Below are 131,666 nucleotides of genomic sequence, written 5' to 3'. Positions count from 1 at the left end.
TTTCTTATTAATAGTTTCACTTTTTAAAAGGTTATTTGTTTATTTTTTATTGTGTTGGGTCTCCGCTGCTGCTCTGGCTTTCTCTGGTTGCAGCGGAGGGGGCTACTGTTCCTTGCGATGCTCAGGCTTCTCGTTTCAGTGGCTTCCCTTGTTGTAGAACACGGGCTTTCGGGGTGTAGGTTTCAGTAATTGTGGGGCGTGAGCTCAGTCGTTGTGGCGCATGGCCTTAGTTGCCCCTCAGCATGTGGGATCTTCCCAGACCAGGGATCAAACCCATGTCCCCTGCATTTAGACATGGATTCTTTAGTGCTAGACCACCAGAGAAGCCCCATGGCTTTGCTTTTTAAAATGTGAGCTCCACAAGCTTATGAAATTATTATACTGATCTTGAGGAGAATTTTTTCCAGCTTTATTGAAATATAATTAACATATAACCATTGTATAAGTTTAAGGGCTACACGGAATGATTTGATGTATGTACATATTGCAGAATGTTTACCACAATAAAGTGAGTTAACGCATCGATCACCTCCCCATAGTTACAGCTTTGTGTATGTGTATATGGTGAGAACATTTAAAATTAATTCTCTTAGCCACTTTTAAGTGCACAATACAGTATTGTTAACCATAGTCACCATGCTATAGTTAATGTACATTAAGTCCCCAGAACTTACTCATCTTATAACTGGAAGTCTGTAACTTTTGATTGTCTTCACGCATTTACAGCCCTGCTCATGGCATCCACCCATCTGTTTTCTGTTTCTGTGAGGTGTTTCATTAGATTCTACCTATGAACGATATCGCACAGCATTTGTCCTTCTCCGACCTGTTTCACTTAGCGTAATATCCTCGCAGTCCATCCATGGTGTTGCAAATGGCAGGATTTCCTTGTTGTTCATGTCTGAATACAATTCCATTTGTTGCGGCTTCCCTGGTGGCTCAGACAGTGAAGAATCTGCCTGCAATGTGGGAGACCTGGGTTCAATCCCTGGGTCGGGAAGATCCCCTGGGGAGGAGAATGACAACCCACTCCAGTATTCTTGCCTGGAGAATTTTATGGACAGAAGAGTCAGACATGAGTGAGCGAATTTAAAATTAAAAAAAAAAAAAAAAAAATTCCATTTGTTGTCCTGTAACAAATAGGCTGCCAGATGTTTCTTTACCAGAGACAGGTTTATTTGGGATCAAAAAGATTGCAATTTGTGTCTCCAACCATGGTGAGCCACGGGCGAGTCTCACAAGGCAAGGGAATGGGAAGGCTTTTATAGAGAAGAAAAGGAAGTTGGATTCAGTAAACCAAGCGTCCATGGCTTTTCATTGGCTGAGTTCTTGACTGGAAAGGAGAGGAGTCTTTGCTGCCCTGGGCTCTGCTATCAGCACAGGACGTGAGAGCTCCCTTTCTGGTTTCCCAGTTCTATTTGATTGACGTTACTGCTTATTCATTTCTTATACATTGAGTATATATATGCCACACACACACATATGAGGTCACAAAGAGTCAGACTTAGTATCTGACACACACACACATACACATGGGGTTACAAAGAGTCAGACTTAGCGGCTGAACAACAATGACAAGTATATGCCAAACTGTTTTATCCATTCGTGTGTTGATGTCTTGACTTCTATGTCTTGACTATTATAGACAATGCTGCAATGAACACGAGGGTGTAGAAATCACTATCTTTGAAATTTCATTTTGAAAAAGTTTTTCTAAAAAGCAAGAGGAAATAATTTTTATTGCACTTCATATATTTAGTTTCTTAACAAACATAAAGCATAGAAAGTAAAATCCATCTTTTAATGTGTACAGTGCTATGAATTCATGTAACCATGCACCACAATCAAGATAGAAAATATTTCCATCACCCCAAAAAGTTTCCAGCTGCCTCTTTGCAGTCAGTCCTCTCTCACCAGCCTTGGCCCCTGGCAATAAGGATCTGCTTTCATTCCTTTGTATTTTGTTGACTTGAGACTTGGATACAAAGTAAGCTGCAGGGTATCTTCAGGAAAGTTCACCTTCTTTGGTTCTGCAACTTAGTATAAAACTCTTTCTATGCCCAGCTCTTGATGCTGTCAAGGTCTAAAGCTAAAGAGATTCAAGGCGACCCTTACTAGCATTTACCTCAACTTTCTGAGGAATCCTGGGCAGTCCTGAGCATGACCTCAGCTGGGGCTAAAGCAGGGATAGTAGGTTCTGTTCTGGAGTCCTCAGGACACTGTCTCCAGTTATGTAGATGGACTGATGCCCTGAATGTTGAAAGAATCAGGGTTCAAGGAAAAGCATGAGATATAGAGAGACAGTAGTCAAAGGGCAGCTCCTTTTACCTGCACATGTCCCGCCCAGGAGAAGGGGCGACAGAGGATGAGATGGATGGATGGCATCACTGACTCAACGGACATGGGTTTGAGCCAACCCCGGGAGATGGTGAAGGATGGGGAAGCCTGGCATGCGGCAGTCCATGGGGCCGCAGAGTCGGACATAGCTTGGTGACTGAACAACAGCAGTCCCACCCAGGCCCACACCCTCTGAAATAGAACCTTTCTGTGTCTGTCCTGTCTGTGCCATCTTGTTTTATACTTTATTTCTCTGATGTAAATCAGAAGGGAAGGGAAATAACGTTGTATGGTAAAATCTCCCTTCTGTATTAAAACTTTTATTCATCTTACAGACATCTCAGGAGAAAAGTTACTGTTTTGCTGTGAGAGGTATTGAGCATCAGACAAGGCAAACACAGTGAAAATGTGGTTTAAGGTCAAGGATAATACCAACTACCTATCTGTTGCATAACTGTGTACCTAAGGGCACTAATCTGTGAGTTTCTGGGAAATGAAAACTGCATGGCATTTATCCTTGTATTCCAAGACCTATTACAGACCACAGCGGTGCATAAGGAGTTCACTAACTTCATTTTCACCCTGTCACATCACATGCAAGACTCTGTGGAGGGACTTTTTAGCACTTGGTTTGTATCAATAAGAATTCAAAGTTCATTTGAGTGTTATGAAGACAAGTATTCAATTATCCATTACAAAATAAATAACTATAATGCTGAAATAAACCACTAAGGTGGTTTCTTGTAAAGACCGACTATTTCTTTGGTCTGCTCAGCAATTTGCTATAAATAAGCAGTAAGCCACTCTTTCCCAGGTGACTCAGATGAGAAAGAATACACCTGCAATGTGGGAGATCCGTGTTCAATCCCTGGGTTGGGAAGGTCTCCTGGAGAAGGGAATGGCAACCCACTCCAGTATTCCTGCCTGGAGAATTCATGGACAGAGGAGACTGGTGGACTACAGTCCAGGGGGTCACAAAGAGTTGGACACAACTGAGTGCCTAACACTTTCACTTCTTTCAAGCCATTCCTGGTGACCTTTTATCTCTGTGATAGACAGCTGTTATCCTTTCTTTAAAGTTGGAAAGGCAAACAGCTTGTTACTTTGTTCTCTTGAATATGACTAATGCATCCTTGGTGGACATCTGTAATGTACAATTTCATATTACAAAATGATGACTTTCTAGAGTTATGAAATATAGTCTTCACATTAAACCAAGTTTTCACATTATGATTTAAAGAGCATATAGCTTGAGCATGATTTCTGAGTGTACAGTACTCTCTCCATAAATATTTATGGACTATTTAGTTGTTGAATTTTAATACACTGGGCATTGGGCTAAGCAAGGCCCTTGTATATGACATCTCATCTCTACAGAACTCTGTGAGGTAGGAAATATTACTGCTGTTTTACAGATGTAAAAACTATGGCTCAGAGAGATTCGTTGCCAAAGTAACATAGTTACTCGGATCTCAAAGCCAATGGTGCCCCCAACCACTTCATTATACTGTTAAGTAGATGAAGATGATACGTTCTGTCTTTAGTTTAATAAAACAACTACTTTTCTGAAAAATAGGGAAGATTATTTGTAGAGTAATAGCTTGTGAGTGCTAAGTCACTTCAGTTAAGTCCAACTCTTTGCGACCCTATGGACTGCAGCCCGCCAGGCTCTTCTGTCCTTGGGGTTCTCCTGGCTAGAATACTGGAGTGGGTTGCCATGCCCTCCTCCAGGGGATCTTCCTGACCTAGGAATCAAACGATACCTGGGTCAGGAAGATTCCCTGGAGAAGGAAATGGTAACCCACTCTGGTATTCTTGCCTGGAGAATTCTGTGGACAGAGGTGCCTGGCAAGCTACAGTTCATGGGTTCACAAAGAGTTGGACACAAGTGAGTGACTAACACTTTCAGAGCTTGGAAAACTAAATCTAAAAGCCAAATTAGATAAGGGATTTCTATGTTCCTTGAAGTCAGAACTCACTTTATGAGATAAATATAAGTATTCAAGTAAAATTTGATACTGCAGTGAAATGGAGAAAAGTTCTTGAAAATTGCTTAATATGTTACCATAATTTTTGAATAGAAATAGTGTCTCTATTTCTTTTATTTATACTTGCTCAACACATGTTCTAAGTCCATAGCATGCAACCATATATTTCTTGGTCTGGGTTCTATACAAGTTCATAATTTTGGCCTTTTTTTTAATAATAAAATAAAGAGGTCTGTGCTAAAATGTCACTCTTTTGTTTAGTGAATCTACTTTTCATTGAGATACAGCCGTGTAATCAAGAAAAACAGGACATATTTCTTACTGTAAGAAATATGCTCTTAAAACTCTACTAATATACAAAATGCATAACACTCAGTGGAGGGGAGTTTGGGAAAAAAGATCATTTTAATTTGGGTAATGAGTCTGTGATAATGACAATTAAAATTTACTTCAACCTCTTATTTCTTTCATTTAATCCTTAAGCATGTATGCTATCCCACTTTCCAGATGACACAATAAGATTTAGTGAGATCAAGTGATTCATTCAGCTCTAAAACATCAAAATTAGCAGAGCCAGGATTCAAACTGTAATGTGTCTGACTCCAAAGCCCATGCTTTCCCATTACACTCTATTATTTTTCCTTAGTAAAGCTTACATGTTCCTTTCTGGGAGGATATTAAGCTTTTTTGGGTTTTAGCCTCTCTTGAGCACATGGGAATATTCCTTCCAAGGCACATATGCAGGTTAAGAAGCACCAGGTAGAACTGAACATAGAACAATGGACTGGTTCAAAATTGGGAAAGGAGTACGTTAAGGCTGTATATTGTCACCATGCTTATTTAACTTATATACAGAGTACATCATGAGAAATGCTGGGCTAGATGAAGCACAAGCTGGAATCAAGATTGCCGGGAGAAATATCAATAACCTCAGATATGCAGATGACACCACCCTGCAGAAAGCAAAGAGTCTCTTGATGAAAGTGAAAGAGAAGAGTGAAAAAGCTGGCTTGAAACTCAACATTCAAAAACTAAGATCATGGCATCTGGTCCTATCACTTCATGGCAAATAGATGGAGAAAAATTGGAAGCAGCGACAGACTTTCTCTTCTTGGACTCCAATATCACTGTGGACAGTGACTGCAGCCATGAAATTAAAAGACACTTGCTTCTTGGAAGAAAAGCAACGACAAACCTAGACAGCGTATTAAAAAGCAGAAACATTACTTTACCGACAAAGGTCCTTATAGTCAAAACTGTGGTTTTTCTAGTAGTCAGGTACAGATGTGAGAGTTGGACCACAAAGAATGCTGAGTGCCAAAGAACTGATGCTTGTGTTGGAGAAGACTCTTGAGAGTCCCTTGGACAGCAAACAGATCAAACCAGACAATCCTAAAGGAAATCAACCCTGAATATTCATTGGAAGGATTGATGCTGAAGCTGAAGCTTCAACTTTGGCCACCTGATATAAAGAGCCAACTCACTGGAAAAGACCCTGTTGCTGGGAAAGATTGAAGGCAAAAGGAGAAGGGGGTGGCAGAGGATGAGGTGTTAGATATCATCAGCGACTCAGGGGACATGAATCTGAGCAAACTCTGGGAGACAGTGAAGGACAGGGAAGCCTGGTGTGCTGTAGTCCATGTGGTCGCAAAGAGTCGGGCACGACTTAGTGACTGAACGACAACAAACCATGCGTGCCCTAGATTAGGGCAACTTGGTCTTGTCATGTTCTAGTACTGGTTTCCAAAATTTATTAATTCTCAAACCACTTCTTTCAAAGAAAACCTTATAGGAAAGTCCAAGATATAAACATTTGGTGCTGGAAGACAGCAGGGTGAGTAGTGCATTGATAACATGATCGTGTAGCCTCCTTTATCGTTTATGGAGCACTCACACTGCACTTCACAGTCACTATTCTAACTGGCTTTTACATATATTGTGTCATTTAATCCTGTCAACCACTGTTGTTATTCCCAACTTAAGAACCTGCAGAGGAGTTAGGCATGTCATACTCCATGGGTGAGTGAGACTCCTACCACACTTGCTTCATAAAACAGGAAGTCAAAGGAGTCAGGCCAAGGCTGGTGCAGTTGCTCAGAGACAAGACGCCTGTTTTATTCTTTCCCCAAACCCTCAGGAGGAGGCTTCCCTCCTTCTGAATGTTGAGTACACACATTTGCTCCAGTGAGGGGACTGAAAGTGAAGTGAAAGAGTTAATCGCTCAGTCGTGTCTGATTCTCTGCGACCCCCATGGACTGTAGCCCACCAGGCTCCTCTGTCCATGGGATTCTCCAGGCAAGAATACTGAAGTAGGTTGCCATGCCCTCCTCCAGGGAGGAGGGACCCAGGGATCAAACCTGGGTCCCCTGCATTGCAGATTCTCTACCACCTGGGCCATCAGGGAAGCCACTAATGATCCTTCCACAGGGGACTAAGTGATCTAAAAACTACTGCTATTCTAGGAGGCCCGTGAAGACCCTTCTCCAGATTCAGTCACTATGGCAACTTCCTCAGATCCCAGGCTCAGCAAGGTCCCGTCTCTTGGGTCTTGGAACTCCCTTGAACTCATCACAAATGGGCTGCTACTGTTTCTTTTCCCCTTTTCTTGCTCCCATTCTGACGTTTATTCTGGGTTCCTGGTTCACGTCCACGATGATCCCAGGGGAAGTGGTTGCCCTCAGAAGCACCCAGGAAGCACATCTTCATGATCTTCAGAAACCATGAATATTTCTGGACTTTTCACATACAAGATCTCATCTAATTCAAGCTTCAGAGATGTTTTCTGTTTAACATTCAATGACAGTAATAGCAAAGATGTAGTCCTTACGATGAGCCAGGCACTGCTTCAAGAACTTTACATAATCTTCCATGAGGCCAGTCATCCCCATTGATAGATGAAGATCTAAAGTGCAGAGTGATTAAAGGACTTACTGAACATTGCATAAGGAGTAGGACAGGCAATGTGGCTGTTTTTATCCACGACATTGCCTCTAAAAATTTAAAAATATTTTATAGACTCCTACAAGTCCATGGACTATAGCCCACCAGACTCTTCTGTCTATGGAATTCTCCAGGCAAGAATACTGGAGTGGGTTGCCATTTCCTTCTCCAGGGGATCTTCCCGACCCAGGAATTGAACCCGGGTCTCCTGCATTGCAGGTAGAATCTTTACCAACTGAGCTATGAAGGAAGCCCATAGGTTACAATAACAAATATAAACTTAGTTGAAAAATATTAATAACCTTAACATTCATACTGCCTAAATGTGCTTATCTAAATTTGCATCAATGCTCTGATTTCTCATCCAAATATACTAAGGCTAATTGTCACACTGTTGTATTTCTAATAACCAATATATGCATGATTAATGTACTTGGACATATGATAGAGGAGCTGAGTTAATGTGATATCTTTTTAGCAAATTAGTTTCTTTTTAAAAAAATTATTCTTGGCTGCCCTGGGTGTTCCTTGCTGCACATGGGCTTTCTCTAGTTGCAGTGAGCGGAGGCTACTCCGGGTTTTGGAGTGTGGGCTTCTCACTGCAGTGGCTTGTTTTGGAGCACCAGCTTTAGGGAGCACTGGACTCAGTAGTGGCAGTGTGTGGGATCAGTAGTTGTGGCGAGCGGGCTTAGCTGCCCTGCAGCATGTGGGATCTTCCTGGACCAGGGATCAGATGCGTGTCCCTGGCACTGGCAGACTCCCAACCGCTGGACCACCAGGGAAGTTGTCAAGTGACCCTCTTACGGACTGTAGCACTGTTTTTCTGCTTAAGATATTAATTCTGGCAATTTGGTGTTTCTTACGCATCAGGTACTCTCCTGAGAAGGATTATAGATGTCACAAATTCTTTGCTACATCTACTATGGAGTGGAGTCTATTTGTCTTTCTGTGGAATCTGGGTTGGCTTTAGAGGTTTGTTTGACCAACAGAATACGGTAGAAGTGATATTTTAGCCCTTCTGAGACTAGGTCCTAAGAAGCTTGTGCAGAGATATCTATCAGTTTTTAAACAGGGGCCCACTTGAGTAAAATGGGTCAACTTGCGGTCCGGTCCTTTTCTCCCTGGAATTCAGGAGGAAGGGTGAGGGAACGGCCAAGCAACTTGAGTGGCGAGCAGTAGGCAGATCACCGCAGTATCGCTGGGTCTGTGGTAGAGACTCAGTGAACACCTAGTGAATTCAGTCTGCTCTTTTCCCCTTTATTCTAAACGTCGTATGCATTTACTTCCAGCTTAACGGCGGATGACAGTGGTAAGCAGCAGTAGCAGCTGAAACCCCAACGCCTTGCTGGAAGACTCCCCTCATCACGTGCTTATGTCCTCAGTCCTAGTGAGCGACGTGAGCTGAGGCGGGGCTGCGACCTCTGAGCCCGTGTGACACAGCCCCATGGTTGCCCCTCTTCCTTCATACCAACACTGGAGCCCTGACGGACAGACTGATAAGACAAGACACAGTACAGGGGAGAAGTTCTAAATGGTACACGATAAACTGAGTAATCTCTAATAAAATCTACATCCTGTAAACAGGGAATGTACTTAAAAGATCCTGGATATTAAAAATTAAGGAAAGATAATAAACTCCCCACAGTAATATAATACACATAACATTATCTGATTCTGATGCCCAAAAAAATGAGAATAAAGCAATCAGAAAACAATACCAATACCCACACCGAATCTGCTATTATTTGGTAAAACAAAAAACAATACATAGCAAAAAATGGAAAAAAGCCTTCTTTTATACAACTTGTGGGTTAAGGAGGAAATAAAAACAAGCTTTAGAACACCTGGAATATAAAAGTAATGACAACACTAATACACCTAAGTGTTCTGGCCTATTTAAGCAGTACTCAGAATTAAGTTATGACCAATCTAGATAGCATATTAAAAAGCAGAGACATTACTTTGCCAACAAAGGTCCATCTAGTCAAGGCTATGGTTTTTCTAGTAGTAATGTATGGATGTGAGAGTTGGATTATAAAGAAAGCTGAGCGCAGAATTGATGCTTTTGAACTGTGGTGTTGGAGAAGACTGTTGAGAGTCCCTTGGACTGCAAGGAGATCCAACCAGTTCATCCTAAAGGAAGTCACTCCTGAATATTCATTGGAAGGACTGATGTTGAAGCTGAAACTCCAATACTTTGGCCACCTGATGCGAAGAGCTGACTCATTTGAAAGGACCCTGATGCTAGGAAAGATTGATGGCAGGAGGAGATGTGGATGACAGAGGATGAGATGGTTGGATGGCATCACCAACTCAATGGACATGAGTTTGGGTAAACTCTGGTAGTTGGTGATGGACAGGGAGGCCTGGTGTGCTGCAGTCCATGGGGTTGCAAAGAGTCGGGCATGACTGCGTGACTGGACTGAACTGAACAGAATTAAATCTCATATTGATAATTAAGAAAAAAATGATTAAATTGAATGCTAACAAGGAGTTAAAACAACAACAAAATAAACTAAGGAAAGCAAAAAGTAGGACATTTATTTAAGGAAATCACTTAATTGGAAAACAAAAATAATAAAAGAGACACTCAAAGCATACCACTTGGGGGGAACAAGCAAACAAAAACAGCAAATTAGGTCAACTACTAGCTATCTTAATTAAGAAAATAAGGAAGCAAGCATAATACATACTAAGGGGAAAGAGCCATACACACAAAAGAGGAAGGGGTAACTCTGCTCACCACTGGGAAATTAACTTGAAAACCTGGACAATATGGATGGTTGATGGTCCTAGCTAAGACACAGAAACTACACACACCAGTTACCATAAATACCAAGAGTTGTTAAAGAGCTATTTGCCAAACATTGACCAGCACCAGACAATTTCACTGAAATCTTAAGGAAAATTCCAATGTTATGCAAACTGCTCCAGAACTCAGAAGAAAGAAAAATATTTTCAATTTACCAGCATAAAATCAATAACAAAGCTTCTTAAAGGTAGTGCACAAGGGTGCATGCACACACACACATATGACTAATTGCACTGATGAATACAGATGCAAATCTAAATATAATATGAAATAATCTGGAAATACATTGAAAGAATAATACATATGGTCAAGTAGAGTTTATTTCAGGAATTTAAGGACGGTACAAAATATATTAATAAAATTCATATTAAAAGGTCAAAGGAGAAAAATCATATGATCATCTCCATAGAAAATGAAAAGGCATGTGATAAAATTCAACATGCAATCTTGACTAATTTTTTTAAAAAATAGGGGTCAACAGATACTCCTTAATATGATTAATTAAATGTATATATCGCAACCCAGTTCATTATAGCCAATATATTTTAACATTATTCTAGAAATACTAGACAATGCAAGCAAGACATAAAAAGAGGTATGCAAACTGGAAGACATGACTGTATAACTGGAAAACACAAAAATATTAAGTGAAGTACTATTAGAAACCATAAGAAAATCAGAGTCTGGTAGCTGAGTAGAAAACATTTTACCTTTTGTATATACTAAAATAAGACTAAATTATAAATTGAAAGGACTTCCTTAATGATGGTAACAAAAATAAAATTTCTTAGAACTCTTGAAGAACATTACAAGTTCTCAGTAAAGTAAAACGTGAAGCATCTTCAAAGGAAACAACAAAAAGACTTGAACAAATGGGAGCCATTTTTGGATGGTTTAGACAGAATTTTTAACATGATAATGATGTCAAATTTACCCAAGCTGATCTATAAAACTGTCCAAAAAAAAAAAAGTTCTATGGGTTTGTTTGGTGGAACACAAGGGCTGGTTCTAAAGTTACCAACTGGAAAAATAAGCAAGAATATTTGAACACTTAAAAAATTAGTTATTAAAACAGTGGAAAGTGAAAGTGAAGTCGCTCAGTCGTGTCCGACTCTCTGCGACCCTGTGGACTGTAGCCTACCAGGCTCCTCTGTCTATGGGATTCTCCAGGCAGTGGAAGACTGGTACAAAAAAAGAAAGGCAGGTCAACTGAAGAGAATGGAATGGGAGTCTAGAAACATATCTACACAATATGAAAATCTGCAATATGATAAAAGGGTCATTTGTAAAAGTGAGGAAAGAATAGATTTAATGAACAGTCTTACAGTAACTAGGTAGTTACTAGGAAAAAAAAAGTGGAGCCTTAAATTCAGGACAGATCAAATGTTTAAATGTGAAAAGTCAAAAAACAAATACTCATCTTTACTTTTAACATTCAAACAGTAGTAGATACACCTTGCCTTTGAAAAGAAGTGCAGAAAAGAATGCATGTTACAATTTGTATTATATCATACAGCATTTATACACATGGATACATTTATGTAGGTATACGGTATTTCTGGGGGGTACACAAAAATGTAGTGTTTGTACCTTTTTCTTTGAAAGGGAACTAAAAGATGAGTGTCAGGAGTAGGAGACAGACTTGATTTTTTTTAATGTTTCAACTAAGAAGATGTATTAGTTAATTTAAACAAAGAAATTAAAAACACATGCCAGAAAACAAAAACAAAAAAACAAACCTATACATAATAACATATAATTAGCAGGACCCAAACAGGTTAATCTGGTAACCCAAATTCTGACAGTAAAATATTGCACAGGAGTTTAAAATGTCTGAAAATAACATAAAAAGAAAACTGCTAGAGTTACTGAATCTTCTAAGATACGTCAGTTTTTTCAAAGGCAAAATAATACTCAGATCCTTAGGGATTTTTACCCTCGAGAACTGGTATAAGCTACTACTTTATGATAAGGGAGTTAAGAAAGACTATCTCCCTTTAATTTTTCTTCTAGACATACTGCATATTTCATTGCTTGAATTTGTATATACACCAAATGAACAAAAATACAGATCAATTTTGAGTTAAAAAGTACCTCGAGGCAATACAAAAAAAGTAATTTTAATTTTTGATACATATTAAAACATTTCAGTCAGTTCTTCCTGACAGCATAACACGACAAATACACAAGACCTCAAACATGCTTTAAAATGACATTCAGCAAAGTATTTAAAATTTAATAAATAGCAATAATCACACACAAATACATTTTTCATACTCAATCATTAAGCTACTAAAAGAGATAGCTAAAGAATAAATAAATGGGAATTGACAATAAAAAAATATGCGCGGTTTTGCAATTCACTTTACTTTAAAAAGGGAGGTGATCTGAATGACTTTTTAATTTGCTTTTCATGAAGCACAGTCCTCCCCTCATGAATAAAATATATTGAAAAAAATCACTTTCTTACAAGAATGCAGTCTTTAAATACAACAAATAAATATGAAACCAGCAAAGCAACCTTAAGTTGTAATAAAAATGCCCCCTCACCCCCCCAAAAAGCTATGGAAATATAGTCATCATGATAGCAAATAATAGTATTTAAAGTGAAGGTGCTTCTGCACTAAATTCATCTGAGACCTTAATATGATTTTAGTGCAAATCCCCTAGGGTCTAATACAAGCATAACCCAGTATCAGGGAAAAACATTACCAGTTGGAACTTGTAGAGTTTTTGTACACATAAAGTTCAAGATTTAATGCATAGTAGAATATCTTCATCTGCTTAATTTTGTCCTTAAATAGAGATGAAAGAGAAATGACTTGGGATTTTTACCATTTGGTTTGTACCATATTAGAGTATTAAAGTCAACATTAGAAAACCTATAAAAGAGTTTTGTTTTTTGCCATTAATTTATCTAACTATCTAAATTTCACATCATTGCATGTCAAACATAAGAGAAAACATTTTAGACAAAGTTTTTTTTTTCCCTTTGACAAGCTCATGTTATGATGAAATCCAATAATGCCTAGACAAATGTTAATGTTATATAAATAAAAATAGATGAGTATAAGGAATTTTTACTTTTTATATTAACAACCTTAACATCTAGTATATTAACTTACAAGATGTGTTGGCAAAAGCATAAAGGGTTTAATTAAAAGAAGGTATTATTCTGAACAAAAAAATATTTTAACATAGGATAGATAAACTGACAGTCAAATGAGTTTCAGCAGCCATATCTCTACTGCTAACCACAGTACCGGAATGAAAACAATTAGAAACAAATGGAAAAACATTACTGAACAATCTGAATACATAATGCATTTTTAGCTGCTAAAATAGTAAACTCTAAAGTTCATAGAGTTACAGTTGTTTAATTTAACCATGCAGGCTAACATATGATAATAAGAAATCGCCCTGCATCTTTTTCTTTTCTTTTTAAATGAAAACTAGTTTAATTGTAAAGTTACAAAACAATGAATGGATATTGCTCCAACTTGTATCCAAGCTCCCTGATGGGATCGTACCTAACAAAGTAACAAAGCCTCATCATCACTCGTTTCAGTTTTCAGCGTTGCTTCTAAGCAAGAGTCCGGGATCTGGGCAGTGTGGACGATACCACAGCGCTCACAAGGGCCATCACGACTACTTGGCCTCACTCCAGGGTTTGTTCCACTGTGTGGTTGTCTGAACCCTTGCCCTTGATCGGATGTAAGACCAAGAAGGGGCCTGGAGCAGTCATTCACATCGAAGTCTGAAGCTCCTTCAGAAACTGGAATTAGCATCTCGACATCATCATCTTCTTCTCTTCCATTTACCCCATTATCAAGTTGTCTCAAAGGGCTCTGGTTCTGACTCACGGAGCTTGATCGCCCTAATGTAAAACGTACCCAACGCAGCCCCTGAGTCATTCGACTGAGCGCACTTGTGAGCTGGTGCCGTGCTGGACTCACACTGCGGGGCTCCACGGCGGTCACATCCCGTCCGGTCTCTGTGTGACCCCCTCGGGTGCTCTGAGTGGTGGAACTTCCACTCGCTCCCACTGCTGCTTCTACAGCTGTCGTGGGAGGGACTTTTTGGGGCAAAGGAGCTGCAACCCCGCCCGATGCTCCTGCTGTATCTCTCCTCTCATTTTCTGTGTCTGTGTCGTCAGACTCCACGGAAAACAGACTTCTGTGAGTATGATTTCTTTCAGGTTCTCTGCTGGTACTCTGGCTAGGGACAACCTCATCTCCATCTGCTGAGACCAGAGCCAATGACCCTGAATGGCGTGACCTTGCAAAATTAAAAATACGGTTCCAGATGTTGCTGGATCTGCCTGCCATAGGAAGCCTGATGGAAGTAAATCCAAGCTGAGACCGTACAGCCAGCCTCAGGTTTTCCAAAACAGACGCCTGAAAAAAAAAAAGATCTTAAGACAGCTGAAAGCAAGGTATTAAAACTATGTTGTGGATAAAAATTCTATTACTCATTGCTAGGGTCTATGAAAGATAAATTAAATTCTCTCATTGATACAGGTTCATCCCACTGCAGAAACTAACCTATAACTGGAACCACTGTTCACTGTGTTTAAGATTTTCTTGATACTTTATATATGAACTTTAAAATGATACTTAATGTCAATCACAACAGCAATTTTGTTTTAAAACTTCACACAGTAATACAATCCTAGAAATGTACCAAGGATGAAAATGAAATTATTTGATACTTCTTTAGCTATGAGCATAGAATAGTCTCTACCATAATTCTCTAAATGACTTACAGGAGTGTGAAAACCAGGCTGTTTACCTGTTTGTTTAGAACAGAACAAATTAGACTTGATTTACAAGGTCAAAACCAAGGATTTATTGAATGAGTAGATATTGAGAATTTATTTATATTACCATAAACAGAGGAATTATATTTGTAATGCAGCCCAGAAAACAGAAAGTCAAAGAAAATAATTTGTTTATAGCACTATTCAATGGTATCTGAGACATTTAGGTTTCTTCTCGATCTTAAAGATTTATGTCTTATTGTCATGTTAAACATAAATATAACCTTATTCTTTGAAAACTGATGATTTTTAACTAGTGCACTTGGGAGGTGACCATATTGCTCAACTGAAAGAAAAACCTACTCTTTTTTTTTTGTAGATGAATGACTATCAGAATTATTAAAAAATAAAAACCAAAACCCAACAAGCTACTGTTATAAAAACAGTCTTTAGCTCCATCTAGTGGTTATAAAAAGGAGTAATCCAACTTGAAACAAACACAGCTTTCATCAATCTGGCATTTAGTATTTACAACACAGTATTTCCAAGAAACAACGGTAAATTGATATACTCCCTTTCAAATGAAGATACAGCTTCTATTTGCCAAAATGAATGACTCTTGCCCCTCCTCCTCACACAAGAAAAGAAGGGAAGAGAATAAGAAAATGTGATACTATGTTCTCCATCTCTCTGTGACTGGTACTGCACTTATTTGTGATTTCCATATAGAATTTTTGAACATAATCCCTGAAATATAATTCACAGAAAGCTAAGAAGCTACTATCACAGGATTATCTCATAGTCTGGCTTTAATAAAGAACAGACTGTCAATAAGAAATCTGAATATCAGCAGATATAAATTTAGTATGCCAGTAAGATTTTTCACCAATTAAGAATATAAACTAAAAGTGGTTCACATCCCTATGAACCCCACAGATCTGGTTCTCCTCATCTGGCATTCAAGTTCTAAGGCTTTGTGTGAGCACTGTCATTAAATCCAGCAAGGAATTCAGGCTCTTCAGCTATCCTCCCCTCTTAGGCAGTGTGATCCACAACGCCTTCAGCACCCTTCAGAGCCGACTTTAACAGTCCAGTCTGCCACAGTGATAGGACGTTCTCTACTCGTTTCAAAGTCTGTTTAATTAAATGACTGCCAATTCAATTCTACAAGGGGATCTCATGATTGTTTTAGGAATAATTTCATATACTTCTTCAGTTTATGAAGAAGAAAGAAAGCATGCCTCAGAAAGGATCGCTATTTTGAATTGAGACGGTAATTCAGAAAATAATTCTTTTTAAAAACTAATATAGATATTTGATAATTTATTAACAAAAGTTTCAAACTTGAGAGTTTAATCTCATTAACTGAGTAAAATCTAAACATGTACAAACATGTTTTGTTTTAAAACTTTTTTGAATCAAAATTCTCTCAGGGGAAATTATAACCCAAGATGAAAGCTGTTATGGGGAGTTAATTAAACTTTACCCAAAGTGAAGTCTGACCTTTGCCCTTTACTTCTGGGAAGAGCTCTCAATCCCTGGAATGTCATCTCTGATAGAAGTGTCATTGCGTGGAGCCTTGGGCCAGCCAGAGAGTAACAGTGTGTTTTAGGTGGAGGCTCTGAGCCACACAAATGTGATGCAGGGTGAGGGCTTTCAATCAGCAGTCAGTCAATCTCTGAAGAGCTAGAGGCCGGGATCAGTCACGTGTGTGATGAATTGTGCCTATGTGATGGAGCTCTTATAAAAACCTTGGACACCAAGTTTGGGGGAGCTTCCCTAGATGGCAGTGTTTCATGCATATTGTCACTCACTGGTGTTGAGAGAGTTACACAGTCCTGAGATTATGGGGAAAAGACAATTGGAAGGGCTGTGTTTGGTACTCTCGTGAACCCTGTTTTATATGTCTCTTACTTTGGTTGATTTAATCTGGGTCCTTTCCAAGCAATAAAAGTTACACCATGGTATATAACAGCGTTCAATGAGCTCTGAGGCTTTCCAGTGAATTATCAAACTGGAGGATGGTTCTGGGAGCCCCTGAACTTACAGTTACAATTGGTGTTAGAAGTGAGGGCTATCATATGTGGACAATGCTCCATGCCTAACTCACAGTAGACTAAACTCTTGAAGGTACCCTCAGGGTATACCAGTGGTGGGTGACAGATGGTAGACGGGGTGCATGGAATTAACCATCCTCTGAATTCCTACCTAAAAAGAACCCTTCCCCATGGCAGGACCAACAATATATTATGAAAAAGCCATAATGTAGGTTCTTCCTATGTTGCACACAAAATTTTAACCAGTGGAAATTCTGAATTATTTACTTAGCAAATTATATTCAGAGAAATGTTTTAAAACTATAAATTCTCACAAAGATTTCCTAAAAAGACTCAAATAAGGTGACAGATTGCAATCAGAAATCTCATTTACCAAAAAGGAAATGGACTTTAATTTTGAACAGAATTAATCACTGGGCTTCTCTGGTGGCTCAGCTGGGAAAGAATCCACCTGCAATACAGGAGACCTGTATTGGTTCGATCCCTGGGCTGGGACGATCCCCTGGAGAAGGAAACAGCTACCCACTCCAGTATTCTGGCCTGGAGAATTCCATGGACTATCCATGGAATCAAAAAGAGTCAGACACGACTGAGCGACTTTCACTTTCAACCAGTGGGAAAACAATGTCTAACAATTTTTCTTAATTCTGATACTAGGAACAGTTTTTAGAATTATTTCATGATGAATTTACATTTTAAATGTATAAACCTTTATGGCCTTATGAACCCTGGCACAACTTTAAGAATTGAAAAAGAAATTGCCGGGAACTAATTACAGAAAAAAATATGAAAAAGAATGTATATAACTATATATATAACTGAATCACTTTGCTGTATACTGGAAACTTAAGACAACACTGTAAATAAACTACATTTCAATTTAAAAAATTGCTAACAAAAATTTAAAGAATTCAGCAACATTAATAAAGAATGACTACATGGGAGGGGAGTTTGGGGGAGAATGGATACATAAATATATATGGTTGAATCCCTTTGCCGTCCACCTGAAACTTTCATACCATTGTCAATTGGCTATACTCCAAATAAACTAAAAAAATTTAAAAACAGAGTCACTATTTAAAGAAAATGATATGGATTTTTAAGCACTGTAAAATCCAGCTGTGAAGAGGTTTTCTCTCAAGGCAGATAGAAATATTAACTTCATTTCAATGACTTATTTTAACCTTGCATATTACTAATATATTTCTAAGCATATCAACTTTAGTATTTACTCTTAAATCTTCAAAATAGTTCAGGTAGAAAATAAGTTGTCAGACTTTACTTCTGAATTTCGACGTACTAAATTATTCTAAACGTTAGGGCTTCCCAGGTGGTGCTAGTGGCAAAGAACCCACTTGCCAACGCAGGAAACAAGAGACACGGGTTCAATCCCTGGGTGGGGAAGATCCCCTGGAGGAGGGCATGGCAACCCACTCCAATATTCTTGCCTGGAGAACCCCATGGACAGAGAAGCCTGGTGGGTTACCGTCCATGCGGTCGCAAAGAGTCGGACATGTTTGAACGCACATCCTAAACATTAAAGTGCTTAAGAATCATGTAACCAAATAAGAAGTGAAGAATGAAAAGTATACTTTTGAATTTCTTAAAATATAATGAAACAACTAGAGTAGACCCTTGAGCAACATGGGCTTGCCTAGGTGCACTTATTTACGGATTTTTTTTTTTTTCAATGGCAAATACTACAGCACCACATCATCTAAGGTTGATTGAATTTGTGGATGCTGAACCCTAGACAGAAGGCTGACTAAAAAGTTGTTTAGTTGCTCAGACATGTCCAGCTGTCTTGTGACCCCATGGATTGTAGCCCATCAGGCTCCTCTGTCCATGGGATTTTCCAGCAAGAATACTGGAGTGGGTTGCCATTTCCTTCTCCAGGGGATCTTCCCAACCCAGGGATCAAACTGCATCTCCTGCATTGGCAGGTGGATTCTTTACCACTGGGCCACCTGGGAAGTTCAACTATAAAGTTACATGTGAATTTTAACCTGCATGGAGCATTGATGCCCCTAACCCCCACATTGTTCCGGAGTCAACTATATAATTTCAAATCTTCCATTTATTTAATTCTTGACTCGACTGCAAAAATTCTGACACAGTCAAGGGTCCTTCACCACTACACGTAAGTATAGACTTCATTTTAAGAGGTACTGAAACAGAAATGATAAATTGTAACATACCTGATTAGGTGAACAAACAGGAAAATCTTCAACTGGTGGAATTAAACCCTGAGCGATCAATTGTCCATAAGAGGGAGGAGCTTCTCTTCTTAACAATTCTGCTTCCACTCTGGACAACTGTGTTTCAAATGATCTTTGAGAGAAACGGGGGGATGAAAGGAGTTTAAAAAAAAAAAAGGGCAAGCCAAAATAGTAATTTTTAAATTATCAACAATGAAAACAATCGGAATGTTAACATATTTGTTCATTCGTAAAGCAGAATCAGCCAACGTTTGGTGAGTATCTATACTACCCACACTGAGAACACAGAGGTGAAGCGGAGTCCAGCCTCATGTGGTTTTACACTAGGGGCCTGGATCACTAAGTTTTAAAAAATTAAATATCCCTGTAAAAGATAAAAGTACTAGATCTTTAAACTTCTGAGATCATAGGGGCTTGAGACTTGAGCTGAAAGTATCTGAATATTCTTAGAAGATACTTTATTCATCAAGTCCAACACATTTACCTTTCAGGTAAGGGAAACAGTGAAATGAGTTGCCAAAACCCACTCTGGAGTAACTTGCTCTTAAACTCAAGACCTCTGGTCTTCACTGTGCTCTTATGTTGTGTGTGTGCACTAAGTCCCTCCAGTCATGTCCTACTCTTTGCGACTCTATGGACTGTAACCCTCCAGGCTCCTCAGTCCATGGGGCTTCTCCAGGCAAGAATACTGGAGTGGGCTGCCATGCTCTCCTTCAGGGCATCTTCCCTACCCAGGGATCAAACCCATGTCTCTTACTGTCCTGCATTGCAGGTGGGTTCTTTACCACTCTTTATGTTGCTTACTTGCTTTTATGTTGCAATGTAGTAAAACATTTCTGGTCACTTATGCTCACTTATGCCAAGTAAGAAGCATATGGTTGTTGTGATACTGGGCATCTGTTCTTGGCTGTCTGGTATATGACTTCTTTGTTGTACGTATTACTTGCAACTCTCCTGAGGCTGATGGTCATGGTCTCCACAGGAGCTTTCTAGACCTCTCTGCCATCAACTTCTCCAGGTCTCTCCTCGGCCACGTGGAAGACGGCTCTCCCTGAGGGCCACCCTTTCATGCTGAACCATTTCTTACTTAACTGAGATCCTCTGACTTTCATATCACTTTATTTTATAGCTATTACAGCATTTATGTTTTGTCATTTGATCCTACCCACCAGTCCCTTCCTCCTAACTGTAAACTGCCTGTGAGATCACTCCTACTCATTGCTCTATTCACCCGTACACTGCTTTGAACATAGAAGACTCTCAAATGTCTGGAATTGTTGAATTAATATTTATAAAAACTCAGGTCAAAGCACTACGACCAAGAATTACAGCTTGAAAAATTCCTATGAAAAAATGTTAATCTGAAAACAGTAACTGAATACAGACTGCCTTTTCTCACCTCCTAACTCTTAAGTGTTTGTTTTTTTAATGCGCTTATTAACCTTTTGAGTCATACGCTTTTCATAGTAATTTTATAAATCACAGACAATATGTAGCTCTGTCTCCAATAGTGTAACAAAAATATATTGCTCATCTCCTTAAAAACTGTTGCAAATATCTGGGCCATGTTTTTACTGTACAGAGCACGCACCCCCATAGCTCTGTCTCGATACTGACCTTCGTTCAAACATTCTCAGAGAATAGAGCTTACAGGTGCACCCCAAGGCAATGACCAGCAGCAGGCCGCAGATGAGGCTCCCGATGACGGCGGCGGTGATGACCCGGGTCGGCACGATCACGGGGCAGTTCTCCTCGTCGCTGCCGTCGCCGCAGTCGTCCTGAGAGTCACACACCCAGCTTTCAAACACGCACCGGTTGTTTTTACAGTGAAAGTTTCCTGGCTGGCAAAAAAAGCAGTTCTTCTCGTCGGAGCCGTTGGGGCAGTGGTTCTGGTAGTTGCAGCGGTCGGAGCGCGGGTAGCAGACGCCGTTGCGGGAGCACGGGAACTCGTCCCTCTGGCAGGCGGTGCAGTTGGCCTCGTCCCTGCCGTTCGGGCAGTGCCAGTAGCCGTCACAGCGCTGCGGCTCGGTGTAGCAGCCCCAGTTCCCTCCGCAGGGGATCTCCCACGGCAGGCAGAAGCCATCCACCTGGTAAGTGGCGTTAAAGCCCCGGGCCGCGTTGACTTTATCGGCGCAGAAATGGACCCTTATCTGTCCAGACGAAGACACGACAGTGAGAGGCGCGTGAGAATCAAAAGCGGTCAACACACGCAGAAGCTTGTGCGGATTCTCCTCTAATCCATCGTATATTTTGACATAATCACCATAACCAGTACCATCAAGTTTAAAGTCTGTGAAGCGTAAGATGACTTTGCGGTGATCACCAGTGTCTATTAACCAGGTGCAATTGCTTCCGGGAGGATAAAAGTCTGGATAATTGGGAGAATTAAAAGTACCATAAAAATATTTTAACCACTGCCCACATGTGGGCACATCACAGTCGATCTCATCTCCGAGGTCAAGGCAGTCAATGTTGCCGTCGCATTTTAAAGACTCGGGAAGGCAGGTGTAGACTTTGGTAAACCGAGACAGACACTGGAACTGGTTGTAAGCACAGGGCTGGAAGGAGGCAGATGTTGGAGGATTCGCTTCTCTGGCACAGATCTCTTCATCAGAACTGTCTCCGCATTCATCCATGTTGTTGCATTTCCAGGCTGCTGGTATACACTTTCCATTTCCACAGCGAAACTGGTCACAAGCACAGTTTGGTTCTTCAGATTTCCCTGGGAGGTCAGTGTGAGGAGGGAGATGGAGAGGTAAGGAGGGAAAAAAAACATATTCTTTAAAGGATATGTAACAGCAAGTGGTATTTTTATCATAAATGTTAATTAGCTCAGGTGATAGTTGGGCTTAAGCAAAAAATTTAATTAATGTTGGCTTACTGATTACTCAAAACTTTAATTAAGTAATACTTATGATTTGTTCCATGAAGATCTCTACAACTGATCTAAAGATAAAGGACCGATTCTGTTTTTGCGGAAGCTGCTTTGCTACAGAACATTTAGTAAAGTGATGTAAGATATATGAGCCAGGATATATTGCCTAAGAATTTTAAATACCCTACTGAATAAACATTTTGAAATGAAGAAAAACTCCATAATAATCACCTTTTCAAATCCATTTTAATATTTTTTCTATTTATATATATATATATATATATATGTACATATACACAATATCTTGCAAGTCCATTATCTAGACTCAAGAGTAAGAGAAGGAGAGAGAAAAGAACTGAAATATTCATAGAATTCTAATTGTTTTAGTAGACTATTCTAAATATATATCAAGAATGAGATAGGGAAAGAAAACTAAACGTTAGAATCCTATAGTCCATACTGATGATGTCAGCCAAAGGCTTTCCTCTCCATCAACAACCTATTTACCGGCAAATAGGTGACAGAAAATGCTTCAGAATCTAAGTAATTATTACAAAGATGTGCTTTTAATAAAAAAGAGAAAAAGTAGCATATGTTGCTAAAGGTGACCATGTTAATTTCAGAAAAACGTAAAATTATTTTTAGCAAAAATTTACGGGACTCTAATGCTCTGAGTTCTTCATATTTTTATGGTCTGGTCACACTATTCAGATAAAGTTTAAGAACTAGCAAAAGAAGACTTCTGATACTACAAACTATGAAAGTAAAATTGATTGTGTCTTTTCTTTGAAAAGATAATATCTTTTCTTTGTAAAGATAATGGTAACACACATAAAAATACATTCTGAAGTAACATGCAGGATATGAGTGAACACTTGAGGGGAAAAAAGTTCCTTTTAAAATAAATATATTCAAAATATTTTAAAAGACTGACTTTAGTGTGTAAAATTAACCATTTTATTAGGATTATACAAAATGCCTTTTGGAGACCTAACTCTAGGGCACCTGAACCTTTCACCTCGAATTCCTCAATCTCAGCTGTCTTGGTATTTAGTCACAATAAAATGGACATTGTTTAGAAGGCAAGTCCTGAAGTGACTGAGGAGTTAATATGATAGAATTCTGTTCCATACCTTTCTTCTTATATAAAAACACACCTGAAAAGTATGCCAGCCTGAAACCCTTCCTAGAGATACTGTCATCGGAATGGAACCTGATCCAGACGTGGTCTTGGGAAGAAATGTACGGCGGTGGGATTGTGGAACCACAGGCTCTGTAGCTTTCAATATTCTTATATGTTTCTATTGTCAACCAGTCCAAACTGCATCTTCTGGACCCTTGAATGTCAAAATCCTGAAAACTACAAATAAAAAGTCAGAAAAGGCTGTTGAAAGGAAATTTTGGAAAAAAAATTTCATTTAAAAAAAAAACAACAAAATAAAAATAACTGAGAACTTTATTATAAGCCTCTAAATATTCACTGATTCTCCTGGCTCTTCTTAGTACACAACTTTATCATCAAAAAATATTAACAATAATACTTCTGTGTTCCTAATATTTATATCTCTTTCCCAGATTCCAGAATAATACTTCTTCATAAGTAACACAAAGCTCCAAAATAATGTTAAAAAACAGGAGATAGTTGGCACCGGCACCTTTTTCTCTTCCCTGTATGTCTTTAGGAAGGACCACTTCTAGTTTCTAATACTCTAAATTGTTCTCTGTTTGGACCAGAAACACCACTCCATAATTCAATGGACTAAAAGACACAGAGGAAGTCAGCCTTCCCTTAGATTAGACTGGTTCATCTGCTTGCTTAATGAAAAGTTTATAGCTTACATTTTCAGGAGAGTAAATAGCACAAACCTGAGCCAAGTAAAGAAGTTAAAAATGAACAAACAAAAACCTCAGTGAAAAGTCCCTGAGTTTGGGAATACTTTTCTACATAAATGATTTATAGCCAAATGTTATCTTATAGCTCGTAAAACACGGGCACAAATAAAGCCCCCCCCCCCGCCCCCCCGCCAAAAGAAAGGGCTTCCCAAGTGACTCTGTGGTAAAGAATCCACCTGCCAATGCTGGAGATGCTAGAGACGTGGGTTCAATTCCTGGGTTGGGAAGATCCCCTGGAGGAGGAAATGGCAACCCACTCCAGTATTCTTGCCTGGGAAGAATGCAAAGAGGAGCCTGATGGGCTATAGTCCACAGGGTCACAAAAAGTCAGACATGGCTGAGGAACTGAGCATGTATGCAAAGGATAAAACAGTCAAATAAGAAGCACATACAAAATTAGCCAAAAAGTGAGATTCCTTGCCTTTGCCTTAAGCCAAGTGATGACAAAGTTAATTATCCGAATATTATTACACCAGGCTATTTCCTCTTTAAATATTCTGAGTAACTAGAACAAAGGCTGACACTTTGACTGCTTCCAGTTTTTCACTATTATGAACAATGCTTTCTCTCCATACACACAAGAGCAAGTATTTCTGTAGGACAGATTTTTCTAGAAGTAGAATTGTTAGATCCAAGTATACAATTTCACTTCTTAAAGTTGATGGTGGCATTGAGAAAATGTTTATACCAACTCACAATTCCACCAAATGTGTGTGAAAAAGTACCTTATACCCTACAACTCTGGCAAAAGGAAACATTTTACTTCCAAAGATTTGTTGCCAATTAGGTGCATAAAATAAATTTATTGTTCTAGTCTCCATTTCCTTATTTACTGAGAGTGAAACACTTTTCCCATGTTTATTAGATATTTCTATTTCTTTTCCTGTGAATCGCATTGTTATAGCCTTCGTACAGTGAAATGTGTTCTTATTCAAGAACTCTTTATGAACATGTGGGGCTTCCCTGGTGGCTAGGATGGTAAAGAATCTGCCTGCAATGCAGGAGACTCAGTTTTGATCCCTGGGTTGGGAAGATTCCCTAGAGAAGGTAATGGCTACTCACTCCAGTATTCTTACCTGGAGAATTCCATGGACAGAGGAGCCTGGCAGGCTACAGTCCATAATGTTACGAAGAGTTGGACATAACCAATCAACTATCACCTTCACTTTTAAACATGTACCTTTTTGAGGCATGTATGTTACACAAGATATATATGTACAAGCACTCACACCCACACTCTCCAGTAGTCGGTGCTAACCGTGGTGCTAAATTTGATGCTAAATTTAGTTGGTGCTAAAATTCTTTTGAATTTCAGCCATTACTGGGCATGAAATGGCACCTCCCATGGTTGTTTTATGTGCATTTCCTGAAAGATCAATGATGTTGAACATCTTTTCATGTGCTTATTGGCTATTCTTATATCTTCTTTGAAGTGTCCAAGTCTCTTGTTCTTTTAAAAAAAGTTTGAGCTATAGAAATTCTTTCTATGTTCTGGATCCAAGTACTTTATTAGATATGTGTATTGCTAATATTTTCTCTATCCATGGGTTGCCTTTTCACTTTCTTAATGGTATCTGTTAATGAGACGGTTTTTTTTTTTTTTTTGGAGTATGGTTGACTTACAACATTGTATTAGTTTCAGGGATACAACACAGTAACTTGATATTTTTATAGCTTATATTCCATATAAAATTATTGTTACATATTGGCTATATTCCTCTGTGCTATATACATTATATCCTTGTAACTTTTTTATTTTATACTTAGTAGTTTATACCTCAATAGCCCTCCACTTATCTTATCCCTCTCCACTGGTAACCACTAGTTTGTTCTCTGTGAGTCTGTTTGTGTTTTGTTATATTCACTAATGTGTTTTATTTTTCAGATTCCACATAAACTAAAAATATACAGTATTTGTCTTTCTCTGTCTGACTTATTTCACTAAGCATAATATCCTGTAGGTCTATCCACACTGTTGGAAATGGCAAAATTTCATTCTTTTTTATGGCTGAGAAATATTCCACCACCATACACACACCCCACATCCTTTTTATCCATTTATCTGTATTTCATATCTTGGTTACTATAAATAATGTTGTTATGAACACTGGGATGCATTCATCTTTTGAAATTATTTTTTTCATTTTCTTTGGGTATGAAGAGTGGAACTGCAGAGCCGTGTGGAAGTTCTACTTTTCATTTTTTGAGGAACGTATGTGCTGTTTTCCACAGTGGCTGTGCTGAATGGGAGAAGATATTTGTAAATGATGTGTCCAATAAGGGGTTAATCATTCAAAATACACAAAGAACTCATACAACTCAGTATCAAAAAACAACCCAATTAAAGTAAGGGCAGAGAATCTGAACAGACATTTTTCCAAAGGAGACATACAGATGGCCAATAGGCACATGAAAAGATGCTCAACATTTCTAATCATCAGGGAAATGCAACACAAAACCACAATGAGATATCGCCTCACAACTGTCAGAGTGGTAATTGTCAAAGCCATGTTGGTCAGGATGTGGAAAAAAGGGAACCATCTTTGTGCACTGTTGGTGGAACTATATGGAAAACAGTATGGAGGTTCCTCAAAAAATTAAAAATAGAACTACCATATGATTCCACAATTCCACTCCTAGGTATTTATGGAAGAAAACAAAACATTAGTTAGGAAAGATATATGTACCCCTAATGTTTATGCTGGCTTGTGGAATCTCAGTTCCCTGACCAGGGATTGAACCTGGGTCATGGCAGGGAAAGCCTGGAATTCTAACCACTAAGCCATCAGGGAACTCCCAACTTTTAATCAGCTAAAATGTTTAAGATTCATGAAATCAGGGACCTGATTCAGAACAAAAGAAATAATCAGTAGTTGTCTCTTCATGTATACACTATTGAGGATTTGGTTTTCCAATATTCATTTACGGTGCTTAAAACACATTTATAAGTAGAAAATTTACTTCCCTGGTGGCTCAGACGGTAAAGTGTCTGCCCACGATATAGGAGACCTGGGTTCAATCCCTGGGTCAGGAAGATCTCCTGAAGAAGGAAATGGCAACCCACTCCACTATTCTTGCCTGAAAAATCCCATGGACAGAGAAGCCCGGTAGGCTACAGCCCATGGGGTCACAAAGAGTCAGACATGCCTGAGCGACTTCACTTTCACTTTTCATAAGTAGAAATAGTTTTCAGTTTTTCTTTTTTTATGCTTTGTAATAGTTTATGTAACAGATTGTTTACAAATCTGCACCTTGTGCTTCTTCACAGGACAGACGACTTAGGGTAGAGATTTTCAATTTCTTCATGCTTTTTGGTTTAATCAGCTTTTCCTAAACTTTCAGTAAGTCAATTTTGGTAATTTAAATTTTCTTAGAAGTCATTTGCCCTTGAAAGTAAAATTTATCACGGCAAATCTTTACATAGTACTTTCACACAACTGTTTAAATTTTCGTTATCTATGGTCTAAATTTGTTTGGGTTTTCTTTGTAGGTAAGTATAATACTGGCAAATAAGAGTTTTACCTCTTCCTTTTCATTTTTTTAATATCACTCGTCTCTATTTGTTGGAATGTTGTATTGACTGAGGGTTCAAGTACAAGCAGTAAAAGTATTGTATTTATAACTATAGACATTTTTGTTCTTATTTTTCTATTTTTTTTCTTTACTCTTGCCTTGAGATCTTTGTTTATTTTCCTCAGTTTTTCAGAAAACCAGTTTTTGGTTATTTCTTTTTCTGTTTAATTATCTTCTGATAAATAGAGATTTTTTTGTTTAATTTTAATTCATTTTTTTCTGTTTAATTATTTTCTGATAAATAAAGATTTACCCTGTAGTTTTTATTCTAAACTCTTGAGAAAATGCTGAGCTAATATATTTTCCACTTTACTTTCTATGCATTAATTTTTAATTCAATGCATTAAAGTTGTAAATTTTTCACTAACTGCTGTTTCAATGTAGTTCAACAGTTTTAATATTCAATATTTTCATTACGGGTATCTAAAAATATTTTGAGTTCCACTGTGCCTTCCATCTTTGGTGCAGTTGTTATTTAGGAATACGTTTCTGAACATATGGGCTTTTTAATTGTTTTCCAATTTAACTGTGTTATGGTCAGAGAACACAATCTGAATGATGTAAAGTCTGGAAATACAATGAGAATTCCTTTGTTATTTAATGTATAATTAATTTTTAAATAAATGTTGCACATGTCATTAAAAGGAATGTGCATTCTCTATCCACTGAGATAGGTATAAAAATCACACACATACGTGATATATGTGTCTACTGCATCAGTATCAAAATTTCTCTATTTTTACTTACTGTTTTCCTGTTTAAATTCAGATAACAAATATGTTTACAAACTTCCACTGTAATTGTGAACTAATAAAACTTGGTCAGATTTGCTTGGTAATTCCCTACAGTTTGCTTTTGCTTGGTTTTAGGCTGCGTTATTAGCTACATAACATCTAACCACGATTATATCTTCCATTTGTTACTAATATTTTGTTTTGAAGTCAATTACAGCTGATGTCAACTCTCCTACACTAGCTCTCTTCTGATCAGTATTTCATAGTTTATCTTTTCCTGTTTCCTTATTTAGATTTCCTGTATTGGTACTCTTTTAGGTATGTTCCTGTAAGCCCATTAGAGAAGGATCATACCAGTTAACCAATATAAACCTGACTGGATAGTCTATCTTCTAAATGTTAAGTGAGATTCTGTTTTTTTTTTTTTTAATTCTATTTGGGGTGGGGATAGGGTTTTCTCATTTTCCTGTATTCTTCTATATTAATAGGCTTTTTAAAAAAGTTTCTTTCCCTCTGCTTTGGTCTTTGTTGTTGTTTAGCTGCTAAGTCATGTCCCATTCTTTTACAACTCCATGGACTGTAGCCTGCCAGGCTTCTCTGTCCATGGGATTTCCCAGGCAAGAATACTGGAACAGGTTGCTAGTCCCTTCTCCAGAGGATCTTTCTGACCCCGGATCAAACCCACGTCTCCTGCATTGGTAGGTGGATTCTTTACCACTGAGCCACCAGGGATGCTTTGGTCTAATAAAGTCCAACTACAAGTATTCAGTGTTTCTAATCCCCTCTCAAATTTTCAAATTCTGTAGAAAAATCAACAATTTTATTTTCACCCATCTGTAACTGAAATTTAACATTTCATTAACATTGCTTCACTTATGAAATAAACATACTATGAATAGTTTTTATAATGCTTCTCACACTGTCACCAGTGGAAATCATAGAAAATTTCATATTACATTTCAGTTTTAGTAGATATCTAGAGTAACTACTTACACTCAAAACCATTCTGAAATTATAGTAACTGTTAAAAGCATGGCTTGCTCAGTAATTGTTAATAAACATATATGCGTTTGTAAAAATATCTGATAGCTGTGTTTCAGGAATAACTGGTTTCTTTTGTAACGCTATGTGTTTTACTCTATACATTTAAAAATATTCTGGGAATGGATTTATAGGTTTCACCAAACTATCAAAGTGCTCATGGCATAAAGAAGGTTAAGGAAAAAAACCCCAGTATAGTAAAGTGTATAACGTTTGTAGTAAATCTGTGTTCCAACTTGCTTCCCTGGTGGCTGAGATGGCAAAGAATCTGCCGGCAATGCAGGAGATGCAGGTTTGATCCCTGTGAGAAGGGAACGGCTACCCACTCCAGTATTCTTGCCTGGAGAATTCTATGGACAGAGGAGCCTGGTGGGCTATAGTCCAAAAGGGTCACAAAGAGTCGGACACGACTGAGTGACTAACAGTTTGATTTTGTTGGCTGTTTTGCTTAATATTAAATTTTTTCATACATTCTAGAAATTTTGGGTTGCAAGCTTCTGAGGAGGATTTTTGGTGCTGTTTTTAATTTTTTTCTCCTTATATTCCCCCACAGCATCTGCTCTGTAACTTCCGCCATTTAGGTCTCCTTTCTAAAACCAGCCCCAACGTTGCAGTTCAGAGCAGTATTATAGTCATGTCACAGAATCAGTAAGGGACTTAGTAAAATTCCCATTTATTATGGTATGTCATCCTATCTCTCTAAGCTCTCAGCTCCATGAGAGTTCAAGCAGTGGTTAGCAGAAGTCTTCTTCAGCCTCCTTTCTTAAGCAAGATATCCTGACCCTAGTCCTTGACTTCAAGCAGGGAATCAGAAACCAATCCTCTGTGGATAAGGTGGACAGAGGATAAGGTAGACCGAGGATAAGGTGGATAAGGTGGCCTTTGTGAATTTTAGCAGATTTCCAGGGAAAGGATAAAAATGCTTATAAACTGGTTAAATAGTTTAACCAGTTTTACAAGGAGAGTTCTAAGTATTGTTTGCTTATAGTATGTAATTTTAGTTTCTTTTATCTATATTTGAATTATTTTAAACTCAGGAATGCATGTTGATTTTCATTTTACCGAAAAGCTTTAAAACCTGTGTCTAGATAATCATACACCTTTTCTCTGACTTATATGGTAAATTAATTTAATGTTTCCTAAAATTGACTAATTTGTGTGTTTAAATGAACTGCATTTGATTATGGTATAAATTTCTTTTGAACAATTTATTTAAGATATTACACCAATATTCACAAGTAAAACTTGACTTTCTTTGCATATTATGTCAGTATGTCATCTTTTAAAAGTTTGTTATTACTATGATAATGGTTTCAGTAAGAACTAGGACAATTACTAAAATTACTTTCTGATTTTGTGAGACTGGCTGTGTAAATCCAAATTTGTTAACTCGGTTCAGAATTTAGGAAATCTTCCCTTAGGTGTGTTGGGTTCACCTCTAATACTCTGCATTTCAATACTGTGCTTGATTTTTAGTGTAGCTTTGTGATATCTCAAGGATTCAACACATGATCAGAACCAGATGGCAGTATTCCATGTCATCTCCTCTGTGCTAGAAAGAATTGCCAATTTTTACATAACTGAGCTGGTAGGCTGCAAATTCAATTTGGGGTTGAAATTTTAGGTTAAAAGAAAAAAAATCTCTAAAAATGCTAGCTTCATGTTTAAAAAATATTTGGAACCCCTATGGTAAAATGTTACTTTGGAAACACATTTGTACTTAAGTCATATTGTAAGTAGCAGAAAACAGGCATATTGTTCAGATTCCAATGTTGGTACAGTTGCAGAAGGGTAACTTTCATGGCACATCCCACCCATGCATCAGGCAAGGGAATCGTACTTCTCACAGAGGAGTGTTACTGCTTCCACAGATGCTCAGCTTCAGTGTTCCAGAAGATATGGCTCAGGGCAAAGAGAACCAAAGGAAAACATACCATATGTTGCTGTTTTATGGCTTCCACAGAAAAAAGGGGATAGACAACAACTGTGTTCCTCAAGTGACTGGTCCTCTCATTCGTTAATAAATATAAAAAAGGAAGATGAACTCATTATCAGAGAAATGCAAATCAAAACCACAATGAGGTACCATTACACGCCAGTCAGGATGGCTGCTATCCAAAAGTCTACAAGCAATAAATGCTGGAGAGGGTGTGGAGAAAAGGGAACCCTCTTACACTGTTGGTGGGAATGCAAACTAGTACAGCCACTATGGAGAACAGTGTGGAGATTCCTTAAAAAACTGAAAATAGAACTGCCATATGACCCAGCAATCCCACTTCTGGGCATACACACTGAGGAAACCAGATCTGAAAGAGACACCTGTACCCCAATGTTCATCACAGCACTGTTTATAATAGCCAGGACATGGAAGCAACCTAGATGCCCATCAGCAGATGAATGGATAAGGAAGCTGTGGTACATATACACCATGGAATATTACTCAGCCATTAAAAAGAACTCATTTGAATCAGTTCTAATGAGATGGATGAAACTGGAGCCCATTATACAGAGTGAAGTAAGCCAGAAAGATAAAGAACATTACAGCATACCAACACATATATATGGAATTTAGAAAGATGGTAATGATAACCCTATATGCAAAACAGAAAAAGAGACACAGATGTACAGAGCAGACTTTTGGACTCTGTGGGAGAAGGCGAGGGTGGGATGTTTCGAAAGAATAGCATGTATATTATCTATAGTGAAACAGATCACCAGCCCAGGTGGGATGCATGAGACAAGTGCTCGGGCCTGGTGCACTGGGAAGACCCAGAGGAATCGGGTGGAGAGGGAGGTGGGAGGGGGGATCGGGATGGGGAAAAAATAAAAAATAAAAAAATAAAAATAAAAAAGGAAGATGGAAAGGTTCAAACATAGGCTTAATTTAGAATCCCACTTTTTTTTAAATGTAAAAATGAAGGAATATGTGTCTATGATCTATGAGGTCTCTTCTAAATCTAACATTCCATGATTCTTATCCATAAACATGTAAATAATGAAAGAACACCAAAGATGCCTTTGCAATATCTGTGATAGAAATGGCATTCTTAATTGTGTTACAGTTCTGTTTAGGTACACTTTTTTCTCCCCTTCAGGTAAATTTTTTCCCCTAATAACCCCGATATAATTTCCTTAAAGAAGCAATAACTGGTTTTACTGGGTATTTCCTTCTTAGTATCTTATTCCCACAGTATTTCTCTACAATTTTAAATGTCTTTAGAATACACTTAATTTTCCTTATTTATATCTTATTTATTCTTAGGATTTTAAATTTACGGTTATTTTCCCTAGGATTATCTTTCATCTTGTATTTTTAACAAATGATCTATTGTCTCATTGTTACAAAAATGAGCTTTTTCTAAACACAGTATTTATCCATCATCAGCTTATTTCAAGTTTTATACACACATAACATATACACAGGCATAGTCTACAAATATGTTTTAATTCATTAAGGTAGAGGACTCTACTTTCAAGACCAAGATTATGGGCTAGATCTCCAAGAGGATTAGTAAGTCTGTTTATTTGTCTCATTGCCAAAGATTACACTCTTGATTCTAATAAACTATTCAGCAAATGTGTAGCTTTTGTTAAAAGATGGCCTAGAAGAATACAGATGGCTCAGTATAAATTCATTACCACCATTAGAAAATATTCAAAACACATGCCCTAATAGAATAGGAAGAATGGGCAGTTATTCCTCCCCGCGAGATGATAGTGATAAATAGAATTTATTATATTTTCTAAAAATCATCTTTTTATACTACTGCATGTTGAGCGATGATACTTGGAAAGTGAATTTATATCTTGTAATAAAATATACAGTAATACACGGAGGTATCAGAATTACCTTATAGTAATGATTTCCCCTGGGTTTGCCCTTATGAACCAGCTACAGTTGATTCTGGCAGGATATTCGGAAGGCCAGCCTGGGCTTGTGATTATCCCACTCGGTGCTCGAATCTGTTCTGGAGTTTCTCCACAGGCTGGAAGATAGTCAAAGCAATCTTGGAAAATTATTGTATTTTAAACAAAGCATTAAGTAAATCAGTATTTATTAAAAGAGACACTTCCGACATCAAATCATATACAATAAAATATGGTATGGCCAACCTTAAAAACTTTCATTATTCTAATTAGATTGTTTTCTGTCCTTTTAGTCAAATTGTCTTATCCTAATTAAGTATAAAGTTTTGAGGAGGCGTGGAAGTTTTCAATTTGAATCTCTGAATAACAATTTAAGAGTCAAGACTGCTAGCTTTAGCCATGGAGATCAACTGGTACATCCATCCATCTATCTTTTTTCTAAGACTCACCTTTTAAATTTATTTATTATAACTACCTAAAAATCAACTTTACTGAACTACTTTTTGGATACTTTAAATTAAAAAAATCATATAGTCTTCTGAACAAAATAATTAAAGGAAAGCACATATAAACACAAGAGTAAGATGCTGAGTTGTTAAGAAGTGGGTAGATGACTGGATAAAAGCAGCAAAACATTTCTTCAAAGTAGTTCTTTGATTCATTCCAGGAACACTTCCAAACTTTATTACAAAGTCATAAATGATTCCTAAATTATTTTAAAAATAAAGGCTTGAAACAGTGATTAAAGTTATCATTATGCAGTTAGATATCTAAATATCTTAGAAACAGAGAATAAATTCAAACTACTAGCAGCACTTTGCCTGTATTATACTGTTACCCTGCTTATTTAACTTACATGCAGAGTACATCATACAAAATGCCGGGCTGGATGAAGCACAAGCTGGAATCAAGACTGCTGGCAGAAATATCAATAACCACAGATACGCAGATGACACCACACTTAATGGCAAAAAGCGAAGAGGGACTAAAAAGCCTCTTGATGAAAGTGAAAGAGGATAGTGAAAAAGTTGGCTTAAAAATCAACATTCAGAAAACTAAGATCATGGCATCCGGTCCCATCATTTCATGGCAAATAGATGGGGAAACAATGGAAACAGTGACAGACTTTATTTTTGGGGGCTCCAAAATCACTGCAGGTGGTGGTGACTGCAGCCGTGAAATTGAAAGATGCTTACTCCTTGGAAGAAAAGTTTTGACCAACCTAGACAGCATATTAAAAAGCAGAGACATTACTTTCCCAACAAAGGTTCGTCTAGTCAAAGCTATGGTTTTTCCAGTAGTCATGTATGGATTGTGAGAGTTTGGACTATAAAGAAAGCTGAGTGCCTAAGAATTGATGCTTGTGAACTCTGGTGTTAGACAAGGCTCTTGAGAGTCCCTTGGACTGCAAGGAGATCCAACCAGTCCATCCTAAAGGAAATCAGTCCAGAATATTCATGGGAAGGACTGATGCTGAAGCTGAAACTCCAGTATACTTTGGCCACCTGATGCGAATAACTGACTCCTTGGAAAAGACCCTGATGCTGAGAAAGGTTGAAGACAGGAGAAGGGGACGACAGAGGATGAGATGGTTGTATGGCATCACCAATGTGATGGACATGAGTTTGAGCAAGCTCCAGAAGTTGGTGATGGACAAGGAAGCCTGGCGTGGTGCAGTCCAAGGGATCACAAAGAACTGGACAAGATTGAGCGACTGAACTGAATTGAACTGATTCTCCCTTCATTACCTTGAACTCTCACAGTTCACATTTTAACAATCCAGAATTCAGCTAATAATCTCAGAATTTAGTCTCCCTCAAGAGTCACAGGCTAAAAAAATATTCAATGAATGTTTAAACCTTCAATAAAATTTAAAATCTTGGAATCTCTTATTTGATACAACTCTGACAGACTGGACTGTCTAATTTTTAAAGTAAGAGCAGATAAAAAGGAGTAAATTATAAGTGGGGAAAGTAGCTGCCAAAATGACCATTTTTTGTGTGTGTGTCTATGTAATAGAGGTTATGGTCTGTTCAATTTAGGTTGAGTATGCTTGCTAGGGAGTAATTTTACAAAGTTTTTATCCATAATGGTCAACATATGGCAAACTATATTGCTCAAAAAGTCAATCCTTATTTCTATAGAATTAGCCATTCCCCGCAGAAAACATGCATCAAGGTTTTAAACCTCTGCAGGTTCAAGCCTAAAATGCATCTAGTTTGAAATTAGGGTATACTGCCAAAGGGATCTTGTTTTTAATCACTTTTCGAACACAGAGATTCATGGCATGAAATACAGGTATATAAAACACTGAGTCTAGCATACATCTTATTGCCCACACACAAAGGGTTTCCAATTGTTTTTGCTTTCCCCTTACCAAAAAAATACTTAATTTGGTATTTTACAAAAAGACTATATTTATCCAAATGTGATTCTATTTGGGGCTGATTAACACTGAAGTCTTAATAAAGCAAGGCAAACCATTCAATATCACAGTAATCAAAGTCTATGCCCCAACCAGTAATGCTGAAGAAGCTGAAGTTGAACGGTTCTGTGAAGACCTACAAGACCTTCTAGAACTAATACCCAAAAAAGATGTCCTTTTCATTACAGGGGACTGGAATGCAAAAGCAGGAAGTCAAGAGACACCTGGAAAAACAGGCAAATTTGGCCTTGGAGTACAAAATGAAGCATGGCAAAAGCTTTGCCAAGAGAGTTTTGCCAAGAGAATGCACTGGTCATAGCAAACAACTTCCAACAACACAAGACTCTACACATGGACATCACCAGATGGTCAATACCGAAATCAGATTGATTATGTTCTTTGCAGCCAAAGATGGAGAAGCTCTATACAGTTAGCAAAAACAAAACTGGGAGCTGATTGTGGCTCAGATCATGAGCCAAATGATTTTATTGCCAAATTCAGATTAAATTGAAGAAAGTAGGGAAAACCACTAGACCATTCAGGTATGACCTAAACCAAATCCCTTATGATTATACAGTGGAAGTGAGAAATAGATTTAAGGGATTAGATTTGATAGAGTACCTGAAGAATTATGGATGGAGGTTCATGACATTGTACAGGAGGCAATGATCAAGATCATCCGCAAGAAAAAGAAACGCAAAAGGGCAAAATGGTTGTCTGAGGAGGCCTTACAAATAGCTGTGAAAAGAAGAGAAGTGAAAGGCAAAGGCAAAAAGGAAAGGTATACCTATTTGAATGCAGAGTTCCAAAGAATAGCAAGGAAAGATAAGGAAGCCTTCCTCAGTGATCAATGCAAAGAAATAGAGGAAAACAACAGAATGGAAAAGACTACTGAACTCTTCAAGAAAATTAGAGATACCAAGGAAACATATTATGCAAAGGTGGGCACAATAAACAACAGAAATGGTATGGACCTAACAGAAGCAGAAGATATTAAGAAGAGGTGGTAAGAATATACAGAACCATACAAAAAAGATCTTCATGACCCAGATGATCATGATGGTGTGATTACTCACCTAGAGCCAGACATCCTGGAATGTGAAATCAAGTGGGCCTTAGGAAGCATCACTCCGAACAAAGCTAGTGGAGGTGATGGAATTCCAGTTGAGCTCTTTCAAATCCTCAAAGATGATGCTGTGAAAGTGCTGTACTCAATATGCCAGCAAATTTGGAAAACTCAGCAGTGGCCACAGGACTGGAAAAGGTCAGTTTTCATTCCAATCCCAAAGAAAGGCAATGCCAAAGAATGTTCAAACTACTGCACAGTTGCACTCATCTCACACACTAGCAAAGTAATGCTCAAAATTCTCCAAGCCAGGCTTCAACAGTATGTGAACCGTGAACTTCCAGATGTTCAAGCTGGATTTAGAAAAGGGAGAGGAACCAGAGATCAATTTGCCAACATCTGTTGGATCATCGAAAAAGCAAGAGAGTTCCAGAAAAACATCTACTTCTGCTTTATTGACTATTCCAAAGTCTTTCACTGTGTGGATCACAACAAACTGTGGAAAATTCTGAAAGAGATGGGAATACCAGACCACCTGCCCTGCCTCCTGAGAAATCTGTATGTAGGTCAGGAAGCAACAGTTGGAACTGGACATGGAACAACAGACTGGTTCCAAATTGGGAAAGGAGTACGTCAAGGCTGTATATTGTCACCCTGCTTATTTAACTTATATGCAGAGTATATCATGAGAAACGCTGGGGTGGAAGAAGCACAAGCTGGCATCAAGACTGCTGGGAGAAATATCAATAACTTCAGACACGCAGATGACACCACCCTAATGACAGAAAGCAAAGAACTAAAAAGCCTTTTGATGACAGTGAAAGGGGAGAGTGAAAAAGTTGGCTTAAAACTCAACATTCAGAAAACTAAGATCATGGCATCTGGTCCCATCACTTCATGGCAAACAGATGGGGAAACAATGGAAACAGTGACAAACTTTATTTTTTTGGCCCCAAAATCACTGCAGATGGCAAGTGCAGCCATGGATTTAAAAGATGCTTACTCCTTGGAAGGAAAATTATGACCAACCTAGACAGCAGATTAAAAAGCAGAGACATTACTTTCCCAACAAAGGTTCGTCTAGTCAAAGTTATGGTTTTTCCAGTAGTCATGTATGGATGTGAGAGTTGGACTATAAGGAAATCTGAGCCCCCAAGAGTTCATGCTTTTGGACTGTGGTGTTGGAGAAGATTCTTGAGAGTCCCTTGGACTGCAAGGAGATCCAACTAGCCCATCCTAAAGGAAATCAGTCCAGAATATTCATGGAAAGGACTGATGCTGAAGCTGAAACTCCAATACTTTGGCCGCCTGATGCGAAGAACTGACTCCTTGGAAAAGACCCTGATGCTGGGAAAGATTGAAGGCAGGAGGAGAAGGGGATGACAGAGAATGAGAGATGGTTGGATGGCATCACCGACTCAACGGATGTTGAGTTTGCGCAAGTTCCAGGAGTTGGTGATGGACAGCAAAGCCTGGCGTGGTGCAGTCCATGGGGTCACAAAGAGTTAGACACGACTGAGCAACTGAACTGAACTGAATGAATACTGAAGTGCCAGAATTTTGTTTACAACCTTGTTCTAATGAGTTATCATCTCAGCAATCAATGAAAAGATGCCCTAAGTCATTTATAAGCCCTTTTTCCTTTCTTCACTCTCTTGCCAAAGCATTTTGTAGCAGCATATCGAACAAATTCTTAACTTCATGAAGATACATACAAATAAATTGGAAAAAACTATTATTATCATATCTCCCCCAGGATATTGTAAACTGTTCATTTTCATTAAAAGATTCATTTATGTTAGAGAGAATAGTACAATTTTACGTTAAACTGTGTTTAACTTACAATTATAACATTGTAATGGCATGTAAGTACTCAAATACTTATCAGCTGATCTAACAGTTTTGGGACACATCCAAAAACCAGGTGGGAATAACCTATGCTAAAGTTAAGTAACTCCCAACCTTTAAATAAACTCAGGTGGAGAGACTAGTTGTAGAGCAAAACAGGAAAGAATTTTATTACATTTTTGTTTTATTAGATTTTGCTTAAAAAGTTTTCCCTCAAATACCCAAGAAACCCATAGGTGGTGCTCTTATACCAAAAACTAAGGAAATTATGATCTGGCATGGATGCTCAAAAATACTGTTGTGAATATTTTATTTTCATACAACTGACAAAGGACAGACACACCATTCATAAATAAGAGCAGTTATTTTAATATTCACTATTTAACATTCTAATTCACTTAATACTTCTATAACATTATTTATTGATTCTACCTGATCAAAAATTAAATTTTCTCTCTTAATTGGCTATGAATATATATTTTGATTAAATTTTCCAACATGACTGAGTCTGGCATTTTGTTTTAGATTCAGCCAGTGGCTTTTTACCAACATCTTTATACATATAATATACACTGGACATGCAGATTAATATACTCTAGCACAACCACTATTTATCCCTTTTTATATATGAGAAAGAACACATTCACATGCTCAAAGAATACGACAAACATTAGAAATCAAAAGAAAATTCCCCTCCTTTTTGAGCTTAGAGTTTGCCTATATATACTGGTAGGTTTGGAATCAGAAGACTTAGGTGCTATCTGTTCTATCTGCCACTACGGGCTTGCCATAGTATAAACTACTAAACCTTTTAAAGACTTGGTTTCCTCATGTGTTAAAAGAAGCAGTTGCTGTTTAAATAATCTCTAAGGCCTATTTCAGCCCTAAATCATGCCCCTCTTTCATCATCATAATATACTTCTACTATATTTCTGATACTTATCAGGATGCATTGGTAAATTTTTTTGTTTCATCACTTTGCATTGTCTCTTTGACCCACTGAGATCACATTTTCATATTCTTACCTTAACCCCATCAAAACTGTGTTAGCAAGCAAAGGCCACCACCAAATCAAATGTCCCCTCACCTTTCCATGGTACTTGATCTCTTTAGGCCACCTGACAGTGATCTTTTTCCTCTTAGTCCCATACTACCTTGACTTTGCTGACATCACTCTTTTAGTTCTCCTAATTCAGACTCTCTGGGACTGTTCTCAGACTGGATTCTTCTTCCTCAGCCAGCTCCTGACATACTGATGTCATGGTTCATTCCCAAGTTTTATGTTCTTCTCTCTCTCTATGGGAGATCTCATTTATGCCTACATCTCCCCTTATGATCTATAGTTGACGAGTCAAAAAATCTCTAACCTAGAGACTGCATAATCAAAGGTCCACTGGACATTACAAATTCAATATGATCAGAACTGTGTGTTTCTCAAATCCTTCTCTTTATTTTAAATTCTGAATTGTTATTATCGTAGACCTCGTATTTGGAAAAAACAATAGTCATTTCACCTAATTCAAGTAAAAAGTAAACTTACTTTAAGAATACCACAGGCAATCTCAGTGATTTCTTAAGTGTAGGAAATAAAATTCACAGCAACTAAAACTAGAAATCACAAAGTCACAACCTGAGGCTGCCTTCATCACCTCTTAAAAGGCCTGCTTTGTCTCCTATATGTCTGTCCCAATCTTCCAAATGGCTTTCAGAGTCTTCTACTTTTCCATTATTTCAGTATCGTATAATGACTTATCATTCCCAACTTATCATAACACGTCAGTTTAAGTATCTACCATCAACTGTAATCTCACTGTTTTCTTATTTTGCTATATTTATACTATTGTTCATGTTATATTTTACCCTTTTACATAAAAGATTTGAGGTGACTTACTATCGCAATCAATTTGATAATACTTTAGCATCTACTTCCTCACTTGTAAATGGGGATTAAAACACTACCTACCACATAACAGTTCTGCAAGAATTAAATACAACTACCTTCGACTGTGTGGATCACAATAAACTGTGGAAAATTCTGAAAGAGATGGGAATACCAGACCACCTGCCCTGCCTCTTGAGAAACCTGTATGCAGGTCAGGAAGCAACAGTTAGAACTGGACATGGACCAACAGACTGGTTCCAAATAGGAAAAGGAATATGTCAAGGCTGTATATTGTCACCCTGCTTATGTAACTTATATGCAGAGTACATCATGAGAAATGCTGGGCTGGAAGAAGCACAAGCTGGAATCAAGATTGCCGGGAGAAATATTAATAACCTCAGATATGCAGATGACACCACCCTTATGGCAGTGAAGAGGAACTGAAAAGCCTCTTGATGAAAGTGAAAGAGGAGAGTGAAAAAGTTGGCTTAAAGCTTAACATTCAGAAAACTATGATCATGGCATCTGGTCCCATCACCTCATGGGAAATAGATGGGGAGACAGTAGAAACAGTGGCTGACTTTATTTTTTTGGGCTCCAAAATCACTGCAGATGGTGACTGCAGCCATGAAATTAAAAGACACTTACTCCTTGGAAGGAAAGTTATGACCAACCTAGAGAGCATATTAAAAAGCAGAGACATTAATTGCCAACAAAGGTCCGTCTGGTCAAGGCTATGGTTTTCAGTGGTCATGTATGGATGTGAGAGATGGACTGTGAAGAAAGCTGAGTGTCAAAAAATTGATGCTTTTGAACTGTGGTGTTGGAGAAGACTCGAGAGTCCCTTGGACTGCAAGGAGATCCCACCAGTCCATCCTAAAGGAGATCAGTCCTGGGTGTTCATTGGAAGGACTGATATCGAAGCTGAAACTCCAATACTTTGGCCACCTCATGCGAAGAGCTGACTCATTTGAAAAGACCCTGATGCTGGGAGGGATTGGGGGCAGGAGGAGAAGGGGACGACAGAGGATGAGATGGCTGGATGGCATCACTGACTCGATGGACACAAGTTTGAGTAAACTCCGGGAGTTGGTGATGGACAGGGAAGTCTGGCGTGCTGCGATTCATGGGGTCGCAAAGAGTCGGACATGACTGAGCAACTGAACTGAACTGAACTGATTTTGGTAAGGAGATTAGCCCACTGTTTGGATTACAGCAATCTGTTGATAAATAACATCACATGATAGACCAAAGGAGACTGGTTGGCAATAATGCCTGGAGTGCCATACTGAGATGATTATTAAGGCAGTGGCCAGGCTAAATGTGAAAGAGGGCAGTGATTGTTCATTTAATATATGCTGGGCACTATCATGTTCTGGAAAGAATGTAAAATTATGCCATAATTAACTAGTTATCTGACATGAGTTGGGATATACACTCACAAAATGTTGCTTTAGGGAATGAATTTTTGTTTGTTTTAAACAAAATTTGTACATGGTTCTGATAGTTTAAATGTCTTTCTAGATTTTTGACTATATTCCAATCTAGAATGTACCAAACCTAATCTTTTACTTCCATTTTTTTCTACCCATGTCATCACAATTGTTTACACAGTTATTTTAGCTATTCTCTGATTATTTCTTCAATAGAGTTAATTTATATATAACTGGCAAACAGAGGCATCTCATCAGTATAATGCAAAGCTGTGAAAGATCTTATTCCCAGTATGTGAATGATGTGAAGTAACCAGGAGCAGGAGAAAACCCCTAAGAAGTAACTTCTTTTATTGCAAGAAGTGCTTACTTTTACTGGTTTAAATAACTGCTAAACTTTCCTCTGTATTAAGCCATCTTAGGAGGCTGCAAGTATAGATAGAGATGTGAACACCTTTCCCCACTATCAAAATAAAACAGAACACCTTAACTGATTAAGGGTACCTGGAAACAGTGTCAGACTTTATTTTTTGGGGCTCCAAAATCACTGCAGATGGTGATTGTAGCCATGAAATTAAAAGACACTTACTCCTTGGAAGGAAAGTTATGACCAACCTAGACAGCATATTAAAAAGCAGAGACATTACTTTGCCAACAAAGGTCCATCTAGTCAAGGCTATGGTTTTTCCAGTGGTCATGTATGGATGTAAGAGTTGGACTATAAAGAAAGCTGAGCATCAAAAAATTGATACTTTTGAACTGCGGTGTTGGAGAAGACTCTTGAGTCCCTTAGACTGCAAGGAGATCCCACCAGTCCATCCTAAAGGAGATCAGTCCTGGGTGTTCATTGGAAGGACTGATGCTGAAGCTGAAACTCCAGTACTTTGGCCACCTCATAAGAAGAGTTGAATCACTGGAGAAGACCCTGATGCTGGGAAGGGTTGGGGGCAAGAGGAGAAGGGGATGATAGAAGATGAGATGGCTGGATGGCATCACCAACTCGATGGACACGAGTTTGAGTACATTCTGGGAGTTGGTGATGGACAGGGAGGCCTGGCGTGCTGCGATTCATGGGGTCGCAAAGTTGGACATGACTGAGCAACTGAACTGAACTGATCTCTGAATTATGTTTTTAGTTTTGATTAAACTGGTCTCCATTAGAAGAAGCATGTATCTTCAAGGAGGAAGTCTGAACTTCAGAGTATGTGGCTGCAAAGTATGGACTGAGTCTAGGTGTAACTGTCAGGAGATATTTGTCCTGGCATTTGGATCAACATTTTATTTGTTAGGGCTGTACTTACAAAGTTACATAGTTGTAAGCAATCTGTACCAAAACTACCTTTCTCATAAGCCCTGTTAGTTTAATGTTCAGTTTTGCAGAATATGAGATTTTCCAGGAACACACACATGGCATTATGGCAAGAATGACTATATTTTAGCCTTTGTTCATTTCGCTTTCTTAATATATCTCTTAATAATCAGTATCAATTTTTTGTTATCCAAACACAAATACCTACAAAAAGTATCTATTTAATTTACTTTAGTATCTTTAGATATAAACAAATATTCAAGTATTTTGGGTGCTGACAATATATATCTCTATAGAAGCTCCCAAATTAAGAGTTCCAAATGTTCATTCAAAAAAGTTAGCAACTTTCAACCTCGAGAGTGTCTTCTTCACAGAATGCAGTGATTAGAGTGTTAGTCGCTCAGTTGTGTCCAACTCTTTGTGACCCCATGGACTGTAGCCTGCCAGGGTCCCCTGTTCATGGGATTTTCCAGGCAAGAATACTGAGTGAGTTGCCATTTCCTTCTCCAGGGATCAAACCCAGGTCTCCTGCATCACAGGCAGACTCTACCGTCTGAGCTGCCAGGAAAACCTCTGGTTATCTGATTAGCTCCCCTAAAGCCTATTCCATTTGGACATTTGGAATGAAAAAAGAAAATAGCATTATTATAATGCTAGTGGTTAAAATGCACTAAAGGCTAAACTAAATAATACACTTTTTAATTGATCATATATGTTCTCAATTAAGAAAAGGAGAATTAACTGGAAAGTAACTAGGTAGAGATTCTTTGATGGCATTCTTAATAAAATTTTGATAATTTCCAGGTTTAAAATACAAAGATCTCACCGTAGAGTTGAGAAAACAGGGCAAAACTAATGAGAAACACTCAAGACTTCTTCATGCTTATTCTGATACTAGTTCAATAATCCCACAGAAAAAGCAGGTAACTATGATTTCAAGATCAGATTTGTACACCATACCTATTATCTTTAAAGTAACCATTTAAAGAATAGAAACTGTGCAAACAACCTCTATTTTAGAGGCCACATGGGAGAGAAGAGGATGATTTCAAAATATTTCATGGTTTTTAAGACCTGAAAAAAAGAGACACGGAAGGAAACTTACAGTTCTACTTGTAAGGGAAAAAGTACAATTTCCTGTTCCACAGATGAAGAATGGGGTTTCTTTCCAAAGCTGACAAGGGTTTTTGGCACTTTGTGACTAAAGGTGATATGAAATCTTTGTGCCTTTGGTTTTAACAAATCACAAAACTGAAATGCAAGTAAAAATCAGCTGTGCTTACTGGCCACCTTAAGTATATGAGATACATACGAAAAGCACAAAAGAACATGAAGAAAATTAATGTTCTCATGGACACTGAAGCTTTGTAAAAATGAATTATGCTTATTAACTGAATCCAAGAAACATATAAATAGTTATGAGAGCATATAAGACATGTTTCTGTTCAGTTGCTCAGTCTCTTTGAGACCCCATGAACTGTAGCCTGCCAGGCTCCTCTGTCCATGGGATTTCCCAGGCAAGAACACTGGAGTGCATTGCCATTTCCTTCTCCAGGGGATCTTCTCAACCCAGGGATAGAACCCACTTTTCCTGCATTGGCAGGCAGATTCTTTACCACTGAGCCATCTGGGAAGACCTTGCATACAAGACAATTTAGTCCCAAATGACATAGTGTGTATTTATAAACAATGCATCATAAGGCATAGGGTATTATTAAACAGAAACAAAGGCCCACTTTTGGGCCTTATGTAAGTCAAGTTTGATTGTTAACAAAGGGTTTCTTTGACTGAACAGAAGTGAGAAGAATCAGAGTAAAGAGCACATTCTAAATTAGAAGAATTTAGTGACTCAATTCTATAGATACTAGCTAAGGCATGGTATGCTACCGCTAAAAGAGTTGATATGATACAAATACTGTGTAAACATACCTTGCTGTATATAACCCGTGGGAAGACAAACTGGTGCAACAAAGAGATCAGCTAAAAATCAGGTACAGAAACTCTTCCACTTGTAAAATTTTACTTGATCAAGTTTCAGTATGAAACAAAAGCATGCTCACTCTGTTTCAAAGTATTTATAGTCAACAGTGGTCACTATCATTTGGCCATCTCATTTTTTCAGTGTATAGAGTGCTCCATAAATATTAACTCCATTATGGCTGTTGAATACAAAAGCAATTCCACATGTTGAAAATACAAATAAAAAGGGTTTGATTCCAACGGAAATAAATGAACTTAAATACCATCTCCAAAGTAAAAAAATTCACAAGCAAATGGTGACTGTAGAATGGTCGTGTGATAAACCTATGAATGATCCTGAGGATAATAAGTGAATCATGAAAAACATGGAAAACATTATACCTATGCAAGCAATAAAAGGCACAAAGACATGGAAAATTAAAGCGTAAAGTTAGATGATTAGGCTGGAAACCAAATGCCAACTGGCCCACTATTAATTTAAAAGAAGGGCACCAGTGTGAAAAGTTACAGCTAAGTATGGTGAAAAGTGCTAAAGATGAGACTTTTGTCACTAATCAGCAGCTTATGGTTCATAAATTCAAGATCTGTGAATATACTCAAAGTGAGGAGTGTGTGGTCAGGTCTGTAGGTCCCCTGGCTAATGATAACGTTACTGCCCATCAGGTACTTCTTTTTCTCACATCTTTTCACATTTAATTATTACTATTATTAGCCCTATTTAACCAATGACCACAAAATGGAGGTACAGAGAACTTAAGTAATTTTCTTAAAGTCACAAAAAAGTAAATGTCACAGACTGGAGTCCAGGCAGTAGGCTTTAGAGCAGCATTCTTTTCTTTTTTAATATTTATTTATTTTGCTGTGCCAGGTATCAGTAGCAGCATGTGGGATTTTTGGTTGCCACGTCACACTACTGCCCACTAGGGAGCTCCCTATGACACCTGGAAATATTATCAGGGGATGGGGGGAAGAGGCCTAAATAGAATTTCAATAAAGATAAAAGTGGTCTCATTTGGTAAAAAATATGTCTTGGCCCTATATTTACCTGGAGAGAACAGGTACAGAATCTATGATAGCACAGATAAAGAGGGTACACTTAAAGTTTCTAAAGACCGATTCCTTCTGGCTACAAATCTATACAGGAACTGCAGGTTGGACAAAACTGCTTCCTAGTCTCTTTGGAATTAAACAGCTTTGTAAACAGGATTCTAGAAGTTCTTTTAATAATAGTATGTACATATATACATTAACTCCTGGTAAGCTGATTAGGATATGGGGCAGAATAGAAGCAATAAGGGTAGGCAGTGAATGCTGAGGGAGGTATTTCAAACGAAAGAGAAGTAGAGAAGAGGAAACCAGAGAGGGCTGGATGACTAACGGAAAGTGGTTGTGTTCTTACAGATTCTTCATATTGGACAAATAGGCAGAGTTTAGAAAGCAAGCATGTCGAGCTTGAAGATCATGGATTGCTGAGAACACAGGGCAAGTACCACGTTGAGTGTCAGAATCTGAAGATGAATGACATGTAAGTATAAGATGGCTCTTTGGCAGGATGCCCCAGGGAGGACACAGCTCAGCTTTGCAACTCAACAGGGAACACAGAAGCCCTGGTCAGGAAGAAACTCAGTTCGAAAGTTCACTTCTGCAACTTGACTGGGTTTGTTGCTCACACTGAGCATCTTGATTTTTTTGACCTTTGTCGTCCAGATCCTTTAATACCTGATCTCTGTCATAATGAAACCAAGGGTCAACATTCTGAAGATGGACTGAGCTGGAAGGAGACAGGTTGGATATAAGTAATACCCCTTAGAATTACTTCATATTTCATTCTAATTTTTTCAGGAGGTCAGCAAACTGACCTTTTCCCTTTAGGGAAATAATTACCAGCACTCTAACAGCAATGTTTACTAGTCTAATCTCTAAGCAGGTCAGGAAGCAACAGTTAGAACTGGACATGGAACAACAGACTGGTTCCAAATAGGAAAAGGAATACGTCAAGGCTGTATATTGTCACCCTGCTTATTTAACTTATATGCAGAGTATATCATGAGAAATGCCAAGCTGGATAAAGCACAAGCTGGAATCAAGATTGCAAGGAGAAATATCAATAACCTCAGATATGCAGATGACACCACCCTTATGGCAGAAAGTGAAGAACAACTAAAGAGCCTCTTGATGAAAGTGAAAGAAGAGAGTGAAAAAGTTGGCTTAAAGCTCAACATTCAGAAAACTAAGATCATCGCTTCTCGGCCTTTTGGCTAAGATCAAGTGTAGTATCTGTTCTTATCAGTTTAATATTTGATACGTCCTCTGTCCGAGGACAATATATTAAATGGATTTTTGGAGCTGGGAGTTGGAATAGGAGCTTGCTCCGTCCACTCCACGCATCGACCTGGTATTGCAGTACTTCCAGGAACGGTGCACCAAAAAAAAAAAAAAAAAGAAGAAAACTAAGATCATGGCATCCAGTCCCATCACTTCATGGGAAATAGATGGGGAAACAGTGGAAACAGTAGCTGACTTTATTTTTCTGGGCTCCAAAATCACTGCAGATGGTGACTGCAGCCATGAAATTAAAAGACACTTACTCCTTGGAAGGAAAGTTATGACCAACCTAGACAGCATATTAAAAAGCAGAGACATTACTTTGCCAACAAAGGTCCGTCTAGTTAAGGCTATGGTTTTTCCAGTAGTCATGTGTGAATGTGAGAGTTGGACTATAAAGCAAGCTGAGCGCAGAACTGATACCTTTGAACTGTGGTGTTGGAGAAGACTCTTGAGAGTCCCTTAGACTGCAAGGAGATCCCACCAGTCCATTCTAAAGGAGATCAGTCCTGGGTGTTCATTGGAAGGACTGATATCGAAGCTGAAACTCCAATACTTTGGCCACCTCATGCGAAGAGCTGACTCATTTGAAAAGACCCTGATGCTGGGAAAGGTTGAGGGCAGGAGGAGAAGGGGATGACAGAGGATGAGATGGTTGGATGGCATCACCGACTCAATGGACATGGGTTTGGGTGGACTCTGGGAGTTGGTGATGGACAGGGAGGCCTGGCGTGCTGTGGTTCATGGTTTCGCAGAGTCAGACACAACTGAGAGACTGAACTGAACTGAACTAGTTTAACATGGGGAAGCTTTCAATTATCATTTAAAATATAGGAATCAGTATAAGCAGAAAACTTTATATTAATGTATCACTCACTCTTAGGATACTCTCTCATTACTCTTAGACTTGGGAATCACACATATCTTTGAAAGCAGGAAATCCTATACCCAGGATATCCTATATTCAGAATGAATAATAACTGGATATTCATTCTTCTGCATTAGAGCAGATACTTAAGAATGGATACAGCAATAAACTTATTCCTATTATTCTTAATGATTTTTTTCAAGGACAAAAATATTCACTTGGTCATTAGCTCTATTCAAGGCAATAACTTCTTGGCTTCTTAAAGGTCACTACTGTCCAGAGCTTCCCAGGTGACTCAGTGATAAAGAATCTGCCTGCAATACGGGAGACCCAGGTTTGATCCCTGGGTCGGGAAGATCCCCTGAAGGGAATGGCAACCCACTCCAGCCTTCTTGCCTGGGAAATCTCATGGACAGAGTAGCCCGGCAGGCTATAGTCCATGAGATCGTAAAAGACTTAGTGACTAAACAATACTGACAACAATGTCCAGAACAAACAAATAATAATCAGGGGCTACATGGCAGTAAAATACATTTTAAAGAGTCAAAATAGGTACAAAATGTGGAAAAATACAGAAGGAAAATTTAAAAAAAAATACAGTCTTCTTAGTTCTAACAGGGTTACAGCACAATATGAATCTAAGACCAGCAGTGTACTCTTAACGGAACTACCTAACTAGTTTTATCCTAAAATTTCTAAGGGCAAGAATAATTTTGAATTTTGCTGGCAAAGCACAAGATGAAATGAATACAGAAGATTTAACCTTTTATACCTTTTTAAAAAGGCCGTAAAAGGGCAATTTTTTCCTGGAAGGGTATAAAAACGATTGATACGTTACTCATATTTTCTAAATTTAAGCACTCTAGATGAATAAAATGCTAAGTAAGCTACTACTTCTATTTCCAGAATGGGAAAACTATTAATTTTTGAAGTTTACTGTGATTCTTGCTGGACACATAGAAGAAATGCAGGAACCAGAGCAAAGATAAGCTGGCCTTGAAGTTCACAATTTTCTAAGTCATTTCTATCAGCCTTAATAAGAGTTTTTAGTGTAACACATCTTCTGAGAGTATTCCAGTCTTGGTGTCCTCTGTCAAGGGTGATATCCAGAAATAAACCTAATATTCAGATTATGTTTAAGGGAGGAGTAAAGAGTTTGATGGACCATGTCCTGGATATTATATTTCTATCACTGCATCTTAAGATTAAATCACCCCCTAACTTGTATCAATCCGTTTGTTGTTGTTTAGTTGCTAAGTCATATCTGACTCTTTTGCAACCCCACGAACTGTAGCCAGCCAGGCTGCTCTATCCATGGGATTTCCCAGGCAAGAACACTGGAGTGGGTTGCCATTGTTTTCTCTTCCCGACCCAGGGATCAAAGCTGTGTCTCTTTTATTGGCAGTGGATTCTTTACCACTGTGCCATCAGGGAAGTCCCATATGGGTCTGTTAATTAACGTTGTTCATCTGCTAAGTGACTGGCTTTTGCACAACAGATGCACAGTATCTTCAAATCCATGCCTTAGCAAAAGTACAAATAATTAACATGATCTCAGGTCTCCAAAATCACTAAGGATGGTGACTGCACCCGTAAAATTAAAAGATGCTTGCTCCTTGGAAGGAAAGCTATGACAAACCTAGAGAGCTTATTAAAAAGTAGAGACATCACTTTGCTGACAAAGGTTTGTATAGTCAAAGCTATGGCTTTTCCAGTATTCATGTAAGGATATGAGAGTTGGACAATAAGGAAGGCTGAGAGCCAAAGAATTGACGCTTTCAAATTGTGGTGCTAAAGGAGACTTTTGAGAGTTCCTTGGACTGCAGGAGATCAAATCAGTCAATCTTATAGGAAATCAACCCTGAATATTCATTGGAAGGACTGATGCTGAAGCTCCAATACTTTGGCCACCAGATACAAAGAGCTGACTCACTGGAAAAGACCCTGATACTGGGGAAGATTGGAGGCAAAAGAAGGGGGCAAATGATGTGATGGTTAGACAGCAACACTAACTCAATGGACATGAATCTGAGCAAACTCTGGGAGAGAGTGGTGGACAGGGAAGCCTGGAGTGCAGCAGTCCAAGAGGTCACAAAGAATCAGAAATGACTTAATAAACAACACCACACTGAATAATTACTGTAAAAGTTAAAAAAAAATTATTCTCAAGGTTAACAGAGTAGAAAAGAAAATGTCAAATGTTTGAATGCAACCTGTTTTTTATCTTCAGCAGAGCTGGCCTGCTCACTTGAGCAGACAATCACTTCTGCCATCTACAACAGTGCACACTTCTGTCACATTACACCCTGTTCTATGGTATGGCTAGACACACATTTAATGTTCTATTGATAGAACACATTTAATGTTCTGCTGTTGACTTTATTAAGAACATACAATTATAAGATACAATAATCTTGCTATAAACACAATTGTTCAGTAAACATTTTATAACACATGCAATGTTATGATTAGATAAATGCTTCACATAAAATATATTATTGTATAATGTTATAGTAGATTTAATTATGTAGTATATAATATTACATATAAAAGTATAATATACAACCAATATTTCTTTGCTAAAATTAACAGGGAATGCTCTACTTCAAAAGCTCAAGTGTTTCAAAAATAAACTCTCTGAAGGCAGGCAATGTTTGTATAGTCATTGTTTATAAACTAAACTAATGTGGTGGTTTTTTTGTTTTTGAAATGTACTCCGTCTTGTATTCTCCACTCACTTTCTTCATTTGAAGCACAGTTCCTTGTGTTCACACTAAGTTTTATTTTTATATTTTGAAAAACTAAAAACTAACGTGGTGTTGTTTCCAGAACTAATTTGTTTTTTTTTTAAAAATGTACTGTCTTGTATTCTCCACTCACTTTCTTCATTTGAAGGACAGTTCCTTGGGTTCACACAAAGTTCTGTTTTTATATTTTGAAATCCTAAAAACTATAAAATTCATACACTTTTCTTCCCCCCTGCCATTTGCAACATGAATAAAAGATACTGTATTGGTTAAAAGAACTGGTGATATTCGTTTTCATAAGTTTAGCAAGAGGTCCAGGTATTTAACTGAATAACTAAAAATAACATTAAAATAACAGGAAAGGTACAAAGAACCACTTGTACCTGCTGCTTTACTCATGAACTTTTCTATATTTAAAAAATAACTGTGAACTGCTATCAAATAATGATAGTTTAAGCTTCATTTCCTTTCAGATGCTTTTTTGGTAAGATCGGAAAATTCTAGGACAATAAAATGATCAAGATGACAATAGATCAAGATGTTCTTCCAGGGAAACTTCAATATACCATATTATAGTACTCAAGCCTAAAACTGGATAAAACTAAAGCTATTTTACTACAGTGCTTCATGCTATTGTAAAATGTTGCTCAATAATTTGTAAGCAAATTATTGCAACTTAGAAATAATATCTCCTAGGGACTTTCCTGGCAGTCCAATGATGAAGATTTCACCTTCCAAGACAAGGGGGCATGAGTTCAATCCCTGGTCAGAGAGCTAAGATCCCAAATGCCTCACAACCAAAAAATCAAAACATAAAACATAAGCAATATGTAACAAATATAATACAGACTTTAAAAATGGTCCACATTTTAATTTAAAAAAAAAGAAAAAAGAAAATATCTCCTACTTTAAAGGCCCACAACTAAATTATTAGTTTTAAAAGACTTATAGGATCAGTAGCATGCTAGACCATTGAGGACAAAACTAGGAACTATAAAATGAAAAAACACAAAAACAAGAAAGGGTGATGATTTTAATAAAATAAAAATTTTGACAGAATATAGGAAGAATAACAGGTAACAACTATCATTTTCTATACTCTGGTAATTCAATTAATATGAACACGTATTAGGATAGAAACTTCCTAAGCAGAAAACTCTCTTTCTCTGCTCTCTGAAATGTCAGCCTTGCCTGACAAAGATTTGAAGTCAAATACAAAGAAGATTCAAGACTGGGCTAACCTGAGAGCTTTTAGCTACAGATATTATAACGTAGGAACATTCAGCAGGTGTATCATTGGTGAACTGGGAATAACTTGTTAAATTTCATAAATAAAAACTTTCTAGCTCAGAAAGCACTTGTTCCAACATCTGTACCTATTAACAACCAGAAAGTCTTAAATTTCAGGGTAGTTTCTGCTTAACCATTAAAGAAAGCCAATCTCATTCTTTTATTCTTTGCAATGTCACAACTCTGAGCAGTGAATCTGAAAAGAAGTGAACAGTTACATTTCTGAACAGTCTGGGGAAAATAAAAGATTGGGACTTTAACAGAAACAAGGTAAGAAACAAGTTAAACAGGAAAAACATGATCATATGCAGTCTAAGTGCTCTCGTTTCTGGGGGTAACTCGGTAAATTAGTACAATCCTTTCTGAAAGCAATCTGTCAAAGGTTTTCAGAGTCAATAATTTCTTTATGACCTTTGATACAGTAATTCCAATTCTAGAAATCTACGCCGAAGAAATAAATCTCAGAAATATAAAAAAGGGCTAAATATATATTAAATTGTTCCTTGCAACATGATCCAGACTAGGGAGAACCCACTGGGAAAAAAACCAATGATATGTTTAAGAACATTACAATACAGCCACAGGATGGAAACTTTACTATACAGGTATTAAAATAACAACTATGAAAAAAATGTATTCTATACAATGTTAAATAGAAAAGGCAGGAGACACAATTAGTTATAATCCAGATGCATATACAATTATTTTTAAAGGTATACATAGAGTACAAATGAAATAAATTATAATATTATTAGTTACTAAGAATGCAAGGTTAGTGGGTGATTTTTGTAATCTTTTTGCTCTTTTTCCAATTTTTATAAATATTTAATGTAATTTATATAATGTGTAAACAGAGTTTGTGAAAACAAAAAAAATGACTTGGAAGTAATTAAGAGCAATGAGGACATAATCAAATTACATCTAGAAATATTCTTTTTTAAAAAATCGAAGTACAGTTTATTTATGTTAAGTTTCAGGTGTCCAGCAAAGTGATTCAGTTATATATGTATATATGTGTGTGTGTGTGTATAGATATATACATATATATACATATTCTTTTTTAGATTCTTTTCCATTATAGGTTAGTGCATCTAGAATTACTCTGATTCAAATAAATATGGATTATATAATAAAATTCAAAGTAGATACATATTAAAAATCAAATATATTTGTTTAATGTGTATAAATCAATCTGATCTAAAAAAGTTTCATTCTACGTAGTAGATGAACAATAAATTAGCCATTTTACAAACTTAGACATTCAAAAGAGAACATGAGGCATTTAATTTAGGCATTTTTAAAAAAGAATATTAAAATAGCCTTCCTACTTTCTTATATACAATTACTTGCAATTTCTATGATATAATTTCATGATTTATGTATGAAATCATGTAAAAAATTTTCATGATTTTCACGCATGAAAATCATTAAAAGTTCTAAAGAAAGTAAGCATACAAAAAATAACACTTTATCCAATCCTTCTTTTCCATTATACAACCACTAGCTGTATACTTTTTGCTAACTCCCATTTTCTCATGACAATTCCTATAGCATAAGAACCAGCAAAAGGATAAAAACATATCTCTTAGCAAAGATTTGAGAAAGAGGAAGATGAAAATGACCAGAATGCTAGAAATAGAAATAAATTATCTGGGGCCTAAGAACCCAAGCTATATTATTAATCGTAAATTACTAATTCCCATAAAAATTCATATGAATAAAGAAAACTAAGTATTTAGTACTACTTACAACTAAGAAAAATATTAAATCATTTACTACACACCAGACATTGTAACTAGGCCTTTTATAAATTCATGATCAACCTTAATGTGGTCATTATTTACCACAGGATTTACTACATTAAGAACACACTACAGGTGCACCTTTTGCATGTCTATTTTCTCAATTCTACGGTAAATTCTTTGAGACAGGAATATTTTTAAAATTAATTTTTATTAGAGTAGTTTTACAATGTTGTGTTAGTTGGTGCTGTATAACAAAGTCAATCAGCTATATATATAGCTGACATATATATATATATATATCTCCCCTCTTTTTTGGATTTCCTTCCTATTTAGGACACCACAGAGCACTGCGTAGAATTCCATGTGCTATATAGTAGGTTCTCATTAGTTATCTAATTTATAAATATTAATGTATATGTCAATCCCATTTTCCTAATTTACCCTACCCCTCCTTTCCTGTCCATATGTCCATATGTATCCATATATCCATTCTCTACTTCTGCATCTCAAATAAATTCAGGTGTATCATTTTTTTATATTCCACATATAAATAGTATTATATGATAAGTTGTTCCTGTTCTGATTTACTTCACTCTATATGACATCTAGGTCTCTCCACATCTTTGCAAATTGCATAATTTCATTCCTTTTTATGGCTGAGTAATATTCAGCAGTAATACATGTACCACATCTTTATACATTCTTCTGTGGATAGACATTTAGGCTGTTTCCATGTCCTGGCTATTGTAAACAGTGCTGCAGTGAACACTGAGGTGCGTGTATCTTTTGGAATTATGGTTTCCCCAGGTATATGCCTAACAGTGGGATAGCTGGGTCACCCGGTGGTTCTACTGTTTAGTTTAAGGAACCTCCATACTGCTCTCCATAGTGGCTGTGTCAATTTACATTCCCACCAACAGTGTAAGAGGGCTCCCTTTCCTCTATACCATCTTCAGTATTTACTGTTTGTGAATTTTTTGATGGTGGTCATTCTAAATGGTGTGAGGTGATACCTCACTGTAGTCTTGACTTACATTTCTCTAATAATTGGTGATGCTGAACATCTTTTCATGTGTTTGTTGGCCATCTGTAGGTCCTCTCTGAAGAAGTATCTATTTAGGTCTTCTCATTTTTGATTGGTTGTTTTTTTGATATCGAGCTACATGAGCTGTTAGATTAATCTTTTGTTAGTTGCTTCATCTGCAAATATTTTCTCCCACTCTGAGGGTTGTCTTTTCATTTTGTTTACGGTTTCTCTTGCTGTGCAAAAGCGTCCAAGTTTCACTAAATCCAAATTGTTTCTCTTTGTTGTTATTACTCTAGAAGATGGGTCAAAAAAGATCTTGCTGTGATTTATCTCATAGAGTGTTCTATGTTTTCTTCTAAGAATTTTATAGTATCTAGCCTTACATATAGATCTTTAATCCATTTTGAACTTATTTTTGTGTACAATGTTAAGAGAATGTTCTAATTTCATTCTTTTACATGTACCTATCCAGTTTCCCAGCACCACTTATTGAAGAGACTGTCTTTTCTCCATTGCATATTCTTGCCTCCTTTGACACAGATTAGGTGACCGTAGATGTGTGGGTTATTTCTGAGCCTTCTATTTTGTTCCACTGATCTATATTCCTGTTTTTGTGCTAGTACCATGCTGCCCTGATAACTGTAGCTTTGTAGTATAGTATAACGTCAGGGAGCCTGATTGCTCCTGCTCTGTTTTACTTTCTTAAGACTGCTTCGGCCCGGCTTTCCTGATGGTCCAGTGGTTAAGAATCCACCTTGCAATGAAAGGAATACCACCATTTTGGTCCCTGATCCAGGAAGATTCCCATATGTTGCTGTGCAACTAAGCCCATCTGCCACAACTACTGAGCCTGTGTACTCCAACTACTGAAGCTCGTGTGCCTAGGGCCTGTGCTCCGCAACAAGCACTGCCACAAGTCATCCCCGCTGGCAGCAACAAGGACCCACCACAGCCAAAATATAAAATAAATCTTAAAAAAAAAAAGGACTGCTTTGGCTATTTGAGGTCTTTCGTGTTTCTATACAAATTTTAAAATTTTTTGTCCTAATTCTGTGAAAAATGTCCTTGATGATTTGACAGGGGTTACACTGAATCTGTAGATTGCTTTGGGTAGTACAGTCAATTTCACAATCCAATTCTTCCAATCCAAGAACATGGTATATCTCTCCATCTGCTTGTGTCATCTTTGATTTCTTTCATGAGTAACTTAGTCTTTTGAAAGTGAAAGTCACTGAGTTGTGTCCAACTTTTTGAATATAGCTCTTTTGCCTCCTTAAGGTAGGTTTACTCCTAGGTATTTTATTCCTTTTTTGTTGCATGGTAAATGGTATAGTTTCCTTAATTTCTCTTTCTGATCTTTCATTGTTAGTGTATAAGAATGTAAGAGATTCTGAGTATTAATTTTGTATCCTGCAACTTTACCAAATTCATTGATGAGCTCTAGTAGTCTTCTATTGGTGTCTGTAGGACTTTTTATGTACAGTATCAGGTCATCTGAAAAAAGTGAGTTTTACTTCTTCTTTTCCAACCTGGATTCCTTTTATTTTTCTTCTCTGATTGCTGTTGCTACAACTTCCACAACTATGTTGAATAAAAGTAGTGAGACTGGATAAGCTTTTTCTGCATCTATTGAGAAGAATATATGTTTTTTACTCAACTTGTTAATATGGTGTATCACATCGATTTGTTTGCATACACTGAATAATCCTTGCACTCCTGGGATAAATCCCACTTGATCATTGTTATGATCCTTTTAAAATGTTGTTAGGTTTGGTTTGCTAGTATTTTGCTGAGGATTTTTGCATCTATGTTTATCAGTGACATTGCCCTGTAATTTTCTTTTTTCTGTGATATCTTTGTCTGGTTTTGGTATCAGGGTGATGGTGGCCTCGTACAATGAAGTTGGGAGTATTTATCCCTCTGCAATTTTTTGGAATTGTTTGAGAAGGATAGGTGTTAGCTCGTCTCTAAATGTTTGACAGAATTCACCTTAAAGCCATCTGGTTCTGAACTTTTGTTTCCTGGAAGATTTTTAATCACAGTTTCAATTCCATTACTTGTGACTGCCTGTGCCTGTGTGTGTGCTCTGTTGTGTAGAGTCTTTGTGACCCCATGGACTGTAGCCCACAGGTTCTTCTGTCCATGGGATTTTTCAGGCAAGAATACTGGAGCAGCTTGCCATTTCCTCTTCCAGGGGATCTTCCTGACCCAGGGATCGAATACAGGTCTCTTATGTCTCTTGAATGGGCAGGGGGATTCTTTACCACTAACATCACCTGGGAAGCCCCTACTTGTGATTCGTCTGTTCAGATCTTCCCATCCCTTCATGTTGTCTCCGCACAGCCAACAGCAGTCCTCTCCCTGGATCTGCTTTCCTAACCCCATGTTTTAGCATTCAGCCCCCACCAGCAGCTTCTGCTCCTACGCTGGGGTGCCCAGGGTAGATTCTGGAGGAGGCTTTGGCATAGACGGGCCACATGGGCCTTATGTATGATCAAAGGAGGCTTTGGTGGTGGTGGCACTCAGGACCCTGCAAGGGTGGGCAGCGGAGGCCTTGGCTTGAGCAGCAGATGAGCTTGCTTAGTCGGGAAGGAATATTTTTACTTACTGCTCACTCCCATCCTTCTCAGCACAAGGTACATATCAGGTGTTTAATACAAGCTGAATGAATTTAATTCATTACAGTTAGGGTGACTGTACATTCCAAATTGTCTAGGATAGTTCTGGTTTGCCTGTGGTATCAGCATATTGAAAACAGTGTACCTTTTTGCTTTCAAAGTGTCCTGATCTGGGTAATAAATTAAGTGAAAATACTACTGCACCTAAGTTAAAGTTCTTCAAAAATGTCATTAAAATTTCCAGAACATAAAGAATGAATGAGCTAAGGTGCAAAGCACTGTCAAATGAAGCAGCAGAGCTGAAAAGAGCAGGTGAAGAGCAGAAGCAGGCAGCTCCACAGAACACGGAGCCACCTCGTCACTTTTGCTGCTTGCTGGGCCCAAGAAAGAGCAAGTCCTACATTTAGAGATTCTTCCAAAAGCTAATTTCCCATTTATAAGAGCACTGAAAGGGCTCTCATTTCAACTAGGGATACAAGGAATTCAGAAGGCTTATACTATACCAAGCATTATACCTTCTATAGCTCCATACTGACTAAAGAAAAACTGCAATGAATCTATATCCAAAACCACACTTTGAGAGAGCATTCATTTATGTTTTTAATGATATGGTTGGAATAGACTTCATCTTAATCTTCTCTTTCCACAAAAGAAAGATTTTATAAGACAAACCTTCAGGAAAAACAATAAGTCATTAATAAGGTTTCACTGGGCTCTGAAATTAATTTATTGATATATAAATACATTTAATTAAAACACTCATTTTGTTACAGACTGAACTGTGTTACCCCTAAGACTCCTATGCTGAAGTCCAAACTGCCAGTACCTCAGAATGTGGCTGGATTTCGAGACAAGACCTTTAAAGAGGCAACTAAATTAAAATGAAGTCACATGGGTGGGTCCTATCTAATGTGATGGGTGTCCTAATAAGGAGAGATCAGGACACAGATACACAGACTGAAGACCATGAGAAGATACAGATAGAAGACAGCCATCTACAAACCAAAGAAAAGGGCCTCAGAAGAAACCAACTCTGCTAACACCTTGATTTTGGATTTTTAGCCTTCAGAACTATGAGAAAATAAACCTATGTTATAAATCCACATAACTCAGTCAACCAATATTTTCAAATATCTAATTCGTATTACAAAATCATGCATGGTGAAAAAAAACCCCTTTAAAGGACAAGAACGGTCACTGGATTTTGGTAAAACAGGCAACAAAAGTTCACTGATGCAGTTTCAGATCCCACTTGCAACTACCCTTTAAGAAACGACCACCTGTTGAGTTCTGGCATCACATCAAAGAAGAATCTTTACAATTATCTGAAAAAAGTTATGGAAATATTCCTCTCTTTTCAAATCATACATTGGTGTACTGCTGGATTGTCCTTATATTGTCGAACAAAGCAATATGTTACAAAAGGCTGAGCGCACAGATGTCAGAATCCAGGTACTCCTTTGTAAGTCAATCTTTAAAAAGTTTGCAAAACTGTAAAGCAATACCATTCTTCTTACTGATGTTATTTTGGAAAATGCGTTTTTAATAAAACTATGTTACTGATGTAAAGATGCCATGGATTCACTACTTTCATATCCAAGTAAATGAAGAAGTTTTTAAACAATTTCTCAGTTTTAATTTCTAATACAGTAAATATCAGTAGCTATAGCCATATAAACATAAGCTCTTTGAAATTCTTGTTATGGGCTGAATTGCATCCTTTGCAAACTCATGTGCTTAAGTCCTAACCCTCAAATGTGACTGTATTTGGAAGCCAGGCTGTAACTCATAAAGATGGGACCCTAATCCTAGAGGGCTGGGATCCTTATAAAGAAGAGGAAGAGACACCAGAGTACCTCACTTTCTCCGAGAGCACATACAGGAAATGTCATGTGAGGACACAGTGAGAAGGCCCCATCAGCAAGTCAGGAAGAAAGGTCTCACCAGAAACCAACCCCACCCACCCCCTGACCTTGGACTTCTAGCCTCTAGACTGTGAGAAACTAAGTGACCTTGGACATCTAGCCTCTAGACTGTGAGAAACTAAGTAGCTATTATTTAAGCCACTCAGCCTATGGTGTTTTGTTATGGTAGCCACCTGAGTAGACTAATACAGTCCCTGATATTATTAAAAGCTTACAAGGGATCCTGAGACCAAAAAATTTGAAAATCACTGAATTAGATAATAATCACTTGGCTGTGTAAATTAAACGTTTGTAAACAATTTCTTACTTCATAGCGACAACTTGGAAAAGTCATCACAATTCTCAATAGATATCCAAAGCAGGAAAAGGGAGAAAATTAAGGTCAACCCTAAATAAACTTTTTTAACTTGATATACACAACTGTATGACACTTGAAAGCATATGAAAATGGGGAAACACACTGTAGAAGAATTAACATAGGCTGCAAAGGCACCTGCTTTTCACTTTCAGGAAACCAGACCTGTTAATCTGTTTGGCCTGGCACAGGCTAACTCCTAGACTACTTGTTAAGTCTATTAACTTTCTAAATATAAAATAAGATATAAAACAAAAGAGGAAACCTTCAGTTTTGCTTAATGAGAAAAAAATAACCACAAAATTGTAAGAAAACATGAAGAAATCAAGCGGTAAACTGACAAATACACCAAGTGCAATTTTTTTTAACTGCACAAAACTCATTAAGAATATAGGGAATAATAGTAAGAAACTCTATTTCAGTATATGTGAAAAATAAAGATTTTGCTCTCCAAGTAACTGTACTTGATAAGGTAAAAATGGTATCAAAGTTGTAGAAATCACCTAAGAATGAAAAAAAAAATCAATTGAATTATAGTTGATTTATAATGCTGTGTTAATTTTAGGTGACAGATTCTTTTCCATTAGTTTACTAGAAGATACTGAATATAGTTCCCGGACTTTATTATTTATTTTGTATATATAAGAATGAACATTTTAATAGATATGGGCCCTTAAGTAATTATTAATTTATAAAAGCTTAAATAGGTGGAAAAATGCATTTACCTTAGCAAGTTTCTGAATCTCATAGATGCAAATATGTTGGGGTGCTTTTTTAGTAACATATAAATTGTGCATTCAAGTACTACAGTTTTATGTATAGTAGCATTTCATCTAAAAAGTCAGGCAAAAATGCTAATTTCTAAGGCTCCAATGCTCTGAGCAGCATTCAAAATTACATTTTCATAAATTTCATTTCATATAACTTTCTATGGAAAGAAAACACAAATTCAGCTTGAGCTAACTTTTCTCTTGGTTCAATGTTTGTACAGAAAAATAATTATGCAGTCCGTCTGGAAAAGTATAATCAATCCACAGCCATGCAAGTATCAATTTTATCTTGTGAGAATTTCTCTAAGTTCCAGTTCTTTCCTTATTACATGCTGCAAAAAGCAGTAATAACTTTTATAGCCAAATATCACTTCATAAGATACCAGGTGGCTTTCAATATTTACCATATAAGTCATGCATGAAATTTAAACATTACAGAAAATGACTTACCAGTTGACACTCCTGAAATATGTACATTTTCAGAATGTTCTGCAAGAGCACCATGTCCTAAAATTAAACATAATGAATAAACTAATTTCCAAGATAAAAATTTTAAAAAAATTTTCAGATTCTCCCTCTAACAGAAAAACAGGTACTTAGAGCTACTTATAATATTCAGAAACTAAATTAAAGTCTCATAATAATCTTCAAAACAATATTACAAAGCCCCAAATCATAATCTCAGTAAGAACAACAAAACGTTTTGGAAATCACGACACGGTAGTGTAATATAAAGGCCAAATATATAGATGTGATTAATATCAGAAAGAATTTTCTGTCAAGTGAACAGTCAAAAGAGAACTTAGGACTATTACCAGAAAAGGGACAATCATATACTTTTTAAAACAGCATTTCTCTAAAAGCATGCTTAATAGTCCACAATGTGCTCACTGTTACAGTCACACATGTTGGTACTTAAAAAAAAAAGGTCTGGCTTTTGCACTGTCTTCTAAGTCTGTCAACATTTTATCAACAACTCTAATAGTCTTTAGGGGCTTCCCCTGTGGCTCAAATGGTAAAGAATCCGCCTGCAATGCAGGAGACCTGGGTTTGATCCCTGGGTTGGGAAGATCCCCTGGAGAAGGGAGAGGCTACCCACTCCAGTATTCTGACCTGAAGAATTCCATGGACTGTATAATCCATGGGGTCGCAAAGAGTCGGACAAGACTGAGAGACTTTCAATCAATCAATCGTCTTTAGAGTAGAGACATAATTATATCCTATTTTGGTAGCCCATGGTTTTCTATACCTCCTACCACAAAGCTGGGCACATGAAAGCATTCAAGTAACTGAAATTAGTTACCAAGTGTCAGCTAGAAAAATAGCATTTAAAAAAGACCCCTTTTAAAGTAGAAACTATGTACTCCTTTAAATGAGTAAACAGTGTCCCTCAGGTATTACCCTTAAAAATTTAATTTAGCTGTATTATGAATGACTTCCATCTACCTCTACTTTTCTTGTACAAGTTGCTCATGTTTACTTCTAAAGTTTTGTCTCTTGTCTATGCCTTAGGTCAATTTCCAGCTGACAAGGCATTCTCCCTAGTGCGGGGCAGGTTCAGAGGAAGCTAGGTGGGAGAAACTTCAATGGCAAAAGCAGAATTCACTCTGAAGGTTCAAAGAGTGAAGATAACAGCAAATACTATAATTAGTAGTTTATCTTTTAAACCACCACATTTCTACGGTTGCTTGATTACTGTTTCGCATCCCCCAAGGAGCTAAGCTCTAGGACAGCAGAATCTGTGTTCGCCTGCCTCACCACTGTATGCAGTTCCCAGAACAGAGCAGGTGCTCAAAGAGCTAATGAATGAAGGGAGGCTATGGGAGGGCCATGACAATGCAATGAAACCATGCCAGCTAAGCACCTGAGACACAGGACTGGAAAAGGTCAGTTTTCATTCCAAGCCTAAAGAAGGGCAATGCCAAAGAATGTTCACACTATTGTACCACTGCACTCATTTCACATTGCTAGTAAGGTTATATTAAAAATCCTTCAAGTTAGGCCTCGGCAGTACATGAACTGAGAACTTTCAGATGTACAAGCTGGGTTTCAAAGAGGCAGAAGAACCAGAGATCAAATTGCCAACATTTGTTGGATCATGGAGAAAGCAAGAGCGTTTCCAGAAAAACATCACTTCTGCTTCATTGACTACACTAAGGCCTTTGACTGTGTGGATCACAACAAACTGTGGAGAATTCTTAAAGAGTTGGGAGTAACAGACCACCTGACCTGCCTCCTGAGAAATCCTTAGGCAGGTCAAGAAGCAAGTTAGAACCAGATATGGAACAATGGACTGGTTCCAAACTGGGAAAGGAGTACATCGAGGCTGTATATTGTCACCCCATTTATTTAATTTATATGCAGAGTACATCATACTAATTGCTAGGCTAAATGAATCACAAGCTGGAATCAATACTGTCGGGAGAAATATCAACAATCTCAGATATGCAGATGACACCACTCTAATGGCAGAAAATGCAGAGGAACTAAATAGTCTCTTAATGAAGGTGAAAGAGTGAAAAAGCTGGCTTAAAATTCAACACTCAAAAAACTAAGACCATGGCATCCGATTCCATCATTTCATGGCAAATAGAAGGGGAAAAAGTAGAAGCAGTGGCAGATTTTTCTTGGCTTCCCTCACTGCAGATGGTGACTACAGTCATGAAATTAAAAGATGTTTGCTCCTCGGAAGAAAAGCTATGACAAAAAAATAAAAAAAAAAAAAAAAAAAAAAAAAAAAAAGCTATGACAAACCTAGACAGCATATTAAAAAGCAGATAAATCATTTTGCTAACAAAGGCCCAAATAGTCAAAGTTATGGTTTTTCTTGTAGTCATGTATGGTTGTGAGAATTGGACCATAAAGAAGGCTGAGTGCCAAAGAACTGATGCCTTCAAATTGTGGTGCTGGAGAAGACTCTTGAGTGTCCTGTGGACCACAAGGAGATCAAACCAGTCAATTCTAAAGGAAATCAACCCTGAATATTCACTGGAAAGACTGATGCTGAAGGCCCAATACTTAGGCCATTTGATGCAAAGAGTTGACTCATTGGAAAAGACCCTAATTTGAGAGTCCCGTGGACTGCAAGGAGATCAAACCAGTCAATTCTAAAGGAAATCAACCCTGAATATTCATTGGAAGGACTGATGCTGAAGGCCCAATACTTTGGCCATTTGATGCAAAGAGTTGACTCACTGGAAAAGACCCTAATGCTGGGAAAGATTGAAGGCAAAAAGAGAAGGGGGAGCAGATAATTAGATGGTTAGATGGCATCACCAACTCAACGGGTGTGAGCTTGAGCAAACTCCAGGAGATATTGAGGACAGAGGAGCCTGGTGTACTACACTCCATGGAGTTGCAAAGAGTGAGACATGACTTAGCAAATGAACAAGAACAGTGCCAGACAGATTGCACTGAACAGAAATTCATTTTTATAGGTATGTAAAATATATTTTAATTATTACTGAAGAATACTAGTGATAAAACAACCTTCTTAGTTCAACCACAACTACAGCCTTCAAAATGAAAAGAGGTGTTATACTTCCCTCCATTAAAAACGATCCAGTGGAAATGGTGGCATAGGTGTGTAAGTTGTATTTAGTACACAAATAAATTGGATCAGTTATTTATATGAGCACTGAACATTAGTACCACAGAAGCCACATTTTTCCCAGCAATATTAAATGATAGAGAAATGAAGCTACTAGAAAGCTCCTACATTATTTCTTTAATGTGTACAACTTATGAAAATTGGTAGCATAAACAAAACAGTAAATAAGAAACAGATTCAATAAACAACTAACAAGATTGGCTGAAGGTCAGTATAAACTGCCTCAACCTTTGCTATTTACAAGAAGGTCAGCAGCACAGGCATCACAGGGAGCTTATTGTTGGAAAGGCAGAGTCTCAGGCCCTGCCCCAGGTTACTGAGTCAGAATTTACATTTTAACAAGACCACTCCCCTGCTTCCAGTGATTTGAACGCACATTAACATTTGAGAGGCAGGGTTTAAACCTTCTACTTCTAAAGTAGCTACAACTCCAAATTAAAGCTGTGTAATCTGTGACCCTAAGATTCAAATACCCTTAAGGTAGCATATTAAATTATCCTCAGGAAAACTCCTGAGGATATTAGATACATTTTATACATTAAATTTTTAATTCTAATTCAGTAAACAGAATAAAGACAAGCAGAAGGAAAACAGTAACAATGTAGTATTCAAGACTGTGGGTTCTGGACTAGTTTGCCAGGATTCTAACACCAGCTCCAATATTTACTTGCTGTGCAATCTGGGGCAAGTTACCTAACCTCTTTGTGTCTTAATTTCATCTTTAAAACAGAGCAGATAATACCTATCTTATAGGGTTTAGGAGAATTCTGTTAGTAGAAAATAACAGAATTTAATCTATATTCCCATTAGCATGTAAATGAACAAAGTAAAAACAGTCTTACAATAAAAAAATAAACCGAATTAATTCTATATGTGGTGGTGGTTTAGTTGCTAAGTCATGTCCAACTCTTGCGACTCCATGGACAAGTAGCCTGCCAGGCTCCTCTGTCCATGGGATTCTCATGGACAGAGAATCCGGGAGTGGGTTGCCATTTCCCACTCTAGGGGATCTTCCCAAACCAGGAATCATACCTGGGTCTCCTGCATTGCAGGCAGATTCTTTACCAACTGAGCTACAAGGGAAGCCTAATTCTATATGTACTCACATGAAAAGATATGCCCATTAAGTTAAATATGCTTCAGAATAACATTAGAATATGATCTAATTTTAATTTTTAAATGGGTATATATAGTTAATGCATATGTTTATATAATCATAACATATATGAATGCATGTGTGTGTGTATACACACACACACAGACATATGTGTGTGTGTCTCTAAGGCTATACACAAACTGAAATTAAAGAGGAAGACCTACTTTGTGTACTTCAGCATTGACCGAATTTACTACAACAGGCACAGATTCCTTTTAAAAAAATTTATTCATATTATCAAAAAAATAGAGAATACATATAGTCCCTTTCCCATCATTCTTATAAATATTGTATGAAACATTATAATTTCAGAAGTATTATTGATTTTTAAAACCAACATAACAATACTTTAAGTCATAAAACATGATACTAACTTCCCACAAATTTACTCTAGTTTAAAAACAATCCTACTTAAAAGTTAAAAAAATGACAATTTCTGATATCATCAAATAACTATCCCTTTTTTGAGGATTACATTATACTAGATATTTCCTACTCTAAGTATCACATGAAATAAGTGGGCTGCTTAATTGAGGTATACTTGTCATTTTTACAAACATGCCACTTACAAAACACATGTTATAAGCTGAGAGCACTGCCTCAAATTGCTTTGTTAATACAAAGTTCATTATATTTCCCCTAATGCCCAGCCCCCAACACCCAAGAGAAGAAAACCCCATACATATGAGGTTGTACACACACCACCTCCTCATTGCAACTACAGTGGCGACCATGCAAGATATTCTCACATAAGTCACCCTTTAAAGTTGCTATATACTGGAATAATACACAGTCTGATAAAGCATTACTTCTATAACCATACACTGTGTGTGTGCACGTGCTCAGTCATGTCCAACTCTGTGAGACCCCATGGACTGTAGCCTGCAAGGCTCCTTTGTCCATAGAATTTTTCCAGGCAAGACTACTGGAGTGGGGTGCCATTTCCTCCTCCAGGGGCTCTTCCTGACTCACCGACTGAAACGGTGTCTCTTGCACCTCCTGCATTGGCAGGTGGATTCTTTATTACTGGGCCACCTAGCAACTAATTAGTTAGTGGACCAGCTCATTAGCTAGAACTCCTGGAAGACAAGAAAAAGTTTTATTATCACTTAAGTAAGGAAATAATTTTTAAGACTTAATTTTTTTTTCATTCCTATTAACCAAATTCCAAAGATAATTGGTCCCACTTATAATTCTTCTTACCAAGCTAAAATATGGTTCTGTAATTTCTGCAATACAAGAGAGAACCTTCTAAAAGAGATATGTACTGTTTTAGGAAAAGAGACCACAGGGTGGTGAATTTGAGCTCTGGAACCAGACTCTGTGGAATCAAACCTTAGCTTTACTATTTATTTTATTCATGAACCTTAATAACAATTTCTCCTAAGATTTACTCACCTGCATAAACAGAATATCCTCATTTAGAGAATATCTTAATTCACGGTCTCTCCATCCTTGTTGCTTTGTATCTTTCTTCCTGTCTATTCTTATTAAGAACTAAAGTTCTTAAAAAATAGCTAATAAATACTGCAAGATGTGATAGATACTTGCCAGACACGCCCTAAGTGCCTCACGAGGCTTCCCTCAGCTTATCCTGAAAAAAAGCAGTTCACTATAAGGCAAGAAAACCAGCTTATAGCAATTTAGCAATTTTTTTTCAAAAAGCAAGTAATTGGATGGATTAAAAATTCAAATTCACAGTCATTAAAAAGTTTGTGCTCCTTACTTAAAAAAAGAAATGCGGACATGAATATACTTGCTTGCAAAGGAAACAGTACTTAACTTCTTAACTTTCAGAATTAAAACCCACCTCCCACAGCTACTCCAATTTGTATGGGGGAAGATCACTGGTTAAAAAGTTAATGAGCAGCAGTTACAAGTCACTTATATGATCAGCATCCTACAATCCTATTTTCACTGTGCAGTGAGAAGTATCAAACATCAAAATATGAACATACATATATATACCCCCAAAGCAAACATCATTTCTATTTTACTTTACTTAAAGAAAAATTTCAAAATTATAAATAGGGCTTACCAAACTCTCCAAAGTATAAGCCTTCCCAACTACTCCAAAAGTCTCCTCTCTTGTGATTCACTTTTCCACTCCATCTCTTCTTTCCAGAAATATTAGATTTCACTTAGAAAAGAGTCAGTTGCGTCTTTTGCCTTTGGACTTTAACATATTATTTTTTTAGGAAGGTATCTCCTGATTCCCTCATTAGGTTAGGTCATTCTGTTAACAGGCTCCTATAGAACTGTCACTTTCTGAAAACTTATCACACTTGTATTATCTGTGTAATGTCTACTGTGTGACCTTAATCTAGGTGGGGGAAGGTGGGTGGGTGCTGGGACATAGCTGGGTTTGTTCTGTTTTGTAACCCAGTGACTAGCACAGAACCCAACACACAATAGGAGATACTTAGTCCAAATCTGATCAAATAAACGAATGAACAGTAGGTTGATGATATGTAAGTAAAAGGCATAGTCTTTGCCACCAAAGAGTTGACTATCTACTGAGAAAATAATTTAAAATATATGAAACAGAAGCAAACAATATAAAACCAAAATAAAATTAGCAAGCTTTTTACTCAGGTAGGAAGCTTTGGAGGCTTTTCTACTAAAAATGGGAATGGAAGATAAGAGTACCCACCATATTAGCCATGATATTAACTCAGTGCAATTACACAAAAAAAGACAATTATAGGCATAAGGACTGGAAAAGAAGAGGTAAAACGACATCCATCTGTATCTGATACGATTGTATATGTACTTGAAAAACCCAAGACAGTCAAGAGCAAAGTTATAAAAAATATGATAAATTAGTAAAGTAGCAAGATATAAAGTAAGCATACAAAAATAAAACACCTTTATAGAAACAAGCAACAGCCAGTCAGAAGGTAAGAGTAGATACAATTTTTAATAGCAACAAAGAAAGATTTTTAAAACCTCAAACAGAACTCCTGCTGCTGGTCCTGATGAAGCAATGGATAACAGACCAGCTTTCTCCAGGTAGAAAGCTAATGCAATAAAAGAACTCTTTAATTTGTTTCCCAGAGATCTTTATTTCTCAGAAATCACAGTTTTATACTGCCTGCTGTCTCATGTCTGAAAATGTTGGAAAAAAAATTTTAAAAGTTCAGACATGAGACAATAGGCAGTTTTAACCAACAAAAAGAGAAAGAAATCCAAAATGGACTTACTAATACCATTTTGTTAACTGTTTTCTAGTTTTTTCAATAATTCTTTTGTTCCTTTTCTCTTCTCTTACTTTCTTCTTTGTGATCTGATCATCTTCTGTGGTGGTCTGATAAGCTTTCTCTCTTTTGTGTATCTACCATAGGTTTTTGCTTTGTGGTTCTTATGAGACTTAAATATCTTATAACAGTCTACTTTAAGCTGTTAACTTTGAATGTACACCAAAGCTCTACATTTTTACTCCCCCCATTTTATATTTTTGATGTCACAATTTATATCTATTCACCCTGAGTATTCATAATAAATTATTTTAGTCACACTTTTAATACTTTTGCTTTTAAACCTTCATACTAGAGTTATATAAGTGATTTACTAACCACCAATACAACATTTGAATATTCTGAATTTAACTATGTATTTACCTTTACCAGTGAGATTTATACTTTTATTATCTTTTCTTGTTCCTAATTAATATCCTTTCATTTCAACTTGGAGAAGTTCCTTTTAACATTTCTTGTGAGGCGGTATAGTGGTGAAGTCCTTCAGCTTTTGTTTCTCTGGAAAACTCATTATCCTCCTTTAATTCTGAAGAACAACTTTGTCAGGTAAACTATTTGTGGTTGGCAGTTGCTTTTTTCTTTTTATTTTAGCACTCTGAATATGGCATGCTACTCACTTGTGGCCTGCAAAGGTTCTGCTAATAGTCTTATGAGGATTTGTTTGCATGTAACAAGTTTTGGTCTTGCTGCTTTTAAGAATCTCTCTTTCAAAAAAAAAAAAAAGAATCTCTCTTTCTCTTTTCACAATTTAATAATGCATATATCAGTCTGCTTGATGCTGTCCATAAGTCTCTTAAACTACCTTCACTCCTTTTCATTCAAATTCCTTTCTTGTGTGTGTAATTCACTAAAGGATGCAAAAAGTCAACCATAAGAATTTAAAAGAAGTAGTTGTTTCTGGTTAGGATGATTATTGTATTAGATGTTGTTCTAGTACCCAGATGAAACTTTTCTAAATTGTGCAAAGTGTATAAGAGAATTTGTTATGCCCTTGTAGAAGTGATAACACTTGCCTCTGACAGGCCTACTACCAATCTGTAAAAAAAAAATAAGGTTCTGGTAACACTGCTCTAACCAAATTCATATGGCTTATAGATTTCTTTTCCCAGGTATTCTTTTATTTCCTATGATCTTCCCTAGAGCCATATGAGTTAACTGCTGGTTTGTGGAACTCTCATCCTTCTTACCCCATTTTGGAAAATCAAAACTGCATTTCTGTTTTCCAATCATCAGATCTTTCTTTCCTTCTCTCATTCCCTGGAAGTATTTTACCACCTAAGTCAGAACTCATTAAGGCATTTAGAGTCTCTGGATGAACTCCTATAATCCTTGTACCTGTGTCCTTCAAGAAGACTCTCAGATACGATTACTCTTACCCCTTTCAGTGTGAAGAGTAGTATATTTGACAGAGGGGACATAAACATCACCAGTATTACACCATCTGTCAAAGTAACAGACTTATATTCTTCTCTGTTATTCTTTATTCTACAAAGAAATGTTTAAAAGGCTGCTTTGTTGTCCTTGGTATTTTTGCTGAACTCAATCTTGTGTTTTCTCTATATTACTAATAGCAATGCTTTTATTTTTGGTTATTAAATATCCTTTTTATCTTGGGAACATGTTCTTAATTAGTCAAGTCATTGAGGAATTACTTAATTCTGCCATTCATTCCTTTTTGGGAGTTTGTGATTTCAATAACTAGAAATTTTTGAGATTTGAATAATCTCCCCAGACTTTCTTTCCAGATTTTCATGTTGTGGAGGCACTTTTTTTTTTGGTCTAAACTACTTTAGAATATTTAGGTCTTAAGCTCTGATTCTGCCCAAGCTAATTAAAAAAAAAACAACATTTATTTATTTATGGCTGCCCTGGGTCTTCACTGCTGCATGCGGGCTTTCTCTAGCTGTGGTGAGTAGGGGGCTACTTTGTTCTGGTGTGTGGACTTCGCACTGCGGTAGCTTCTCTTATTGCAGAGCATGGGCTCTAGGATGTGTGGGCTCTAGGGCGCAGGCTCAGCAGTGGTGGTGCATGGGCTAGTTGCCCCATGGCATGCGAGATCTTCCTGGATCAGGGGTTAAATCCATGTTCCCTGCATTGGCAGGTGGATTCATAACCACTGGACCACCAGGGAAGTCTCCCAATCTCATTTTTTTTTTTTTAGTGATTTTAATACAGTTATTTCTACCTGGTCAAATAAGGTATAGAGAAAGTATACTGTTATGGACTGAAATGTGCCACTCAAAATTAATACGCTGAAGCCCAAATGCTCAAGGTGACTGTATTTGGAGACATGGCCTTCAAAGGGATAATTAAGGTTAAAGGAAGTCACAAGGGTGAGGACCTAATCTGATGAGACTGTTTCTTTAAGAAGAGACATCAGATATCTCTTTATTTGTGCAAAGAGAACAGACCATGTGAGGACACAGTGAGATGGACACTGCAAGTCAGGAAGAGGAACCTCATCAGAAACCAACCCAGACAGCACCTTGACCTTGGACTTCTAGCGTCCAGAACTGTAAGAAAATAAATTTACGTTGTTTAAGCTACCCAGTCTCTGGTATTTTAATGAGGCAGCCCAAGCAGACTAATAAACACACTTTTCCCAGGTCATGGCTAAACAAAGATGTTTGTGAATGCCTTAAAAGTGTATAAAAAATTCAGAACATTCTTTTGAAAACAGGCTCCATAGTGTCTAACAAATACATGAGACATTTTGTGCAAAAAAAGGTTAAGAAATCCCTTGGAGACAGAGCTTCTTTTCCAGCTTTATTTAATTACTGGTATTCTAAAACTATTACTTCTATAGCTTTTTAATTGTAGGCATTCATTATGGATTTAATAGACTTTTATGAACTGGCCTGAACCTACCTGCTACTTAAAATAATAATAATGATCATTTACAACATTATTTTTTATGGAAATAAACATTCTAATTTTCAAAGCACATTAAAAAACATTTGGGAATTCACTGTTTTTATGTTTAGGCTTCCTATATTATGTTAGTAAGATTTTATGCTGGAAATATCTTCAAACAAGGGCATGATGACAATGAACTATTAGTCAAAGAACAAATACTATACAAACACAAGTTACCTGTATTCAGAGGATGAATCATATCCCTGAAAGAACATGCAAGACAGTTATGAATCCCACTGCTGAGTACCTCAGTGACCACGTTCACGCAGATAGAAATAATCTTTATTGTAAAACAGCTTGAAGCATTGATGTAAGAACTCACAAAACAAACTAGAAAGGGGCTCAGTTAAAGAGTACATGGGTTCAAAGGTTCCTACCTGTGACTTCTGTGTTTCACAAGAGTAAATATGAAGGTTTGAATGGATTCAGAAATCCAGGAAAAATGAGAATTATACACCTATATTTCCAATGAGATTTACTGACATATACTTCACACATTTAATTCATCATTTAAAGTGTACCATCTGGTGGTTTTTATTATATTCAAAAAGTTGTGCAACTATCACTACTATCTCATACCTGAATGTTTCCATCAACCCCAAAGAAAAAGCGTACCTATTAAGTTATTCCTCTTTTTTGTTTTCTTCCAGCCCCTACATTAACTAATCTAGTTTTTGTCTCTATGGGGTTTTCCTATTCCAAACATTTCATATAAATGGAACCATACAATATGTGATCTTACATGTCTGGTTTCTTTCATCATGCACAACATTTTCATGGGTAATCCATGTTGTGCCACATCAGTTGTTCATTCTTTTTCATGGCGCAATAGTAGTCCATTATATGGATAAATCACATTGGGCTAATCCATTCATCAGCTGACAGACATCTGGGTTGTTTCCACTTTTTGTGAATACTGCTATGGATATCTATACAAGCTTCTGTGCAGACATGTTTTCAATTCTCTTGAGTATATCCATAGAGTGGAACTGCTGGGTCTTTTTGAAAACTCTATGTTTATCTTTCTGAGCAAATGCCGAACTTTTTTCCAAATGGCTGTGCAATTTTACATTCCCAACAGCCATGTGTAAGAGTCCCAATATCCCCATATCCTCAACAATACTTTTTTATTGTCTTTTTATTACAGTTATTCTGGTGGGTGTGAAGTGTTATTTCACTGTGGTTTCACTTACATTTCCCTAATGAGTCATGATGTTGAAGTTCTTTTCATGTGTTTATTGGGGATGTCAATATATCCTTTGGAGAAACATCTATTTAAACATCTATTCAAATCCTTTGCCCATTTCTTAATTAGCTGAGTTGTCTTTTTGTTTTTGTTGAGTTTTGAGAGTTTTTACATATTGTGCATATTAATCCCTTATCAGATATGTGATTCATGAATATTTTCTTTCATTCTGTAGTTTAATTTTCCACTTTCCTGATGTAAAGATGTTTTTTGATGTTGAAATATGTGTTTGAAGTATAGGTATTTTTTGGTTTCGAGACAATCCAATTAACCTATTTTTGTTGTTGTTGCTAGTGTTTTGGAGTCCTATCCAAGAATCCATTTTGTAATTCAAGATCACAAAGATTTACTCATATGTTTATTTCTAAGCGTGTCACAGTTTTAGCACTTATACTTGGTCTCTGGTACATTTTGAGTTAACTGTTGTGTACAGTGTTTAAAAAAGGGTCACATTCATTCTTTTGCATGTGGATAACCAGCTGTCTCACAACTGGATGAAAATATTATTTTTCCCCAGTGAATTATCCTGGCACTTGTGTTGAACATCAGTCGGCTATAAATATAACTATTTACTGCTGAACTTTCAATTCTATACCATTGATCTAAAATGATCTAAAATATATATCCTTATGCCAGTATCACACACTTTTCATTCCTGTAGCTTGATATTGTATTGATACTGTAGCTTCTGAAATTGGGAAGTATGAGTTCTTTTTTGAGATTATTTTGGCTATTCTGAATCACTTGAATTTCTAAATCAATTTTTTCAATAATTTAATTAATTTATTTGGCCATGACATACCGTTTGTAGAGTCTTAGTTCCCCAACCAGAGACTGAACCCAGCCCTCAGCAATGAAAGTGCAGAGTCCCAACCACTGAACCACCAGGTAATTTCCTTTAAATGAATTTTAAAATCAGCTTGTCAATTCTGCAAAGAGAGTTGAACTTTTAGGAGAGATTGTGTTGAATCTGTAGATCAACTTGGGGTGTATAAAGAATACTAATTCCTAACAATATTAATTCTTCAGATACATAAATATGATGCACATCTTTTCATTTACTTGTTGTTCAGTCACTCAATCGCTTCCAATTCTTCGTGACCCCATGGACTGCAGCACACCAGGCTTCCCAGTCCTTCACCATCCCCTGGAGCTTGCTCAAACTCAAGTCATTGAGTTGGGGATGCCATGCCACCATCTCATCCTCTGTTATCCCCTTCTTCTCCTGTCTTCAATCCTTCCCAGCAAGAGGGTCATTTCCAATGAGTTGGCTCTTCACATCAGGTGGCCGAAGTATTGGAGCTTCAGCTTCAGCATCAGTCCTTCCAGTGAATATTCAGGATTGATTTCCTTTAGGATGGACTGGTTGGATCTCCTTGCAGTCCAAGGGGTTCTCAAGAGTCTTCTTCAACACCACAGTTCAAAAGCATCAATTCTTGGGCGCTCAGCCTTCTATATGGTTCAACTCTCACATCCATACATGACCACTGGAAAACCATACCTTTGACTATACTGACCCTTGTCAGCAAAGTGATGTCTCTGCTTTTTAATATGCTGTCTAGATCTGTCATTTCATCCAAGGAGCAGGTGTCTTTTAATTTCATGGCTACAGTCACTCTCCACATGATTTTGGAGCCCAAGAAAATAAAGTCTGTCAGTGTTCCCATTGTTTCCCCATCTATTTGCCATGAAGTGATGTGACAAGATGCCATAATCTTCGTCTCTTGAATGTTGAATTGGAAGCCAGCTTTTTCACTCTCCTCTTTCACCATCCTCAAGAGGCTTTTTAGTTCCTCTTTGCTTTCTGCCATAAGGGTGGTGTCATCTGCATATCTGAGGTTACTGATATTTCTCCCAGTAATCTTGGTTTCAGCTTGTGCTTTATCCAGCCCGGCATTTTGCATGATGAACTCTGCATATAAGTTAAATAAGCAGGGTGACAATATACAGCCTTGACGTCCTGTTTTCCCCATTTTGAACTAGTCCATTTTTCCATGTCCACTTCTAACTGTTGCTTCGTGACCTGCATACAGATTTCTCAGGAGGCAGGTAAGGTGGTGTGGTATTCCTATCTCGTTTAAGAATTTTCCAGTCTGCCGTGATGCACATAGTCAAAGGCTTTACCATAGTCAGTGAAGCAGAAGTAGATGTTTTTCTGGAATTCTCTTGCTTTTTCTATGATCCAAAGGATGTTGGCAATTTGGTCTCTGGTTCCTCTGCCTTTTCTAAATCCAGCTTGAACATCTGGCTGTTCTTGGTTCATGTACTGTTGAAGCCTAGCTTAGAGAATTTTGAGCATTACTTTGCTAGCATGTGAAATGAGTCCAATTATGCAGTAGTTTGATATTCTTTGGCATTCCCCTTCCTTGGGACTGGAATGAAAAGTGACCTTTTCCATTTACTAGATTTTTTTTTCTTCATTTATTTTTTTTAGTTGGAGGCTAATTACTTTACAATATTGTAGTGGTTTTTGCCATACATTGACATGAATCAGCCATGGATTTACATGTATTCCCCAAAATTTTCCCCACAATACTTGGTAGTTTCTGAGTATTAGTTTTGCATTTTGTTATATTTATTCTGAAGCACTTTATTCTTGTTCATGCTATTGCTAATCAAATTTTCTTACTTGATTTTCAGTTGTTCATTGCTAGTGTTTAAGAATCATTTTTCTTATATTCTGCAATCTTGCTGAATTTATTAGCTCTCATGGGAATTTATGAATTCCTTAGGATTTTTACACACATGTATGTCATATCTATAAACAGAGATAGCTTTACTTCTTCCCTTCTAATTAAGATGCCTTTTTCCCTTGGCTATTTCTCCTGCCTAGAACCTCCAATACAATGATGAATAGAAGTAGTGAGAGCAGATGGACATCCTTGTCTTGCTTCTAGTCTTAGAGAGAAAGCTTCCAGTCTTTTACTGTTAATTATGATGAAAAACTGTGGGTTTTTCATAAACGCTGTTTTTTCAGGCTGAGGAAGTTCCTTTTCATTCCTAATTTTTAAAGTATTTTTATTATAAACTGGTATTGGTTACTGTCAATTGCTTGTGCTACTGAGATGACTCTGTGATTTTTGTACTTTATTCTATCAACACGGTATATCACATGGATCGTCCTATGGTGAACCTCACATTTCTGGGAAGAATTCATTTGGTCACAGTTTACAATCCTATTTATATACTGCTGGATTTGGTTCACCAGCACTTTGTTAAGAGGATTTTTGCATCTACATAAGTAAGGAAAGCTGGTCTGTAGTTTCCTTTTTTCTGGTATCAGGGTAGTGCTGGTCTCAAAGAATGACTTGGGGTGAGTTTTTAAAGAATATATATACATTCACATACACACTATGTGCTGCTACTTATGTATTTTACTCTCATTTAAGGAAACAACAAGTATATTGCTTTTGCTTCTAACTTTTCTTCTTGGTTTATTAAATTTTGTGTTTTATTACTTCATATTACTTGATTACATTATAATGCTTCTGCAAAGTGCCTAGGGGTTTGTTTTACTCAAATGATGTACCAGGCACAGTACCCATTCAGATAAATCCAGTACATGGTCACCTTAGTACAGGAGTAAAGTCCAACAAATAAAGGTGTTTTTTTCTTTCTTTCTTTCTCCCTGATTTTCCAACAGGAAAAATCTTTTGCAGTGTGGGGATGGCCTATGACTGGGGTTGAGAAGGGACAGTAGGAGAAGCAGGTGATAAAAATGTTGGATTTTTGATGTCAACTCTATTTTAATAGCTGATGAAGTTGAAGTATAGACAGAAGGGAAAGGCAGTTATATTTTTAAAAATCAACTTTGTTGAGCATAATTTACATGAAAAAGATTCACTAATTCCAAAGTATACAGTTTGATGAGTTCTAACAAGCATATATGGTATTGCAATCACTATCACAATCAAGACACACATCTCCATTGCCCCAATAGGCTCTCTGGTGAATCCCTTTTCCACACTCTACACCCAGACAATGTATGGTCACAGGCATTTATAAGGTCATCATTTGTAAGTATTAGGTATTGCGCTGAACCCAGTACACTATTTAATCTTCCTCCTAAAACTTTAAGGATACTGTTATCCCCATATTACGGATGAGGAAACTGACTCAGATCAGGTAAACTGCAAGTTTCTTTAAGCTAGTAGGTGGTAGAGACAGACTCAAAGCCAGGACTACCTAATTCCAATGTTAAAAATAGAGTTTTAATTAAAAGACACTAAATTTCTTGACTTCCCTTGAAAAAAATTTTTAACTGTCTACAAGTATTCATGCATACAAATCTACTGCACTTGTTTCCTTCAGTAGAAGTATGCATTTTTTTTTTAAGATACCCAACAGGCCCATTACTTTCTAATGCCATCTGGCACTGATCCTACACCTTTTAAATTAACTTGTGTTACTTTCCTTGTCTTTGTCAACACTTGAAATTGTGACCCCTGGTGCATTTTGTGAGTACAAGTTATATGCCTAGAAAAACACATGTTAAGATACAAAGAAAACCAACTAACAATGATTACTCTACTCCCTTAACTGCAGCCTCAAAGTAGAAAGAAGGGGGGACAGAGATGATTGGCTTTCATTCTTGATACATTTCTATAATGTTGACTTATTAAAGCATATATTACTTTTGTATTTTAACTCATGTGTATTGATACTATGAACTAAAACGTTACCTTCTGAAAAAAATTAATACAACATAATATTTTACAGCTATGGTTTCCAGTTTTTTCTTCATAAAAATAATTAACAATTACAGATGATATCTTTTTTCTTAATATTATTGACAAAACAGTACAAGAACTACCACTTAATACACACACTGAAACATATTCATTGTTCTCTTCCACAGCAACATGGCACTTTGAAAAATGTTCTTACATATGAGATTCAATAATGAGAAGATGGATATGTGGCTGCAACTTTCTTATTCCTGCTGATGTCACTAACAGCACCATGGCATTTATGTACATACTAAAGCACACAAATAGAAACAGTGTTGCTCTGCAATAATAACAAAGATAAATGATTCTTAATGTATTTGTATTAGACTGCAGGAAAAGAGCCTTTTAAAGGAGAATTATACAGGAAGCAGAATTTTAAAACCAGTAACCATCTAAATTTTTAACATTTTGAACTTTTAACATTTGAAAGAAATCACTAAATTGTTAAAATCATTGGGGATACTATTTGTAGACTTAGGTTTTTCTTGACATCACCAGGTGATTTTTTTCCCCACATCAAATGACCACACTGTTCTTTTTCCTATCTTAATTATTTATGAGGGACCTCCCTGGTGGCTCAGTGGTAAAGAATCTGCCTGCCAATGCAGGAGACATGGGTTCAATCCCTGGGTCAGGAAGATCCCCTGGAGAAGGAAATGGCAATGCACTCCAGTATTTCTGTCTGGGAAATCCCGCGGACACAGGAGCCTAGCAGGCTATAACCCATAGGGTCGCAAAGAGTCAAGTCAGACATGACTTGGCAACTAAAGAACAATTATCTATGAAGGATGAGATGGTAGGTGATTTGTTTCTCCTTCTAGTAATGTCTAAAGCCAGAGAACAAGATGTTGTGAATGGAAAGTATTTCACTGGGAGGGAAGGTTGTTCTCAAGTTTACCAGAGGCTCTATCATGGACCCAAAGAACCCAAATGAACAGTTAGCCTAAAAGCAGATAGTGGATCCTACAATCTCATTTGCCCCGTTTCTTTCCTTCCCCTTAAGATCCTGCTCTCTGGTTCATTTGTTTCCTCTTGATTTATTCAGGTCTTTCTCATCCATAAAGGAAAAACTTTTTTTGCCAGTACACCTTCTTGTTTCTTCTTTCCTATCCCGGTCTTACTTTCTCAGTCAAAAACTCTTTGGAACAATCTACACTCACTAATGGAGCTTCCATACCCATCATTTGCTCCTGAACCCGCTAAGTTCTTACCCTCAGTGCATGTCTGAAACTCATGTGGCAAATATTACCAAAGATCTACCCACCAAACACAATCCTCAAAAACATCAGCACTGAACCCAGGCTCCTGATATCGGAGAAAATCACATAATCACAAGGAATTATGTCACGATATAGTCATGGTTTCATCTCAACTGGATATTTATTACTGGAATATAAGTTTATAATAAAGCTTTATTCAGCTCTATCTCTAATTCGCTCAAAAACTACATTAGTCCTTTATTCTCCCCGAGCCTTCAAACAACTTCCTTGACCAATAAATACTCTTAGTAAATTATCTCCCTAATCCTTCAGAGATCTTTTGACATAGTATCCTCTCCTTTTCTAGAAACTCTTCAGCATATATGTTTAAAGGTTTGAGTCCTCCACATTGCTCTCTCTTAAAATTTGACCCATAATAAGAATCATTTTCTTGAGGTGCAAATTCTTACTTGACACCAACCTCCCCAACATTCACTGGACACTTACTGCCAGTCACTGTGGTTGTTGCTTTTCATATACTATTACTGATCTTTACAGCATCAATGTAAAATAGATACTATGCCACTTTCCATGCAGAAAAATTTAGACTCAAAAGAAGTTAAAAGATTTGCTCAAAGCCACACAACTGGTTAGTGGCACTGCCAGGATTTAGGCAGATTTGTCTAGCTCAAAGCCCTTACTCTTAAAATAAAGACAGCAGCAACTAATGAGTTTGGAATATGTGCCAGATGATGGTCTAAGCAATTTCCACGCTTCAGCACATTTAATCTTCATAACCACCCTATAAAGGAGCTGCTATTATTATTTCCATCCTAGAAGTTGTCTTTTAACTTCCCACTAAACAGGAATTCAGTACTACCTTAATATTACCTAGCTATCTTAAACTCACTATGTCTGAGATGGAACTCTTTTTTTATCTGCCTTCAATCTTCTTCTCCTCTGGTATTCCTTACCTGGGTGAATGACAACATCTCCCACTTGTCCACAGAGAAACCTGGAAGTCAGTCCAGATTTCTTTTTCACCAAATCCATCTTTCCCTTTGCACTATATAGTCAGTTCTCATGATCCCTTCCTTTGTGTCACTGGTATTTCTTTCTAGTTTCACTGCATTAAATCTAAGCTCCACAAGAACAGAAGTGCAGAATAATGCCTGGCTCACAGCAGACATTTGATAAATATTTGCTGAATGTATGAATAAATGAATTAGCTTGCAAGCTTTGAACTTCTGGTCTTGCAGCCTCTGATCCATTCTTCATAGTGCTACTAGAGATCTTTGGAAAAGGCGTATCTAACGTGCATCTTCAGCTTATAAATCTGTAACTGGTTCAGCTCCTTTTACGTATTAAGCAGCCTCTGAGGCCCACTATCGTCTGGCTCTTCTGTATCTCTTCACCCTTAACTTTTAATACTCTTGGTCTGCTTTTACTTCATACATATAAATTTTGGTTTCAACACAGCTTAAATATACAGAGTTTCGGAAACTGATGTTTTTGAATATGATGCAGTCTCTGCCTGCAACAGTCCAGCACACTGCCACCAGCACACATCAACAGTTTCACTAAAGATTCATATCAGATATGCCTTTTCCAAAGGCATTATGGACTATTCCAGAAACAGAATTCCATCCATCTCAGGGTGAGTTAGGAGTCCTTCTTGATGTTTTCACAGGACACCATCTTGATATTGAGCTATGTGCACATCTTTCACCCAAAATTTTGAGTGTCCTGAGGCGAAGAAAGTTTATCCCTCCTTTCTTCTTTTTCTTTCTTTTTCACTTTCTTTCTCCCTGCCTTCTTATTTCCCAAAACCTATCTCTTAGTTTCTGACAGAGTGAAATTTCAGTAGCTGTTCATTTAAAGAATCAAAATTTCAGATTTTGAAATTAAGCATGGAACACCCCTTATACAAATAGCCATTTGGTTTTCATGTTGTAGTTTGCTCAGAGACTAAGAGGAAAGAAGGAAAAGGATGAAGAAATATAGCGGAAGACAGGCATTTTTTTTCATTAGTGAATGAAGTTAGAAAGAGATAAAGGGAAAGAGAGATTTTGGATGTAATTGTCCACTTGGATGACAGGCTTTAGAAAGCTGTTTCTTACAACTGTACTTCAAAATGGAAAATATTAGCAAATGACTACTCAAAGCTCTTGAGCAGCTTCTGTTTTTAGATTGTAAGGGACTCAATTAGCATTAGCAACTTGCAGGTCGGCAAGAGAGGACATCAAGTCAGAAGCATGATGCTTTTACCATTTTTGATCTTCAATGACTCCTGAGTTCTTAACAGCTTAGAGACCATCAATCTAATAGATATACTTAAAGAATTCTCTTTTTTCCTCTGAGCAAGTGGCTAGCTTCTCACCCACATCTACCAGAGCTCGTCTCATAACTTACCTATTCTTTCACAGAATCTTAAAATAGTAACTTGCAGTTTATCCTGTCAACTAGGCATTTTCCCATAGAAGTATCATATATGAATTAGAAGATTATTCTTTTCACATATCTTTAAACAATTATGCAATGTAAATATATCTATTCTTGTTCCTCTGTTACTGATGTCTATAGATATAATGGAATAGGAAAAAATCAAGTTGCACTTATATTGACAAGGATTCCAAGAGATGAGGGAATTTAGAAAAAGATAGGTCAGTAATTGTTAAAAGCAACCTAGAAGACCATATGGTAAAATCTATTATAGAAAGTATATTATGGCATGATGATATGGTAGGAAGTATATGAGTCTTGATATCAAAGAATCTTGAGTTTGAGTCTGCTTTTGGTACTTCCTTTCTTCTTTTTGGGAAGTATGTTAAAATATATTCCATATATCATTTCACCTCTATATATGTCAATATGCATATCTAAAAATATAAACATTATCTTACCAACTATCATGCTCTTATTCTAACAAAATTAATAATAATTCCTGGTATCACTGAACACAGCCAGGTCATAATCAGGTTTCCCTGTCTGTCTCATAAATGCCTTCTTACTCTTGGCTTATTTCAAGCAGGATCCAAACATCTCCACATTTCATTTGTGAGTGTGTTTCAGTCTCTTAACCCACAGTGATACTCCCTTACTTTCCATGCCACTGACTTGTTACAAAAACTGGATCAGTTGTCCTGCTACAGGCTCATATTCTGTGGTGTCACTTCCTTTTGGTGTCACTTAACTTTGTTCATCTACCTCAAGGGCCAGAAAACTTTTTCTGTAAAAGGCGCGATAACAAATATTTTTAGGCTCTGTGGCCATAAGGTCTCTGTCACAACTACTCAACTCTGTCACTACAGCATGAAAGGAGCCAAAGACAAGACTTAAATGCATGCGAGTGGCTGTATTTCAATAAAACATTATGAAAAAAACAAAAAAAACATGCAGTGGGCTGGATTTGACTCAAAGGCCATAATTTGCTAACCCCTGCTGCAGAAGCCTGATTTCATGCAGGTTCAACATTTTTGGCTGGAATTCTCCTTCAGAGAGAGTGCTGTTTGCTTTATACGTACCCCTGCAGCACACTGTCTGCCTGCAGACTTCTCATCAGTCTGAGATTAATCAACAGGTCCAGGTAGGGCAGCCTGATGCTTCCACTCTAACATTCCCACGTTTGTTTCATTTACTAATGATCACAGCCTGAATAAATTATTTCATTAGGGTGGAAAAATGATTTTCTAATCCTGCCATTCTTTATACCTTCATTAGCTAAATTTTTGTAAAGAACTTTTCCTCAACGAATGTTATTCGCTTACCCTGAAACACAGTTCATACAGAAAAAAAGGGAGAACAAATGCTTAATTCTTTCCTTATAAATTTTCAGAATATGGAGTTAATGCCCTATTTGTTACCACTGGTATCTGGTAACTTGTACTGGTGTGTGTCTTATTACGAGTCTGTTGTTATGAATCAAGGAGTTTTCTATACTCAATCAGCTGTCTTTATCACTCCTTTTGATACTTAAGTTCTCTCATCTTCGGTCAATGGGAGTCTCTTTACATTGGTCCCTGTGTCCTTTTGGCATGAACCACTAACTAGTCTTTGGGAGTTTCCTTGCTTTTTTGATACACAGAATGTCCCAGGCTCATCTCTTGGCATTTTCTGCCCCAGAATGAAACCAGCCATTCTTCCATAACCCCCAGATCCTTTCAGTGAGGAATGGTATTTACCATGATAGAGTTCTAGTTGTGGTCAATGCTACTGTGCTGTTAATTACAACGTTTCAGTGATAAAAAAAAATATATATATATATATATATATATATTACCTTGAATTCATGGGCAGAAGCTTAAAGTAGTATACTTTTTCTGGGAAGCAAACCCTACCTCTAATTGTGTGACTTTAAGAAATTATTTAATTCCTCTATGGCTGAGTTTTCTATAAAATGGAGTTAAAACAGGGTCCATCTCATAGTATTAGTATAAAGATTAAATAATTTTACACCTTTGGCATTAAAAGCCATGGTTCAGTCAGCCAGTCAGTTCAGTCACTCAGTTGTGTTCAACTCTTGGCGACCCCATGGACTGCAGCACGCCAGGCCTCCCTGTCCATCACCAACTCCCGGAGTTTACTCCAACTCATGTCCGTTGAGTTGGTGATGCCATCCAACCATCTCATCCACTGTCATTCCCTTCTCCTCCTGCCTTCAATTTTTCCCAGCATCAGGGTCTTTTCATAAGAGTCAGCTCTTAGCATCAGGTAGCCAAAGAACTGAAGCTTCAGCTTCAACATCAGTCCTTCCAATGAATATTCAGGACTGATTTCCTTTAGGATGGACTGGTTGGATCTCCTTGCAGTCCAAGGGACTCTCAAGAGTCTTCTCCAACACCACAGTTCAAAAGCATCAATTCTTCAGTGCTCAGCCACGGTTAGCATATGGTAGAAACTCAGTAACAATCAGGTACTATTTTTAGTGAAAACTTTGAAAATACTACAACCTTTGACCCAATAATTCTACTTTTATGGCTTAACCATAAAGAAAATAATTTAAAAATTAAGATAAATTTAAAGCATGTCAATTACAGTATTTACAAATGTGAACAAAACTGTAAACAATCTAACATTCAACATTAGGGAAATAGTTTATGAAGAAATAGTGATATGGAAAAGCCCATGATATATGTCAAGTAATACTAATAAACCCGTCAGCCAAAGATACCATTCTGCTAGTCAAGTATGAATGCTCATTTCCTTGCACCATAACCACATTTTGATTTTTATGTCTTGAACATTTGAACACTCATGTACTGAACATTTTGAACACTTAGCAGAACACTCTTTTACATATTTACTAAATTAGCAGGTGGTATTTATTTGTACTTCTCTGTGAAGTTAATTTTTGTTTCTAATTTTAATAGCCATCCAATTATTTTTCTATAAATTATCTCTTGTCCATCTACTGAGGAAGAAATAAAATTAATATTGTATATAGAAATCATTTGCATAAGTTATTTAATATGCTCACAACAAACCTTGAGGGTATATGGCATAAAATCCAATAATCCAACATCTTGCCATTTAGAAATCTCAATTAATAGCAAACCTAAATTAATTCAGAAAACACTAATGATCTGGCATCTGTGGCTTATCTATAAGCATCACAAACAGATGAGTTCTAGTAATAAATTTAAAAAAGCAAATATATTGGGAATTAATCAGTTTGTATATAAACTGCATTGAATTTAGGGAAGTCTCAGAGTAAAACTACAAAGCAGCAGCATGGTGTAAAGTTTTAAGAGCACCAATTCTTGAGCCATACTACCTGGGTTCAAATCCAAGCTCTTCTACTTATTATGTGATCTTGCTGAAATACTTCTCTGTGTCTCTGGTTCCTTATATGTGAAATGCAAATAATAATAGTATCTAAGCTGACAGTGTTGTTATGAGAAGCGAGTGAGTGTATGTGCATACACTCACTTCTCGTAACAATACATGTATATGCACATACACTCACTCACTTCTCATAACATACATATATATATGTATGCACATACACAAAAACACAGTGATTAGAATATTGCCTGGTATGCAGTAACTGTTATATGTTTGCTATTGTTACAAACATACAGCAAGTTTAAAAATCTTTCCCTCCTTGTCTCCTACTAGTTCATAGAGCAGAGCTTGCTATTCAAATATTGTCATTGTTTTGTGCCTTTTTCAAAATACTCCTACTTTAATTAGCTATGTACAATTTAATCAAGGTACAATTCTTTTTAAAGTACTTCTGATGACATGCCAGACACAATATCTAAAAGAAAAAAGAAAAAGAAAACTCTACAGTAATCTTCAGAAAGAAGAACAAAGCTGGAGGCATCACATTCCCTGATTTCAAACTATATGACAAAGCTATAGTAATTAAAACAGACACATAGATCAATGGAATGAAATAGAGCCCAGAAATAAACCCATGCATGTACAATGAATTAATTTACAACAAAACAGCTAAGAATATACAATGGGAAAAGGACAGTCTCTTCAATAAAGGTATTGGGAAAACTGAGCAGCCACATGCAAAAAAATGAAAACGAACCTCTATCCTTACACTATATGCAAAAATTAATTCAAAATGAATTAAGGATTTGAGCATAAGACCTGAAGCCATAAAACTCCTAGAAGAAAACATAGGCACTAAGCTCCTTGACACATCTTGCTGACAATTTTTTTAATCTGGTACCAAAAGGAAAAGTTACAAAAGCAAAAATAAAGAAGTAGGACTATATCAAATTAAAAGCTTCTGCACAGCAAAGGAAACCATCAATAAAATGAGAAAGGAGCCTACTGAATGGGAGAAAATATTTGCAAATGACATATTTGATAAGGGGCCAATATCCAGAATGTATAAAAAGCTCAAACAACTCAACAGCAACAACTCCAAACACTCAGATTACAAAATGGGCAGAGAATTTGAGTAGATATTTTATACAGATGGACAACAGATACATGACAAGATACTTAACCTCATTAATCATCAAATAAAAAACCACACTGAGATATATCTCATACTCATCAGCATTATTATTATCAAAAAGATTAGAAATAACACATGATGGTGAGAAAGTGGAGAAAGAAATCTCTAGTGTGCTGTTGGTAGAAATGTAATTTAGTGCAGCCACTATGGAAAACAGTGGAGGTTTTCAAAAGGAGGTTCCTCAGAAAGATAAAATTAGAACTACCATATGATCTATTCAATTCCATTTCTGGGCATTTATCTGAAAAAAGTGAAAACACTAACTCTAAAATATATATGAACTACTATGTTCACTGCAGCATTTACAATATTCACATTATGGAAACATCTAAATATCTATCAATAAATAAATGGATAAAGAAATTGTGATATTTATGATAGAATATTATTCAGCAACAAAAAATGAAATCTTGCCTTTAATGAAACATGGGTGGCATTCTGTTACGTGAAAGAGGTCAAAGACAAATACCATATGATATCTCTCATAAGTGGAATCTAGATACATATGTGTGGTGTGCATATGTGTATTTCCAAGCTCAAAGATATCAAGAATAAAACCATCAATATAGATCACATCACAACACTACAGAGGTCTCTAATCTCCTGAAACAGTGCTTCTCAAACTTGAATATGAAAGAAATCACTTGGGGCTCTTGTTAAAATGGAGAGTCTAATTCAGTATCTAGGGCAGGGCCTGAGATTCTGCATTTATAACAAGCTTGTCAGATGGTATCAATGCAGCTGGTTCAACAACAACGCTATTGGGAGTCATGACCAAGCTTTAAGGAGTTCTGGAATCACATAATATCACATATGACATTTTCTATGAATGTGCATATGTGGATTAGTGTCTAAGCAAAGGACCTACGTACAGTTCTTACCATCTTATCAAGAGCAGGGGTGCAAGTCGGAGAAGGGGAAAGGTAGACAGTAAAAAGTCTCTACCTTTTGTGGGAGAGGTGAAAAGGCAAAAATCAGTTTCACAGCTAACTGAAAAAAAATTGTCATATTATAAACAGGAAAGATGATTCGTAAAGGCAACTATTTTACATATGTATGACAATTATAACTTTTAAGATTAGGCTGAGGAATTAGACAATTCTATATTATAAACAACTATACTGTAGAAAGTTACAACTGAGAAGACTAAATTGAAGAATCTTTAAATTCTAGAATAAAAAAACAAAGATAAAAAACTAAGGGACAAAAAAGAAAGCCAGGACACATGTAGAAAATATTTTTGAGAGGACATTACTTATAACTTTAAAGCAAATATGGAAATAGAGTTGAAATTATAATATGCTAGGAAAATATGACCTAGTATTTTTAACAAAATTGACTCAAAGAGGTAAAAATTGAAAAGATATATTCTCCAGAAGTACCATGCCCTTATAGTTGCAGAGTATAGTTCTAAAAAGAACTTATTAAAAAAAAACATAACTCATATTATTTTAAATTCTGTTGTAGCTACTAGCCCCCTACTTAGGTCAGGGAAACAAAAGAATAATTTTTTAAAAAATAAACAAATAAAAAGTGGGAATAAATTATGTATCTTAATTTGAATTCTCTGTAACACACCCACATACTTCAATCAAATCAAGCACTCAGTTCCTTGTTGTAATGCAAGTGGGAAAAGTAATGTGGAGCTGAATCCTCTTCAGACTGAATTTATGCAATTTTACCTACACTCACATTTTTCATATGGCCTCTAAATACAACCATTTCATCTGGTGCTCAAAAAACTTCTGTACCAGTGCCAGAGAGAAAACTGGATGTTTTGCACTTAAGGAAAGTATGCTATTCAGCACTGAATATTGTAAAACATGTATAATATACATGTAGTACTGGTGGGCTGCCGTCTATGGGGTCGCACAGAGTTGGACACGACTGAAGCGACTTAGCAGCAGCATACATGTATACTATACATGAAGATGATTTCAGGGAGTTTTAAAAGACCTCCACTTTAGCCTTATTCACTGACATTAGAACCTAAAGTCTGAGTAGTGATTCTATTAGAGCAGCACAAACAGTCGGTTCTCATTTCATTTTCCACCCTTGGTACCAGTGTGGATACTCTTACTACAAGTAATCATGTGAGGGACACCACAAGGTCATGGCTTACACAGTTCTGGGGCCACATTTTGGTTAATTCTATGGCTGTTACCTTTTGAGCAAGTAAGTCTGGTCTTAAAGTATAATCATCCCCAACAGACTAGAAGTGCCCCTCTGACAGAACACAGTGGTCCTATCCCTGGATTTGAGCTCAGTCTTCATTCAGCATCTCCATTTTACTCCACAGACCCCACCTTCGGGTGGAATTCTTCTTCTTATGGAACCAGTCCGCCTCCACCAAAGAATCTTACTTGCTTCTTTGGTCATAAGGCTCATTCATAAGAAGAGGCTGACCTCTCACAGGTTCATCTCTATTATCTTGCTTAGTGAAACAAAAGTCTATCTGCACGAGGAATGAAAACATTTCTCCTGTCAGCAGAACACAGTTGTTCATTTTTTCTTTCTTATTATAACTGTAGCTATACAGGTCCTAAACTCTTACTCTTCCTCCCTAATAGAAACTGAAACACTGCACTGTTCCTGACAGCTGAAATCAATTCTAAAAGGTGTAACCTGTTACAAGTGGATCTAAAAGAATAGATTAACAGATGTGAAAAAATGAAAAAATGGCTAGAGGAGAGAGAAAGTCAGCTTACAGGAGAAACAAAAGGGGTGGAACGAGTTAGAAAGTTGGCAGTAACTATAAACTGACTTCATAGATACAAACACAAAGCCTTAAAAAATTATTAACTGTATTCCAGCAGATTAAGAGATAATATATCATTACCAACTTGTCCTGGTCTATCTCATAAATGCAAAAGGAGTTCAACATTGAACTACTTGAACCTCAGTAGTCCACATGAATGTAATTTACTCCATTAAACAAATTCATTTATTCAACAAGTACTGTCCTGTATTACGTTAGGTATAACTTCTGGCCCTCATAAATAACTTATGATCATTTCAGAAGTAACAACTCTTAAGTGTCAAAATTAAATGTCTATTTCCAGAAACTTATTTTATATAGGAACTCATGTAGTAGCTTCAATTTGATTAAGAGTTTATCAGAAACCTATAGCAAACATCACACTTAACATTTTGGAGGAAAAAAAGGTGGGGGATGGGAACCATTAACACTAAAGACTGAACAGATCTCAACCACAGAGTAAGGACCTTATTTGGATCCTGATTCAAATGGTTTCTGAAACTTCATGTTTACATGACAACTAGAGTGATATATCGGAGAAGGCAATGGCACCCTACTCCAGTACTCTTGCCTGGAAAATCCCACGGATGGAGGAGCCTGGTAGGCTGCAGTCCATGGGGTCGCTAAGAGTCAGACACGACTGAGCACTTCACTTTCACTTTTCACTTTCATGCATTGGAGAAGGAAATGGCAACCCACTCCGGTGTTCTTGCTTGGAGAATCCCAGGGACGGGGGAGCCTGGTGGGCTGCCGTCTATGGGGTCGCACAGAGTCGGACATGACTGAAGCGACTTAGCAGCAGCAGAGCGATATAGACACATGGCTAGATGTGTGTGTGCATGCTCAGTTGCTTCAGTCATGTCTGACTCTTTGTGACGCTATGGACTATATCCTGCCAGGCTCCTCTGTCCATGAGGATTCTCCAAGCAAGAATACTGGAGTGGGTTGCTATCACCTCCTCCAGGGGATCTTCCCAACCCAGGGATCGAACCAAGTCTCTTATGTCTCCTGAATTGGCAGGCAGGTTCTTTACCACTAGCACCACCTGGGAAGCCCATGTGGCTAGATATGCACTGACAGGAATTGTGAACTTTTTAGTAAGTGGTATTGGGCTTAAGGTTTTCCCCTGTTTTTTGGTTTTGGAAGCCTCCACATCTTAGAGATACATACTGAAATATTATTAAGACTAGATATTTGGGATCTGCTTCAAAATCATTTGGGTTTAGGGAGTAGGTAGAGGAGGGCATAAAACAAGACTGGCCATATAATGATTATTTGTTGAAGCTGGATGTTGGGCATATCAGGTTAATTATACTAGCGCTCTATTTTTGAATACATATGAAATTTTTCAGAGTTTCAAAATTGTTTTTAGTTATCAAACACAATGGGGGGAAAATCAAACAAAAAAGAACAAGAACTAAACGTAAACACTAAAGAGAATCTACCTTACCAGAAAATCTTCTATGGATATTATTATATAGCATTACTCTATTTTTTAAAATATTACTTAATAACTTTTATTTGAAATATACATACAAAAATGTACTAATTGCAAGTTTATAGCTCCATTGAGTTATGACCTAAAAAAACCTGCATCTGTGTAAACCACCACTTAGGTCAAGAAATAAATTTAGGCAGCACCCCAGAAGCTTCCTTGGTACCCATCTCAATCACTACCCACCTCTGCCCCACTCTAAGAGGCAACTACTCTCCTACATTAGTCTAACTTCTAACACTGCAATCATACAGGAGCCATAATCGTGTGTTTAACTTCTTCTAATCAACATGTGAAATTAACCCACCCTACCCACAGGAGTGGTTTGGTTCTTTTCCTTCTTTTTAAAACTTTGTTCTTTTCTATTTGTTCTTGTAATGAGAGCAAGCTGTTCTCAAAGTGCAGTCAGTGGACTCTTGGAAATTTTCAAGACCCTTTCAGAGTTTAACAGCATACAGAGAGTTCACTAATTTGATTTCAGATTCCACATTGCAACTAAACTTTAAAAAGCTACCACTTCTCAAGTCTTGGTGCAGCATCAAAGAATATTCACGTTTATCTGAAAAAGCCACTAAAATTTTTCTCACACAGTTATCTATGTGAAGCCAGCTATTCTTCCTATACCTCAAGCAAAACATGTCACAACAGACCTATTGCAGAGGCAGACATGAGAAATCAGCTGTCTTCTATTAAGCCAGACATTACAGCGATTTGCAAAAATGTATAGCAACGCCATTCTTCTCATTTAACTTTTTTGAGGGAAATTTTAGTTGTCATTTTACATATTTTTAAATCGTATGCCACTGAAGGTCACACGTACTGGAGTTTCTTTTTCAATTTTATCATATTACTTAAAAACATCTATTTCTGTCATATAAAAAACATTCTTTGAGTCCCTCAGTAATTGCAGAACCCTCAGGTGGGAGTGGGAGCCAAGAGCAGCAGCAGCAGGGACATCACCCCTGCCCACCCCATGTAAAAAAACTAATTCTGGAGCCCCAAGTCCAAAAAGTCTAAACTGCTGGTGTACAGTTTTCCCTTATGTGAAAATACTGCATACCATAATCCATTCTATTGCTGATGGGCATATGGGCTGTTTCTAGTCTGGAATTAAAACAAGTAAGGATGCTATGAATATCCTCGTACATGGCTTCTGATGCACGTGATGTCCTTGAATCTACTGAGTTTATATCAGGAGCAGAACTGCTGGATCACAGGGCTTGTTTATAATAGATAACTGTTTTCAAAGTGGCTATTAAGCATTTGAATGTGGTTAATCTAATTGAGATAAACTATAAGAATAAAATTTACACTAGACTGTAAAGGACTTAATATGAAAAACATAACACAGAATATCTCATTAATAATTTGGTATTGATTACACATCAAAATATTTTAGATCTATTAAATACATTATTAACATTAATCTCACTTTTTTTTTAATGTTGATACTAGAAAGTTTAAAACCATGTATATGATTTACACTTGAAGCTCACATGATACATCTGTTATGCAGCGCTGCTCCAGGGAGAAATATAGAGAAGTAAAACAGGAAAATACCAAATTTGCATATATTAAGAACAATCTGAGAAGCTTAGGTAACGTGTACCTACTTTGGAGCAACCAGGAGAGACCTCCCAAAGGAGATAACATCAAAAAGCAAGCCAAAGGATGGCAGTAGTCCTCATAGAAAAGAAAGTGGTGGAGGAAGGTGGATAAAACCAGGCAAAGAGCAGTGTGTGCAAAGGCCAGGAGACAGAGAACCATGTTCAGTGCGCGCTCAGTATAAACAGCAGGAACACGGGGGTGGGGAGGGGCGTGGTGGAGGGAGTGACAGGAGACAAGAAAGGGAGAACCCACCAGCTCCTCAAGGGCCTAGTGATGCTTCTATTTTAAGAAAAGGGAACCACTAGTAGGTTTTAAGCAAGAAAGTTACGTAATCATATCCTCACTTTAGAAGAGTCCCTCTGTGGCTGCTCTGTGTGATATGAGTGAATCAGAATAAGACTCAAGACTAGCTGGGACTGTTACAACAATGGAGATTAAAAGATAACGGGCCTCTATGTGAAGAGAACAGCAGAAAAGAGATGTGAACCTTAGGCAAAATCACTGTTCTCAAAGCTTCAGTTTCTTCTAATAATACCCACCTCAGAGTTATTTTGAGGATTTAAACGAGGCATCTTTTTGCAAAGGACTTCTGTATTCTAACTCTCTGTAAAAGGTTTTAGTGTCATTGGAACAGGCAATAATAAACCCAAGAATCTGAATTCTATTTCAGAATATGCCAGACAAAAAGATTCATGTCTTCTCCAACTTACTAAAACCTAAAAGATAGCTTAACAATCAATGAAATTAAGTCAGATAATTACATTTGAACAGTACACTCCAACTATGACACATCCCACTGTGCTCCATTTAACATGAAAAGATTAGCACCATGTCCCAGCTCTAAAAACTGAAATGGAAGTGTATTCAAGGTAAGTGTCAAGTTACTTTCACGCAGTGGTGAAAACATGAATGCAAAACAATTTCATGTCTTCATCAAACTAATACTAGCAGGGAAATGAGTTATCAAATATTCAAGAAGAAGAAAACTATTTGGTCTCAATTATCAAATATTCAAGAACTAAAAAACTATTCAGTAGGTTTCATTTATTTTGAAGTTGTGGAACCTTCTAAAGTTATATCTTTTGTAAATAAACTATTCAGTCTGGGGAGGAAAGGTAAAAGGTAATTTTATTTTTCCAAAACTCTGAAGTTATCTGATCCACCAATGTATTCTTGACTCTCCTAAGATAAACAACAGTCTTTAATAGATCACTTAATAGAAAGCGTTTAACTTGGGCAAAAGACCTTGAAATCTAACATTTGTTCTACCCTTTATTTTCTGCCTGAAACACTTTTAAAACAGTGTAGGAAGTTTTGTTCTGTACTTACTTCATCAACAAAAATGACACTTCTTAGAACTGAGTTCTCTACAGAAAACTTAAGCCTCTCCCCTTTTAACTTTAATCTAAGCCCACTCCCAGGGTCTGTGTTGTATAACTATTCACCACAATATACCTTCCTGCACTGGATGTTTTTAGCCTTCTCTTTTCTGTATTAAAAAACAGAAACTTAACTTCCTAGGGTGTACACTGATTTACCGAATTATGGAAACAGAAATGACCCTCAACCTCTCAGCCCTTTTCTTCACTCTCACTGGATGATCTCATGTTCTGTTAATTCTCCATCATCCTACCTCCAAACCTAAGGACCCCTTCCCTCTTTCAGCAATAGAGGAAGTACCCCTTTCTTCCCTATCAAAAGGCAATCCGTACTCTTCCTTCTATCCACCGCTACCACCTCAGTCCAAGCTCCTGTGTCTCTCAGCCAAAACCTATCATCCCACCTCTGCCCTTGCCTACTTCTCAACAATTCACACAGTGGCAAAAGCGACTGTTTCAAAACATAAATCACATTATATCATTTAAACTGTGTCAATAAGTTACACTTAAAATAAGCCCAAACTCTCTAGGTTGGTTTCCAACACCCTGAGCTCCTGCCTGAGAGTCTAGACTCACCTCATCACTCTTATGACCACTGTGTTCCAACTACTGATTTTATTTCTTTACCTGCAACACACCAGCTCTTCCACATCAGCTCTTTTCCAGGTCTGGATCTTTCATGGGTTGTTTTCACGTGCAAAGCTCTCCTATCCCAATCATAACATGGTTAGCTTCAGGTCTCCTATTCTCCTCTACAATGAAGCCTTCCTCTAACTACTCTGTGTCTGTTATTCACTGTCTCTGACCCTTGTTTGTTTTTGTTAGAGCACACAAGTTATTCACTAGACTATAAGCTCCAGAAGGGCAGAAACTATGTTCACCAGGTTGTTGTGTCTTACTGCAAGCAAGTCCTCCACGAATATTTGCTAAATGAATGAGTGAGTGAAGAGAGAGACAGGATTAAGCTTCAGTCTTGGTTCTATTGTTTCGTAGTGGTATGAGCTTAGACAAGGCACAACTTCTCTGAGATTCTATTAAAAAAAAAAAAAAAAGAAAGAAAGAATACCTTGTAGGATTACTAAATGAGACCTAATGAAGATTAACGGGCATTGAATGAAGACCAAGCACAGTATCTGAACTTAATTTAATAAATGTTAGTTTCCTTCCCTTCCTCCTATAGTTTAGAGAATAAGAATTCCCTAAGCTAATTCTGTATTGAAACTAAAGAGACAGACAGACAGACCTATCTATCTACATATACATCTGCTGTTGCACCTACTTAAAAAGACTAATGACATGCATTTGAACAGACAGACTGGTAGCTTGTATTTGTAGGATCTAGTTTTGCACTTTAGAAAATGAGGAATAAGTAGGATACATCTTACTCAGCCCTCTCACAAAGAACAAGGTGGGGTGAGGAGAAAATGAAGAGAAATTAAGAAACTGGAAGGAAAGGTAATCTGAGAAATTAGAAATCATTAATTCAACCTCAACTCCTAAGCTTAGAACAACCTTCAGTTACCTATAAAGACTTGCAGCTGGAACAAGATTAGAACTCATTCTAAAATAAAACATTTTCTATTTAAACCTACATAAATCTCATCTATATTAAATGTATCTTTAACTTTCATTTCCTTTTTACCTTTCATTTCTTTTAACTGTAATTTCATCGATATGACAAAAGAAAAAACAACAAGAAACCCCAAATACAAAAACGCTTCAGATCAGAGAAAGAAAAACAGTATTAAGCAATTAATTTAGTTTTCTTCAACATTTTATGTAATCAAGCTTGACTTTCTTAGAAGTAACTGGAATCCAGTTTAGATTTTTTCTTATGTTCTAGTTATTTCTACAATCTTTCTAAAATTGGAACTTCTCTTCTATACTTAAACTGGAAATTTATAAAATGCAGCACAAAGTTTCATAAAATTCACTGGGAAAGACTCACTCATTAGATATAAACTGCAAGATATATCATGTTCCCACAACATCTAGAACAGCAGTGTGTACAGAAAGAACTTTTGACTTATAATGAGCTGAAAACCAGTTTAAAGATAACATTTTGTCACAAGTCAGTCAGTGTACATCAGGCAGAGTTCTCACTGCTCTCAAACGTTCTAGGAGCAAGTAACTGAAGACTTAACCACCTACAACTCTTCAAGGCTACTGTAAAATGATACACAAAGACAACAAACACTTTCAGTTACATTTTAAGGCTTCACCTAGGGCAGAATTTTACAAACTAAGAATTGTACTCTATAAGTGGGTCCAAGCCAGTAAATGAAGAAAGGAAGCAGGACAGAAGGGAGATGGAATAGATTAGAAAACATCAGAGAGAATCTCAGGTGGTACCAACAAGTATTGTTTCATGAACTTTGTTTTGTTCTGGGAGTAATAAAAAAACTGCAACATTTTAGGTATTTTATGGCTTTATTTTTATTTTAGGTTTGAGTGGGGGAAAAAAGATTAGAAAACATTGATCTGGGAGACAAACAGAAGTAGAAAAGGAAAAGCAATGGAACTGCCACAGTTACCAAATTATGGTTAGCTTGTATTGACTAGGAAACAGTCAGGGAGACCTCCATACATTCTAACAGTCAGATGTCCCCACGTGAGATATGGAAAAAACACCTTCTCCCCTTACAGCCAGCCTAACACAGTAAAAAGCCGACTCACTGGAAAAGACCCTGAAGCTGGGAAAGATAGAAAGCAGAAGAGGGCGACAGAGGATGAGACAGTTGGATGGCATCACCAATTCAATGCACATGAGTTTGAGCAAATCTGGGGGATAGTAAAGGACAGGGAAGCCTGGCATGCTGCAGTCCATGGGGTTGCAAAGAGTCAGACACGACTGAGCGACTGAACAACAACGCAGTGCCCAGCAAAGCTCACAGCTGGCCTCACTAACTGTTCTTATTCCTACAAACTTCCAACGGCAGAGGTCAACCTTTACCTTCTCCTGCCAGGAACATTCAGTGCAGTTAAGATACAGCAGCTCCTGAAGATAATTATGGTCTTTGAACAACTACTCCTATAAAACATTAACTGTATTCCATATCATAATCAAGAGTTTCAAATGAGGCACAGGCATTCAGAAAAGTAACTTGGAAGGAACAGTCACACTATTCCACTAAAACAGTCACATTTTAATAGTCACAGGGTCCATGAAATTGGTCATGTGAAGAGACTAAACACCAAAATACAGATTACTTTTTTAAGGCATTTGAAATGTTTCAAAGATTCATGACACAACCTGGAGCCATTTACGACTACATTTTAATTGACAAGAAAGAGTCACTCTGTGAAGAGTTAGTATTGGAACTGACCCAAAAGCCAATCCACCTGTATTTATTTTTCACTAGGTCTAAGTTAAGCATTACTCCAAATATTCAGTTGCATTAACAGAGGTTTCTCATTATTTTTGAAGCCACTTTTTGGAAAAAACATGTTTTGATGTATAAGGGACAGCTCCATAAACTACAGGGTGTATTTGTTCCATAGGCTCAGAACAGGTACTTCTCAGGATGCATCCCCTACTCGTCACAACTATTGCACACACAAGTAAAACCTCAGTACTATTACGAATGCATACCCCCTCCCACGTTACTGTTCCAGCCTTTTTCCTCTAATACAAATCCACAGAGGACTAAAGAGACAGAAGAGGACAAAAAGTGCAGCAATAAAGAGATTTTCTCCAACTGCAATGAAGGAGTGAAGGGTTCCTTTAATCTCTGCTCACAGTTTAATGTTCCGCCTGGCTCACTACCTCCTTTTTCTTTATACTTTGAAACTTGCTGTGTAGCTTGAGATATCAATCCTTCGCATAATCACTCTCTAGTTTTATAATCTGACACCACATTGTTGGAAAAAGGAGCTTCAGTCTCTGCCTACTAACAATTTCTCACTAAACACAAATTCCCCAAACATAAATATCTGATAAGCACCTACTAGAAAGTCATTCTTGTGCACCGAGACAAAATTATGGGGTTCACAGCCTCTTATCCCTAGGGGCCAAAAGACTTTTAATTCAAACACTAATGGCACAGCTTTTAACTGAAAGCAGAGCTAAAAGAACCTGTTTGTTTATCCATTCTGATCAGACAACACTGACTCAATTCTGATTACAGTAGAGGGCAAAGCTGGACACTCCTAACCACACTAAAGATGCCTCTCTCTTTCTTCTCTCTCCTGGACCATTACACCAAACCTAGTGCAGAACTACACCCACTTTCAGGCTAGAAGAAACACATAATAGCTTACTGATCTCTGGTGTAGACCCAAACCCACAAGTCACCAGGCGAGTAGGGATCACAGCCACTTGATGCAACTAACAATCAAAAGTCTTGCACTGGGTTTTCTGGTCACAAATAAGCACACCGTTGGCAATGACCATATCAAATGTGGACCAACTCCCCCCAGACAAAAATAATAATATATTAATCAGCTCAGGGAGCAGCGATGCATTGTGAACCATACAGAAAAACTACAATTTCTTGGTTGTCAGTAAAGGTCCATTTCAGTTCACTAAATTCTTCATTTCCTGTAATTTCTCAGGTTTTTAAAAGTTACGGTCACATTTAACCCCATAGATAAGTGCTTTCAAAAGAGATAATGCTCCCTTGTAAACCACGTGTTTGTGGCAATTTTTAGAAGTAAAACTGACCTAAGAATGGCAACTTCCAATTATTTCCCTCTGAAGAAATCAAACCACAACTCCCAAAAGTAAAGGTTAACGGTGTTCTCTGAAACAACGATTCAGTGTTTTTTAACTGAAGGAACTAAGAACATTCAAGTCAGAAGTGGAACTCAAAGTCTCTCAAGCAATGAATGTTCTTCCCAGTGAATTCCATGTAGCTCTTGTTCTGACCCCTGTGTGATACGTAAAGCTTGGTCCTCGCTCATAGCCTCAGCCTTCTCTTAACCTCAAAGGCATACTTATATACGTAATAACAACGCACCACTGGAATAAAACAAGAGTGACAACATTAGCGGACAATGATGGATGAGAGGACAAACGAACCGGGAGTCAGCTCAGACATGTACGCCCCAAGAGGGAGGACTGAGGTAGGGCTGGAAACTATTTTCTGGCCTTCTCCCGCGCGTTGCTCCAGAGTAAGGGGCAGGATCTGGCATGCCCGGGGATCAGCAGAGCCTCGGCCCCCGAGGTGCAGGGATGGGATAGCGGGCTGCTTCACCAGCGAGTTGGGGAAGGCGAGGAGTCGGTGCGGTGGGAAATCCACTGCGGACAGAACTTCCTGGCCCCGGGAGGGTCGAGGGGGGCTGGACCGTCCCGGCCGGCGGCGGGGGGCGACCTCCCATTCTCTCCCCCACACCGTACATCTTTGTCATGTGTGGAGTGTGCAAGGGGCTACGAGTTCCACAGGAGCCGGCCGCCGGGGCCCTCCAGCCCGGATCGGGAAGTCCGCCCGCCACCCTCGAGCTTCTCGGGGGTTTGGGGAGGCTTCCCCCCGGGGCCCGGGACGCCCAAGCCGCTCTCCAACACCCCCGAGGGTCTGGAGGCGGACGAGCGGACTCACAGCATCTCCGTGTGGGGGGGAACACCTCTCCCGCTGCATCCACCCCTCGCCGGATCTTTTGTCCCGCCGGCAGCCGGGGTCTCTAGCCGGTTCCTCGGGGAGCCCCTGTCCAGGAGGCCTCGGGGCTCCGGGTCGCCCCAGCTTTTTTTTTCTGTCAGCGGCGGGGCCGGGGGTGGGGGGGGTGGGTGCGGAAACGCGGAGACTTACCGTACACCCCGGCGAGGAAAAGCAAGACCAGCGCAGACCTCCACCGCGGAGACTCTTTTGTGCTCCAGCGACGGGCCATAACCACGGCAGATGGAGGGAGCGAGGAGGAGAAGGAGGAGGAGGAGCCGGGGCCAGACGCCACCGCCGCCGCCGAGCCCCCGGCGGCTCCCTGCGCTCTCCGCGGCGGCGGGAGGGGGAGGGGCCGGGCCGCCGCCGCCGCCCGCGCGCGCGCGCTCCCTCTCGGTGCCTCCCTCTGGCCCCCTCCTCAGCAGCTCGCCGGCTCCCCCCGCCCCACCCTCCCGCGGTCGGCGCGAGAGCCCTCCGCCTCCGCGGGACGGCCCTCCCGGGGGCAGGGGTAGCCGGCGCCGGGGCGAGGCGAGGCGAGGTGAGCGGGCGGCAGACGCGCGACTCCGGCCTCGCCTCACGCCGCACAGGCTAGCCCGCGCCCGCCGCCACCCGCCAGACAGCGCGAGCCGGCACCCGCGCCCATCCGTGCGATCGGCGATCCCCTGGCCCGCCTGCCTTGGTCCCCGCCCCCTCTCCCCCCGCCGGACTTTCTCCGTCTCCGGGGCCGCGTTCCCCGCGACGGGAGCCGGAGGAGCAAGGCAGCGCCAATCGATGAGCGAGCGCGAGAACGCCGGCCGCCGAGTTCCCCCTGCTGGAGGGGGAGGAGTGGGGGGGCCCGGCTTCGGAGCTCCGCCGCCGCCTGAGGCCTCGGGGCAACTTCCCGCGGGGTGATGTGAGGGCGAGGTGGGAGGCGGAGGGTGGCCGTCTGAGCGAGGAGAGTGGGTGTCCCAGAGCTGGGAACTTGCGAGTTGCTCTTCCCTACCCCTCCCTACCTCCACTTAATACCGGCGCGGAGCTCGGAGTAGGTGGGTGCATGTTAGTGCCGGGACACAGGCCGCCGGGTCGCTGTGGATGCCGCCGGGGACCTGGGGCCGCACGCCCACGCTCAAGGTGCCCGGGAGTGAGCTGGGCAAGGCTGGAGTACCGAGCACTTCCACACTGGCGTGGAAGCGGTGTGACCATCCCGCGGGGGAGTTGGAGCTGGGCCGGGGATGCTCAGCCTGAGCCGTCCTTGGGGGCCGGGAAGTGGGAGAGGGATTCACTCGGCAATCCGTCATTTCCCTGAGCATCTTCCCCCATCCCAACAAGTGTGACTGCATCACCGTAGCACTTTCCAAATACTTTTGTTGTGACTCTGGCACGTCAGACCTTCCGCCTTGTATTTTTCAAATGTTTGTCTACATGTCTAATCTCCCTTAGTAGAGTATCACTGGCCTTTACACGGAGTATCTGGGCTGTTGAAGAAAGACCTACCATGCTCCGTGCTGTCCAATTCACATTGGTTATCTCTTTTTGATCCCTAACGACCTTGTGAGATAAGTTTTATTATACATATTTTATAGATAAGAAAACGCGACTCAGGTTAAATTATCCGAAAGTGTAACAAAGGTTACACTTTGTTACACATTTCAAACAAATGGTTTGAAACAGTATTTCTCATCCCAAATTCAAGGCTGTTTCCTCTACTGCAACTTACTCTGTAGCAGAATGCTTAGTGCATAGCAGGTAAATATTAAGATTTAAGATGAATTTCTTTGAAGGGATATTTAGTCTTTCTGTCCCTTACCGATTTGACCCCTTTTAGATTTTTTTCCCCCCCGGAAATGGTATTCCAAACGGTGAAAAATTTATTAACAAACAATGCAAAACCCAGTAATAACATATCTTGTATTATCTGGCAAAGCAAACACAATCTAGATCTCCAAAAATGTTTCGCACTCTTGTTGGAGAAAAAAGGAGCAGCTTCAGTGTTCTTCATGTAACAACCAGCGATTGTCTTTCCTAGTTTTAGGAGTGGAGACTCTACTGGCTTGATTCTTGAGATCTCTTTCCAGAAATTGTGATGCAGACCATTGTGTTTAGAACAGGTCACAAACAAAATGAAGAGACTGCATGGTACTGCCTCTCTGCCCTTTTCCTCTCAGTCAAGGAACCCTATATCCCAGACAAGACTCAATGATGCTCTCCTTCTTAACTCTTCCCTTCACCCGCTCTCACCTTGACACTTTCTCAGCCCCCCACCCCCCACGCCCCAGACCTGTCTTCTGACAAGTACCAAGTTCTCAAACCTTTTGGTCTCAGGGCCCCTTTTATGTGTGTGTGTGTGTGTGTGTGTGTGTGAGTTGCTCAATCATGTCCCATTCTTTGCAACCCCATGGACTGTATTCTGCCAGGCTACTCTGCCTATAGAATTCTCCAGGCAAGAATACTGGAGTGGATTGCTATTTCTTTCTCCAGGGGATCATCCTGATCCAGGGATTGAACCTGTGTCTCCTGCATTGCAGGTGGATTCTTTACCATTCACCAGGGAAGATCAAGGGCCCCTTTAAAAACACTTAAAATTTGCTGAAAACTCCAAAGAGCTTTTGTTTAGGTGGGGCACATCTACTGATATTTCAGTTCAGTCACTCAGTTGTGTCTTGACTCTTTGGTGACCCCATGGACTGCAGCACGCCAGGCCTCCCTGTCCATTGCCAACTCCCAAAGCTTACTCAAACTCATGTCCATTGAGTTGGTTATGCCATCTCATCCTCTGTCGTCCTGTTCTTCTCCTGCCTCCAGCCTTTCCCAGCATCAGGGTCTTTTCCAGTGAGTCAGTTCTTCGTATCAGGTGGCCAAAGTGTTGGAGTTTCAACTTCAGCATCAGTCCTTCCAATGAATATTCAGGACTGATTTCCTTTAGGATGGACTGGCTGGATCTCTTTGCAGTCCAAGGGACTCTCAAGAGTCTTCTCCAACACCATAGTTCAAAAACATCAATTCTCAGTGCTCAGCTTTCTTTGTTTAAGTCCAACTCTCACATTCATACATGACTACTGGAAAAACCATAGCTGTGACTAGACAAACCTTTGTTGGGAAAGTAATGTCTCTGCTTTTTAATATGCTGTCTAGGTTGGTCATAACTTTCCTTCCAAGGAGTAAGTGTCTTTTAATTTCATGGCTGCAGTCACCATCTGCAGTGATTTTGGAGCCCAAAAAAATAAAGGTCAGCCACCGTTTCCACTGTTTCCCCATCTATTTGCCATGAAGTGATGGGGCCAGATGCCATGATCATAGTTTTCTGAATGTTGAGTTTTAAGCCAACTTTTTCACTCTCCTCTTTAACTTTCATCAAGAGGCTCTTTAGTTCTTCACTTTGTGCCATAAGGGTGGTGTCATCTGCATATCTGAGGTTTTTGGTATGTCTCCTGGCAATCTTGATTCCAGCTTGTGCTTCATCCAGCCCAGCATTTCTCATGATGTCCTCTGCATATAAGTTAAATATGATATTTACCATTTCGAAGTTAAAACAATTTTAAAATATGTGTAAATTCACTTAAGAAGTATGTTACAGGTTAACTCTTTTCCAGAACAAAAATCTTTAGTAAAAAGTGTGTCATTGTTTCCATCTTTATAAATCTCATTTTCATATCTGCTTCTGAATCCAGTCTGTTGCAAGATGTTCCTTTGGTTAAAGTATATGAGGAAAATCCAGATTCACACAGATATGTGATTGGCAAAGAGAGGACCTTGTGTACCTCCCCAGGGTCCTCAGATAAAATTTTGAAAACTTGATCTAGGTGTCTAACTTACTATGTTCAAAAATCTAAGTATTTTGGTTCTCATTGGAAAAAAATACAATATTCATTCTAAGGGTATTAGCAGCTGACCACTTAAATGTTCCTCAACTAAGCGTATTTATGTTTCAAGAGGGAACATTTTATTTCTACAAAATCTAATCCTAATTGATCATCAGACCTGTGTTTCTCATCTGGCCCACGCCTCAGGCTCATGCTCGAGTGTCTGAGTTTTTGCGACCCTATGGACTGTAGCCCGCCAGGCTCCTCTGTCCCTGGGATTCTCCAGGCAAGAATACTGAAGTGGATTGCCATTGCCTCCTCCAGGGGATCTTCCTAACCCAGGGATTGAACCTGTGTCTCCTGCTTGGCTGATGGATTCTTTACCATTGAGCCACTTGGGAAGCCTGGGCCCGGGCCTAGTATTCAGTGTTATCTTTTTCTCACCATGTCTATTGAGCTGAGAAACTAGATGTTTCTACTACTAAGCTAATATGGAAAAGCCCAAACAAACTTTTGGACCACACCAATACATCAAATAACCCATATATGAGAAAGCACTTAGAAATCTATAAAAACTATATAAATTGGTCAGTACTGGTAACAGTTCTGTTGCAGTAGGAGTGCTGATTTAACTTGGCCAGCATTCTAATCTACACCCTATAAAGCATAAAGCATGCTCCTGAGACTCTTAGTGATTCTTAGTCTCGGTCCCTGAGTCCATAGATGTGTTTCAAGGATCCTGAAATTGTATGAAATTTTGTGCTCATATATTTTTATAGGCAGAAGATTTGTTATTTTCAGTAGTTTCTTGAAGGACTGTGTCAATCATTTTTTTAAATGTTTAAGAAAAATTGAATGAAACAGCTACTTGAGTTGCTTCTTAATCCTTTTCCAAATGGTTCTCAAGCTCCTCGAGGACATGCATTTGGGAGTGGAGAAGTACATGGACTATGTACTTTTTCCCTTGACTATTCTGGAAAGAGCCATGCTTTTCCACTTTGTGGAGATGTGTCTGTAAACAATCATTTTGTTTTGATTTTGCACTTCTCTTTCCTCCTTTTCTAGCTATCACCATATATGATGGTTTAATTTTTACTCTTGTCACTAATAAAAACTGTTTCCTTCTTGGTGTAGACCTTGCTTCATTTAGTAGCCTTTAAGAACCTCATCAACACCCAGTGAGGTTAGACTGGGAAATTAAGTCTACCACTGTGCGCATCATCTTTTATTGGAAAGAAAATTGATGGTAGTAGTTTTTCTGCTTGGCATGCTGCCAGGCAGTGCTGAATCTCTTAACTCCCCCTCAAAGGAATATTATGTTTACAAAAGAAAAACAAACTTGATAAACACATACAAATAACTAAAAGGGAAAGAGAAGAATTTTAAAGATTGAAGTTAAATGAGCGGTCTTTACAAGCAAATTGTAATTTCCATTGGAATTGAATAATAGAGGGCAGCAAATGAGATCCATCAATCTAGGCAACTTATATACCAGTTCCCTAGCACATTTATTGTGTTTATTATTTATTGTGTTCTGTGCTGTGACAGCAGACCCAGCATTGTCCCAAGTAGTCAAAGACATAATCCTGGCTCTAAATTAAAAACCTCCAGTCCACACAAATTTAGTTTTACCTTCATAAGCTCAACTTCTTAATTGTAAAACCTGATTGCAGAGCATGCATGAATTTACAGGGCTAATAACATCTATCTCTTGTAGCTATATGAAAGAGTTGCCCCTACCAAGAAAAAAGGAGGGAAAGGAAAATTGTCTGCAGACATTGGTATTTATAGACAGATACTCTGAGTGTTTTTGCTGCTTAACTCTGAGGTTTCAAATGTACATAACTGTGTTTTTTAAGTTCTTCCTATTATTGATTGAGAACATGAACCAGAAGTGCTGGTAGGATGGAATCTTATTTAAAATGAGTCCATCAGAAGTGAATTTAGCAATAGTGATGACAACCCAAGGAATTTTATATTGCTAATTTCAGGCATATATAACTTAACTGTTTGTACTCTGTCCAAGTGGAAAAAGGATTTGGGGTTCCCAATGTATTTGGCAGGATAGAATTAATATATTGTAGTTATTAAAAGTATAGGCCTTTAGAGTTTAACAGAGGTGAGTTTGACCTAGGCGATTAACTGTGGTCAAGTAACCTAATGTTTTGTACTTTGTATTGCCACCAAAAAATTGGAATATATGGGGGCCTCATTAGATTATCTGCATGCCTAAAATAAGGTAAGAATAATTGCTAACATGTATTAATTACTTTCCCTGGAGGAGGACATGGCAACCCACTCTAGGATTCTTGCCTGGAGAGTCCCATGGATAGAGGAGCCTGGCAGGCTACAGTCCATAGGGTCACACGAAGTCAGACATGGCTGAAGCAACTTGGCGCACACACGTTGAGTACTTAGAGCATGCTACACATTCAGCCCTCAAACAGTCCTATGATGTCCATACTATTATTATCTCCACTTGTCAGCTGAACAAACAGGCAGAGAGAGGTTCAGTAGTTTTCTCAAGATCACACAGATACTAACTGTTCAGTGTTCAAACTCAGGCAGTCTGACTTCAAACACGTACTTAAATCATTCTGCCACGTTTTATGTAAAGTACTTAAGACAATGCCAGGAACTTAGTAGGTGCTCAGTAAATGGCACCACTTAAACACATAAATGACAGAAAGAAAATAGTTTTTATTCTTTAATCTCTTACCGTTTAAAATGCAGTATACATAGTAGTTTTCTGTCTTCCTTTTATTTCCTAGAAGTAGCTGATACTACTCTTGAGTTTGGTTTAAATTAGACATAAGCCTTTAAAGTTTTATTTCCTTGAGTTTTTGGAAAACATGAAGCAAGCATCAGTTAGATGAAACATAAGTCTGGCTTTTTGCTGCTTGTACTAAGAAATTTTTTTCGGTGACCTTGTAGTCATTATTTATAGTTTCCTTTGAAGATCAGAGAACCTTAGGTTGCTTATTGCCCTAATCTTCAGAGACGATCTATGACAGACTTTTCTGATCCCAAAGAATACATCAAATCACATGAAACTGCTCAGTTATCGGGCCATGAAAACAGAGGTCATTTCTACTAAAGAATGGATTACTCCAGCTTCATCATGAAAAGAATATTCTCCTTGGAAATACCCAGACGGGTTTGCATTTTGAATATGTACCAGCTGTGATGGAAAAGAACAGTCTAATCCTTTCAATTTCTGTAGTCTACTGCTTCACTTGCACAGCAGGGGATGTGAAAGAAATGGTGTCAAAAAGCATTTCAATATAAAAGTTTTATTCTCATACTCCATAAAATGAATTAAGTAACTGAAACAAAAATAAGTTAAACACTTCAGAATATTATGTCAGTTGGTTCTAGTCACCAGGCACTTAACTCTAGTCACCACAAGCTTTTTCCATGTTGTGGCTAGCTATGCTTATGTGTAGATACTCCTGAGATGGAAACTCCAATTTACAAATACTCATATATACAAATTTGTATAAAATACTTTAGCTCTTTCAGTGTATGATTTAAGGGCAATTACTGGCAGTTGGCAGGTAGAGACCCAGTTGCATGGCAGCCGCTTCATCTGACCCGTGCATGTGAAAAAGGACACAGTCCCAGAGCAGCTGTGCTGACGATGCTTGCTCTGGATCAGACTCCCAGCAGTGCTAATCTTCAGGACTCCGGGGACCAGGGTATGTGGAAGGATGCTGGCGTCCAACGAGTCTGTTCTCTGTGTTGTTCATCCTCATCAGGACAGTTGGTCAAGCTCCTCAGGAGACTCCTGCTACAGGCTTCAGACCTCTTCTGGCAAACCACTTAATGCTTACCCCTCATTCACTCAGTCCATGAAGATGGGAGAATTCATAAATCCCATCGGTGACCCCTGGACTGGTGCATTTGCTAATCTGAAGAGTAGAACCAGCATCTTGAGATTCTCCCATCATCACTGAGGGTGATGATGGACAAAGGAAAGGAGAGAAAGCTGCAGTGAGATGGGGTCTTTTACAAGTTTTGTTCACTGCATCTTCAGCACCACAGAGAGGGCCTGTCTCCCAGTAGATGCTCAGGAAACATTCGTCGAGTGAATGAATAGGGAGCTTAGAAATGAACCAGATCCCTGGTGGGTAAGGAGAGGCAAAGCTGTTGGGCAGTGTAACATGGAGGAGAAAGGACTCATGCTTTTCTTGTAATTGCTGCCTAGGTGGTCTGCGGAGAAGGCAGCCTGCTTTGGAGCTCAGGCAAAAATGGAGTGAAACATCAAGTCTTGGTCTTTTAGGAAAAGCCGATAAACCTCATTTGGAGGATGAGGCCCATTTCACCTTGTGTGCTGAGATTTAAGATATTACTTTATGAAGTTTAAAAAATCTCATAAAGTGAGAGGGACTTCCCTGGTGGTCCAGTGGTTAAGGGAACATGGATTCGATCCCTTGTCTGGGAAGATTCTACATGCCGCAGGGCAGCTAAGCCCACGTGTCACAACCACTGAAGCCCACGCTCCCTAGAGCCTGTGTTCAGCAATAAGAGAAGCCACCGCAATGAGAAGCCTGCCCACCACAACTAGAGAGTAGCCCCCCACTCCCTACAATTAGAGAAAGCCTGCCCCGCCTGCGTCAATGAACACCCAGCACAGCCAAAAAAGCTGATAAAGTAATTAATTGATTAAAATTTATTATTAATTTAAAAACTTTAATGAGGAGGTCAAAAACCATATTCTGGTGTTGAAGCCAGTTTCTTATAATTTTATTTCCAGTGTTTAATATTTCCATTATACTATAGGTTAAATGGACTTTTATGGCCTCAGCTGGCCTTGTATGATCTATAGGTTGGGCACTATTTATTTTATTGATTATTAAAATAAATAAGAACTTTGTTCTCTAAACCAACAGAAACCCTTAGAAAAGAAGACATTTTAAAGCATTCTCCTTCAGAGGACTGTGAATTAATGCCTTGCTTCGGGTGTGTAGAGAAATTCCAATTCCATTGTCTATGAAGTTAAACTGTTCCTTAACATCAGTCTAAGAGGTGCTGAAACCAATGTCCACTATGAAGTCAGGATCAGAGGGCAGAGAAGGAAACCCAGGTGGCCAGTATGAATTCAAGGTTTGTTTAATGTATTTTGAATTTCTGGGTCATCAGTCACTTCCATATTAAAATCTAAGCACACACACACAAAAAATGTAAGTACAAAGAGTACTTTCTAACTTCCAAATTCTGAAATATTGTTTATCATTTGTTATCATCAATATGGCCTTCTCTCCATTTACATATACTTGCTTAAGTTGATTGTTAGGGAAAATGAAATCAGTTCTATCAAAATTAACAAGAATGTTGTTGAAATTGTAGTAAGAATTCACTTTATATTTTTGAATACTTGAAATATGTAAAGACTGTAAAATGTAGCTCATATAATCTAATTCAATCACTTAAAGGTAGAGATCTTACTCTGGCAGACCAGTTATTACAGATACAAGGGAACTTGTAATCTAGTGAAGAAACAGATAAATCAATAAATATAAGCAACACTGATTCATCCAACAAATATTTATTGAGCACCTACTATGTGTCATTAATTTTTTTCAGATGTTTTAGCTGCTCAGTGAATGCACATGGTAACTGCCATGGCAGGGGTACATGTACATAAGATACACCAGAACCACAGGGAAAATCAGAGAGGGCCTCACGAAGGAAAAGAATTTGATTTGAGAAGCAAAACATAAGTAGGAGACTGACAATAAAAAAGGAGGTAGGCAAGGGGTAATGAAAAAGCATTCCAGGCATAAGAAATCAAGTGGAAACAGGAGAGGAGAATAGAATATGTTCTGAATAGATAGAATAGAGTTGTCAATGTAAAGTATTGATAGTTTGTATTGCTGATTTAAAAGTAGCCTGTGTGTGTGCTGAGTTGGGGAGGAAATAAACATATAATCATATATTACATCATAAAAGGTCTTAAATGACATGCATACGTGTATGTAGAATTTATTCTATAAGATGCCAGAGATGGGAGCCTTGAAAAACTGTAAGCCATGGAGCACTGGCTTTCTATGATGGAGCCTGGAATGGAGAAGAAAGGGATATGAAGACCAGTAAGGAAGATACTGGCCTTCCCCAGTGGCTCAGATGGTAAAGAATCTGCCTGCAATGCGGGAGGCCTGGGTTTGATCCCTGGGTCAGGAAGATCCCCTGGAGAAGGGAATGGCAAACCACTCCAGTATTCTTGCCTGGAGAATTCCATGGACAGAAGATCCTGGCAGGCTACAGTCCATGATGTTGAAAAGAGTCGAACACAACCGAGTGACTAACACACACACACACACACAGAGGAGGATATTGTAGTGGTGAGAAATGGGATGGACTTGGGAGTGCCTAGTAGCAATAGGAATGGAGACTAAGTAACACCATTGGTAGTTGTTCAGAAGGTAATCCATTTCGCCCAGATTTCTAGTTGGAGCAATTGAAAATACCTTTCCTTAAGATATGGAATATGGGAAAGGGAATGAGGTGGAGCAAAGAGGTGAGTATAATTTTGAGGAGCACATTCAGGTAGAGAAGTCCAATACCATATAGCCGGGGAGAAAAATGGGCTCAAGATAGAAAACCACTGGCATTGATTAAGACTACTCTTGGAGAGGATGTTTCTTCCCCTAGAGAATATGAAAGGCATCAGTGGTTCATGGAGGAGAGGTGGTAGAGGAACCAGCAGTAAGAGCAGAATGAAATGAAATGGCCAAAAGGTAGGAAGAAATGTAGAAATGCCTGTTGTCACAGAAACCAATTACGGAGATCCAAGCACAGGGAAGAGAGAGGTAAAATGTGTCAGTGCCAAGGGTAATGCAAGTGATAAAGGGCCAAGAAGAGGAACTAATATATTTTCCATCACATCTTACAGAAAAACCCAAACCAACTTTTTGGCCAACCCAATAATTGGCTACAAAAACGTCTAATGTCCTTATCTAAAGATTTCTACAGGTATCTGTTTAGCCTTTAATTTAGACCAAAGTTGAATTCTTGATGATCTACATATCCTATTGTTATATCTTCAAGAATTTTATCATAATTTCCTCAGTCTATTCTATCCTAGCATTATCCACTAAGAATTTAAACTTAAGAATGTCTAAGTTCACATGGACCCAAAACACAAATGTTGAAGTTTATACAGTTTGTCTTCACCACCCCAACACTCCTTTTCTTGATTATTCTTCTCCCCTCCTGAGCCTTGCTTATATTCTTTTATCCCAACTGTGGACTTCTGACATGTTTGTGTTTTCTGACCCTCAGCTTTCCTCCATCAGAAATGATTCTCAAGAAAGAACCTTTGAAGTAAACCTGGTTTGAAGCTGGATATGGTTTCTCTTGCAGCAGGATGGGAGAGAAAGTGTTAAACATCCTTGGTGGATGTTTGAGGGTGAAATGTCAGTGGATGGGGGAGAGAACTGGGGCCAAGGAGGTTTTCCAGATGTCCCTCTAAGGTGACCTCTTATCTCGAAGCAATCCCTGCCTAAGGTAGAAGATGTAGCAGTTCTAGCATGACTGATTTTTCCTCCTAGAACCATACTAAACCTTTAGAAGACTGAAAGGTCACAAACATTTACTATATCAGTGATGTTCTTTTTGGAAATTATATTTTTGGCTGATAGTATTTCAATGTACTTAGTTGCTAACATAATAGCCAAGGCACACATATCCTTTATCTTGTTTAATGCCAATTACTCTGTCACTATTTTACTCGGAGCTATTGGAATAATGTCAAATGTGGTTTGGGACAGACAAGTTCAAGTCCACAGGGACCATATTTCCATGTCCTCTGAATCAGCTGTTTCCTACTGAATTTTTTTACAACAATATTAATGACTGACTTCTGTAGAGCCAAGTAGCTTGATCATGCTTTTAATTTAATTCAGTTGTTTAGGAAAGGGAAACAACTGCATTAATCATTTTTAAGATTCTATTTATGCATATGCTCTGGATACCATGTTTCCTGAAAGTGTTTTTGCTGAAGTTGTTTGATTAGGAAAAAAAAAAAAGAGTAGCTGGGTGAGTGAAAAATTTAATTGTTATGAACTTCGTTTCTAAAAGTAAAGATAAATGATGAGAGGATTTGCTTGTTCTGATATATAACTGAAAACTATGTTAACTTTTGCTCAGTATATCATTTATGTGTTATGCTTTCATGAGTATGTTTTTATCTCATGTCAATTAATTAAGTGCTGTTAATCCCTATTTATATTTAAGCCTCAGGTAACAAGGTTTCTAACAAATGCATTGTGTAAATGTATTCTCTTACCAAGAAAGAAGAGGAAGTCAACAAGTTCATACATCTCACCAGCAAAGGCCCAGTATCAGAGGCCAGAAAGCTTACACAAGCCTCTTGAGGGACAGGGAGCAGTAGATTAGCAATGCTTTCCTTGTAAGTTCAACATTTGTTCTTAAGAAAAGCAGATGGAAGATCTTCAACACATGCCTTAGTTGTCTGATAATAACTAGAGTATTTAAGGAAGAATACTCTCTAAGTAATAGAAGCATTACCTTAAAGGAATGGTGAGAAACTGATCATGAGGAAAAGAAAGAACTAGGTTAGGATATGAAGGAATAGAAATAATCCACTCAGGACCTGGTGTGATTTTATTTTCTCTGAGGTGCTGTCAAGGACCATTAAATAGAAGAGGCATTTATAGGATCATAAGACTGTCAGAGCTGAAAGGGTCATCTCTAGTCCAATCTCCTAATTTTACAGGTGAGAAACCCAGGCTCATTTATGCAAGGGTGATAGTACACTGTGAATTCTGATTCTGCTAGAAGACAGGCAACCTGGGAGTAATCAGGACCCAGAGCTAGACTGAGAAACTTGGGTGGAGATGGGGGAGGAGAGAAGAATTGGCTTCCAGAAAGGAAGTCCAATCTCGTGGGAAAGATGTGGAATATGAAGGGTACAACAACAGAGACAAAGTCGTATCTTGGAAAAGTAGCATCAGCTGGAAGGGCTGAGGCAGCAGGAATATTTCGACAGATGGAGAACACATAGCTGGTACTGGGAGGCCAGCAGTTGGGACTGGAAAATCCGAGGAGGTAGTGAATCCTGAGCAGGTAACTCGCGCCTTAGTTAGTCATCTTCAATCCAGAGGCAGGCATCTCATCCCTGGAAAGAAAAGAAGCTCAAACTTCCATGTGTAAAATAGATAGCTAGTGGTAACAGGCTGGATAGCGCAGGGAGCTCAGCTCGGTGCTCTGTGATGACCTAGAGGGGTGGGATGAAGATGGGGTAGGAGGGAGGTCCAGGAGGGATGGGATATAGGTATGCATGCGTGCGTGCCGGTCACAGCCAGCTCTTTGCAACCCCAAGGACTGTAGCCTGCCAGGATCCTCTCTCCATGGATTTTCCCTGCCAGAATACTGGAGTGGGTTGCCATTTCCCCCTCCAGGGGATCTTCCTGACTCAGGGATCAAACCTGTGTCTCCTGCATCTCCTGCATGGATATCTTTACCACTGAGTCACCTGGGAAGCCCCGGATATATGTATACAGGTAGCTGATTCACTTCATTATACAACAGAAACTAACACAACAACACAACATTCTAAAGCAATTCTATTCCAATTAACCAAAAAAAAAAAAAAAGGAAAGAAAAGAAGCTTCACAAGAACAGGGCTTCAATCAATCCCAGAAAGATACCTAACTGGGATGCCAATTAGGCTAAAAATATATAATCAGCATTGAATTAACAGAATGTTCAAGATGTGTATTTTAGCTTTAGAGCAAGAGAAGTTCTTAGTAGAGGGCACAGGGTGAGAGCTAATAGAGGCTAAAGAGGCAAATGGTGTGTAACAGGATGCTAGGGTATGACTCCCTACATTCCTTTTAAGGAAGGGTTTTTCTAAAAAAAAACCCACTAGTCTGTGGGAATCTAGTGGTTCCAGCTGTGAGGGAAAGAGAGCTTCAAGTCCCATGAAAATATACTTAGTCACTTCTAACATTGCAGATCCAATGTCATGTAGAACACTTTTCTGCTTTATCAGTTAACTTTTCACATTTAGTAACTGAACCTAATTTAGAGATTTCACTTGAGCAGTTTGTTTTCTTTTTTCTTTTATAAATAAATTAAATGTTTTTTTATTTATTTATTTTGATTTTTGGCCACACCCAATGTCATGCAGGACCTTAGTCCCCAACCAGGGATTGAACCCTCATCCCTTGCATTGGAAGGTGGAGACTTAATCACTGGACTACTGGGAAAGTCCCAGCAATTCTCAGTAGAACTTACATCTGTATTGTAAGAATGGAGAATTAGAGGAAAATTTGTCCTTTCCTTCCTCATTAATAATACTGATTATTCTCATGCACGCATCTAATAATAGAACTTTGAATTGTAGGTCTTGTTTTGTTTCTAGCAAAAAGAGAAAAGTAAAGAACAATGTAATTGGAACATCTTACAAAATTTCAGGAGAGTGGGATAATCCATGTTGTTGTCAGGTCAGCATTTACCCACCATGTGAAGGATCATTGAACTGGAGGTTAACATGGTATAATGGTTTACATGATATGTCAACTTGACTAGGTTATGGTGCCAAATTTGGTGTCTGCTTAGTGAAAAGCCAGACCAGATTCTTCTGTGAAGAAATTTTTGGTGTGTAATTAATATTTACATCAGTAGACTTTGCATAAAGCAGATTATCTTGAGTGGGCTGTGTCAAGTCAGTTAAAGGTCTTAGGAGCAGAAACTGAGGTTTCCTGAAGAAGGAATTCTCCTGAAGACTGCAATAGTCTTTAGGACTGCAATAGAAACTCTACCTGAGTTTTAATCCTGCTATCCTGTGGAATTTTGACTGTAGCATCAACTGTTGCCTGAATTTCCAGCCCACAGGCCAACTCTACAAATTTTGAATGTATCAGGCCCCCACAATCACCTGAGACAATTCTTTAAAATATTTTTGTATCTATCTATCTATCAAAATTGATGCTTTCAAACTGTGGTGCTGGTGAAGAATCTTTAAAGTCCCTTGGATAGCAAGGAGATCAAACCTGTCAATCCTAAAGGAAATCAACCTTGAATATTCACTGGAAAAACTGATGCTGAAGCTGAAGCTCCAATAATTTGGCCACCTGATGTGAAGAACTGACTCATTAGGAAAGACCCTGATGCTGGGAAGGATGGAAGGCAGGAGGAGAAGGGGGTGACAGAGGATGAGATGGTTGGATGGCATCATCAACTTGATAGACATGAATTTGAGCAAACTCTGGGAAATAGTGAAAGACAAAGAGGCCTGGTGTGTTGCAGTCCATTGGGTTGCAAAGAGTCAGACGTGACTGAGCAACTGAACAAAAACAACAATCTGTCTATCATCCTACTGGTTCTGTTTCTCTGGAGAACCGTGACATAGCCTGTTCTCACACTAAGAGTCAAATTCAGAAAAATCTTCAATATCTCAATATTTGATAGCTTGGTCTGGTTAGGCTGATAGCATTTGGATTTTTTTGAAAGTGTTATCAGGAAAACAATACATCTCAAAATATTGTAGTTCCAATTTCTCATGCCAAGACTTGATTAATTTCATCCAAATTTGAGTCACAATAAATTTTGCATCTGCTGAATCTCTGCCATTTTTCCTTTCAGGAGCTCTTCAAGCCAAGTTTCAGTGGGGACATGTGAAAATATCTATAAGGCCCTGGCAAATAGCAGAGTCTAAGGATGTGAAGGGCACTTTGATGAGCAGCCTAGATCATCATGAATTAATTGTTGCCAAGTATTTATTAAAAAACAGTGTCAAGTTAAGCAATTGATTTATTATTTGTTGTCAAGCACAAAATGTTTAATTCAACTAGGGATTTAACAAAATCCTTTTTTATTCACATGTTTATGATTTCTTAAAAGTTGATGCAAGCTAAAATGATCTAACTTACTGGTTTTGCGAATGAGGTACAGAAAAATTAAATGAATTTGAACAGTGATTTATTTTCAACCAGCAGTCAGAATGAAATTTTAAAAACATGTTGGACATGTTACATCTACATCCAAAATGTCCAAAGACTTCCTAAGAAAAAGCTAAAGTGCTTTCGAGTTATGCAACTTGCTACTTGATCTGCATCTTCCCCCTTGGTTACCACATTGACATCATCTCCTTCCACTGTCTTCCTGGCTCAGTCTGCTCCAGCCCGCTCCACCGGCCTCCTTGATGTTCCTTGAACAAGCCAGTAAGTCTCTGACCTCGGGACAGAAATGAGTACCATTAACAAAATGATCAGAAAAGCCCAGTCATGCATAAAAGGTATACATAATTGATGCACTCCAGATGGCAGGCCAATAAGTAGTGGAGGTGGCAGGAGCATCAGAATCAGAGAAGTCCATCAACAGATTTTGAAAACCCTAATTTGTAGGAAGACTGAACAAGAAATCTCAGTTCCTTAGTTTTGGGGATGATGGAAAACAAAGCTAAACAAAACCGTTCAACAAACATACTGAGCACTTGCAGCATGTCAAATACTTTAAGTTCTGGACATAAAACGATGCACAAAGAGGACCTCATCCCTGTTCTTATGGAATGTAGATTTTAGTGGAGGAGGACACACAAAATATAAGTAAACATGGCCTGTGAGATCATGATAGATGTAATGAATATAATAAAGTAAGAAAGAAGGGTGGGATAAGGATTGCCAGAGTCAGGGAAGGGTGGGGAGGGGAATGTTCGGCTTTATATAATGAAAGCCCTACAGAGAAGGTAGGAAAATGAAAAGAGGTAAGAGAGTGAGCCATGTGGATACACGAGGCCAGAGTGAAAGGGATGGAGTTGTAAACTTGTGGGTCAGGAGACTGACTGACATCACCAAGGGGGTGAGAAAAGGAAGAGAGGGGTCCATGGCCTTGGATGCTGCTCATTTTAGAGAAGATGAGGAATCAGCAAAAGAAAAGGGAGAAAGAGGAGCCTTCTCAAGAAAACCAGGAGAATGCCCGTATCCTGGAAACCAAGAGGAAGTGTTTCATGTTGGAGAGACATGTGACATTAACTGTGACAAAAGCTGCTAGCTAAGCCAATTAAAATGCGGGCTGAGTCTTGAATGTTAGATTTACAACATGGAGGACTTCAGTGACCTTGAAAGGATTAGATTCCGTGGCGTGGTGGGGTGAGTTTCTAACTTCTCTTGTGACTAGGGAGTGGGAAAGAGGCTGTCTGTTGAAAGAAATGCATTATTGGGATACATGGAAATGGGTATCTGAAGTGGTTGGTCTTAAACAAAATTAAATGTGACCTAATCAGGTACCCCAAGCTGGGCACAAGTTCTCCACGGCAATAGATAATATTTATGAGATTTTACCAATAGGAAGAGAGAGAGAGGGTGGCAGAGAGAGATTATATTTTAAGGAATTGGCTCATGCTTATGTGACTGTGGACCTGGAATGTTTGAAAGTCTGAGATCTGCAGGGCAGGCTGGCAGGCTGGCAGGCTGGAGACCCAGGAAGAGTTGGGAAAGCCCCTTGAGTTACAAAGGTAGTCCAGAGGCAGAATTCCTTCTTCCTGGAGAAACTTTATCATTGCTCTTAAGACCTTCAACTGATTGGTTGAGACCCACCCACATTATGGAGGGTAATCTGCTTTACTCACAGTCTACTGCCTTAAATATTAATATTAGTCTCACCTCAAAAATACCTTCACAGCAACATCTAGACTAGTTGAGCAACTATCTGGGTGCCAGAGCCTAGCCAAGTTGACATATCACAATGGTATAGTCTAGATTAACCAAACTGACCATCATGAATTAACCATATTTACTAAGTTAACCATCACAGTGGTATAGCCTGAAGAAAGTGAAAGTGTTAGTCACCCAGTCCTGTCCAACTCTTGTGACCCCATGGACCGTAGCCTACCAGATTCCTCTGTCCTTAGAATTCTCAAGGGAAGAATACTAGAGTGGATAGTCATTTCCTTCTCCAGGGGATCTTCCCTACCCAGGGACTGAACACAGGTCTCCTTTATTGCAGTCAAACTCTTTACCGTCTGAGCCACCAAATGAAAATCAAAGTTAGAGGAAAATGAAATGGAGGAGAAAGGAAGAATGTTGTGGAAGCCTGAGTGGGGAGCCAGGAGGAACACCCACCCCATGTTCAGTTTGACTTAATGCTAGAGAACTTTATTGTCCTGATATATAGGAATGAAGATTGGGTTTAGAATCAGGAACAAAGTTAGCCCAGCAGATAGCTATAACATGGTCGTTAATTGTTAGAGCACAGAGGGCATGATAGCTGTGGTCATTGACATTCTGGTCATGTTTATTGAATATATTTGTCTAATAATTACAACACTTTGCCTTGTTTTTCCTTATAGTACATATAATACGTTAAACAAGATGTATATCACATGTTATAGAACAAATGCATCCTCTATGTTTCTTTTCACTGAAGATGTGTATTTTTTGTATTTTCTCTACTTCCTGTTTCTAAAATATAAAAATAACTTTAGGAAGCTGTCTTGTGGCAATGAACACTGGGTGTTTGAATATAATAATAGCAACAATGGAAATGATTATGAGCAGTTTTCCTATTTCACGATAAATGTCATCACGGACAGACAGATGTGTCATTTCTAAAGTGAGATCCTACTTCTATCACCTTTAGTATAGCAAATAGGACTAGGTATCTCACTATATAGCCTTCACTCTAGCCTAGCCTGTCAGATCAGGCCAAAGAAGGTACCACCCTGACTTTTTTTCAATTGCATTATGGTACATACGTATTTCCTTTTTTAGCTTTGGATAGTAAATATGTTTGTTAGGATTATGGTGAAAGTCACTCATTCACTAAGTCTGATTTTCTTAGAAAGAAACATATGTATAACTTACCAGTTGCTATTTGGCAAACCTACCAAGCAGAAGATTGTGCTTATGAGACCAATGAACTTTCTCTTCATTTTGTAAATTTTGCTGGCATAGTCATTATTTTGTGGCGATAAGAGTTTTGTTCCATTTCATTGTTGGTTTTTTTTTTTCTGTTTCTTTATTACTGCTCTCTTATTACTCTTCCTGCTAAGGCTTGAGATAGGCTCTTCACATATCTCTGAATACTACTCTCTTATAAGTACTTTTTCATAATACTCATAATAACCATCTTTTCTTAAATACTCATGCTGCTCTTTATGTGTGCTGTTGTTAATATTTATAATTTTGAATTTTACAATTAGGGTAACTAAAGCTCAGAGCAATGGGGTCACTTATGTCAGATGTCACAGCCAAGAGACGGGAAGGCATGATGTTGAACTCTGAAGCCCTTTCTTTTTCAACTCTGTTATGCTACATGCACTAATTCATTTTATCTTTTCAATAATGGCAAGAACTGACATTTCATATATTTGGCTTGTAGTATCTCATTTCATATATCATATATTTCATATATTTGTATCTATTTCATATATTTGGCATGTAGTATCTCATTTAATCCTTAAACAGCTTTATGAAATAGGTATCTATTTCATATATTTGTGTATCTATTTCATATATTTGGCATGTAGTATCTCATTTAATCCTTAAACAGCTTTATGAAATAGGTAATATTATAATACTACCTTTAGTTTTTTGTAAAAGAGGAAATGGAAACACAGCAAGGTTAAGTAATGCTCCAAAATCAAACAACCTGGTAGAAGTTGGGTAAGTAAGGGAGATGTCTTTACGGTTCCCATTTCATGGATGAAGAAACTGAGATTCAAAGAGATCCAAGATTTGTTCATATTTACAAAGCTGGTTAAGTGGCAAAATTGGGTATTGTAGGTTCAAGTTTCATGGTTTTAACAGTAGTAGGAAAATTATTTCTTAAAAAGTAGAGTTCTTAATGGTTTTTGAAAGATATGAGAGCTGTGTGGTAAGAACTCTAAGCACTTACTATCTATAAAAGTTAAAGGAAGTGAATGCAAGTGAAGGCTGCAGAAGAAGCCCATTAAGAACACTGAAAAACCATTTCACACCATGAAGGGTAACTACAGACTGTTGAGAAACAGTAATAAAAGACAGTCCAACCAAGCGTACCGAAATCATAAATTGGGTTGCTGTCCGGAAACAAGTGTCACTAGCAATTGCAAAGGTATTTTTTAATCTGTGAAATAAGTATAATCTTTTAAGTCTATATCATTCTTGTTCTCTTTTCCCCATGTTCAATAGATAAATCATTTTGGTCAGTTTTTTCAACATTTGAAATAATAAGCCATCATGACTTCATTGACATAATGCTAGGAAGTTTGTGACCCAAAGTTATAAGTTTGGAAGAACCTGAAAAAAGTGTCTATGTATGGACTCCAAATTCTTCCTAGCTCTTTTCTTTTTAAGAATAGCTATTTACAATCAACAGTATGTTTTAGCAATAAAAGAGTTATTCTTTAGGCACTTGATCCGAGTCTTGGTTACTTGGGTAATGTGTTATTTCCAGTAGCTGTGGTCCAGGCTGCTAGAAACTCTACCCTCACTCATGCACATGTCACATGGGACGACAGCAAAAGTTGAGACAGACAAAACAAAAGACAGAAAGGGAATACTCTTTCAGGAGTTCAGATTTCAGTCTTAAAAATTGCCAAATAGCATAATCAATTTTTTTTTAAAAAAGGACTATCAGTTTGGTAAAATATTAATACAGTTACTCATCTGAAGGATTCTCTGTTGCTGAATTAATAATTGTGTATTATTGCGTGACAACGTATATGACACAGAGTGTATTTTAACATTGCTGATCTTTTTATTTCTTTGTAGAATCAATTATGCAGAATTAAAAATACAAACATAAGAAAGCTGAACAAACTTTGTCTTGATGTCTTCTAAGCTTTTTCGAAAAGTGTATATGTGTCTTTGTGTTAGTATAACAAAAATTTAAAGGCTGTTTTGGTTCTTAATGTTGTTCTTATGATAGGACAATTTATTTGTAGTAAGATTATTCATCTTGCAAATTCATCTTTTCATTTTATCAAGCATGCTAATAAGACACGCTTTATGTGTGATTTTTAGTGTATGTGTATAGGAAACAAAGCATACTACTACACTGGCATATTTAGCCATTTAAAAGTATTTTAAAACCTTACTAAGCTTCTGACAAGATGTTATAGCTCGCTTCTTCAGAGTGTGAGGAGGATCAGTGTTGGAATTTTAAGGGTTAAAGGTCAAAGTGGAGGAAGGGAGGCCCATTGACAGCAAGAAAGTGTATCCAGAAACAGTCCAGGAGCTTATCATTAAAACAAAACAAAATGAAGTCACCAAAGAATGAGGACCATATTTTAAAATCACAATGACATTATTTAAATATATTGAAGAACGGCTGAGTATATCAGAAAATTCTCTGCACAGAGCAAAACTCACGGTGGAATTCCCAAGGAAAAAGTAGCAACAGTAATGTACTAATGTCTTTAAAAAATTTGTAAGAAAAGTGAACATGATGAAGTTTTAGGGTTTGAAACATATGAAACATTTCTTCAGGTGGTGAACTGTTGAACCAGTTAAGATAAATCCCTGAGGAAAACAGTGGCTGATGACCTAGTGGGCTCAAGGGTGAGATAATAATAGGAGTATGAACAGTAACCACCTAGTATGTGACAGACGCTGAGCAAACTGTTTGATACCTTGGCTTTGATTTTCACCAACACCCTTGCAGTTTCCAGGTGCTCACTCCATAAGCAAAGGCTTGGGAGTCTGACAATGGGGCTCTTGTGATGACTCCACACTTATCTGTTCTTGGGGGTTTGACCAGTTCCTGGAATGTTCTGCCTGGTTCTGATAGATCTACTCTCCCTTTTTCTACTTTTGAAACAAATTTCTCCTCGGATCATATAATCTTTTATTTCTCAAGGAACTGTAGCTGACAGTGAACTGCATCTGCAAGTAGCTCCTTTTTTTCTTCCAGTTTTATTGAGATATGACTGATGTACGGCACCGTGTTAAGTTTGGGGTGTACAAACATAATGACCTGACTTACATGCATCATGAAATGATTATCACAGTATGTTTGGTGAAAATCCATCATCTCATGTAGATATGATATAAAAGCAAAAGAATTTTTCCTTATGATGAGAACTCAGGGTTTACTCTCTTAACTTTTATGTATAACATACAGCAGTGTTAATTATATTCATCATTTGTACTTTAAATCCCTAATACTTATTCACCCAATAACTAAATTTATATCTACTTTCGAGCAACTTCATCTAATTCCCATATCCCCTGCCTCTGATACCCATGATCCTGATCTCTTCTTCTATGAGTTTGTTTGCTTGTTTGTTGAAGTGTAATTGACCTACACTATGTTAGTTCCTGGTACACAGCATTGTGATCTGATATTTCTATTCTTTGAAAAATGATCCCCACGGCAAGTAGTTCCTTGTTAATCTTGGTCTCTGATGTCTGCAATGGGGGACCCCCATTTCTGGCTCTGGTTTGGTTATTCTTGGCAAATTTCAGTGAATTCTTCCTTACTTAGCTGCTCTCTCCCTTTGTTTATAGGATGTGGTGCACGTCCTCCTGGAATTACTCTGAGGATGAATTAAAAGTCAAGGCAAGAAATGAGTGAGATCCTCAGACTAGACTGAGGGAGGAAGAAAAAGCTAAGTGAAGCAAGGTCTTGAGTGCTGGGTAACATTTCTGTAGAATCCTAACGTGAACTTGATTCCAGACCAGGGTTGCCTTGCAAAGCAGAAAGTGCCCATGTGAAATCATGTTGCCCCTGCTCTTTGCTGTCTGCACTCTTATGCACCAGCAGTGCTTTGGTGACTCAGGGCCCACGGGTGTGTGACTGTAGCTGGAGGGAGCACTCAGAGGGTGGAGGGAGCACGCAGAAGTCAGAGGGAGCACGCAGAGGTCAGCATGCTATTCCTACATGGGGCAGCAGCAGAGGGCTTAAGTTAATAGAAGGGCCTTCCTGAATTGTTCAACAAATCTTCAGGCAATCATCAAAAACCCACGCTTTCCATCTGCCTTGGAAAATATTATTCAATGAAAATTTAATATTTCATTATGGTTATAGTTAGGATTATAGTTTAAAGGCAGAACTGAATTTTGAGTAGGGATGGGTGTTGATGTAGTGAATTTTTAATGTGCTGTATTATTGCCATTTTAGACAAGAAGGCTGTCTTTGGAGAGAGTTTTATTCTCCTGACAATGTAAGGGCTATTCACTCATTCAGCAAGCTTATCCTGTTGTTGTCAGTGTATTTGTGCTGGGAGCAGAAAGAGGAATAAGTTCTGGTCCTGACATCAAAGAACTTAAAGTAAAGTTAGGGAAACTTAGAATCCTGTAGAATCATTTTACGGTTCAGTAAAGTGTCTGGAGTGGCACGGTAGATGTCTGCATAGAATATAATGGGGGCATAAGGATGAGTCATCAATTTTTATGGGGTTGCTAGAAATCCCCCTGGAAAAGTTTATCTTCAAAACATGCCTGAAAAAATGAGCAAATGCTTAGTGAGTAAAGGACTGAGACACACCAGGCCAAGGCATGTGGGTGAGCAGACACAGAAGTATAAAGACATAGGGCTTAGAGGAGCTGCACTTTGAGAAAAAAGTTGTTAGATTTGAGACAGAGAAAATCTTAGAGTACTGTTCCTATGAGACTGAAGAAGGCAGTATCCACAAGGATGGAAAGGAGACAGATTGGAAAAATGATTTTAAAAATATAGAGTCAACAGGACCTGGCTGTGGGCTGGAATAAAGGACAAGGGGCATCTAAACTGATTCCTGGTTTCCTGGTTTGAATGACCAGATAAAGTATCAGCCATTCACTAACATGGGGAAAAGCTCAGAAGAGGACAAAACATAGACTATAGATTAGAGATGATTTTGAGATGTCCGTGTGTAATCTAGGCAGTAAAATAGGTATTTCTGGACCACAGGAGAGAGGTCTGATATAGAGGCATGGATTTGGGTGTTACTAGCGTGTATGTGCGGAGAAGCCAATGGCAACCCACTCCAGTACTCTTGCCTGGAAGATCCCATGGACGGAGGAGCCTGGTGGGCTGCAGACCATGGGGTCTCTAAGAGTCGGACACGACTGAGCGACTTCACTTTCACTTTTCACTTTCATGCATTGGAGAAGGAAATGGCAACCCACTCCAGTGTTCTTGCCTGGAGAATCCCAGGGACGGGGGAGCCTGGTGGGCTGCCGTCTAAACAGTCGCACAGAGTTGGACACGACTGAAGCGACTTAGCAGCAGCAGCGTGTATGTGTCAAGCTGTTGTAGCTCCAGGAGTTGATAAGATCACTAGGAAGGAAGTTAATATTGGAAAACCACAGAGAAGTTGTCTCTGGCAATTACCACCATTAGCAGACTGGATAGGAAACAGATCTGTCATATAAACCAAGAGGGGTAGTAAGATAGTAGCATGCAGCTCAAGAGAGCTATTTCCAGTTGACCAAAGGAAGAGTTCTTCCATGCAGGAGGATGTCAAATGATAGGAAGATGTTAAGTGATGCACAGAGGTCAACACTTCCAATAAAAAGAGATCAGTGTGTTAGGATGTCAAAGTTGACCTCTGCCAGAACAGAGTCATGGAGAGTAGGAAGGGCACAGTCTTAACTACAGTTCACTGAAGAATCAATAAGAGAAGAAAAACTATTATTTGGCAAAGCTTGCTGAGAAGGGATGGAGATTATTGGTGGGGAATTAAAAGCCATGGAGTGTTTTCAAACAGGAACTTGAGCTGGTTTAGCCTTCTGAAAGGAGCATAGGAAAGAACGAAATGTTGGAAATGTTGAAATACGGGAGAAAGAGGAAATACCTTCATAGCTAGCCACCAGAGGAGACGGGAAGACATGGATTCAGAACCCAGGTGGAGAGGTCAGCCCAGACCAAGGAAGAAGGATACTTGTTCCTTTGCGAATTTGGGAGAGATTTGACACAACCACTATTCTTCCAAGTAACCCTTAAAGCATCCTGCAAAGCATTCTAGTCTGCCTTTTCCTGACTGTTTTCTGAGGATAGATTGAATGATTGGAATGTTTTCTTGAGGTTTTCATTATTCTTCAGAAATTTAATCAAATATTGGTGCTTGTTTATTAGTCATGTTTTCATGTTTTTGATTTTTGTGAAGATGCAGTCTTTCTGGCACAAGCATTTGCAAATTAAGTGCTGTTAAATTCACAAGAGCTGAAAAACCCTGATTGCCAGCCTTAATTATCAGCCTGAATTCTCTCTGTTGTGTGAGTGTTGGTGTCATAAGGCAAATCGCAAATGTCTGCTCACGCAAGTTCTTCCGTTACAGTCTTAAGAGCTATTAATATAAAAACTAAAGCTACTCCCCTTATGTAATGTTCTGTGATGCTTTCCTGAAAACCAAACCCTTAGTTTCTGGTTACCTGTACTAGTCTGTCTCTCTGTCCTCCCTTGGCTCCTTTTCTCTCTCCTTATCTCTGCCTCCCTCCCTCCCTCCCCTCCTTTGTCATCCCCTCCCTCCCCTCCTTTCCTTCCTCCCCATCCTTCTTTTCTTTATTCCTTTACAAGTCACTGATTTCTCTCTGTTTTACATGTTATAAATAATTCTACAATCAGTAAACCATTGCCAGTTCCTTCTTTCAGACCTTCAGCATTTCTCGCTTTCATTGTGGCAAAAATCTCCCAAACTGGTACTGCTGCCACAAGTCTTAATCCTCTCTAATCAACCTTCCATATGTCCACCATCTTTATTTTTTTAAAAAACACTTTTAAAAACTCTTATCTGCCACATGGAAACTGCCTGTGGCCTTGACAGTCACGGTAGAGGAAAATGGGGACCGTGAAAGCCAGAAGGACTGGGTTGATGACTTGCCTTACTTTAGAGCCTAATATGACTCCTATTGACAACAGTACGAAGACCAGATTTTCATTTATGGATTTTTATAATCCCTAGCTCCAACTTGCTTTTTAAGACTTGACCCCCTTCGATTACCTTATCTTTTCCATCAGTGTGTGTGACTGACATTCTACACGCTTGCTGTCCTGCAGCAGCGTCTTTACCCAGAATATCCCATGTTCTTTCTCTTTCTCGTGTTTCATTTTCTCTGAAATGCCTCCCATCCTTTTCCACATTTAAGAATCAAACAAAGCAAACAAAAATTCCCACTTATTCTTTGAGGCCCAGTTTAAATATCATCTTAACTGTAGTCCATCGTCATAATTTGCATCCCACTTTCACTTTCACTTTTATGTTGGAAATGGTCACCCACTCCACTGTTCTTGCCTGGAGAATCCTATGGACAGAGGAGCCTGGTGGGCTATAGTCCTTGGGGTCGCAAAGAGTCGGACGAGACTGAAGCGACTGAGCTTGCACACATGTCATCATGGGATGTGGCAGTAGTTATTTCAAAGAAAACTAAATGTGGTTAGGAGAGGGATCCTTGTGGTTTCCACCTTGTCTTATTCTCAAGATAAAAACATCTGCTGACTCCATTTGAAGCAAGTGAGCTCTTATCTCAGGGTACTATTGTGTTTGTTTACTTGTCTACTTCTCTTGCTAATTAATTTTTGTATTCCAGCACTTAGCTCATAGGAAACAAAAACAAATGTAGAAGGACTAACATTTATCTGCACAAACAGGTGATCCCTAAGGATTAGCTTTGCTCCTGGATGGCAAGAGATGATAAGGAGGAGTCTAGATCAACTCTCTCTAATAAGCAATAGCATGCCCTTAAAGTTTGAAAGTTATTGCAAGATGTTGAGTAATATGGAGAAGTGAGTGGTTTCTCATGCTAGTCAAACTTCACCATTGACCTAATTTTTAGTAAAGGGCACATGTGGTTTCAGGGCTCACAGGGCAAACACAGTTCAGCAATTTTGGAAAGAATAAGAGTCCTGGAAAAGATTTTGAGTCTGTTCAGCCTACTTTGAGAAGAACTGCTCTCTTAACCATGTTTTAAAGTCTTTTAAAACAGATACCACTTAGCATGTATGTATGAGTGTGTGTGTGTGTGTGTGTGAGAGAGAGAGAGATGCTAGCAATAGTTTCATTCACTAAAAGAAGATTGGCTATAATTTTTAGACTTGGTTGTTTTTTAACTGACATGGTAAAAAACTGCTTGACATAGCTCAGAAACCAAATAGACAAAAGTGAGTGTTTAAGACAGTTGTTGTTTGGCAGTAATAATAACAGCTAGTATTTTTTAAGCACTTATTATGGATCTGTGACTATTTTTTGTTGTGGAGAAAGCTAGAGAGTAAATCTGTTTCAAAGGAATATAAAATTATTTTAGAATGCGCTTTGAAAATTAAGTGCAAGATTAAAAATGCAGAGAAATACTTTGAAACCAGAAGTATTAATAATATGGATAGGGATGAGACCTACCATGTTTGAGAACAAATTTCAAAATGCAGTATTTAACAATGTATGATACTGATACAACAATAGACAGTCAGATCAGAGAAACATAACGTGTAGACCAGAAACAGATGCCATTATATATATAACCATTTAGTGCAAAATAAAGAGGCACTACAAAGAAGTAGAGAACAAAATGATTAGTCAATAAATGATGCGACAATTGGCATTGTTATACTGTGAAGAAACAATCAATTTAGTTACTCACTCTGCACCATACGCAACAGTAAATTTCAGGCAGAGGTGTTAAATATAGTCAATTCATGGATAATCTAAAAGAAAATAGAATTTATTTGTTACTGGGTTTCTAGAAGGGGGAGGACTTACATAAGCTTAGAAACAAAAGAAAGCACCAAGGAAAAGATCAACAGCTTTGTCTTATTCGTGTAGCTAAAAGTGCACAGCCTCTTAAAAGCAAATTCCTGAATAAGCTGGCAAACAATAGAGTCAAATAAAGTATTTTTTATCTAATTAAGAGACAGAGTTTAATATCTCTACTAAAGGAAGGATATATACAAATCTCTCTAAAACAGTAACTTTGTTCGCACAGAACATAAAAATGATAAACAGATATGGCAAAATGTTTGTCTTCATTAGCAACCAAATAAATATAAATTAAAAGATTGGCATGCTATTTCTCCATATCAATATATAGCATACATGAGAATGAATGAAAATAGTGACAGGTGCTATGACGAATTCTCTTACAGTATTGGAGTTTATATATGTTGTTTTTAAAAATCAATTTAGTGATTTTCATTGAGCCTAAAAAATGGTCATATATTTTGACCCAGAATTTAATTTCTAGGGATCTGTCCAAAGGAATTAATTGCCAGAAGGAAAATCAAAACAGTCCTTATAGGGAAAGATGTGTATCAGTGTTTGTATTAGCATGTGACTGACTGGTTTAACAAATCACAGCAAACCTGGTGGCTTAAACAACGGAAATGTATTCTCTCTCAGGTTTGGAGGCCGGAAGTACCAAATCTTTATCACTTGGCTGGAATCAAGGTGCCAGCAAGGCTGTGCTCCCTCCAAAATCTCTAGGGGAAAACCCATTCCTGGCCTCTTCCAGCTTCTGGTGGCCCCTGGGATTCCTTGGCTTGTGGCTGCATCACTGCAATCTCTACCTCTGTGGTCACATGGTTTCCTTCTCTTCTGTCTGCAGTCCAAACTTCCTCTGTCTCTCTCTTAGAAGGACGCTTCTGATTGCATTTAGGGCTCACCTGGATTGTTGCCGTTGTTCAGTTGCTCAGTCATGTCCAACTCTTTGGGACCCCACGGACTGCAGCACGCCAGGCTTCCCTGCCCTTCACCATTGCCCGCAGCTTGTTCAGACTCAAGTCCATTGAGTTGGTGATGCCATCCAACCATCTCATCCTCTGTCACTGGATAACCCAGAATAATCCCTTCACCTCCGGGTTATTACTTATTCACATCTGCTAAGATTTTTCCTACAAGGTAACATGTAAACCTTCCAGGGATGGACTAGGATCTCTTTGGGGGACACTTCCCTGTCCGTCACAATGTGCATGCCTTAACTCCACATGCATGCATGCAAGACCCTGTGTGAGGTATGGGAGCAGCTGCAATGAGCCGGGGTATGGTACCTGCCCTCAAAGAACTTATGGTTGGGTGGGAAAGCCAGGTAATAAACCAGCAACTGCAGTCTACAATGAAGAGAAGCCTCTGGCACTAAGGGGACCAGAGTTTGAGGGTGTCAGGGAAGGGAGGCAGTAACATGTTATTTGCAACTTGAAGGATAAAGGAGAGTTGGCTGAGGGGCAGTGCAGGGAGAAAGGAAGCCAGTTAGACTTCCCTACATCATATGTCCTTTAGAGTACAGCAGGGGACTTCCCTGGTGGGCCAGCAGTTAAGACTTCACCTTCCAATGCGAGGGGTTCGAATTCAATCCCTGATCCCCCTGGTGGGGGACTAAGATCCCACATCCCTTGTGGCCAAAAAACCAAAACATAGAACAGAAGCAATATGGTAACAAATTCAATAAAGACTTTAAAATGATCTACATTTTTAAAAAGTTAAAAAAAATAAAGTACAAGTTCTCCTTAAGTGCACTGTGCTCTTACGTTTGAATATTTGTTCATCTTCGGGCCTTGACACACACTTTTACCTCTTCCAGGAACACCTTGCCTACTCCTCAACCTTCTGGTTTTAGCCTGAGTGCTCTGTTCTCTCACAGCACACTCTAGCTACCCTGCCGTGACCCTTAACCCAATTCTAACTGCCCGTTTGTTACTTGTATAAATCCTCTATGAGTTTGTTACTTCTGAGAGATGCTAGTTTGTGCCTGAACTGGTCACTATGACAGTGCTAGCTTCCTATCTCCTAGTAGAGTATCTGGCACCTAGCTGATGCCACAGATTATTCGATGAGTAAGTAAGTGAGTGAATGAATGAATGAATGAATGAACACAGCTGATGGGGAATGGCCAACTGATTAGCATTCATTTACCAATCCTCCTTTATGTTTTTCATTTTGTTATTTGGCTGCACTGAGTCTTTTTGGTGGTATGCAGTTTCTTTAGTTAAGGCATTCAGGCTCTTAGTTGCTGCATGAGGGATTTAGTTCCCTGACTAGGGATCAAACCTGAGCCTCCTGCAATGATAGCTTGGATTTGCTAACCACTGGACCACCTGGGAAGTCCCTACCAATTCTTCTTTTTGCATTGAACTTTTATTAAATATGCAGCTTATTAAGGTAGACTAAGCATTAAATTTGACATAGGTCAGGCAGATGCAGGTTCAAGATTAGGTTTTCTTTTATTTAATTGTGTAACAATGTATCACCTAGTATGCTACAGCTCATGGGATCAAGAAGAGTCTGATGCAACTTAGCAACTGAACAGCAACAACTATGTATCGCCTAACATCCCTTGACCTCCTTTTTGTCTCTCCGTCTATAAAATTCAGAGCTTGGATTAAAGTATATCTAAGGCGGCATTTCCATGATTCTTGCCATATCCTAGTCAAACCATTTCTTTGTTCACCTCTCTCTGTTTGAAAAGTTTTTTCTCCCCTGGACTCCCTTGGAGACCTCCCGATGACCCCTAAGGCAGAGCTCAGGTACCTGCAGCTCCTATTTCTCCCCTAAAGCTGGCAGGACTCCTCACTCTGCTTCTCCAAACACTTTGCAAGTATCACTCATAGGATATGCCACACTGTACATAAATGCTTATGTGTTTCCTATTCGATTCTTATCCCAGTTCTTCACCCTCAAGTAGGATTTTGTTGTTATTGTTCAGTCACCCAGTCACAACCCTTTCTTTGAGACCCCATGGACTGAAGCACGCCAGGCTTTCCTGTCCATCACCAACTCCCGGAGATTACTCAAACTCATGTCCATTGAGTCGGTGATGCCATCCAACCATCCCATCCTCTGTTGCCTCATTCCAGTTCCACAAAGCAGGTATGATGTTTTCAATCTCTTTGTATCCTTACTCCCGAGTGCAGTTCCAGCATCAATTAACAGTGAATGCAATTGATTTAATTCTTTTTCCTTTTCTCCCATGTTACACGTGAGCTTTTTTACAAAATGAGGTAGGAAAGCAAGAGTGATGTTCAAATCATAGCAAGTCAGCAGAGATGGGTAGCAGCAGCACGCTGCAATCAGGCAGTTTGCACAACTGTTCTGTTCAGTTATGTACATTCAGTCCAAACGGTTACTTTGTGTAGATATAATTCTCCATATCTTATCAGCAGTAGATGGATTTGGCTGAGGTTCCTCTTAGGAGGAAGTTACAGGTAACCTTTTTGAGCTACCTGGATCCATTTAGTAATTTACTTTTAGTAAATTGCTTAAATAGAACCTCAGTGGCCTAGAAAGTTAGCACATGTGCCTAAAAGTAAGCAATTTACTCTCTTCTCAGTTATGGGATTAGTCCTTAATGGACTCTTTAAATCTTAATGACTTCCTCAGAGTGTGGAAGAACAGTAGTCTTTTATGGTATTCTAACTTAAGCATTTCAAATCAAATCACATATATTTATTGAGCTCTGTGCAAAGCATGGTGCTTAGCTGTGGGGCATACAAAGATGATTAAGATACAGTTGCTATCATTAAGGAGGGTACTATCTTTTTGGGTACACAAGACAGATGTGTGATAAATTAATTAATAATACATGATTTAAATAACAATTTGAGAGACTTGTTGAAAAGATTCCACAAGGCAGTAAGTGATTAATTGGCAAATTAATTATTCAGACTACATATAGTAAGCATTCCAGAGAGTGGGAGAACCTTTTAGGTTATGTAAGGCTTTCTGAAGAAGGAAGTAGTTCAGTTAAACCTTCAAAAATGCCTGGGAAGGGAGAAGGAATTTGTATTATCTGGGAATGTGAGTAGGAATGCCCTGTACCTCCTACCTGGTAAAACAGGTAACACTCTCAGGAAGTAGTAGGTAGTGAATTGTCTTAGATTTTGCTGTTATAGCAAAATGCCATCTACTACATAGCTTATAACAACAGAAATTTATTTCTTACAGTTCGAGAGGCTGGAAATTCTGAGATTGGGGTGCCAGCATGGTTGGGTGAGAGTCCTCTTCTGGTTGCAGACTTCTCATTATATCCTCACCTGGTGGAGGGGGTGAGGAAGCTCTGTCAAGCCTGTTTTATGAGGTTCTCATCTCATTCATGAGAGCTACCCCTTCATGACCTAATCATCTCCCAAAGGCCCCACCTCCAATACTATCACATTAGGCTTTAGGATTTTACCATATGAATTTTGGGGTGACACAGACATTCAGATCGTAGTATAGGTCAAGCACCAGGAAATTTCTGGGAGAGAGTTCAGTCTGGAATATAGCATCTGGAGGAAAAGAGCCAACAACATGTGACCTAGTCTTGGCAAGAAGTCAGTATCAAGAGATTTAGTGGAAAGGAGAAAAATGTCAAGATAATTGACCGCACATAGGTAAGAGTTAATTATTGCAAAGACAATTAAACAACAGCAATAGTAGCAGCAGTGAACAACAATATTTCAGGTGTTGCCAAGGCACAAGCACAGATACATGATCCAATTTCATGTATTAATTCCTTCAATCCTCACTAATTTATTGATCAGATGCTAATATAATTCCCATTTTACAAATGAAGCTATCAAGACATCAAATGATACTTACCAGTCAAATGGCAAAGAAATTCTGCTCACAGTTAGTACCCTTACATGAGCAAAGACTGTCTTGGCAAACCTAATGCCCTAAGGACCTGAGAATTTTAAGCAAGTTGTTGCTGCTGCTGCTACTGCTAAGTCGCTTCAGTCGTGTCCAACTCTGTGCAACCCCATAGACGGCAGCCCACCAGGCTCCCCCGGCCCTGGGATTCTCCAGGCAAGAACACTGGAGTGGGTTGCCATTTCCTTCTCCAGTGCATGAAAGTGAAAAGTGAAAGTGAAGTCGCTCATTCGTGTCCAACTTGTAGCGACCCCATGGACTGCAGCCTACCAGGCTCCTCCATCCATGGGATTTTCCAGGCAAGAGTACTGGAGTGGGGTGCCAAAACAAGTTGTTAGGAGATGGTTTAATGTATTAATACAAGGGTGTTTACTCTGGCCTGAATCATCCATTCACCATGTGTTCATCCGCCCATGAATTTAAGTTGCAACCACCAGTGCTGTCTGTGTCATTTGACTAGATTTCTCAGTACTTTTTCACTCAGGCTCTTTTTCTGCCTGTTCTACCTTCTACCCCTGAGACACTGCTTTGATTCCTGCTTCTATGTTAGTTTTGGACTTAATCTCTCCAGCCTTAAAACTCGGTATTTACCAACGGACATTGACTTGACTACTGTCTTGATTGTTGGTCTGTTGGACTGTCTCTAGCAGGAAGTTCTGGTTTCCATTCCAACCCATAATCAGTCTTATGAGTCCAACACTCTCCTTATCCTATATTTCATACAGGTCAATCCTATAGCTCCTTCTTCACTGTTCTCTAAGTGGTGATA

The 131,666-nt window shown here is 38.3% G+C and overlaps 1 protein-coding gene and 1 non-coding gene across 3 annotated transcripts; one reads left to right on the top strand and one right to left on the bottom strand.

Annotated features, from left to right (window-relative positions):
• Window positions 1-10,379: 10,379 nt before the first annotated feature.
• On the bottom strand, window positions 10,380-98,997 carry LRP12 (LDL receptor related protein 12). 2 transcript variants are annotated; one of them, XM_043483160.1, is made up of 7 exons: window positions 98,786-98,997; window positions 61,159-61,215; window positions 33,079-33,214; window positions 23,145-23,347; window positions 20,730-21,834; window positions 19,092-19,224; window positions 10,380-14,474 (listed from the first exon to the last, which is right to left on the bottom strand). In XM_043483160.1, the coding sequence occupies exons 1-7, from the start codon at window positions 98,862-98,864 to the stop codon at window positions 13,608-13,610; spliced, it is 2,580 nt and encodes an 859-aa protein (XP_043339095.1). In that variant the 5' UTR covers window positions 98,865-98,997; the 3' UTR covers window positions 10,380-13,607. The 2 variants fall into 2 exon arrangements, with proteins under 2 accessions (XP_043339095.1, XP_043339096.1); XM_043483161.1 differs by lacking the exon at window positions 61,159-61,215.
• On the top strand, window positions 47,277-47,467 carry LOC122451557. The gene has a single exon (XR_006272454.1). It is a non-coding gene; the product is annotated as a U2 spliceosomal RNA (small nuclear RNA).
• Window positions 98,998-131,666: the final 32,669 nt, after the last annotated feature.

The sequence above is a fragment of the Cervus canadensis genome, chromosome 12, assembly GCF_019320065.1.
Source record: "Cervus canadensis isolate Bull #8, Minnesota chromosome 12, ASM1932006v1, whole genome shotgun sequence".
Taxonomy (NCBI): Eukaryota; Metazoa; Chordata; class Mammalia; order Artiodactyla; family Cervidae; genus Cervus; species Cervus canadensis.
Note: the sequence above shows the minus strand (reverse complement) of the source record. Positions and strands in the feature narration are given on the sequence as shown.

Bases quoted from the DNA above. Each gene is read 5' to 3' on its own strand.
- LRP12 (XM_043483160.1), bottom strand. From the start codon at position 98,864: ATGGCCCGTCGCTGGAGCACAAAAGAGTCTCCGCGGTGGAGGTCTGCG. The intron at 21,835-23,144 runs GTGTGTTTTTAT...CTGACCTCCCAG, and splicing joins CAGGCTGGCATACTTTTCAG to GGAAATCTGAAGAACCAAAC. The intron at 14,475-19,091 runs GTATGTTACAAT...TTTTTTTTTCAG, and splicing joins CTGTTTGTTCACCTAATCAG to GCGTCTGTTTTGGAAAACCT.